The following is a 144,179-nucleotide window of genomic DNA, read 5'->3' as shown; positions in this document are numbered from 1 at the left end:
CACTGGGATTCAGGGCTAGGACCTCAGCAAAAGTGGTAAAACAGCAACCTGAGAGACAAGCTCTTTAGGAATCTTTAGGCCCTCCAGTATGATTTCATGGTCAACTTCTGATGAAGGCTGACCTACAGAGTCACACTAGAGTACTTAGAGATTCTTAGAAAGAACATTTTTTATCAAATCATTGAATAATACCTTTTGGTGCCTTCAATGTTAGTCCTGTTTCTAAGTATACTTGACCTGTCCATTAAAAAAATGGCATCTGTTCTCCACTATCAGCTCTAGTTTTTGAGATACAGAGCATATTCCATCTATCAGTTGTTATCTGCTTGCTCACAGAAAACTAAAGCTGATACAGTCTCTCCAATGCAATTTCTTGAATCAGTGGCTCAAATAATTTTATGAACAGGCCTAAAAGCGGTGACCCCCCCCCCCCATATAGGTCAACATCATGTGATGGACTCTGTGCCTCTCCATCACTGAAATGAGCCTGAAGTGTCCTTGGATGGGGAAAAGAAGAAGAAGAAGAATTCTATTTCTTACCTGCCTCTCCTCATGGCTCGGGGCAAGTTACAACATGGCTAAAACACATAATCAAAACACATAATCCATAGAATACACATATTAAAATGTATATCCATAAAATACATATTTAAATACACAAAGTTTGACATATAATGGAAGTTTAAAATTCACCATTGTAATGAAGTCCAAGGTCAGGCACAGGTTAAGAAATAAGCTGAGGAGTGAGATAAAAGGGTGATCATCAGCCAGTCCAGGAACTATTTGTATACATCAGAAGTCCAGAAACAAGAAGCCAGCAAGGAACAAACACAGTCATGGTGTAACCACTCCAAAGTCAAGAAAAATGTCAGTCACCCAAATAAGATGGTTGTGCTCAACAGAGATGGTGGGAAACTGCTGGGAGATTTATGGAAAGCTGTCTGCAAATCTGCATCTCTGATTTAAAACCTACTGAGAATGGTACAGTCTCTCTTTATGTTGTTCAGAAAAGAATGTTGGCATCTCTTCAGCATTCCTAGTATCTTTTTCCTCCTGCTGGGAAACAGGGCCCCCCACTGCCTCAATCTCCAACTGCCTGGATTCAGAGAAAACACTATTATCAGGAGATACATGTTTCTGGACATTCATATCTGTATTGTCCAATTCCTGAAGGTGTGTCGTGCCCCGTGAAGACCCTCACTGTTTATCCCTAGTTAAGTCCTTTTTAGTTAGAGGGATTAACATTTTATGTACAGTTTCTGGGGTGTCAGTCTAAACAGCCTCTTTGCATTTGAAGCCTCTGTTGCCCTGCCCCTTTAAGAATCCCCCCAGCGGCTGAGGTACTTCTGGTTCTTGGAAGAGGCAGCCTTTTTTTGTAACTGGAAGGTGAAGAAAGAGGAAGGCCAGAAGGTCTACAAAATAGCACATCCAGTCCAAGCTGTATTCAAGACCAGTTGGAGCCATATTCATGTCCAGTTGGAACTGTATTCAAGTCCAATCAAAGTTAAATATTGAGACCATTTAGAGACAGTTGAACACCATACAAGTAGTTAAGATAATGTGGGGGAAGAACAGGGGTGATTTTTTATATATAGGAAATTCATTTTGTGAGTGAGAAAGGATGGGGAGAGCTGAACAAAGTGGATAATCTATCTCTGGCTAAAATAGCTGACAACATACAACATCTTTGCTTAGTTATTGCCTTTTTCCCCCTTCTGCGAACCACTCCCTTCATGAGGAGGGCAAGAAAGAAGTGAATTGGGCAGAAGCTTTGAAAGCTGTGCAATTTGAAGGTAGCACAACTTTCAAAGATGTTCATGCGGAGGGTAGAAAGAGGGTAGAATGCTATTCAAATTGTACTTTCTCACAGAGGAGGAAAAAGGACATCCCTACTTCAGGGGATCAGGAAATTTGTTCAGTTGGCTAAGCCCATTACACTTATTATACACATGCAAATTCCCCTTTGGGATGAATTTTCTAACACTGAAGATGTGTTTAATCGGTGAAGGCACTGAATGGCGTCCAAAAATATGGTCTCACTCCACCTTTTTCACACTGGAATATGTATATGAAACCCTCTCTTCTTTCAAAAAGAACAAGAGTAAAAATGCAACCCCATCACTGGCCCTCGGGAGCCTTCTTTTTTAATTTAAGTATGTAAATAGGATAGAACATGGAAACACATTTGTTTTAAGCTACTAAACCCAACTTGATTTGTGAAAAGTTACAAAGGAAAAAACCTTCTGTTGACTGAGATTTTCCATCTGGTTTTGAGAGGAATATTATAGCAATCAACAGTGACTTCAAGGCAATCTTAGTGCATTGGTGCTGACTTTCGTTTCATTTAACTGCCTTGGCAGAAAACTCACATTTTATTAGATGGGTGAAAAAAGGATGGGGGTGGGGGAAGAGAGATGGAAATGTAATCAGTATATATTGGAAGGAACCAAGGGAATTCATTCTTGCCTGGGGGACCTGACAAGCAGGAATGAGTTCAGAAAGGGAAGTCAGGGCTTTTCACTACATTTTCATTTCAAGTTTGGAATATTGTGTATAGTGAAAAGGGAATCCACATAAAATCTGAAATAGCTGTCTTGCTAGATATTTTGTGTGTCATATTGTGCTGGATAAATTCACTTCATCTCAATTCAGTGTATTGTTAGATTAAATGTCATCAATCTAACTATGCTTACCAGGATTCAGTAGAGTTTACTTTGAGTAAATATGCTAAGGATCAGGACAAAGAACAGTGCAAAAATACCAACTTTCTTCTATTGGACAGAAAACTTTAGAAATTATTCACCCTCACTTGTGATGATTAAATTATCAAATCTTAACACTTGTAATTTTGGACCTAGCTAATTAAGCAGCATCCAATGGTTATCCTTCCTCAATCCTGACTTATGTGGCAGAAGCCACTGTAAACAACAGGAGCTTATTCTCCTGTCAACTGAGATACAGCAAACTGACATTTATACCACTCTGAGACCAATGATCTCTGGTGCAAACAGGAATTGCAACAGGGATCCTGTTCATAATGGTTACATAAGAAATCTCTAGTGGGAAAGAGTGGAAAATCAGTCCCCACTCCTCTTTCTTTCTTTCTTTCTTTCTTTCTTTCTTTCTTTCTTTCTTTCTTTTCTTTTCTTTTCTTTTCTTTTCTTTCTTCTCCTTCTGTCCTTCCCTCTTCTTTCTTCCTCCTTGACCAGTAGAGGGCCCAATCTTCACGGGGCACCCCAGCTTCCTCACACATTCAAGGATTTGATCAGGAAGACAGGCACGGTAAGGAGAAACCTATGAAGGGACAATTTAGCCCCTTCCACATGCAACACAGAAGCTCTTTGCAGGCTGCATCTGGCATTCAGGCTGTATATTTTGCAGGGCTGTCTTAGGTCTTCCAAGGCCTAGCCAAAATAACAGAATTGAAAAACACAAACTTGAAACTCTGCTAAGATCAAGAGTTCAATTAATAAAGACAAGCAAAAAAAAAAATACAGAACCAGGCCAGGAACAACAACAAACAATAGTCATAGTCATAGTCAAGTAGTCAGATGCCAGGAGTTGAATTGTCAGGGTTCATAAATTAAAGACTAAGAATCCAGGACTACAGAGTTCGGAAATAAAGCCAAGTAATCAGAAAAAAATGAACTTAAAGTTCATAAATCCAAAGCTGGGAAATCAGTTGTCACAATTCAGAAGTCAGAGCCAGAAATTCAGAATACAGAGTACAGAAACCTAGTCCAGAAAACTAACCTAAAGGCAGTAGAGCCAATGTCCAGGTCAAAATTATGAAGTTATCTCCTCCACAGAGCTATTCCCCAGAGGCTTCTTTATTTGAAGGTCTCAGATGAAGCTTATCTTATCTAGTCTCAACCTCTAATTACTGGAGCCAGTGACCCTTTCCTTGTTCCAAAGGCTAATTAACCTTCCCAAGTTTGCTGAAAATATTGGGAAGAGTCCTCATCAGCTAAAGACCTGCTGCCAATAGTAGCTGAGTCAGGCCAGACAGACTTCTGGCCATGACAGCCAAAGTGAGTAGGCCAGATGGAAAATCTCCATGAATTAGATTTGTCATTCTGGGAGAAGCAGTTTATCTCTCCTAGGTTATTTGTGTAGCACAGTTCCCTTAAGCCATGGGTCTGCAAACTTTTTAAACAGAGGGCCAGTTCATGGTCCCTCATACTGTTGGGGGCTGGACTATAGTATAAAAAAAAAACATGAGCAAATGCCTATGTACACTGCACTTGTCTTATTTGTAGTGCAAAACAATTGAAAGAACAATGCAATATTAGTAAATATTGCATTGTAGTAAATAGTAAATAAGGGATAGTAAATAAGGTGCATAATTGTCTATGAATAAAAACTATCACAGCACTTTGGTGATAGTGCAGTGGTCACACATACACACTTCATATGCACAATTTGTAACATTTGTTAAAGATAGACCATGTGCCCAGAAAAATGACATTTTTGTGCAAAAAAGTGTGACTTTGATATAGAATATGCCCTCTCGGGAAACTGCATTTTCACATAAAATGTTTTCTCCTCAAAAGTACCACACATGGATTTTGCACAAAGTCCTGAAATGCAGTCTAAAACTGAAGATTTCAGTTTTCCTCACATAAAGAAGAAACCTGGTAAAAATACACATCATTTTCTTCAAGAACAGAATCAGCAAAGAATTATCCCTAATTTGTGATACACCCATCCCATTTTTCTTGTTTTATTTCCTTGATGTGATATACAATTTGGCTTAGGTCTGACATGGTGATTCATCCTTAGTGATGGTTGTGACAAATCATACATTTCTACCCAAACTCACCCCCATTTTTAAAAAAAGTTTTCCCAGAATTGAAGTAAAACTATGGATAAATTAAAAGACAACACTAAAGAGTAAGTTGTAGTACCTCAACATATATGTGTCCCGTGTACATGAAATCAGTTTGTACAAATGAATCATTTTGCTCAGTGTAGTTTTACTATTAGTTTCCAATGCTAAAACGTTGAAAGAGTACATCAATCATTCCAGAAGGATATTGATTGTGGTAGAAAAATTCTGAACAGTAGAAAATTAAGATTACAAATGGTGTCACTATTTTAATGGATAAGAGGAGATAACTGAGCCACAAGATTTATTCATGTGGAGGAATGGCTGTTTGGGAGCATAGCCAGTTCAACTAGACCAATAGCATTTTAGGAAATCAGACTGAACATTTCCTTGCAAATAACAATGTATGTTTTCCTTCATTGACATCACTGTCTGAAGGGCATTGTCCAAGGAGCAGTAGCAAAGGAATCGAGGAAATAATTATGGAATGTAATTAAATGGTGACCAGTCAAGTTCCAGCTCATAACATTGCTCTCACTCCCACATTTGGCACCCATGTGCCAAATCAACAAATGTTAGTGGGGCTCCTTTGGCTAGTTCCATTCTGTTATGCATATATTATCTATATCTTGCGGGAACAAACACTTTGCACATGCAGCTGCTTATACAATAGTTCCACACAATTTAGAGTCCTGCATGACTAGAACTCCTAATAGCACGAGGACCTCCCTGTATATATTTGCCAAAACACCTCTCTCCCTGAAGACACTGATGTATAGGTAGCTTCCAAGAATGGATCTAGACAAGGTTAGTGATGTATGAATCAAGTATAATCTGTCCCGTGTGTGTTTTAATACATCAAACATTTTTGTTCTTTTCAGTTCCAACATGGTCCTTTCTATAAACTGCAAATCACTTTCTTCTTCATAGTAATGGATTATGGGTAAAGATCCACACAAAAAGAATACACTTCTTTTATATGGTGTTGTAACACAAAGCCACTTGTATGCATTTGAAAATGTAAACATGTGTTCCTTCCCCCTTCCCTTTCATTTGCATCTCATTCAATAGGAATTAAATATTTCCCCACAGATACATGTGTAAATATATTAATTTGGAGAGCAGTGATACTTGCTTCCTGGCCACAGATTTTGATAAATCTCATACTGCTGTATTGTGTGGTAGAAACCATAGGCAACCCAAGCTAATATAGATCCACCACTCTGACACAGATTGAATATGTAGACAACAGGGCTGTCAATTGCTACAAAACTGATTGACAGACTGACTCATTGTTACTAAATCTTGACTAATATTCCTCAATAATGAGGAGCTGATAAGTGCCTACCACCAGCTTTCCATACATAGTATAAAATACCTGACAGAATGTGGATAAGTTCAGGTTTCAAACAAGAGCTTTTGACTGAAATCCTCTCCACGCCACATTCGTTCCTTAAATCTCATTGACTTTCAGTAGGATCTAAGCAGCTTAACTGCTTCCTCTTCAACTGGTTTAAGCAGGCTTGCATGCTATTTTGTGGCCTTTGGTTTTAAAGACCCCCAGGCTAACTATGTAGCTGTGAGTTATAACAATGAGGAGAAAACCCCTAAATAGATAATGTGGGGATTCATTTAATGTGGAATGAAACTTTGAAGCTAATATGTTGCTCTTTGTAGAGACTCATTGCCATTCTTCTCATATGTGTTAGAAGGAGAAGCAGAGCATTAGAAGATGAAAGAATATGTGCTAAAGAGAATGATTCAACTCTTCTGCTATCTCTCTCAATTTATGTGTTGGCATACTTCTGTCTATACCCATCTCTTTCAAATGACAAGGCAGCCCTAGAGAAAACATTATAAAAATGCTCTACTGGGATAGAAATTAATCTTTTCCTGAATCAATTAAAAGGGGGAGAGGACTCAATTTTAAGGGCTGCAAATTAATATTGGGAAAACAGAGAGGGCAGGTTCTCAGGGGTTTCAAGTTTTGGGTTCAAATAATAAAAGAATAAGTGAGTTAGAAACAACCATTCAATTCAAGAAGCTATCCCTCCACATCCCGTTCTACGTCTTCTTCACTGGAGAATATTAAAAATATATTGTTTTGAGAAAGACTACCATTATGGAGGAACTATTTTAACAATGTGTCAAAGAGGTACATTAATAAATTACAGCTACCTAATAATTCAAAGAGTAGTCCAAATTCTCTGTATAACAAGAAAAGAAAAATATTTTGTGTGATGAATACAATACTTCTCTTGCCTTTTGTTCAACTCATGCATTTTCTTTGTCACAAAGTGACTGCAAAAGAAAGAGAGAACAGAGGCAACAAAAACATATCTGTGTATTGTAAATACACCACAGGAACATCTATAATATACACATTTGCCTTAAATGTATGAAGAGATGTTTTTTCCCCTTGGTGTCTGCCTTTAGTGGTAATTAGAAATGATGTTCTTCATTTTTATTTGTGCTGTGCCTCCCACAAAATGATGCTAACTGGTACTAATTCTTTGGAGTGTAACCCTATACAGATTAACTCACAAATTAGACATGAGACTAACAACATATCTAACAGTTACAACTTTTTTACTTTTTCTTTTACTAGTTTTTTTCTACAATTGGAGGTCTAGTTTTTATTAGGACTTCCTAGTACAGGGAGAGGAAGTTAACAATTGCATTATTTATTTATTTATTTATTTATTTATTTCATATCAAAAGCATTGCATAAATTACCATAGTATAAAACTGATAAAAATAGAAGGCACACAAGCGGCTAAATATCTTTTGACCAAAAATGGGCAACAGCAACCGCATTGTCTGTAGGGTCAAACAATTCTTCCTCTGTACACAAGGCAGGGTATGGCAGAGAAGCATACAGATGCAGAGTTCTCTGTTCTGCTCCACAGTTGCACAAAGTGGAGGATTCTTTTAGGTAGTGCCATTTTGCCAGGTTGTCTTTTGATCTGCCACGTCGATTCTGAGTCTGTTTAAGGACTTTCAAGTTGTCCATTCTTGGTTTGCCCCTGGAGGCAGACCCTCGTGGGGGGTCATCCTGTTTTATCTGGAGGGACGTTAAGATGAGTGGTGGTTCTCATGAAGCTTTTCCTTGATTTGAGTCTACTGAGAGGAGGCTGATAGCACTGTTCTACAAATTTTCAGTTTTTCTCAATTTCGGAAACAAAATGTGCCATTTCTTAATAAATTTAACATGCTGAATTCAAATAAAAGTCTGAAAGTTTAAATGTCGCTTTAATCGTGACTTTAGTTTATATCCTGTTTGCTTCTCTTGACTTTTCTTTTGTATTCAAGGAAAGGATTGTCTCTTACAATGCTCCAGCAGTAGTCTGACAGCATTGACGGAGTCCATTTGCCTTGATATCTTTTTTCCCTACTGCTTTATTTACACACGTGCGAGGCATAACTACAGTAAAAAGAACAATGTAAAACGATGTTTAACGATACTGTCTCAGTCTTCAACTGACCCTCACCGTTCAAAAGTCTGGCCTTATATAGGGCTTTCTGGCTTTTGAACACGGCACTAATACTGTGTCATCAAACTTTCTAGAATATTCTAGAATCTTCCATAGTGTAAGTCACAACATGCATTTTTTCAACCATACGTGATCACGTGATAACTTATATCATAAAAACTAGAGCCAATATACATTTTTAAATGTCATTTTCATTTTCAGCACCCCAAAATTATAAAAGAACAGCTATTTTCAGGCCCACAACTTTCTAGAATCTTCCATAGTGTAAGTCGCAACATGCATTTTTTCAACCATACGTGATCACGTGATTGCTTATATCATAAAAACTAGAGCCAATATTCATTTTTAAATGTCATTTTCATTTTCTGCACCCCAAAATCATAAAAGAACAACTATTTTCAGGCCCGCAACTTTTTCTCCATTGAACAGTGTAGCCATGCAGTGGATTGCTTTCATGGTGTTCAATCTTATTTTTCTTTTTTTCAACCCAGAATCATTGCTTTTAAAAGCATTGCTTTAAACAATTGCATGCCTAGTGTATTTAAACAGATGGTACAGATCAATGTAGCTTCCTTCCTGTCTACCACAAAATGGTTCTTGGTAATCACAGGGAAATTAAATTACTAGTAATAATGATCACAAAAGAAATGCAGACAGTGAGAAAAGTAAAAAGTGGGGAGAATCTGTTGAACTAACCTTGTACTTTCCTCTCCATTTTTTTTTTAAAAAAACACACTGCCACCAGTTTGCATCAGGGTTTTGTTTTGTTGTTGTTGTTGTTAATTTAGTTTACACGGCTGGATACAACCAATAAACATTTCCCAACTTTTTGCACATGCAAACTTTCATTCTGTCTCCAATATCTCTATGGAGATTGCTTGGCCTCCATGGATCTTCAGGATTGAGATGCAGGTAAAGAGGTCTGGCCTATTTCTACCAGTCCATCTGAATTCCCACCACTTTCAAGCAGGAAATGCCATCCTTATCCCTTTCTTGGACAAAAACAGTCTGCAGTAGTTGTTTTTTTCAGGTCAGGAAGGGGAGCATTGCCTTCCCATGAAGGATGGGAATAATGATGATAAGCAATCTCAGTTCTTCTGAAGCACTGGGATCTGTGTGTCTCCTATTTGGCTGAGATGGTGTTATTTTGCAAGACCTAGGAAGAAGAGGAGAAAAATTGTGCCTGAGAGAGGAGTCATCACCCTGTCAGGAGAGGGGACAAGAGGGTATGAAATGAAGAGGGAGCTAACCAGCACCAGTGGTGTGGAGAGAGCAGTTCTCTGCACTAGGTAGCAAAGCCAAGAACAAAAAATTCAAGACAGACTATGACAGTCAACTGCTATCCGGCATCTACTATCATAGACCACTGAGAGGTGGAAATGTCACAAATATGGCATAACTACCTTCTGCAGCCACTTCCCTCCTCAGTTCATCCTGAGAAGTTGTATTACAATGAACTTCCGTATCACCTGCTTTTGGTGACAAGCTACTCACATTTGTCTTCAAAGTACAAATTGTTGGTTTTGACCTTTAAAGCCCTAATTACAGGATTACCTTCTCCCATCTAGGTCATTTGTCAGACATCTATTCCAGCCAGTCAGACTCCGACTGGCAAACAATTACTCAGAGGATCTTTTCATTGGGCACCCCAATATGGAATGACCTGCCAGAAGAGATTCATCAGTGAAATCAGCTGTCAGAATTCAAAATACAACTGAAAACCTTTCTCTTATGGCAGACTTACCCAGTACATTTTAAACCATGAATTTTAAATTTACATTATATGACTATTGAATTTTAATCTTTTTTTCCCATGTATTTTAATAGATATATTTTATAGAAATGTGTTATAAAACTTGCATTTTATTTAATGTAATTTATGATTATATGTTTTAACTATTGTACCCAGCCTCAAGCCATGGGGAGAGGCAGGTAACAAATAACGTTGTTGTTGTTGTTGTTGTAATTATTTTTCATTTCATTCTTACCCTGTTGCCCCAGACAAAAATGAACATCCTATTTGCAGCATCTGTTGCAGATTATCTGCACCACACCTTTGCTTGGTACACCCCTGGAGATTGACACCACTGTTTCATGTTTTTACTTGAAATTGTCATTTTCTGTAAAACTTTAGCTTCCCAGTTGAATAGTTACTAGACTATTAAAACTTGGCTGGGGTTCTGTATCATGCAGATGAAATCCCCATATTTCTGCTTCCCTATCACCCATGGAGAACAGCTTGCAAAGACCAGGATAAACCACCATGGCCATTTATTGCCCAGGAAAAGAGATTGGAAGGAGTGCCCAAACAACAAACATCACAATTTCTTCAGAAAGAGATAATGTGACCTTCTTGAATCTCCATAATGCAGCTGCCTGATTGTCTCCTATTGTCCTTTTCCAGCTATTAATTGGCCATGTCAGCACTGAATGAAGAAAATGGTTGTGATAAAGTTATGTAAGGAGAAACTCGATATCTTCCTTCACAAATTGCTCAATATGGCATGGTGGTATCTCAAAAATTATTAAACAGAAGTTTTCTAAATGTTCAGTAGAGGTTGAATGAATACATAAGGCGGCCACTAAGACACACTTGTTCCATACAGGTGTTTCTTTTATATCAGCTTAATCTCTGCAATGTGCTCATAACTCAAAAGTTTAATAATATCCACTGAAAGAGCAGAATTACAATAGCTGATATTTACATTAATGATGTGCATTGACCATAAGATTTGGTTCCATCTGGATAGTTCTGAAAACAACTTAGCTCTGAAAGGCTGTCTGATTTGGCTCAGGTTGGAATCTGAACTTGATTTTAAAATCCTAATTGTCCTGCATCCTATTGTTCATTAATGGAAACTTAAAAACAGCCACACCTTTCCTTTTTACTGTCTTTCAGATGTGGATAAACATTTCAATCACACTGGCACATTCTCAAAAGTAGATAAAGAGACTTTTCTGTATTTGGTCAATGAAGGCTGGTAACTCCAAGTATTGTTGTTTATAATGGAAAATATTAGTATATTTTCTGAAAATTTATTATCAGAGCTTAATCCCATTTCCAAGAATAACTGGCACTTATGACGGAATCAAGTCTCAGAGAAATAAATACAGGGAGTTTCCAGGATGACCAGGATTAGATCTTGGTGGAGGATGGTGCTAAGAAAAAAGATGGACCTATCCTCCTAGGAATTATATGGGCAGTTGTCCAAAATTTACAGCATAAAGGTAGTCACATTTAAGAGAATAGGTTCAGAAGTCTTGGTTCAAGAAATAAGTTTATTGTTTTTATTTGAGTGTCTGCAGGGGGAGGGGAAGGGTTTTACAGCTGACTTGTGTATAAAGTATTAAAGCTACAATGCTTTTCACTTCAAATAATCTTCCCCAAACACTTAGGAAAACATGAAATAGATGTGCATTGGTATGACCAGACTATAAAACCTCTCCCAATAGCACAACATTGCTTTTCCAATTTTTATTCCGAAAAGCCTAAGAATTCAGATTGATGTCAGGAAACCTTCCCAACTATAAAAAGCCTGCAAGTAGAGAGCAGTTGTAGAATAAATATTAACACATATTTTTGAAGACTGGATTTTAAAATGCACCAAACCATTACAGAGTAGAAGATTGTGCTGAATATACAGGTGCATTTGATATTTCCCTGAAAATATCTTTTTTGCCATAATATTGGCTTTATCACCAAGTAATATTGTTCAGCTTTAAAATGGTGAATTTGAATGTAATTCAGCAAGGATGAGTTGTCCTAGATTCTATAAAGGTGGAATACACTGTTGTACCAAGTGGTCAAAGTGGGCTCAGAAATCAATAAAATGATCATCTGCTGCTACTTGCCCTAGTTTATGCTATATTGTTGGCATGTGGGTTGTGCAGCAACATCCCTTGGGGGAGAAAACATCAGTTTAGAACTGGCATTCTGTTAGGGCAGCAATGGGCAAACCTTTTCACATTGGGGCCAAGGGTTGGTACTGAGGGGAGGGAAGCAAGGGCAGATGGTGTGGGGGGGGGGGAAGAGTCCAGGTGGGGGGGTTGCTGGTGCAGGAGGAGGATAGAGGGTTTCACACACAACTCCACAAGGTTCTCAGGGGATCCATGGGCAGCCATGTGTGCCTGCAGGGCCCTCCTCTCAGCAGGAGGATGTGACAGTCTCCTTTTGTGAGGAGGGTGTGACACATGGCAGGCTCTGCGGTCAGGGCTGGAGGAAATAGTACAAGGGGCTGCATCCATCCCTTGGGCCTGGGTTTGCCCATACATGTGTTAAGGGATTACACATGTGGAGGTGCAGTTTGTGTGTTCATAAATCATGCTTTGAATGTGGCGTGAAAAGCTATACACATGCCCTTGTGCTGTATCCAAAAATCTTCATCTGCTTGACAGTTGAAGTATGAAAACTAAACTGTTCTGAACTCCTGGGGGAAGGAAAAGCTGGACGTATTACATTTTAGAATGCACCCTCATGACTAACTAAGGCTGCTTCCCTTTGATCTGAAACATCTATCCCTCATATTCACTAGTCTTGAGTGTATCTAGATATCTGGCATCTGGGGAAATTGTTCTGCATTTCAAGAAATGTGTGATTTGGAAAAGTGAGTCTAAACTCAAACAGGCCTATCTGCATGTATATATTTCAAAATAGTAACTTTTCCAACCTTCCTTTCTCTCCTGCTTGCCCCTTGCATAAACACTCCTCCTCTTCCTCCCAGGAATCATCCCCTGTGTGTCCATATTTTTAAAAAGCTTCACTCTCCTGCTTCAATATGGCTCTCATATTTGCAGAATAGTAACAAGGAATCTTGTAGCATCATAATACATTCAGCAGTCCAAGGAAAGAAAAGAGCAGATAATGTTAGCCTGAGGAGAGGTGGTGAGCAATACATTCATTTTAAAGGATTGAGTCAGCGTATCTTGACTTTAAACTACACTTGCATTTACAATGAAGAAAGCATTTCATAATGGTACATGTTCTAATGTGCTTAATGAACGTAATGCGTATCTCACTCTTATACAGTGTAGATCCCAGTTCTGTAGGATGGAGCCCAGACACTCAAAATGTTATCTGACTCTTATAAAAAAAAAGGGAGACAATCTGAAAGCTGTTCAGTAGTCAACTAAAGACAGAGTGTCTTGAAAAGAAGAGCAGGGGTGGGAGCACTCTGATATTCTCCACCAACAGTATCTAGAGAGCAGACTGAACAGGTACACAAATCACCTGATTCACAGTCTTTCACACAGTGGTAAGCTGTACTGTATTTGGACTGATATGATTCTACACGTTGGTGTGAAGCTTCCCACTAGTGTGGAGAACACATATTGGGCAAATGGCAAGCTCTTTAAACTCAGCAGGCTGAAAGCCAAAAATAAGGCAACAACTTCTGTTACAGAACTTTAATATGCTGACAGTGTAATCTGTGCTCATTCAGAGAAGATCTACAAATAATAATAATAATAATAATAATAATAATAATAATAATAATAATAATAATCTTTATTTATACCCCTCTACTATCTCCCTAAAGCGGACTTGGGGTGGCTAACATGAGGCCAAGACCAAAATTACAGAACAGCAAAATAAAATACAAGAAACAAAAATACCATCAAAATAAATACATGAAATAACAAAATAAAATAAACGGTTTCAAAATAACATGATAGAGAAATAGAACACAGTGGGCGGGTCAAATGTACTAGGAATAAAATTGATAAAACCCTGGACGTAGAATGTGTTTCTGAGGGAGATGGATTTCTGACCAGAACTCTACTATTTCGGTCAAAAGGACCGGAACAGTAGAGTTAGGCCTTCATTAAGGTCGGGGGGAAAGTGACTCATAAGGGCAGAGCAGTAGAAGACTGCATATGGAAAATATATTCATTCGCCGAAGGCACATCAGAAGAGCCAAGTTTTTAGGTCTTTCTTAAAAGCTGCCAAGGTAGGGCTTGCCTAATCTCACCAGGCAGTGAGTTCCAGAGCTGAGGGGCCACAACAGAGAAGGCTCTCTCCCTCGTCCCCACAAGTCATACTTGTAATGACAAGCCACTTGAAACACTTTGCAGAAGCATATGAAAAGCTTGGTCTCTCACTTAACATTGGGAAAACTAACATACCCTACCAGCAGACCCAAACCAATCTCTCTGCAATGCCAGTAATACATCTTAACAGTGTAATGTTAGAAAATGTTGACCATATCCGCTACCTAAGCAGCCACCTCTCCAGAAAAGTCAACAAAGCACAACACGGTTTAAGCTCTGATTGTGCAGTATTTTTTCAAATGAAGCTGAAAATGTATGAGGATCAGGACATTTGCAAAGAGATGCATAAACAAAATGCTTGTTTATAAAGCTGTTGTCCTTCTAACTCTTAAGGAGAGGTTGGTAAGAAACAAATGTTGTTGTTGTTGTTGTTTGCCTGTGAAACACGGGCCATCTAAAAATGACCCTCTCAACTTCTGGAAAGATTCCATCAGTGTTGCCTTTGGAAAAACCCTGCAAATCTCCTGTGAAGATAGGTGAACAAACATCAGCATTCTGGAAGAAGCAAAGACCATTAGCATTGAAATAATGGTTCTCTGCCATCAACTTTGCTGGACAGGCCACTTTGTATGGGTGTCTTATCACCACCTCTCAAAACAGATATTTTATTCTCACCTTAAGAAAGAAAAACAGAATGTTGGTGAGTAACAAAAGGGATTTAAAGATAGGGTTAAAGATAATATTAAAATGTGGTATAACACCAAGAACTGTGAAACCCTGGCACTCAAGCGTTCTAAATGGAGCGCAGCTGTTACCGACAGTGCTATGGACTTTTATCTATACTACCCTGAGGTCATTTGAATGTAAAAAAAAAAGTATAAATAGTTACATACATAATTTTATATATTGTATACAATCATTTAAACAAGCATTAACAAATGCATGCAAATAATATCTAGGACTATAGACGTTTATATATCTGTGATTACCCTAGTAGCAATGATGTGTACATGAGTTCTTATAAATATGTTTAAAATATGTTTTGCAAATTATTTAAGCTGTCATGTAAACAAATCGGCCATCTCCCTTTAAGAGTTTGCTCCCTCATTAATTTTCAGTCTGCCATAAGTAAATGTTTGGGTCACAATTATGAAGACAGTATTCATCTCTAATGAAAATGGTCAGATTTCCTTATAAAATAAGTTTATAGTTAGGGAAAGAGTCCTGAGGAAGCTCTGCTAATTAAGGCTCATTCCACACAGCTGTATAAAATCCACATTGAACTGGATTGCCTGTGTGAACTCAAATAATCCAGTTCAAAGGAGATATTGTGGATTATCTGCCTTGATATTCCGGGTTATATGGCTGTGTGGAAGGGTTAATGCTTGCTATTGTGATGCAATCATTATATATCCATTTTCTCTTTTCCCTATATAATTAAACTTAATTGCACTTATATACATTTGCAAATGAACTTTGGAACAGAACTATTTTTTGTTTGATTTTCCTTCTTGTCAGAAAAGAAGACTTTGAACGTATCTTTTATAATAATAATAATAATAATAATAATAATAATAATAATAATAATAGTCATAATTTTCTTACTTGCCTCTCCTTGTGGCTGAAGGTGGGTTTCAGAAGAACACATCCTATGAACCATCTCGGTGCTTAAAATCATCTGAGGAGGCCCTGCTCCCAGTCCCACCTCCATTGCAGGTGTGATTGACAGGGATGTGAGACAGGGCCTTCTCAGTGGTGGCCCCTCAGCTGTGAAATTCCCTCCCTAGGGATATTAGATCAGCCCCCCTCCCTCCTGACCTTCCGTAAAAAGGTAAAAATGTGGCTTTTTGATCAAGCCTTTGAAGATCCTATGCAATAGATAAAATTGGAATTATGTCCAATGACAATTGGAATGGTCCAGACTATGACTTTTGATAACGTGGTTAATGGTGAAGGCATTGTTTTATATGTTTAAAATTTTTAATGTATTTTATCGTTCTATTTAAATGTTTATTTTAACTGTACATTGCTTTGGAAGGCATTGAATAGTTGTCCAAGTGTAAGCTGCCTTGAGTCCCCTCCGGGGTGGAGAAAGGCTGAGCAAAAAAGGTGTAAATAAATAATAAAACACATGAACATTGCAAACATACTTTTAAAAAACACATTGAAACATTTCTCTATAAATGCATTTAAAATTCATGCTTAAAGACTGGCTGCGTAAGCCTGGCTGGGTAGAGCTACAGTCACATTTCTAAGAATGTAATTAATTGCTGTCTATAGTTACATTTTTAAGGTGGGGAAAGTAAATGTCAGATAGTGCAGCACCTGATATATTGCTTTCAACCTTCTCAAATAACAAAATGCTTGCCAGCACATGGTTCAATTGTTTAACAAATAACCTTGCATCAAGTACAATTTTGGTCTTTATGTTCATATTTGTCTCTTTAAACAAGTGGTACATAATGATCTTTGTTCTTTTTTTCTTTTTTTTTCTTTTTTGGTGACCTGGAAACTGTATGGGTTCTTATGCAGAAGTAGCAATTATTAGACTCTTTGTTTGCACAGCCTAGCTTTGTGCACATGTATTTATATGTCCATTCCAGCTTTATAAGCATACATTTTCAAGGCAGTTCACAAAAGTCTAGATAAAACAATACCAGCCAGCTTAAAAATATACTCCTTAAAATGCACACACGCATCAGCCATAAAACAAAGATAGCTATTAAAGTAAAAGAAATGGTAATAGTAACATCTCAAAACAGCAGCAGCAGCAAGTTTACTAATACTTAACAGCATGACTACAGAAGGAATTGCGAGGCAGGATAAAAACAAATCTCAGCCTGGTGCCTAAAATCCATCTAACTAGGCATCAACCAAGCAGCTGCAGGATAATATTCCAAAGGCATTAGAATAATTTAAATTATTTGGCCATGACCAGAGGTTGGATTAAAGCTTGGTTTGAAATTGCTGGCTTTGTTCTGAAGCAATTAGAATCAACTCTGGAATAAAGGTTTAGCCCAATGGGACATCTCTTTAGTACAAAACAGAGATGCTAGAGGATTTCATTTGGCCCTCACACTTCTCAAACTAATATGCAGATTTGAACATCATTTTTCTTCGGTTCAATGTGAAGACCAGTTCAAAAACAATTCACAAACATGGATCCGGGGATAAAGAGCATAAGAAAATGTGTATTCATTTGTTTCAGTGCAAAAATCAGTATGTTAACACATACATTGCTGGTAACATCTCTAACCATGAATATATGTCAAACCATGAATATATGTCACATGGACAAGAATTAGTGTTAGCCCATCCATTTTTAGGCCTGAATCCCAACTGTCGCCATGAAAATATGTATGGTTAATTTACTTATAGCCTAATGTTAAACATGAAGTTTAAAAATAACCTGGATATTCACCTGACATACCCACCCTGATATTTGTTGGAATTTATACTGTGCCACCAGGAGCCACCTGGTGGTGCAACAGGTTAAACTGCTGATTTGCTGAACTAACTGACCAAAAGGTTGACGATTCAAATCCAGGGAGCAAAGTGAACTCCTGCTGTTAGGCCCAGCTTCTGTCAACCTAGCAGTTCGAAAACATGCAAATGTGAGTAGAACAATAGGTACTGCTTCTGCAGGAAGGCAACGGCGCTCCATGCAGTCATGCTGGCCACATGACCTTGAAGGCATCTATGGACAATGCAGGCTCTTCGGCTTAAATGGAGATGAGTACCAGCCCCCAGAGTTGGACACAACTAGACTTAATGTCAGGGGAAACCTTTACTTATACTGTCAGGTGTGTAAGGTCCAATAAATTCCTTACTTATTTTACAGATAATTTCACTGTACAGATGGTTGAAGAAACAACAAAATGAACAGCTATATTGGATTTGATACTAACAACCAGAGATGAATTCTGTAGAGTAGAAATAGTGGAATCATTTGGTGGAAGCAACTATGCCCTCTTGGAAAGGAAAAGGCAAATGTGGTAAGGCACATATGCTGGAATTCAAGAAACCAGATTTTTTTTAGAAAGCATAGGGAAATACTGAGTGAGATCCCATAATTAGAAATGCTCAGAGAGAAGAGAGTTGTGGTGCATTGTAATTTCTTGAAGGGGGATATTGAAATTACAGTTTCAAACAGTTCAAATGAGGAAGTGTCTAATGAAATCAGGATGGATATATAAAGAATGTTCATATCAGCTGAGATTTAAAAGAGGTGTATAAACATATAAGAAAGCTGAAACCACATATAACAAAAATTTGCAGAGAGGAAGAAATCAGAAATGCTAGGACTCAAAATGAGCTGTGGCTCAGTAGAGAGGTTAACATTAAAGTGGGGTGGATAATGTTCAGAGAAAGAGAAAGATCAAGAAAATGTTAGGGCTACTGATTAGAGAAGATACAGAGAGAAGCCTGAATTACTTAATACCTTCTCTCAAAAGAAAAACAGTTATTTCACTCGTAAAAATAAAATACACGGTTCAGGAGCTCCCAGTGGCGCAGTGGGTTAAACCCCTGTGCCGGTAGGACTGTAGACCGACAGGTCGCAGGTTCGAATCTGGGGAGAGGTGGATGAGCTCCCTCTATCAGCTCCAGCTCCTCATGCGGGGACATGAGAGAAGCCTCCCACAAGGATGATAAAAACATAAAATCATCCAGGCGTCCCCTGGGCAACGTCCTTGCAGACGGCCAATTCTCTCACACCAGGAGTCACTCCTAAAACAACAAAAATAAAGTTCAGTAAGTTTTTAAAACCAGTCATGACAAACTAATCTCTTATTTTGATAGTTACAAACCTGTAGATCAGCAAAGTACTGTGGACACATACATCTTGATTACAGTAAGGCTTTTGAGAAGGTAGCTTCTGATATTCTTGCAGGCAAGCTGGCAAATTGTGGGCTAGACAGTGGTAAAGTTAGATGGATCTGCAATTGTTTGACAGACAGAACTCTGAGATAATTTGTCAATGGATGCTCTTCATCCTGGAAAGAGGAGATGATTTGGGTACTCTGGATTCTTTTCCTGAGGCTAATGTTGTTTAAAATCTTTATAAATTACTTTGAGAATGGAACAGAGGGTCTGATTATCATATTTGGAGGTGATATCAAATTAAAGTGCATAGCAAATATCACAGTGGAAGGGAGACAGAATTCTAAATAACTTTCACAGATTGGAGAGCTGGACCATATCTAATAAAATGAATGCACAAATATTGGGTGGATGATACTTAACTTGAAAACAGTTCATGTGAAAAGTTTCTAGGGACCTTAGTAGCCCACAGGCTAAACACGATTCAGCTGCTTTGATTGGTTTTTTCCTGCATGGCATGGGGGCTGGACGATGCCTCAAGTGGTTTCTTCCAACTCTGTTATTCTATTATTCTATGATTATATCTGCTTAGCAGCCAAAAAGCCAATATAATTCTGGGCTGCAACAGGAAAGTAGTAGTGCCACTCTATTCTGCTTCGGTCAGACTTCAACTGGAAAACTACATCCAGTTCTGAGCACCACAGTACAAGGAAATTATTGGCAAACTAAGATGTGTCCTCAAAAGGCCAATCAAGATTATAAGATGTCAGGAAACCTATCTTATGTGGAATGACTTAAGGAGTTGGATATGTTTAGCCTGGAGAAGAGAAGACTGAGAGGTTACATGACAACCTTCTTTAAATATCTTTAGGGATGTCATTTAGAGGATGGGTTTGTTTCATGCTGCTGCTAAACTCAGAACATGAAACAATGACTTAAATATCAAATATAGAGATTCTGCCAAAACATTAGGAGGGAAAATTCCTATGAGATCTGCTCACCAAAGGTGTCCACCTTCTGCAAGACAACGCACCAGTTCACATTTACATGTTGCCTAATTGGAAGCATGTTCCTGTGGCTTTGAAATTCTACCGCATCCCCTTATTCACTCAATCTCACACCATCAGACTTCCACCTCTTTCCAACAAAGTTCATATTGAAGAGCAAGCATTTTTCAGATGATGAGACTCTGATTTCCAAAATCACAACATGACATTCGGAGCAACCTGATGACTTCTACAAGCGAGATGTTTACAGTTGCTTAAAAAGATGGGAGAAGTGTGCGTCCCTAGGTGGCACCTAATAACTGTGCCAAGTTTCATTACTCTCAGTCCATAGGAAGTGGATCAAGGTAAATCTTTAATGAATGCCCCTTGTATTACCCACAAATATCCAAAGCAGTACATCCTGACACATTTGTCTCTTTAGTGCTTTAAGGACTTCAGAGGTGTTTCAACTGCTATTTTAAAACTTTGTTAATTAGTAATTCTGGTTTTAAAGGAAACTAAAAAAAATAATGATAATTGAATTTTAGTATCATTAGAGGACTGGAATTCTCCTGTCACATCTGCATTTTAAGAAGTTGATAGCTAATACTTCATACATAAGAGTATTGACTTTTTATAACAAACTAATGAAACTTTCACAGAAGAGCTGCCTATTTTTTAAAAGAACATTCAAATCATTTCTCACATGCAACGGTAGATATGGTTCCATTTCATGTTAGGAGTTAATTCACATCATAAAATATTGATGCAATTTCAACTCTTTAATGTAATATTTATTATCAATAGTGTCCTACTGAGTTGAAAGAATCAGTAGTAGTTTTTATCCTTAGGAGAGGAAGTTCAGAGACCTCTGTCTTTTGAAACTCTGCTTTAACCCTACTCACCAGTCTTTTACAGCATAGGCCACCTCTATACATTGCTTATAAGGATGTAATCCAAGGCTAATACTATCAAAAGAGTACAGCAAGGCAAAAATATGTCTTGCAAATATCTTCCCTTTTGTCTTTAAAACCAGCCTCCTTACACTCTCATTGCTTCCCAACTTATGACAGCCTTGTCAAAGGCTTTCATGGTTGGAATCACTGGGTTGTTGTGAGTCTTCCGGGCTGTATGGCCATGTTCCAAAAGCATTCTCTCCTGGCATTTTGTCTGCATCTATGGCATGCATCCTCAGAAGTTTGAGGTCTGTTGGAAACTAGGAAAATGGGGCTTATATATCTGTGGAATGTCCAGGGTGGGAGAGAGAACTCTTGTCTGTTTGAGGTAGGTGTGAATTATGACAGCTTGTCGATGCTTCCTTTCCTCTTCTATTTTTTCCCATCACGCCATCCATCTGGAGAGAGGAACTCATTACAAAATGTGAAGTTCATCTTCTAGTCCTCTGGTTCCCAACACACCCTTGCCCACAAAACTCACTGGGCAAATGGGTGAGCTGTGGAAATACACCTCTTAGCAAATGAATAATGATGATGATGATGATCATGATTATTATTATTATTATTATTATTATTATTATTATTATTATTTATACCCTGCCTTTGTCCATGTGGGGACTCAAGGCAGCTAACAATCCCACACTTTATTCAAGTTTCAAAAGTGCAATACAAACATTAATAAACCAAACAAATAAATAGCATAGTATGGTAAAAACAGATATAAAATATAATAAATACACTTAAAATGGCATTTAAAACTCATGTGCATGGAGGATTTGTGGTTTCCTTCTTATTCCACCCGCACACACCCCAATGCACATATGTGGACTGCCGGATCAACTGCCCCTTAACTGGCTATGCCAGGAAATGTGGTTTAAAGCCATCCGTGAGAAGATGGAAGCAGAGAGAGGCGACCTTGCTGCCATCAGCAAAACTCAAACTTAAAAACTTAATATGGACACGCCACTAGTTTTACCTACCCATGCCCCCCACTCTAACCCTATTTTAAGGAATTAAACAATTTTAATCTTTTAACCTTTTTATCTCATAGTTGCTCAATTATTTAGGAGTGGGTTGACACGCCAGTAGGCCATGATGCCTCGTATTCATATATGGTTTTACTGTATGTGTATGTTTTGTTTGTTTTGATATGGTCAAAATTGACTAATCAATAAAGAATTGTTGTTGTTGAATGTGACAAGGCAATCGAGAGCAGAAACCAACAGGAGGCTCTCTCTTTTTTTGGAATATTTTTTGTATTTTTTTATGAATAAAACACAGGTATTATGGGCCATATTTTCAATATCCCACATTTTTTATCCCAATTTAAGGCCTCTAAAGCATGTTACTGTGTATACTGGTGCCATTATCATTTGAACACCATGTTTTTGAGATGCCTTCAATCCATGTTAAGTAGTCTATGTTGATGTGCCCAGGATATAACAAATCTCATGCCGCATGAAGAAGCCTATAAAACTTCAAAAAGCAGCATGATGTATTTTGTACATTTCTGCTTTAGTGATAAATGTATCATCACAGGATGGATTTTTGTTTTTATGAAAGCTATTCATCATTTATTTTCACTTCTGTCATATCTCAAATGGGGGAATGAGGAATAATGTGATGTCTGCAATGCTAACCAAAGAGTTTATGGGCTTCATCACACGGGTCAGGGGAAGAGTCTTAGGATGTTTCCCCAGAAGTCGAGAGATGGAGGGCACGCGGCCTATCCCATGACATTGCTGTATGTCAGTGGAGGCCTCCCCACAAGTCAAGTGGAAGCATCAGATGATGCTTCCTTTTAAAAGTAGGAGTCTGCCCATGTTGTGCTGGCTCCAATGTAGCCAGTATGGATCCTTGCTGTGAGGGCAATACTTACCACATGTGATGGGGGAAGCATCACTGTGAGGGAGTGGCCTGCGGGACAATAAATTCACCCTGCTGAAACTCAGTGTTTCTCAAACTGTGCTCCTCTAGCTGTTTTAGACTTCAACTCCCACAATTCCTAACAGCTGGTAAGCTGGCTGGGATTTCTGGGAACACAGTTTGAGAAACACTACTCTAGATTATCAGTGAAGTTAGGTGAAACGGGATGCCTGGCCTTTGTGATCAGGTCATAACAGACACATGGTATTGGAATCTGGACCTCATTGCTGCAAGTTCATCAAAAGGGACATTCACATGATATCTGTCTATCAATATCCCTTGAAGACCACACCAACTGTGCAGTAAGACAAAACATATGTAACCAGATATAACAATCTTGAGGGAAAGGATTAGATGAAAAAACTGACTGAATAATGTAGGAAGAATAATGATATCCAACAAAAAAGGGAGACCCTAAGATACAGTCATCTGACATGATCTTTTCTGTTGAGAATATTCTTGAAATCTTACTTATCATTAGTCTCCATAGTTTTAGTTTTATTATTGAAAAATGGTATTTAGTAATTACTGTAATACATCATTTTTCTACATTTGCTTCTCACTCTTCTTATATCTGCATAGAAAAAAATATGTAGTAATAGAAATACGTAGTGGTTCTCTACAGAATCACAATATTGAAAGAAACCCAAAAGGACCCCAGCTGAAGTCTACATATAAAACATCCCTGACAGGTGACCAACTATCCTCAGCAAAAAGAAAGAAAGAAAGAAAGAAAGAAAGAAAGAAAGAAAGAAAGAAAGAAAGAAAGAAGAATGCAGTGTCTTCCAAGGTGGACCATTACAATATCAAACAGCTCTTAGCATTGGAAAGTTCTTACTAATGACAAGAAAAATGAAGCTGTCACAAAACCTTTCAAATCATCAAATTACATTAGAATTGTGAGAGCAATGTTTTTATGAATATCTGAAAAATGAAAGTGTGATTTTTGCTTGTGTCCTCTAGGCATATACAAGCATTCTTCACTCTATAGTTGAGTTGAACCTCACAATTAACTATGGTCTTTGGTTCTGATAAAGACCCCACTGTACAAATTACCTGCATGTGATCTTAGAATGGGAAGCTGGGTACCTCTTGGTATAAACAGCATAGTCCAGGACTGTCAAATCAGAGGTCAGATACATCCTGGAACAAGTAAAAAAAATATCTTCCCAGATTTACACCCAAAATACTTTTTTTTACTGGATCAACCCTAGTTTTGATGCACTGCAAAGCACATGCTGTTGGTGCTTCATTAGTTGGGATATTACAAAAATTCACATGTTATATTTTCTCAGCCTTAAAGATGGAATGGGTTGGGTCTGGCAGGAGATAGAAAAGCACTGATGGCCAAGTTATGGATGAAAACTTCAAAGCAACCAGTTGTTGAGGAGGTATTTTCAGGCTTCCCATATTTTCTTATGAGTAAAATATATTTTTTTAAAAAATCCTGATTTAATCCAGGGAGAATCTTGTTGGTTACATCTATTACTATTCAATAAACTCGGGGAGGATAAGGTTTATAATGCTGACAGTTAAACAGCATATATAGGCTAAGTATGCTGTCAAAACCTGCCTTATTTCTTTCTCATTCTCATTTTGTATAAACCAAATTCACACTGACTATAATAGTTGGTTGGTTTCAGTCTGATTAACCAGCAGGGGAAAACAGTCTATTTTAAAAATTAAAATCTGGTGTACATCTGAAGAGAAACTGATTAATGAAGCAGTTTGGCTCTAAGATCTCCTGCTAGTATTAATCAGTTGGAGCTTCTGTAGCCATCCTTGACCAAAAAGACCCACTGATCATAACTTGTCATCTTGTGAACACTTTAATATTAAACTCTTAGATTCATTAAAATTTTATGGAAATTTAGAACAGCCCTGAGTGGAGACCTTCTTCAATAATAAAGCAAGAAAATGCAAATGGACTTTGATTATGACTACATATTAGAGGCATGGCAGAGGAGGAAGCGGACAGATTAGTAATAACAAGGCTGTGTTCATATTTGGATTCTTTCAATAACAGCAGTCCGTCGAGTTCTTAAAACACAAAGTCACAAGTTGTGTGATGTCTGAGAGAAAAGCAAGCAATTTACCAACTCATTAGAAACATTATTTACATTTAATTTGCAATTCATTTCTTCTGCATTAGCCCCCATGGGGTCTATAAAAAGAGAATTATGAAATTAATTTTGACTCAGTGCCAGTTGTCAATGTATCTGAACAAGTGTAAATAAAAGAGCATGATCATCTGCTCCTATCAGCTATCTCTTAAAATCGGCAATGAACCTCAATCACCATTCAAGGATCTCTGAATTTATTACCATCTTATTAGGGATCTCTTGTGAGGATTGCCTGATGATAAACTATAAATCAGTAAGCTCATGTAATGACAGAGGAGAAAGTGAGAATAAAACAAATTAACATAATGCAACTGAGGCAAGCTCTTTGCTACACTTGTCTCAAGAGGCCCACAAAAATACAATAGGCTCATAAAATACCTGTAGGATATTTGATGAATGTTAAGGAAACAACAAAGAAACTTTAAAAGAGCATTTTCTGCTAGAGTTTCAAACATTAAAAGACACCTATCTGTTGTTTCCATGGAAGATTCTACAAAAGGTCAAACTACATCTGACTCTAAAGGTTTGACTACCAGCTACATTGTTATCTTACCAAACAGCAATCAGCACAGGAGAACCAACCCAGATTGGAAACACATTAAGGCCCCTTTCTACTTCCATATAAAATCCAGATTATCTGGTTTAAACTGAATTATGTGGCAGTATAGACTAATATAATCCAGTTCAAATCAGATGACATGGATTATCTGCTTTGATAATCTGGATTGTATGGAGTGAAGAAGGGGCCTAAAAGAACTCTAACCTTCTCCCACTCCTAAACAGGTGTCCAGTTCTGATACTGAGATTGGGGGGAGGGGGTTCTTACCTACCTGTGAATGTAAATCAGAGGCATAAGAGATTCAATCTGGATCAAGATACTAAGCAGTGGACAAAAGATTTAAATCCTTTGCTCTTCACACATGGGGACTGGACCTGATTGGGTCCCCAAACTTAAATCTGCATAAGAGCGGGGAGAGATTATTGCCAACTATGTATTTGAAGTAATGTACAATTTGGTTCCAGATACTTCCAAATAACATGTAGTTTGGTTTCAAGGGCTGTGTTCCTCTTAGGGACTGATGGATGAGATTATGGAGAAACTCTCTTTCCAAACCCTTCCTTTCCCCTGATGTCATTTGACCCCACTCTTTTGACACCCACGAAAGAAAGTATTTTGCACACTTCTGACATCTCACTAGTGGTGAGGAGCCTACGCAATGATGATGGTGATAATGATGATGATGATGATGATGATGATATCCCGCCACCATCTCCCTAAGGGGAATTGGGGCGGCTTACAAAGCAACAAAACTGCAATACAGAACACATAAAATACAACAGTTTGCCAAAATCAATAAGCAGCATAAAATAATATAAAATAACAGCTTACAAAGAATTAACAGAATTAACACAAGGAATCTTTCTCACCATTTTATCTTTCCAGTTCAGATAGTCCATGTACACTGATTAGAGATAACATCAGAACTCCCACACATTTCTTCTCAGTTGCAAATATGACTGGTATTTGGAGAGGATTTCCTCTATTCAGGTGGATTTGGAAGAAAAGAGGATAATTTTAAAGACTCTCCAAAAGCCAAGGTAGAGCTGTGGAAAATTCACCCAGGTATGCCACTCCTCTGGTGCAGTTTGACCATTTGCATAACTTCAGGAAACTAACACATCTCTGCTAGCCATATCCTGAAAGAGGAAAAGAACTACACACTTACATGGCAGTGGATTTTTACCCAGTCTTTTTTACAATATGTTTCCATCAGATCTGGCAGTATGTAATTTGAAGAAAAAAAAGATTCATCCAAAGTGCTTTTAAAGTCATACAGCTCAAGACACACCAGAAATCTAATTAGTCAAAAAAGGCCTAAAGAAAGATTTTAACAAAAATACTTCTCTATACACAAACAAAAGGTTTGTGTGAGTGTGTGAGTGTGTGTGTGTGTGTTGGATGCATTTTTAATAGTGTCCAAACTTAGAATGTTTTGCATAAATTAAAGATAAAAATATTTCTCAGAATGAGAAACCTGAACATTGCTAGTGCATTCCCCTTTAGAAAGGCAAAATGTATAAAATGCAAAATACATGTTCTCGTTCCTCCCTCTCCCTCAGAAAGTGGCTGCTGGTTTGCTTTTAGCTTTGAACATCTGAAGCATCCCTTATCAACATTCTGAATTTCAGTAATTTAATAATCAAGTCAACCGAATTTTCACTAGACATGCCAGGGGTTAAAAGTGGAGCATTATGCATGCAAGGGATGTGTTGTACCGCTGTGCTGTGGTCCCTGCCCTTGACTAATTTCAACATACAGCACTGAGATCTTTTGCAAGATATCTGCCTCCCAGGCACACATTAAGCCATCTCCTTGAGTTACAAACAACCATTAATAGTTCCTTTTAGCTTTGTAGGAAACTAACAACCTCAATAGTTTGTTGTTGTTTACCATTTATTTCACAGCCATTAGGCTTAGCTGCTCACTATCCATGTAATTGCTTATAGGAAAGAAAAACAGAGAATTATGCAGTATGCTTGTTACTTCTCACCTCGCAGAGTAGAAGCAAGAAATATGCTAACTATTCTTCTCTGTATTTCAGGTGACACCTGGCAATGCATAGCAATATTGTGAAGTGCAAGGTCAGGTTCTTTTAAAAACTGCATTATAGAACATTTTCTATGAGTCAAATGCATGCCATGATAACTTAGTCATATATTCCAGTGTTGTGTCTAAGTGAAATATTTCGATTAGTAATCCTGTTGGAGGGGAAAATGCACATTAATAAACAATTTAACATGGCCAGGGCTTGGAATTTTTTGTTTGCTTCTTGTATTTTGTTTTCTAGTGGTGTTTTGTAATTTTGGCAACATTTCAAAATTCTCAAAAAAGTTTGACTGTAGATTGAAGTCTAACATTATCAAAGAACCAATAATGGCGGGATCAATGCACTAATGAAGAACAAATTAGTTCAGATGGCAGGAGTGAATGGCAAGCCAAAACTAAAAAAATGTAGAGTAAGTCAAAACTGAAGGGGAACCAAGGGGGCATCTACACACTAGAATTAATTCAATTAGACATCATTTCAACTGCCATAGCTCAAAGCTATAGAATGCTGACAGTTGTATTTTAGTGAGGCACCAGCACTTTTTGACAGTTATACCTTGCATAAGTACAACTTCCATGATTCCATAGCACTGAACAGGTTGTATCAAACTGCGTTACTTTCTACAGTGTGCATGCACCCTTAGGCACAATCACAAAAGTAAAGTTTTTTTTTCAAAAAAGGAAAAGAGCAGAAGCAAATCAGAAATAAGGACCAAAAAAGACAGAATTCACATGTAGAATTCCCAGATATCTGGGCTTGGCCATGACTTTTAAGTCTTGACCCTTAACTGTGTGATGAATGGATTGAATGAATTGTATGTTTGTTTAGGGTCTGGCTAGGGCTGATTAAGGTCTGGAAAGGCTGAAGACATCATCCCAAAAATGATGACTGGAAAAATTCATTATGGAGAACAAAGGAGGTGAAGAATTGTATGGATTGTGGCAAGAAAGGTGTTGACACACCTGAAAACTTTGGAGCCAATTTTTACATAGTCAAAGGCAATACAACCTATCTGTTTCAGAATTGATGAGGCTCCAGCAGGTCTGAGCTGAACCACAGAGGTTATCTAAATAACCAAATAATTGATAACCAAAATCGCTACATAAGGGGACCCTCTTCTTTAGTGTATGTGTGCCAGATCTGCAGGAGAGCAGCATCTGCCACCTGCCTTCTTCCTCCCAACAAGTCTGATCAACTGAATAGGGAAGGGATGGTGAGTATGAATGTTGGAGTAAATGTGATGTTTACCCATTGTCTATGTAATCAATATAGATATTATAAAACCCAGTACTGATTTCTGTGTGTCTTCTTCTTTCTCTGAAAGTGTCTGATGTACTTTGTCTCACTGAAAATGGCTAAATAACATTTTAAGGTTCAAAAAGTATTCATGACATGTGGTCTCAGGGCAAGAGTACTACCTTGAAAAGTGTGCAGGTGAGTTTCCTTCTTTCTTACAGTTAGTTTTTTGTTATTTGAATGGCATATTCTGTAGATATATCTGATACTCAAAGTGTGATGTATTATGTACATGCCCCTAACACATTCACAGGTAGTCCTAAGGAAAAGGTGGCAAAGGGGGATGGACAGACACAAAAAAAAACCCTTGATAAAAGCGCTTCTTTGTTAGAGATTTTGTTTACTGGGATATGTCCATACTTTCACTGTTTCAGATATGCAGCTCTTCATGCTTAAAATGACCTCGTAGGGTCTAGCACAGGCATGGGAAAACCAAGGCCTGTGGGTCCTTTGGGCTCTTTCATCCAACTCCCATCAGCCTTGCCCACTCTCTTATCCTGTGGACATGGTGGCTCGCTGCGTCCTCTGACTGAGAGGAGGGCTGAGGTAGAGACGTGTAGCAGGCAGCTGAGAGCTCTCTGGCAGAAGTGGCTGCAGTGTGGCATCCCCCTTCCTTCTTCCCTGCCTTCCTTCTTTCCTCCCTGACTCCTCCTCCTCCTCCTTGGGAGCCAGCAGAAGGAAGGAGGACAGAGAAGAAAAAGAAGGGGAGTAATGCTGACCCTCTGTCTCCACAGCCCCATGGCAAGCCAGCGAAGGATCCGCAGTGTTACCATCTGGCGTGGCATGACCCGTCTCTTTTGGGGAGAAAAGCCACTCCCACCACCCTCCTCGTCCACTTCTTGCCTCCCTCTCACAGCGGCCGATGGTTTTGTGCCACCGGGACTGTCTCAGCTTCACTCAGACAGGAGAAGGGAGGGAAGTAAGAAGTGGGTGAGGAGGGTGGTGGTGGCAGCCACTTCTGCTGGAGAGGTACTGTAGGTGAGTGTGTTAAAGGAAAGACATCTTGAGATGAAATGAGAACCATTAAATGATTGAAATGCTACTTTTCACAGGCATTTGTGTAAATGAGTGGTTACTAAGTTTTCTAAAGAGCTAGTAGTTTGAGGTTTTCATCTGTTTCATGGATTTTTATGGATCTTTGGGGTGTATATTTAAAATGAATGTGTGAAATATGGTACATTTTCTAACAGCAGTTAAGCTAAAGATGTCATAGTATTCAATCAAGAAATTAACTTCTGATTGGCACATTGTAGCATCTGCAATGGTCAACACTTGTCATGGGTGGAGACAAGAAGCAAGGTTATCTGTCCGAATAGTCATCTTCTTTTTCTTCAGTGTTTGTCCCATTTGATGGCAGGTTCCACTTTACTGGTTTGTTGGCACCATTACACCCTGTCCTGCGCCTAGTCAGGGTGTATGCCAGCAGTCTTCAGCTCATTGTGCAATGTGTTCAGCCAACATTGCTTCGATTATCCCTTTGGTCTCTTGCCAGGCACTTCTAAATCAAGAGCATTCTTGTAAATGGACTCATCTTCACCTTGGAGAGTATGGCCATACCATCTCAGGCATGATTCTCATAATTTGTCTGCAACTGGAGCGATGCCAAAGTGTTGTCTGATGATATTGTTGTGGATGTGGTCAAGCTGTAAATCATAGCATCTCCATAACACCAAGGCAGCATTCTGCTTCCTTTGTCACTGGCCAACATTCAGCTCCATATATTGCAGCAGGCCTTATGACAGTTCAGTAGATTTTTGATTTAAAGTGATTGGGCATCTTCTTGTCACAGAGTATGCCTGCTACCAAGCACGGTTTCATCCAAGCTGCGTTAATCCATGTGGTGTTTTTGTCAGAAAGGTTGCCATCTGAAGATATTATCAATCTGAGATAACTGAAGGTGTTGACTTTTGGGAAATCTAACCCGTCCGCCTGAATGGTACCAGTCTCTTCCTTGTTGATTGTCTTTTTATCATTGAGGCGAAGACTGAATTGCTCCAACTAGTCATACCATGCTTGCACTTGACATTCAAGTTCTTCCTTGTCCTCAGAAGCAAGCATGACATCATCTGCATAAACAAAGTCCAAGGTGCTGATTTCTGCAGGTCTCTAGTAACTGTATCCATTAAAACAATGAAAAGGAGGGGAGAGAGAGCTGAGCCCTGATGCACACTGACGGAGATAGGGAACTCCAACAATGTGCCAGCAGTGGCCTGCATCCTGCTTTTTGGATTGCTGTACAGAATTCGGACCTAGTTGACCAGTTGTTTGGGAACACCATGTTGTCGTAATGCACACCAAATAACTTCATGGGGGATGCAATGAAATGCTTTCTCCAAATTGAGGAAGGTGACATGAAAAGGCTTTCGTTTCTCATTGTGCTTCTCAACCAAGAGTTGAGTGGCATGAATTGCATTGATGGTGCCACAACTGGAGACAAAACCGCACTGTTTGGTAGTGAGTTGGAAATTTTGCAAATTATGTGGTTGATGACACATTCAAATATCTTCATAGTATGGGATAGCAGTTCGTCACTCTCATTTGATTGGCAGGTAAGTTGGATAGTCCGCAAGGCTGCCTTTCTTCCTCTAGATTGGTATAGCTGTGCTTGGCTGCCAATTCATCGGTTCGTTTTCTTTGCAACAATCTGATTAAACAATTGTGTCAGCCAGCAGGATTACAGCATTTTGATTTCCACAGCTCTGCCACTAGATCATCATATCCAGTCGCTTCATGCACTTCAGTGCTGCCACAACTTCTTCTACAATGATCAACTGTATGGGGCCGTAGGTTAGTGTAGCTTGGGACATGGGTGGATGGTCAAATTCCTTGGTGTATATTTTTTCAAAGTAATTGGACCACCAGTTCATCACTTTCTTTCAATCCATCAGAAGCTGACCATTGTTGTGGCTCAGTCTGAACCTGAGCTTTCTGAACCTGAGTTTCCTCAGGATGAGGAGGATGATGGGTGACAGATTTCTGAACATGTTCCAGTTAGTGAGACAATTGAAACAGTGTTGATTCTGAAGAAGAGATGGCATTTCTGTTCCCCAGAGAAAAGATTGTGGCTTTAGATAAAGACAGTGAAACTTCATAGCTCCGGGCCTCTTGTTTCCCAGGGTGACCAGGCCCGGCAGGGTGAAGATAATGAGCTAACTGGCCTTGAAGATAGTGGAGATTTGATTAGAGAGGATCGTTTGCAATTAAGGGTTCGTAGAAGCGCACGCCTTACCAACAAGCGTGAAGCTAGAGGTCAACATACTGCTTTCATGTTTGGGAAACTTATTAAATGATCTGCTCGAAGGGCATTCTCTGTCAGTTCAATGTTGCTTTTACCTTGTTAACTTCTGTGGAATTACCTTGGCTTTGCGGAAAGCTTCTGGTTCTTTGGGACTTTGGTTTTGTTCGTGATTTTTTGGAGACTTTGTCTTGCTGCCATGGACTCTTGCTTAACCAATAGTATGTTATTTGCCTTTGGAACCTGGGAACTTTGCCTTTGCATTTAAGACTCTGTATTGCTCAATGAACTTTACTTCTTTATTTTCCTGTTTTGATTTTGCTTTTTTCTCAATAAACTACAAAACCTACAGCCTTGGTGTGTGGTGGTGTCTTGAACAAGGTCAATCTATCCTGAGTTGCGACAACCATTCTCATTGTTAATGCCATGGAATTTCTCCATGTCTTCAGCTTGACGCTGACGAGATTTTGCGAGTAAGTAGATAAGGCAGTCATCATTTTGAGTGTCAAGCTTTCTGTTTAGCTCATCATAGTGAGCAGCTTTCGTTATGGCCACAATTTGTTTAGCAGCTCTTTTCACTTTTACGATACTTCTGCAAGTTCTCAGTCATCTTGTTGTCAAGGAAGACATACAGTTGCTTCTTCTCACACACCTTCTCCTTGACATCGTTAATCCATAACCATACCTAGAGTTGTTGTGTCTTGAACAAGGTCAATCTATCCTGAGTTGCGACAACCATTCTCATTGTTAATGCCATGGAATTTCTCCATGTCTTCAGCTTGACGCTGACGAGATTTTGCGAGTAAGTAGATAAGGCAGTCATCATTTTGAGTGTCAAGCTTTCTGTTTAGCTCATCATAGTGAGCAGCTTTCGTTATGGCCACAATTTGTTTAGCAGCTCTTTTCACTTTTACGATACTTCTGCAAGTTCTCAGTCATCTTGTTGTCAAGGAAGACATACAGTTGCTTCTTCTCACACACCTTCTCCTTGACATCGTTAATCCATAACCATACCTAGAGTTGTTGTCCTCTCAACAATTGCCATAGTTGCAATTTGACGCTTTTGTCAATGGTAGTAACTTGTGGCAATTAGATGGGCAGCACCATACTATGTTCATGTCATTTCAGTCTGGATAGTCATATTAAGGCAATTCAAAAAACAATTTAGAAGTGCATGTGCAGATTGCCTATCTGTATAAAATATGAATGCATACTGCTGTGAAGTATATCTTAGACTTTCCAATACTACTAACTCTGTGTGGTTAAAAGAGGAGACATTTCTCTTTCTGTAAATCAACAAACTCCCAAGTATTTTTGAATCATAACCCTCCTACCCCTTCTATTATGGATGACTTATGTAATAATAGAACCATTTATTCTCTTAAAATTGAGCCAGCTGTGATTGAAATGCTTTTGAGAAAATTGGTTTCATAGTAAAAAAAATGCATCAATAAGTTTATCAATAAATTCTCAACTGGATGAATTTAAGAGAGCATTTTAAGGTTAGACTCATGATTAATCTGGATAAATAATGCATTTTATCCACTGCATTTTCTTCTTTTTACTTAGATAAATTACTCTCTGCCCCCCTTTGATTTTACTTCTGATTTTCTTACTGTCCAAATAGAATGAATGAAGGAAAGGAAGCAACTCTATCTGAAGTGAACAGGAATCCCAAGAATTCATTTGCAAACCTCAGGCAACATAGCACTCTTTCATCTTTATCTCTTCTAAGCAGTAACAGTGGCATCCAATGGTCAAGTGTATTATTGCCCTGTGTATAAAATCTAATGTTTTCACTACAGGTATATGATAAATCAGATGCTTCTCTCAGTCTAGACATTCTGCAGTAATCATTTACCATACCTGAAATATTTACTAGATTCCTGGGACTAGCCTGGTTGACATGTATGGGCCATTTATATTTCAGGTGCACAACCTCTGAGGTCATAAAATTAAGACATCAAGTCAAAACCTCTCTATTTCATAGTTCAATAATACCAGCTTGTTTTATGTGCACATTTATTCCTTAGTCCATCTCCTGGGACTCTGAACACAAAATCAAACACAAGAAGAAGCAAAAAAAGAAACACCAAAATGCACACAATGAAAGATTTGAAAGGATACTTTTTGCAGCTGTAAGATCATTTTTTTTTTTTTAAATAATTTTTTATTGTAGCTTTAACATATTCGGTATTTAAACATTCTTATACTTATCACTTTCCATTAACAATTGTACAGAACATGTATATCTTGATACCTATAATATTTCATTCTCCTGCTTTATTACATCCAGTCACCCAGTGCTAACCCTTCACCCCCGACCAGCCAATTACAATACTTATTTCCAAAAATCAGTTGTTTCTATTACAGGTTTGGTCCCCTTACCTTCTATATATACATATTCTATCAATTTCCCCCAAATCTTCCCAAAATCATCTTTTTTTGATAATCCTCTTTTAACCTTAATGTTTCCTGTCAGTTTATCGTTTATTGCGATGTCCCAAATCTCCCTATACCACTCTTCCAATTGGCACTCCCCTCCTTCTTTCCATTTTTTAGCTATTAATAATCTTGCTGCTGTTACCAGATTGGCAATTAATTCTTTTAGTTCTTTTGGTATTTTATCATTGTCAATAAATGACAGCAGTGCTATCTCTGGTGTTCCTGTTATCTCTATTTGGGTGATTCTTCTTATTTCTTGAAATACATTTTCCCAAAATTTTTGAACATATTTGCAAGACCACCACATGTGTATATATGTGCCAGTTTCTTGACAGCCCCTCCAGCACTGCTTAGAATGTTTCTTGTCAATTTGATTTAATCTGATTGGTGTGAGGTACCACCTCCACACCACTTTATAATAGTTCTCTTTTATTCTTATTGACATATTTTTTAAAATACGCATATTCCACATTCCTTTCCAGTTTTGTGGGTCTATTACTTTATTACAGTCTAACTCCCACATTCTTTTAAGATGGTCCTCCTCCTGGACTCCTTCCAGCAGCATTTTGTAGATATCACTTGTTATACCTTTTGTTCTTTCTTTTCCTTCCTTACTTCCCCTTTGGTTAATCATTTCTTCAAATTTGGTAAGTTCTCTCTCTCCTTTATATTTCTTTCTTATTTCCCTTAACCATCTTTCAAGTTGTAGAACTTTGTACCATCCAATGTTCCCTCCTAATAACTGGACCTTTATCTCATCTATATTTTTCATCTTTGATTCCCAATCTTTTAATTTCGTTATTCCTTTTTCCTTAAATTCACTTTCCAACTCCTTTTTGAGATTTATGGGGAAATTATTTGTAATCAACACCGGTGTTAATGGGGATATCGATGGTATTAATTTTTCTTCATATTTAAACCATATTCCCAGTATGTTTTTTAGAAAAGGGTTGTCTATTTTGTTATACCATTTCTTGTCTAGATTCCTAGTCTTCCCTATAAAGAAAATATATTCTAGTTTCATATCTATATCTTCACTCTCTTCTTCTAACCATTCTAAATCCTTTTGACCCATAATCCCTTCAACAATATACCTTAACTGGTTTGCTATATAATATAGTTTTAAGTTTGGTATCCCCAGACCTCCCTTCTTTTGTAGTTTATACCATTTTGCTTTGTTAATTCTAACTCTTTTGTTCTCGTTGCAGAAGGTGTTTATCATATTCTGCCACTTTGTAATTTCTCCGGCTGAGATTTTAATAGGTAGCATCCTAAACAAAAAGTTTATTTTAGGTAAAATTTTCATCTTTATTAGAGCTATTCTACCAAACCATGACAATTTGAGCTTAGCAAATTTAGCCAGAGTATCCTTCACATTTTTCCTTAATTTGATTAGATTCTCCTCTTCTAATTTATCAATTTCTTTAGAAATATTAATTCCTAGATACTTTATTGAGTTCTTTATTTTTAACCTGCCCAATCTCCCTTCTCTTAATTTTACTTCCTCATCTTTAGTGTGGTTAAATAATAAGATTTCCGATTTATCCCAATTAACTTTAAGTCCTGTAATTTCTCCAAACTCTGTTAAATGTGCTTCTATTCTTTTTATCTGTTCTAATGGATTTCTAAAGGTTAGTAGTGTATCATCTGCAAATAAACATATCTTGTATCTTCCCTCCTTCCCTATCCCCTTTATATGTTTATCCTCTCGTATCATATTTGCTAACATTTCTATGACTATTGCGAACAGGGTAGGAGAGAGAGGGCATCCTTGCCTTGTTCCTCGAGTCAATCTTATTTTCCCAGTAAGGCCATCGTTTACTTGTATAGTTGCATAGTTGGTTGAATATAGTCTCTCAATCAGTCCTCTAAATCTCTCTCCTAAACCAAATTTTTCTAATATTTTTTTTAATGCCGGCCATGAGACACAATCAAATGCTTTAAATATGTCTAGGGCCAATATCCCTGCTTTAATATTCTTTTTCTTAATTGAATGAATCACATTTAGTACTCTTCCCACTGGGTTTGACATTTGTCTACCAGGAATAAATCCACATTGATCTTTATTAATATAATTATATATAAAGTTATTTAATCTCTTTGCCATTATTGCCGTCAATATTTTAGCATCCTGATTTATAAGGGCAATAGGCCTATATGAACCAGGATCTTTAGGATCCTTATTTGTTTTTAGAATTAATATGATCCTTGATTCCTGCCATGATGAAGGGATCTGTTCTCCTTCCATTATCCTATTATATAGTTCTTTTAATTTTGGTACTAAAATTGATTTAAATTTTTTATAATATTCCGGTCCTAGGCCATCCATTCCAGGAGTCTTCCCTCCTTTCAATTTATCTATAGCGTCTCCTATCTCTTTTTCTGATACTAATTGTTCCATACTCATTTTATCCATCTCCTGTAATTTTATTTTCCAGTATTTATCTATAACCCCTTCTATTTTGTTGTTAGGGCTATCCACTGCTGTATATAATTTTTGATAAAATTCTTGAAAGACAGCTAGCTTTTCTTTCATTGATATAATTTCCCTACCCCACTTATCTTTTATAGTTCCAATTGTGTTCTTATTCTTCTTCTCTTGTGCTGCTTTAGCTAGCATCCTAGAGTTCCGATTGCTATATTCAAAATATTCCCTTTTTGTGTATATTAAATCTCTCTGTACTTTTTCCAAGTCGTGTTTATCCAATTCTTTCCTTTTGGCCATTGCTTTAAGATAACTTTGTTTATCTTTTTCCTTTATGTATCTCTTTTCTAGTTCTTGGATTTCTAATTCTAAATTCTTTCTCTCTGCTTCTTGCTCTCTTCTTAGGTTGCATGCTTCTTTTATGCACAGGCCCCTTGATACTGCTTTCATCGCATCCCACACAGTTGCATAAGAGCATTGATTGTTATCATTAATTTCCCAAATATCTCCTAATTCTTTGGTTATTTTCCCCACTATCTTACTATTCTCTAATACTGCATTTCCTATCTTCCAGTACTTATATGTTTGATAATCCTTCTTTATTTGGAGATCCAAGCTTATTAATGCATGGTCTGAGCATCTTATCACCCCTATTCTAGTATCTAGAACTTTAGTTAGTACCTGTTGTGAAACAAAAAAGTAATCAATTCTAGAAAACATTTGATGAGCTGTCGAATGGAATGTAAATCTTTTCTCATTCCCCCTTAACGTTCTCCAAATATCAACCATATTTTTGTTCCTTATTATTCTATTTAGAGTTGTTCTATTTTGCATTTTCCCTTTCTTTGTGTGGTGGGATTTATCCATTTCCTCATCCATTATTCCATTGAAATCCCCTCCTATGATCAAATACCCTTTTTGTATTCCCTCTATTTCTTTAAATATTTTTTCATAAAATTCTGCTTGGTTAGTGTTTGGAGCATATACATTAGCAAAAGTGAAATCCTCATTCCCCATCGTCCCTTGTATGATAATATATCTTCCTTGCTCATCTATCTTTGTTTCCTTTATATTGAAACCACATTGATTTTGGATTATAATTGCCACACCTCTCGATTTAGATGTTCCATATGATTTTATATACGTTACAGATCCCCGCATCTTAAGCTCGTTCACCTTTGGTTTGGATTGGTGTGTCTCTTGTAAGAATGCAGCTGTAAGATCATAACATTCAAGAAATAGAAATATATTAGAAAGGTATTATTTTTCACTTTACAAATAGATGACTATCACGGAATATTCTACTTGATTAAAGCCCCACAAAACAGAAACCTCTTTGAGTAGGCAATGGGGGTATAAAATATTCCCAGTGTGTCTGAGTTTATGTTTTCACAGCATACTTGACTATTCCTTGATTAATTCTGATTTGATTTGCCCCTTCTTTCATTTCAATATTCCTTTGGGGAACTATCTTAGAAAAAAACATGAACTAAACCAGAAACAGTAAGATGGAGGATCACAGCATTGCAGAACCGATAAGGGAACAGGTTTCCACGGGCTGCCATGAGTTTCAAACTGCATTAAATGGTCAGTGTAGATGGTACTGAAGTAGACAGCCCCTTTACAGTAAGGTGATTACAAACTAGGATCCATGACTATTGTTGTAGTAGAGCAGGGACTTGATTTTATAGGAACATATTATTCAAACACAGCTATGACTTTATTACCCACAAACTTTTGTGCTATTTAGGAACATTTCCCTTCCCGGTTTGAATAATCTTTAGGTAAGTAAATTTAACATGCCATAAAATTTGACCACATGCCCCATAATATTCCATGTGTTTGTATTTTAAAATATCATACGTTTTCGCATTTTAAAATAGCAGCATACAGAAGACCAATCACGATGAAAACAACGATTGTTAATTTCTAATACCCCAGTCCCACCCAACAAAAATTGTCCTACCTTAGAAGCTATTATTCATCTCAGAAAAGAAATAGCTATTGACACTTGGTCACATTCCACATTTCTTCAGGTTGTCACAATCAAGTTTTCACCCTATAAGTCTAGTTTTTCCTTCCACTTATCACCCAGTTAGAATATAGACTGAAGGTGTCAGGGCAGGCTTCCTGCTTTCCTTCAGTCACCTAGATTTACTTGTCCTAGTTAGCTGAAGGTTCATTTGGGACAGCATACTAGAGATATTGAGCTCTCACCTTCCTTCAAGTTTATAGCAGGGGAAATGGGGGTCAATGTGATCTCAATTATTTTACTGCAAGATTAGTAAGTCCTTACTTTGAGCAACAATCATTTCTCTCTTTCCCCTACACTCTGCACTGAGATACAGTGGATGTCTTCACACAGGCATTTCTAATGTGCGGAGTGTAATATGTTCTGCAAAATCCATGTGATTTGCCACTTGAATATAATGAATAATGAATCTGTGATATTTTATACAGCTATTACTCCTCAGAAGGAAAACATTGTGTGCAGTTTCATATGCAAGGCTTTAAAAGCACCTTTCAGCCCTTTTCTTGCTATGTGTGTGTGTGTCCCATATGAATTTTAATGGAGAACAGAATGGAAAAGAGAAGTCAAAGGTGCATTTTGAATGGTACAAGTTTTGTATTTGCATGCCAAACTGATTTAAATGAGAACTCATTTAGGTTTTGAAAGTGACCTTAGATAGAAGTAGACTTAAGCCATAAAAACACTTTTAGAAACTTTGTGTTAGAATATATAATTTTGCCAACCGATGGATAGATTTTAAACTGATTAAGCTTTCAGTCCATTCATTATATGGTTATATTTACTATGTTACTGGAAGATCATAGAAACTAGTAAATGTAAACAATTTGTTATGTTTAGAAAGATTGGATATTGTACTATTTTTTAAAAAAAAATCATTAACATCAAGAGTTAAAAAAAATGGATAGCTTTCCTATTGTTGGTTGACTGGAAATCCTATCAGCCTGATCAGTAAGAGATAATTGGAGGTATAGTCTAAAAATAACTGAAGGTCCACATGTTTGACATCCCATCTTACATAGTGCTCAGCCAAAGATCAGGTTCAAACTCATCAATGTTTTCTCAAAAAGGACACCTCATAACAGTATGTTGCTTACAATGTTCCCTCATCTTTCTTTATTTCCTCTCTGAGTAAAAATCAGGAGTGTGCTTTTTATTTTTGAAAATATTCTTGGCAGCTTCATCCATGGTTGTCAATCTGGGGGTCTAGGTTGTGAAGTTGCCATGGATGATACATTTGATAGTATTGTACTGGCAATGTGTCTGTCGATTTATGGAGACCCCATGAATTTCAAAGGCAAGAAATACTCCAAGGTAGTTTTATCAGTCGCTTGTTCTGAAGAATAGCCTACAGCACGTAGTATTTATTGGTAGGTTCTCATCCAACTACTTTTTGGTCTAAGAACTGAAACCCAAAGCAGAGCACATATGAGCTAAGTTGTGTTGAAAAAAAGATGAAATAATAGTAATAATAATAATAATAAGAAGAAGAAGAAGAAGAGGAAGAAGAAGAAATGGAATAACTGCCTGTCCCTGTAGTTCAAAGAGGGATACAACAACAACAACAACAACAACAACAACAACAACAACTTTATTCTTATATCACGCCCCATCTCCCTGAAGTGACTTGGGGCAGCTAACATGGGGACCAGGTCCAGTAAAACAAAATTAAAATACAGCACCAAAAATACATTGCATTACACTAAATTAAACACATAAAGAAAAAAGTATAAAACATCATAAAAACATAAACTCATCAAGAACCAATAACCAGTAGCTAAGCATGGTGGGGATGTTCAGAGCTGAAAGGACAGGGCAAGGGCTTGTGCAATATACTACAAGGGTGGGGTTGGTAATAAAGTGCAAAAGCCAGATATTAAGTTAGGGCTAGAAGGGCCAAATCAATTGTTGAACCAATTAATCAAAGGAACAATGGGATAGCCAAGTTTTCAGGTCTCTCCAGAAAGTGGACAAAGCGGACATTATTAAAACAAGAGATAAAACATTATCAAAGGACATAAAGCAAGATACACAGAGTTAAAATACAAGTTAAAATTCACTGTGAAATGCAGTTTAATATTCACAACTTAAAATTGACTGGGTAGACCTACTGGAAGAGATGGATCTTCAGTTGTGTCTTAAATGAGTTAGGAACTGGGCAGGACAAGAGTGTGTTTAGCTACTACCTGAAACAAATAGCTGACAAAGCCTATTTATTTATTTATTTATTTATTTATTTATTTGGTACGCTTATATACCGCAACATCTCAGCCTGTGCGGCGACTCGTTGCGGTTTACAGCATGTTAAAATATACAATACACTTTAAGCATATAAATTAAAAAATTTAAAAATACATACAAAACATTCATAGTATTGGGCCACCAATACAGATCGGAACATCTCATCGTTTAAATCGTAGTCCAATTCGTTATCCTTGATTGCTAATCCATGGTCAAACAACATCACATCAAAAATCAATTGAAGGCTTGCACGAACATCCAAGCCTAGCCAGCCCAAACTGAGTAGCTTTAAGTACTCTGACATTGTGTGGGGGAAGAGTGAACTGATCATCTACAGATTATTGAGGTGAGTTGATAATACTTTGAAAAATGAAGCATCTATGAGTACAAGCTTGATCACCAGACTGGTAAAAGGGTCAACTGGTAAAAGGTCAAATAGTTGGTCGCTGAGAAAATAGGAAATGGTAACTGTTGGATGCCCCCCCCCCCCAGTGACACAGTGGGTTAAACTGCTGGTCTGCTGAACTTGCTGACTAAAAGGTTGGCGGTTCAAATCTGGGGAGCAGGATGAGCTCCTGCTGTTAGGCCCTACTTCTGCTAACCTAGAAGTTTGAAAACATGCAAATGTAAGTAGATCAATAGATACCGCTTCTGTGGGAAGGTAACTGCGCTCTATGCAGTCATGCTGGCCACATGACCTTGGAGGTGCCTACAGACAACGCCAGCTCTTTGGCTTAGAAATGGAGATGAGCACCACCCCCCAGAGTTGGACATGACTAGACTTAATGTCAGGGGAAACCTTTACCTAACTGCTAGATGTCCATGTTCAAGACCACCTCCATCTGAACAGAAAGACAGGCAGTTGCTTAATCTAGTATGCAGTATCAACAAAAGCTGCTGTGCAACATAATATATATTCTATTTGTATATTTATTTATTTATTTATATATTTACTATATATACTGTCCCTCTCAACCTGCAGGCGACTTGGGGTGGTTTATAACTAACAACAGGGCCAATACACTCATGCACATGTACACCATATCATTAACTGTTCTATCAGTAATTAGTCACATTTCATCTAGTATCAGACCATTGCACTTACTTTCCCATGCAATAGCAGTCAGCTGTTCATATACACACATACTGCCCCACCCTAAGTCCTTAACTTACAGTCCGATCAGTTCAGTCATCAGTCTCATTTGAAGACTCAGACTGCTGTTTTTACTTCCCCATATCAGGATTTTAAGTTGGTCCTACTTGTCTCACATAATCTGTGCATCTAGCATACAGATGTTAATTCTCAAGGGAGTTCGGCTTTCCTGTGTTTTCTGTGTTTGTTACCTGCAAATTAACTACCTGCACTGTCTTGTTTCTTTCTTTGTTACACTTGTTCCTGTCCCTGATGCTTGGCTCAAAGCTGAGTTCTGAGGTTTGATCATGGTCCATGTGGGATTTAATTTTGGTCCAAGTTGTAAAAATCCTAGCACACACATCTTTGACAAGCTTTATGAGTGTGCCTTATCTATTCCTCGGCTCTTTCAGATTCATAGGATGGTGGATACTAGAGCAGAAACTAAAAGGATCCTAAGGGAAAGTACAGATCTAGCCACAAAGAAAGCAGGCAATTAAAAAGCACTACCTTCTTCTAGTTGTATCCTAAAGCCATGATTTCTGATGACAATATATAATGAAAGTCAGAAAGGACAAGTTTACTTTTAAATCTAATGAGCTATCTTACCAAAAGGTTAATGAGGGATTTAAAAGACTCTGAAGTGTGACACAATTTAATACAATATTCCAGCTAGTGATATTGCTGATTTATACACTAATATGATGTATTAGACACCAATGAACAAAATGAGACAGAAAATTGCACATTTTCACAGGACTTGCAAAAATTATGGCAGAGATATATATATCAGATTTAGGAAATATGTAAAAATATAATTATACATTTTACTGCAGTTATTAGAAAACTGAGCTTTTTAATGAATGTATTTCTGTAAATACTGTTAGATGGATTTGTTGCTAGTTGATGGGACAGACCCAAAGAATTGCCATCAATAGATCTTCATTATCTGAGAGAGTAGGGCAAATGCAATGCTGCGGGAATCTCTCTGGAGCCCAGTGTTATTCAACATCTGTAAAGTCATGGACAAATGGGATAGGGAAGATGCTAATCCAATTTGCTGAAGTCACCACACTGGTAGAGATAGTGTACCTTAAAAAGGAGAAATAGAATTTATAATGAGATTGTGCAAATAGAAAAATAGACCTTAATTAACAAAATGAATTTCAGGATATATAACTGTAAAATCCTGATTTATATCTAGACACTTGACAGGACGATCCTCTGTTTATTAGTAGGGGAGAAAAGGCCTTCTCTTCCAGGTGAAGGGAACCATTGCATAGAGACATTATTAGACAGTTCATCAAGAGGGCAAGGAAGAGTTTCATTCACACCTTCTATATCTGGTCTGTGTATCCAGTTGGTCCTCCATATCCATGGATTTTGTATCTAAATTCAACCATCCGCAGCTTGAAAATATTCAATTCCAAAAACTCCAATTTGCCATTTTAGATATGGGCCAGGGGCACAATTTTACTACACCACTTTATACAATGAAACCTGAGCACCCACAGATTTTGTTTTTGTTTTTTGTTTTTGTTTTTTGGCTGTTTTTTTTTTTGTCGTGTCAGGAGCAACCGCTCCTGTTGTGAGAAAATTAGCCGTCTGCAAGGACATTGCCCAGGGACGCCTGGATGGTTTTTAATGTTTTATCATCCTTGTGGGAGGCTTTTCTCATGTCCCCGCATGAGGAGCTGGAACTAATAGAGAGAGCTCATCCGCCTCTCCCCGGATTCGAACCTGCGACCTGTTGGTCTTCAGTCCTGCTGGCACAGTGCTTTAACCCACTGCGCCACCGGGTTTTGAAACCCAATTCCAAGAGCCTACCATATTAACCAACATATCTGCAGTATAACAAGTAAAGCAAGGAGAAAGTTTCTGCTTGTTTCAAGATTCTTTTTCTAAATTAAATATCATATTTACACATTCCAATGTTTACATCAACATTGGAAATTATAATCAATGCTATCAGACAAATTTGGGTTGCTTAATTGGAAGGGGGCAATTCTTGTCAGAAAGGGAAAAACACAAGACTATCTGTTGTTACTCTTAATTACTAAAATACATAAATCCCCAGTTCTGTGCTTTGCAGATGACTATTGCCCCTTCCAGTTAATCAACAGATAGCAATTAGATTGTTTAATCCCATCATAATTTTAATGTCTCAGAAAGGAAACATTTTTTATTCAGGTTTCAGTAATATGCAAATAGAAGTTTGGTTAATATGCAAATAAACTTACATGTAATTAAGTGACCAATTAATGGGTCAAATAGCAGGTTATTAATTAACTGAAATTATTTAATTGGCTGACAGCCCTAATACAATGAAGTGAAATAGTATTTTCTCATACAACCACCTGGTTTCCTCATGGGGGCATACATTTAAGCTGGGAAGATATTTATAGAGGAGTTTAATAAAGTACTAAATCACGACTGTATATCTGTAACAGCTATAAATGAGCACTTTGAAGCAGGATCAGTCAGCAGCAGTGAGATATTTTTACTGCCATCTCCTGCTGTTAACTTCATTATGACATGTCTGTTTTATTGGAACTACAGTTAACTGATTTATGCAATTTATGGTGGCCATGATGCAGCCAGCATTATAGGGCTATCTTCCAGTTTAAAAGGCCCAAATGAAATCTGCAAACTTTCTAAACCAAGTCCTAAGGAGAAGATCTGATTAAATCAATCTGAGGCTCTAAAATAGAGTGTTTAAGAGACCCATAATACAGTATTATCCAAAAAAGTTAGTTGCCTTTTATAAAAAGATCAGTATGATTATGTTATGATCACTCATAATACAAGGTCATAACCATAGCTCAATTAGCTTGGATCGGAATCCATCTCTTTCGGTGTTTTGTGCCATAAATAGTAGCTATATTCTTTATATTTCTCTTACATACACATATAAAGGGTGCATGTTTGTGGGATCTGCAGATCTTCTTTCAGACACGTGAGAGAAGGGTGCAATTATAGCCAGAGACTTTGATCTTGCTTAAGGGCAGAAGTTTGTAATAAAACATGAGGTCCCAACCTCAAAATGAATCCACATGCAAGGCTGAATAATTATGGCAGTCTTTGTAACCTGAAATTGAAGCTGAACACATTTTTTTTCAAAAAAAATCTTCCTGTATTTGAATATTCTAAAGTGTTTCAGCAGAATATTTCTATATTAGGAAAGTTCATGGGGCATGCCGGCCACATGACCTTGGAGGCAACTACGGACAACGCCAGCTCTTTGGCTTAGAAATGTAAACTGGCACCACTTCCCAGAGTCAGACACGACTAGACTTAATGTCAAGGGGAAACCTTTAGCTTAAGTGCACAAGGCTTTCTTTTTTGAGTAAACATCCTGCTATCTTCAATAAAAAAAGATCTCTGTGCAGGAAACAGCATTTTTTTTCTGGAGAAAAGTTTTCAAAACAATATAGTTTCTTTGAAAGACTTAAGGATATTCAAATGGTGGGAGAAAATTGTTCACATTTTTGCTTGTCTATTTTTGTCTCTCCTTTTTTGACCTTGAAATAAATCAATGTTATTTCCATCCCTGCTGCAGACACCCATCTACGTGGAAATGACTAGTAACAACAACTATTTGTAATTAGTCATTTTTTTCAATTATAAATATATTTTTATTTATTTATTTTACAGTATTTACTATTTATATTCCTCCCCTCTCACGCTACAGGGGACTCAGGGCAGATCACAATGCACGTATACATGGCAAACATTGAATGCCATAGACACAAAACATATATAGACAGAGACATAGAGACTATTTAACTTTCCAGTTTCATGAGGGTATGCTTTTTGAATACCAGTCTCCAGGGGAGCTGTCACTTCACCATCCACTTGTGACACAGATGGAGTACTTCCTCATTCTTTTGCACATTGCTGGAGAGTTTTTTAATGACGTCATAAATCAGTTAAATTAGCCTAAATTTCCTATTTGACAGTTGCAACTGTCTTTCGGGCTGCAAAGGTCGACATCAAGCTAGGCAAATGACTGGAAGCTTACTCCGACCCCGGCTGGCTTCAAACTCATGACCTCTCAGTCAGTAGTGATTTTAATGCAGCTGACTCCCAACTAGCTGCACCACAACCCGGTTATTACATAATCACATTACACCGAAACAAGAAATAGCATCACCTTTTTTGTGGTAATTGTAACATGTAGTTTCTTTTATAGTTAATAAGAGTGAGGTAGAGAAGGAAAATCCCACAATTCAAGTGCTATTTTATGTTGAGGGCCATGCTTCTACCTCATACTGTGGCCCCATGTACCCTGCCATATAGTGCAGTTCAAAACTGCATTATATGGTCATACAGCCTAATATAACTGAGTTTAACTACATTGAACTACATTCTACGAGTCTACAGTGACCATATAATGCAATTTGAAACTGCATTATATGGCAGGATAGATGAGGCCCTTTGTGGACATTCTGGCAGCAATAAAATGGGCAGGAAAGAAACAGAGCTTTGTATTCTAGTCCAGAAGCTTCTAGGATTCGTTGTTCTTCACAGCTGTGTTTAAAAATAGAGAAAGTAAAATATTCCTTTTAAAAATTATGAAACTATAAAGGTATCTAACTACTTTTGGGTTTTGCAACTCTTAACTTAAGTGGTTATTTTTAAAAAGAGCTTTCCCAGCAGAGAAAAGATTCGTGAGATGCAAAATCTTAGAGCAGAGAAAGAAATGTTTGTCAAACTCTTCTTAAATATTTTCTTCTAATCCTTCCTGTCTGTGTAGCCCTTAATCACAGGCAAACATTAAGCAATTTGTTGCAGTCAAGTGCATCCTAATCCATGGGGTCTTCTTTTAAAAAGGCCACACACCAGGCACTGTAACTTGTTCGCACGCACACAAAGCTCAGAAAATATTTCACAAACAAACACTTGCTTTTTCATTTGATTTCTTTTGCCTAGGGAGATTAGCATTTCTTTTTAATTTATTCATCACAATAAAACTATTTGTTGAATAATCTCTACAAAAATGCAATGCTGGAAATGATGCTTAAGCCATTTTATCTTGAAGAGTGTACACAATAGTTTGATTCCACACTCAGACAGATCATAGGAGTCTTTTCCCTCAAGGATAACCACATAGGAAGGGTTGTGGTACAAATAATTGCAAATCTAAATCCATGTTCTTTGCAGATAGTGAGGCTTAAGCAATCTTTATTTATTTTATGGAAAACTTCAGGTTTGCTTGGTGGGGATGGGGGACAAAAGGTTTAAAAATCAAGTAAACATGTCCATACTTTCTGATACACAAAAAGTGCAATTTACAAATTAGAGGGCAAGACTTGAATGCAATATTGTCAATATCTATATCCAGTATTTGATGAAAGAAGTTATGAATGGATAGATACAGTAAAAGCTTAAATTTCCCAAAGTAGTCTCCACATGCTAAAAGCATAGCCAGAGGAGGGGAAGACTTCTACATAAAATCAAACAGAATTTACTTATTTGAAGAGTTTGAACTACATGACATGTTAATTGCAAAATACGTTGCTAAATGTTGTTTTCTGTTTACTTACAAGTAAATATATAGGTGGGTGATTTAAATTAACCCCTAAGGGGTTTTCCCCTAATTGAATCTACCCGATTCCCAAATACAGGGAACGAAGAAATTAGGAAACTTTTATTTGGACCAATTTAGGTTTTAAGGCATGTGGGGGGTGGGGGTGGATTTGTGTTTTTAGAAGCTAAAGGAAAGTTTGAACACAGGCTGCATTGAATAGTGGCTGTAAGTTTTGGACCGGGACACTTTGAAACCAGAATTCATATGTCAACTCAGGCAAGTAAACCCACTGAGTGACCTTGAGCAAATCACACTCTCTGAACATATCTTGCCAAGAAAACTCCATGGCAAGCTTGCCTGAGGGTTGTTATAACTCACCCTTTTACACATGCATTAAAACCCAAGAGTTTAAAAGGAGAGGAGGGGCTAAATGGCATTTAGCCAAAGTCAAGGAGAAATCAGCAGGAATCGGGTTAAGTGCTGGAAAACAGGTGTTTAGAAGGTGCCTTTTAAACCTGATTCTTCCTGAGAAACATGCACCTTTTCATGCCTGTGTATCCCAGCATAGAAAACATGTGCTTTCCTTCCCTTCCTCCCTGTGTGAACTCCTCCAGAGCATTTCTGAAAAGCCCAAAATAGCTAACCCATTGAACAGCTGTCAAACGGAGACACAAGTTGCTCAGAGAAGCACAAGTGGAAAACAAATACAACTCTCTCAAATTGTGACTTTTACACTTTGTAATGTTAAACAGAGCTTGAATTAACAATTGGGGGAAAGGCAGAGATTTGAGGGAAGTTTTTTTTTAAAAAAATGCTCCATTATGCGCTGAATCTCATATGTGCATATGCGCATCTCTGGAGTGATTTTTTAAGAAAAACCTCTGCCAGATGTCCCCCATTCCCCCTCCATTTTAACCCATTTCAAAAAATAGCTGTGAGACAGTAGGGGACTATGCAGGAGGACTAACTGATCTGTGTTTGGACCCCCTTTGAGGTTTCATATTTTAAAAACCAATTTCTTTGTCCCACGTTTTGGCACAGACTGGAAGCATCCTCAGATATGACTTCTAGTCATATCAAAATAACACAGATTTAAACTCTCCTACTCACTCACAAGGACAAAATTCCAAATTGGTTCCCAGTTGTCCATATTCACAGATTCTTTATCCACTGACTCAACCATTCACATCTTGAAAATATTCTCCCTACAAATCCTATAAATGTGAAATTGGAAATAAGTCTCATGGACTTCAATTGGACTTATTCCCACAGGAAATCTATCCAGCCTTGCTTTCACTTTTGTGAAAAGAAGGTCAGGAGTCTAGATGTTCTTCCGATGGCTGAATAGTGTGAGAAGATTCATTGTGATTACCTGCCCTCCACTTACACTGGGGGTAGGAAGAACTTCATGAAATGTCTGGGATTTGACTTTCAGGAATTAGTGACTACAGCAAAGGATCTTTCCCAAACTAGTCATGACCCTCCTGGATCATCCCAAAACATCCTTGTCACGGTCCCCTCTTGTCCTTGTTGGAGAACATGCACCTTTCATTCCCCCTGCATCAGTGAGGCAATTGTTTAGTGGTGGATGTGTGTGCTTGCTCTGAGCTGGAAAAAAGAAAAAAGAAAAAATGTGGTTGTTTCAATGAAAAAAAATAGCAAAAGCATCAACACTGAAGCATCTGAAACTTCATTATATGATATTTTAAATCCAGTCATAAAAAGGACCGACTCCCCCCCAAAAAAGCACGCAAACCCTAGTCTGCAGAGAAGAAATCAGAACAAAATGTAACTATTCATCCTAGATTTAACCTTTGAGAAAATATTAGTGTTTGACTGGAAAGTCATTAAACATCATATATTGTCAAATAAAACTTTCATTCCCGTGTAGATTGGCCATTGGAAGAAGAAACAGAAAGGAGACGGGAGTGATTCATTGAAACTTTCATTCCACACACCCATCCCAAACTGACTTCTTTCTAAAGGCTCCAGTTAAAAAGTTCCAGAGTTCTAGAACAATGACAAGAGACGCTGGGATCATTTCACACTGCACAATAATACTAATATTATTTTTATAGCACTATCATTCCCCTTGAAATGCTATGCTAATATTATTGGCAATCTTGGATGTCATTGTTTAGGGAGATGTATTTAGAATTCTCAGCCAGACAGCTCTAGTGCCTCACTAAAATTCAGAATTCCATAAATAAGGCAGTCAAAGCGAAATCATAGTACTACAATTCTATGGCATGAAAAGGCCCTAGAATTCAAGAAAAAAATGCTTCTAACCTTCACTAAGCCATGCTACTCCTTGAGTAGTCACTTTGTTTCATCCAGACCCACCTCATAGGGTAGGGAATACCCTATGAGGAAAGTAAGCTCTGAAGCCAAAGCAAGCCAAAGGAAAGCTACATGTGCTGTCTTGAGCTCAGTGAAGGAATGAGTAAACAACAGACAATTATTACAACTCTCTGTCTACACATCTTGTTCTGAGAGTTAGGCTAAGTCTTGGTGGGGATCACTAGATGTCTTGTGTTCTCTTCTGGCTTATCCACCATTCCCACCCCACTGATTCTACAGATTTATGTCATCATTATTTGCCTTGGCAAATTAGCCGCTTGGACACCAGTGCTTTTCCTGCTGGGACCCTAAGGCAGCCACAAATTGACTGGGCTTAACTAAGCCCTATTAAAAGGAGCAGCAGAGCCTCCCTCAGCAGGAGCACAACTACCCATCGGCCAATTACAGGACCCAACTGATCACATTTGGCAGGCAGGGGCTGGAAGCCAAACAACTAACAACATCTCCAAAGCCACCCAACAAGTGCAGGAGAAAACAGGTATTTCGGTTCCTTTCTTTCATGTTCAAGCCCTTTAACAGAACAGCACTGGATGGAAATTTTTAAAAAAATCTCCTGTGGATCCTATAAAACCTCTGAGTGAAGGCATCCAAATTTTGAGACTGAAGTTTTATCTGTCCTTTTAATTTGATTGGAAATGCTGTAGGTTATGAGGGAACAGATGTGAGGAAACCAAACCAGTTATACATGAAGCAATTATTTATTAGACTGACTGTCCCCAAAACAACAAATACAGAACATGCAGTTTACACTTGCTTTTTTTTTACATTGTAGTAAGAATGTGTGTCCGCATTCCAGATCTGAACCATTATACATCAGTCAACCTCCCTTTCCACCTGCTTTTCAGTTTTGAACCATTTTTTTATCAACCAAGCCTACTTCAGTTGCCATGGTTCAGTGCTGTGGAATCGTGGGAGTTGTAGTTTTATAAGATCTTAAAGCTTCTTTCCCAAAGAGTGCTGATTACTAACCCAACTGCAACCCCCATGATTCCAAAGTATTGAACTATGGCATTTAAAGTGGTGTCAAATTGCATTAATTCTACAATATAGATGCACCCCCCACTTAGCTCTCTTATGTGCCTTTCACTGGATGACCAACCCATGGCTTTCCTCAGATGTCTTGGTGGTTCATTTTGTGTGTGTGTTTTTAAAACCGGAGAAGAGGGAAGCCTTAAATATGCTATAGGCACCAGATTCTGGTCAAAGGACATTTAATCAACTACCAAGTCTGCAAACTTTGTGTTTTGCTTGTTTGTTTTTTGTTAAAAATGCAGTACAACTGTTTGGTTTGCTCCTGACACAATAAATAAATACCAGATTCTGTCTGATCTTGGAAGCTAAGTAGAGTCAGCCTCAGTTAATGCTTGGATGGGAGATACCTAATGAATACTAGGTGCTGTATTTCAAATGGAAAGGAAATAGCAAACCACCTATGAATATTTCTTGCTTTAAAAAAATCCTGTTCATTGAGTTGCCATAAAATTGCAGGCAACTGGAAGCCTCATACACAAACACACAATTTTGCTAACAAAATTGCTCATTTGGTGAAAGGAAAGCATCAGATCCCAGTCAAAGTGATCTCTCCCACAGAATATTTGCTTGGTTCCTTTCCTTTCTTTTTTTATTATTTTTCCCAAGATAACTACTTCCTCTAGATATTATGTTCCATAAATAAATACTTGTTTAAAATTACATTCTCTTCCTTTAGAGTAGTAGAGGGCAGCAAATAGCCCATGGCACACCTGAAAGCTCCTTGCCATTTTCTAACCACCATCCCCATTGGACTTCTTTGAAATTGCTAAATTTACAGCCATTGTGGCATTATCTATTTTTCAATAAAACAAACAGCATTTTCCCAGTGTACCTTGTTCACAAATGGAACAGTACTCCTGGAAGTTCTCAAAAGTATGATTTCTTTTCTCAAGCATGTGCTCTGACAACAAACACCTTCTCTTAAAAAGCAGCCAGTGAGGTGGGGGATTGTTGCCACTACAGCAGGCATAGGGAAATTTTCTAACTTGGGGGCCGCATGGTGGGCTGGAGCAAGGTGGGTGGACTGGGAGGGAGGGGGTTCTCCCCAAGTCCCCTCCCTGCCCTTTCCTTTCCCCCCTCTTCTCTTTCAGAGGCAGAAAGTGAAGGAAAGATTATAAACATTTGGATCCCAAAAGGGTCGGCCTTGGTCAGGATGAGATGGTGGACGGGAGAGAAAAGGTGTATCTATTAAGACCCTGTATTGCCTACTCCAGATATAGAATCCTAGAGCTGGAAGAGACCCCCAAGGGCCATCCAGTCCAACTCCCTGCCATGCAAGGAGGTATAATCAAAGACTCTCAATAGACAGCCTCCACAGAAAAGCCTCCTGAGAAGGAGACTCCACCACACTCCGAGACAGCCTAGGCCACTCTCCAACAAAACCATTGTTCCCTTGGGCCCTGGTCTCTAGAGCAGCAGAAAGTCAGTTTCCCCCCTCCCTCCTCTTCCTCAATGGAGCACCTATTTTAAAGCTTGAAACTTGGTTCTCATATTTCCTCTCTACCTTCCCTTCTCCCAACTAAACATCCCCCAGGAAGAAAGGAGGAAGGAAAAAGAGAAGTAGGGAGGAAAAGAATGGTGGAAAGGAATGGAGGGAGGGAGGGATGGAAGGGAGAAGAAAAGAAAGACAAAAGAGAAGGAAGGAAAAAAGGGAGGGAAGGAGGGAGGGAGGGAGGAAAGAGGGAAGGCGGAGAGGACGAAAAGGTGGAAAGGAAGGAAGAGGGAGAGAAGGAAAGAAGGAAGGGAGGGAAGTAGGAAAGAAAGAGGGAAGGAAGGATGGTTTGGTGTGAGAGAGGAGGGCCTGAGAAAAGAGCAACATCCGGCCCCTGGGTCTGGGTTTGCTCATACCTGCACTACAGCAATAAATTCAGGGCATACCACTGAATCCTTCCAACCCAATTGTCTACACCTTCTCGATGCTGAATTGCAATCTCGAATCCCAGAATTCTGCCCATATCCCTGATGGTTTTGAAGACACACTGGCTTTGCAAACAGGATTCACTCTTGAAAACAGGATAAACACCCCATCCAATGGAAGGAAGATTTCATTAGAAAGGACTTATAAGTTTGGAGTTCTTCAGTATTTAGACTGAAAAAAATTGCTCACACTAAGCATAATGTTGCAATGCTTGTATAAAAAGCAAATTGCACAGAGGCTAGTAGCAGTTTCATTATTGAGTGCAATCATGCTATAAGGCAATGAATAAAACTCAATATACTCTCAAACACTGCTCTGGGAAGATAAAGGTATAAATTTCATAATTACATCAGTTCTGCATATCATCAGCAAGGTATTGCACAGTGTATCAAGCACTATTCAAACCGTTGTTCTCCTAATGCCCACAGGTCTGTTCCTAAAACATTCTTTGCTGATTTTCCCTGAATTGGTTATTGCTTTTTACTGTTGTTCTCTCACTGGAATTAGAATCAGTTTTAAATGCTTTGCAATCTTCTTTGAATAGGGAAGCATTTCAGTATCTTAATTTGATTCATATATTAAGCTTAGTACAGAAGCAATCTGATCCGATCTGGACATTATCATGTGCCTTTTTGCTGTTCCATACATGTTCTAAATTATATACAATTATTTCTATGTCAGTCTACCCATGTGGCATCACATTTAGTCAGAAGATGCCTGTTTTCTTTATCTATTACAGATGTCTGCCTCAAATAATTTTAGGCTTTGAAATGCAGCCCATTACAATGCACAGACCAATTCAAAAGCAGTTTAAAAAGAAATAAACTTCAGTTTAAAAGACAAACTAGCATAGAGAGACAAGAGAAAAAAAGCTACACAAGCTATGGAAGAATTTTGATAAGATCGGCTTGCAAAGGTTCCGCCAATTGTACGAAACCAAGTACGAAACCAAAGCACACCCAGTAACCGCTTGTTTAAGAATCACATTAAATGATGCCCCTTCTACAGTATCCTATATCCCAGGATCTGATCCCAGATTATCTGTTTATCCCAGATTATCTGGCAGTGGAGACTCATATCATTCAGTTCAAAGCAGATAATCTGGGATCAGATCCTGGGATATAGAGAAGTGCTGATCCAGCCCAAGGGCCCTTCCACACAACCCTATATCCCAGAATATCAAGGTAAGAAATCCCACATTATCTGAGTGTGGACTCAAATAAACCAGTTCAGAACAGATATTATGGGATTTTCTGCCTTGATATTCTGGGATGGAGGGCCCTGAGATGTGGGAGATCTGTGACTAGATCTTTTTGCTCTGAAAAAGATAGCACTGGAGAAGTCTAAGGCCCCTTCTACACAGCCAGATAATCCAGGTTATCAAATAAGAAAATCTGATATTAACCAAATTATCTTAATCTACATTGTCATATAATCCAGTTCAAAGCAGATAACGTGAATTTTATACAGCAGTGTAGAAAGGGCCTAAATTAAGCCTTGATGTGCTATATTAAGGAGCCTTCCAGATAGGCTGAAAATGCGGGATCTGTCTCGGTTTTACCTGAGGCATCCAAGTGACTCCTTATGTAAAAATGAATCAATCTGGAGAAAACTGGGATTTCCAGTTTACTCCGGATTACTAGAACACCTGGAAAGATCCAGAACCTAAGGTAAGGTCCAGATCTTCCCAGGTGAGGATCCTGTGGGGATTGACTCCTGGGACTGCTTCTGCAGTCCCAGGGGTCAATTCTCACAGCAATCCTGATTCTTCATGCTCCTGGAGCCTAAAGGAGTGGGATGGCACCCACCCCTCCCCCAGTCCCCCATTTTCCCCTCAAAAACTTACACAAGGAGCCTCTGTCCCACCTCCTGATGTCTCATTTTCTCGCATCAGACAAATTATCTGGAGGGGTTTGTGCTACCAGTAGGCCCCCCGGGTATGTTTTTGAGGGGAAGCTGGGAGGGGTGGGAGGGGGCTGGGTGTCATCCTGAATCTATCTTTGGTTAACCTGAGATGGCATCTAACTACTCCCCTCCCCCCAAAGGAAAAGTCTGGAGTTTGGGTTGGGTGGGGACAGTAACCCGGGGAGAACTGGATTTTTGGGCAGTGTAGAAGGCCTTCTGTCTAAATTCAGCCTTTATATTTTGACCCTTTGTACTCACAGATTCTGCATTCATATTTTTAAAATATTACTCCAAAATCCTGAAATGAAAGCATGTGTGCCTAATGAAACAAAGTTTAAGCACCCAGCTTGAACTGAACGCAAGACAATGAAAAGTTTGAGCTTACTACCTTTTTCACACATACGAACTCACTCCAGTCTCACTCCAGTTCACACATACAATTCCACACAATGACTTTTAAAAGAAAAGCGATGATTGGGGAAGCTGATGTGGCTTGTTTAGTTTGGGCCTAAGTGGTCTTTATTTGGATCCATGATGTAGAGGGTAATTATGAATGCAACAAGCTAAGCAAATTTTCCTTCTCTTTTCTCTGAGTGAATTCCTGTTTCTCTTCTTGTTATCTTATCAGGAACAGAAGAAAATGGACACAGTACATTAATAACCAGCCATTCTGCAGGAGAATGAAGGAACAAAGAGACATATTCCACTGCTATTTTATTCAATTTGTATTTCAGTTTGAAACTTAAATTGCTTTGTCAAAGAGTAGAATGGAAAAAAGAATAAATGAAATAGCAAAATAAAAGACCAGTTTTCTCTTCATTTTCTCTGTAAATATATCCAGAATTCATGCGCTAATCCATTCGTCCATGACCTTAGTATTTCTCTCTTTTGTTGGGGGAAATCTAATTATTTCCTAGTGCTGCTCAATTCACAATGGTAACAAATATGTACTGTAATGAATATGTTCCCCACTTCTGGCATCAGTCTTAAAATTATATCTCAGTATCTAGCACAAGAATACCTAAAACTACCAAAGCTCACATTGCATCATAAAGAAACCTGCATAGTAACACATTTAACAACATCCCATGAGGCTTAACAGTAAGAATCTACACAGATAATATGAATGAATTCTCACACTTCAGAATTGAAGAATTGTTTGATCACTCTTACTGAAGATCTCTGTTCAGTTCCTAGATTCAAGAAAATCCAACTGGTAATTGTTTGCCCACCAATGTAAGCCTGATATGAGTCATTCTATCTCATATAGCCTATTTGCACTGCAAATAATCCAAACAATGCTCCAGGCTAAACTGGAATAGACTTCTTATTCTAGGGACCTGATTACACCTGAGACAAGAGAGGGTATGTACTGCCTTCTATCCATAGGGGGTTTTTTTACTGTTGTATGCAGACAAAATGCACTCTAGAGCCCATTACACCCATTTATTTTCTCCCCATACCTTTGAAAAGAAATTTGCTTCAACCTATCACACTGCAGACATCTTTTTTCCTCCTATTCATTCTTTTCCCTTCTCCTCCCTCCTCAATCACTTCAGTTCACTCAGTGTCTCAGGTCTAACTAACTAATTTATTTATGTATTTATTTATCATGTCAGTATCAACCAGACAATTATATCACATTTTTAACAAATTTTTAAGAAACAGATAAAACAGAGTTTGCAATCTTGGTAGTTGATTAAATGTCCTTTGACCAGTATCTGGCCACTTGGAGTGCCTCTGGTGTTGCCACAAGAAGGTCCTCCATTGTTCATGCTGCAGGGCTCAGGTTGCATTGCAGCAGGTGGTCAGTGGTTTGCTCTTCTCCACACTCGCATGTCGTGGATTCCACTTTGTAGCCCCATTTCTTGACATTGGCTCTGCATCTTGTGGTGCCAGAGTGCAGTCTGTTCAGCGCCTTCCAAGTCGCCCAGTTTTCTGTGTGCCCAGGGGGGAGTCTCTCATTTGGTATCAGCCATTGATTGAGGTTCTGGGTTTGAGCCTGCCATTTTTGGACTCTTGCTTGCTGAAGTGTTCCAGCGAGTGTCTCTGTAGATCTTAGAAAACTATTTCTTGAGTCGTTGACGTGCTGGCTGAAACCCAAACAAGGGATGAGCTGGAGATGTCTCTGCCTTGGTCCTTATTGGCTGCTACTTCCCGGCGGATGTCAGGTGGTGCAATACCGGCTAAACAGTGCAATTTCTCCAGTGGTGTAGGGCGCAGACACCCTGTGATAATGCGGCATGTCTCATTAAGAGCCACATCCACTGTTTTAGTGTGGTGAGATGTGTTCCACACTGGGCATGCATATTCAGCAGCAGAGTAGCATAGCGCAAGGGCAGATGTCTTCACTGTATCTGGTTGTGATCACAAGGTTGTGCCAGTCAGTTTTCGTATCATATTGTTTCTAGTACCCGCTTTTTGCTTGATGTTCAGGCAGTGCTTCTTGCAGGCAAGAGCACGGTCCAGAGTGACTCCCAGGTATTTGGGTGCGCTGCAATGCTCCAGTGATGTTCCTTCCCAGGTGATCCGCAGAGCTGGGGATATTTGTCTGTTCTTAAGGTGTTTTAGATGGATTAGGGATCAGCTGGTTTTCCCTGTAATGGGCAGTAAGGTCACCTAGAGCTTCGGAGAGCTTCTGTTCTACCATCTCAAAGCTCCCTGCTTGAGCAGTAATGGCATGATCATCAGCATAGATGAAGCTCTCTATCCCTTCTGGCAGTGGCTGGTCATTTGTGTAAATGTTGAACATTGATGAAGCAAGCACGCTCCCCTGAGGCAGGCCGTTCTTCTGTTTCCGCCATCTGCGTCTCTGACCCTGGAACTCAACAAAAAAGCTCCTGTTTTGTTGCAGTTTTCCTATGAGGCAGGTGAGGTGGTAATCCTTTGTGATATTATACATTTTCCTCGGGAGGAGGTGGTGATTCACAGTATCATAAGCCTCTGACAGGTCTATGAAGACAGCTCCTGTGATCTGCTGCCAGCTTGCTGTGGGATCAGACATGGGTCTATTTTTTCTGCAATTCTATGCAAAATAAGTCTCTCCAGAACTTTGTAGAGGTGGCACAACAGGGAGATTGGTCTATAGCTTTTTGGGTCATTATGCTCAGGTCTAACTACAGGTGTCATTGTAATTGGGGTGTAGTGGTCAGTATTGAGACTATTGTATATAGGTTCCTAGCACGAGCATTACCCAGTATCAGCAGTACACTGGTGAAAGGACTATAAAGACCAAAATATCTGTGAGGGGTGGAGAAGCCTGAGAAGTAGTGCAGCAAAAATGGTCTCTCTCTGTGAGTAGCAGTTTACCTTTTGAAAGATTGAATGCTACAACCCAGTCTCGATCTACACTGCCATATAAAATCTAGATTATCTGCTGTGAACTGGTTTTATTTGGTAGTGTAGACTCATAAAATCCAATTCAAAGCAGATAATGTGGATTATTTGTTTTGATAATCTGGATTATATTATGCAAAAAATAAAAGAAAGAACAAGACAATATTTAAAATGAAGAACAATGTAAACCACATAAACTTAAGTAAACAGTATTTTGGTGGAAGATCCCAGGGGCTATCCAGTCCAACCCCCTTCTGACATCCAGCAAAAGCACAAACAAAGCACCCCCAGCAGATGGCCACTCAGCCTTTGCAATTATTATTATTATTATTATTATTATTATTATTATTATTATTATTATGGCAGAAATCCCAGAGGCCATCCAGTTCAACTCCCTTCTGCACACAGGTAAAACACAATCAAAGCAGTGGGAGGGAAATAGGGTTTTGGAAGCAAAGACAGTGAGTGTGAGAGGGTCTGGGTGGAAAGGAAAATCGCCTGGGCAGAGAAAGAGGTGGCAGAGAGGGTGTGTGTGCCCTAGAAGGATGCTGCTGCTGTTTTGGCAGTTCAAAATTTTAATTTCCCTGCATTTCTCAGGAGGAAGAGGAATGAGGAGGAGGAATGAGGAGGAGGAATATGGAGAAGGAATGATGAGCAAGCAGGAAGCAGCATGATGCTGCAGAACTTCTCTCTATCACTCGTGGAGCCCCAAGGGTTCTACGGAGTAAAATTTGAGAACCCCTGGTATACACAGAATGACATCAGACAAACAGCATTATTAAATAATCAGGAAAAGACATAAGTAGAAATATGATAAAATATTTGTAATTCATGCTTATACAGTTTGAAGATTAACATCTAAGGAATAGCCATGAAAACTATAGCCTCAAGTATGATTTCCTTGAACTGTTATAAATTTCTTGTTCTTGACCAAGGATCTGCCCCACCTCATCCCTAACCCTAATGCTATAATTCTCATCATCCCTTATCATTTGCTATGTTGGCTGCAGCTGAGATGAGCTGCAGTCCTACATCTGAAGAGCCACAACTTTCCCATTCTTGTTCCATATACCTACCAATGTAGAATTAAATCTGTATGCAACCAACTGTGATGTGAACCCATGCTTTTTGAATGTAAAAAAATGACTTACAAAATATTTCAGTTGAAGGTCACTTACTTTGGCTAGATTGAAACACTAGAGTCATGTCCTTTTCTTAATCTTTTAGAAGTCTTGCCATCCAAGCATTGCAGTTTCATCTTTCATATCTTTTGTGTCATTTCACATCTCTTCTTATGGCTGCTTTATTATGCTTATTCGCCAATATCTCACTTGAATGGTTTCAGTTCACTTACAGTAGGTAATTAGCTCAGTGTTTTTGAGCCCTGGTCATCTGCACTGCAAGCTGTTCTGCTTGGTGGAGATTTTTTTTAAAAAATTAAATTCACAATTAGAAATGGAAAGAGGTTTATGTTGAGCACCATGACCTTCCAGTTGCTTTCAGTGTGAACTGATATCTGCGTAGGCAATGTAGGTTCCTTCCCATCCAGATGGATTTCTGATGGCTCTTGGGGATTTTCCTGTCACTCCAACAGGTAATTCTGTTGAAGCTCTGTTGAAGCTCTGGAATGGGGAAATGACTAGGTCAGTGGACACAATCACTCCTGAATGCCCCTCTCATGGAGTAGAGACAAACCAGCCCCTTGGTTTGCCAAGGAGTTGGCAGCAATGAAATGAGATGGAGACTAGAGCAATGTTGGAGGAAAACCCAAAGTGAATCTGACTGAGCACGGGCTAGAGTGTTGGGGTTCAGCCTGAGTTTGAACTTGAACCTGATTCTCTGTTTGTTCCTCCTGATGCTAATGAAAATATATTTACTGATGCTAATGGAAATGTACCTCTTGATGCCAATGCTCCTGAAATTAGTGAGGAAGAAACTGCTGTAGGTTTGGAAAATGCCAATGTTCCTCAAATTAGTGAGGAAGGAACTTCTGTAGATATGGAAAATGAAAGTACCAGTGTTCATGAGAATGTTTCAGAGGGAAGCCTTGAACTTTCCCTCCCTTCTGCACCTGTTAACTGTAATGACAACAGAAGGGGCCAAATTTGGCAAGATAGAAATAAATCACTCAGCTTGCGTCGATCCTCCCGAATTCAAGAATTAAAAACATTGGCTTCAAAGAATAGGGGCGGTTCACGGAACCAATTCTTGGGTTTTAATTGCCTTTCGCCGAGCTGACTGTCTCAGTTCAGGCATCGTTTCTGAATTGATGAAGACCTTGGCAGCTCTCCCGGTTCCCTGGCCATAGCTTGGGAAGATTTCTAGGATATCAAGTACGGTTAGTGAATCACTAAACAGGTTCCAGTATTTTGCAGTGTGGCTTTGGGTTTTGTTCTTGTGCATTTAAATTCATGTTTGCTGATTTTGCTGTGGCTTTTGGCTTGCATTTTCCCTTTATTTTGTAACAATTTTTTCTTCAATAAAAAAGGATTGTTTTTCACAGTCAAGTGTGGTGGATAGTTATCTTAGGGCCTCGTTCCCTGCTCTGGATTGCAACATAGAGAGTATTTGCAAGCCTACTCTGCAACTATAAAGACAGTGGAGAAATTGTTCCTTACTGCCACCATTGCATCTGAAAGGAACCGTCCAGCTAAGCTGTTTTGAGTGGTCAGAGAGCTATTACATACTGGTCCTCAAGGAGAAATCTCTGACCATTCAGCAGCCCACTGTGAAGAATTTGCAAGGCACTTTGCAGGTAAAGTAGCTCAGATCCATTCTGATTTATATGCTATTATTGATCCTGCTTGTCCAGTGTTGATGGATATCTTTCAATTTGTGTAGCCTGAGGATGTGGACAGGATCCTTGGCAAGATGAGAGCCACCACATTTACTTGCTCTTCTTGAGTGATCAAAGGGGCCAGAGGGGGCCTGGCAGAATGGGTAACGGTGATGGTCAATGCCTCCTTGGAACAAGGCAAAGTTTCAACTTGCCTAAAGGAAGCAGTTTTGAGACCTATATTTAAAAAGCCATCCCCGAATTCCTCTATAATGGACAACTATCGGCCAGTGTCCAGTCTTCCTTTTCTTAGCAAGGTTTTGGAGCATGTGGTGGCCTCCAAACTTCAGGGATTTCTAGATGAAATTGATTATTTAGCCCCATTTCAATCTAGATTCAGACCTGGCTACAGAACAGAGACAACTTTGGTCACCTTGGTGCATGACCTCTGCAGAGAGCTAGACAGTGAGAGTGTGTCCCTGTTGGTACTCCTGGATCTCTCAGCTGCTTTCAATACCATTGACCATGGTATCATTCTGGGCTGTCTTGCTGGGATAGAACTGTGAGATATTGTCTTATGGTGGCTCTGGTCCTTCCTGGGGGGTCATACCCAGAAGGTGGTGCTGTGGGACTCATGTTTCAATCCCTGGCCATTGACCTGTGGGGTTCCTCAGGGTTCCATTTTGTCCCCCATGCTGTTTAACATATACATGAAACCACTGGGAGAGGTTATCCAGAATTTTGGAGTTTGGTGCCAGCTATATACAGATGACACCCAACTCTATAACTCTTTTCCACCTAATGCCAAGGAAGCTGTCCTGATCCTAAACCAGTGCCTGCCATCAGTAATGGACTGGATGAGAGCAAACAAATTGAAACTTAATCCAGACAAGATCCTGGTCAGTCAGAAGGTAGGCCAGGGAATAGGGATTCAGCCTGTGCTCGATGGGGTCACACTCCTCTTGAAGTCACAGGTAGAGTTTGAAGGTCCTCTTGGACTCAACAGTGAATCTGGGGGCCCAGATGTTGGTGGTTGCCAGGATGGCCTTTGCACAATTAAAATTTGAGCACCAGCTGTGCCCATTTCTTAAGAAGCCAGATCTGGACACAGTGGGATGCCTTAGTTACATCCCCATCTGGATTACTGCAGCACACTCTATGTGGGGCTGCCTCTGAAAGAGTGCTCGGAAATTTCAGCTGGTCCAAAGAGTAGAAGCCAGGTTGCTCACTGTGACTGGTTACAGGGAATTGACAACCCTCCTGTTCCAGCAGCACCACTGACTGCCAGTCTGTTACCAGGCACAATTCAAAGTGCTGATTATGACCTTTAAAGCGTAGATAGCTCACGTCCAGGCTATTTGGCTGGCCGCATCTTTTTACAAACCTGCCCGGGCCCTGAGATCTTCAGAAGAGGCCCTTCTCTTGGTCCCACCCCCTTCTCAAGCCCAGTTGGTGGGAATGAGAGAGCAGGCCTTCTCAGTGGCTTCCCCTCAACTCCCTTCCTGGGGAAACCAGAATGGCCCCCTTTGCTGTCCCAGTGGCAGGCTAAAACCTTTTTATTCAGATAGGCTTTTAAAGAAGAAGGTTTTTAAGATCAGTTCGGTGGTTGCTGTGGTTTTTAATTGAAAGGGTGCTGTGAGTGGGAATATGAGTTTTAAATGCCATTTTAGTATACTGCATTTTAATTTTATTTTTAATGCACTTCTACTATTTAATTGCTTTTATTGCTTTTTAAATTTTGTATTGCACCTTTTAAATTTGCCTAGTGTGGCAAATTTGCCTAATTCTGATAGATTAATTAGGAACAGAACTCAATGCATTCTGTATAAGAAAACTTATCAGTGACATAGGAAGCAGTGTTATACTGAATTGATCCAGTGATTCATCTAGTTCAGGGTTGTCTAGTCTATAGCAGTTCTTCGGGATTTCAGGCAGATGTATTTTCCATCTCTATCTATATGGATGGACAGAGATAGCTCATTTTGCATGAAAAGCATATCCCCTGAGCTACACCAGTTCTATGTTTTCCAAACCCTATGGGAGCTTTTCTCATTCTCCTATTCCTTTAGTTCTGTGCCAATGTCTGTAATCTCTGTGTAATTCTAACACAGAGAAAAGGGTTTGGGTGGTGTGGGGGATGAAGAGAAAATTGTCTGGGTGGTGAGGTGGTGAAGGGGAAAGGGTATGGGTGGCATTGAGTACAGGGGAAAGCACCTGGGCAGCTTGAAGGCACAGAAAAAAATGTCTGGGGAGCGTGGAGGTGAAGAGGAAAGGTTTTGGGTGGGGAGGGTACAGGAAAAAGGGACTGGATAGTATGGGTGCAGAGTAAAGGATCTGGGTAGCAAGCCACACCTCTGATGTGCTGCATCTTTATGAACCTCCACATGGCCTGCAACCTCCACACCCTATGCCTTTAAGCACCTCACTGCCTTCCCAGAGGCACGCACATGCCTCCTGCCTGCCTGCCTTCTCTTTTTCTGTCTGCCTGCTGTCTGCCCTTGCTTCCTTCCTTCCTTCCTTCTTTCCTTCCTTTCTGTCTGCCTGCCTGCCTCTCTCTCTCTCTCTCTCTCTCTTTCTGCCTTCTCAGATGGCAAGGTGGCACTATTGGCAGAGGGCACTTCAACAGCGGGAACTTCCAGCCAGGTGCTCTTGAAGAGGGAAGGAGGAGGGAAGCGCAAAGACCCTCAATTTGCTTCGCAAAGCCCTAAGGGCTCTGTGGAGCACAGTTTGAGAACTGCTGCTATAGAAGCAGCTCTTCTAATTTTTTAAACATTCTGCTGTTCCTTAGAATATAAACAATGTTGTGATGGGAAAAAAAGCTACTTCTACTTGTTGCATTCCCATCCAAGACAGCCATCTAGAGTTGATTAGTAGTAAGCTGAACTGTGTTCCATTGCTGAAAAAACAATGCCAAAATAGATGCTTTATAAATGGAAGACATGAGACGTAAACTGTGGACTGTGTGTACATGTGTTTAGTTTTTGAATACAAAAAGACAAACTATGTTAAAATCTCAGCATTAATCAAGACTAATAGCAACCTATAGATTGCTAATAATATTGTGGCAAACACGCCGTTTCACAAACAAAAAAAATTGTTGCTAATACAAGAACATCCCTGTTGGAATTCCCAATCTATTCCATGCATGAAACATCTTTATTGCATTCAAAATAAAAGCTCTACATGGAGCCATTGCTTCCATTGCAACACCTTGAGATGACCTGTGATTTCACTGAAAAAAAAACAATGTTCAATCTTTTTTTTAAGTATGACTGCACTGATTAGAACAAAGTCTTAAATGTACCATGATGCCAGTTCTACAGTTGCAGTGATATCTTGTTACAAGACACAACAGCACCATCTGTTGGTCAAATCATGCTCAAAAAGTAGATTTTCTTAAATTATAGTCAAAAAGTTAATGAAAAGGTGCAACTATATTATGTTTATATGAATCTAGCTAAAAAGCAATAACCTTTGCTTGTTTATGTTGAAAGGGAGACATGTTTTATATTACATTAATTGTCAGTTAGCATATAAATGTACATTACTGTACTAAAACATTATGGAAAGAAGGAGATGCAGCACATCAGAGGTGTGGCTTGCTGCCCAGACAATTAAGAATTGTTTGTTTATTTTAAAATAAATATATATCAAAATTATTTCCACTGCATTTGGAGCCATCCAGTCCCTCAGAGTGAAACAAGAGTTTTACAACATTTTTGAAAATCCTCTCTTCCCACACCTCATCCCCAAAGGATGCTTTGTTTTTTTCTAAGTAGGATTTCTGATTTGAGGCATCTGGATCTCTTACAATATTCTGGAGACAAGGTGAAATAATTGTACAACATAAAGTCACTTCTGTGGTTGTGTGCTTTGGCATATTTGCCATATGACCTATGTGAGAGTGTGGCTATATTTTATACTATAATATTGTTCTTTGTATTGTATATCAGGTTGAATTATTCTGTGATAGAACTCAATGGTAGCTCCAGTGACTGTGTTCAGATTTTAATCCCAATTTAATGGAGCTGTACAAATTCCTTAGGCTTCTATGATGGGCTTGTAACCAATTTGGAGTAGTTTTCAAACATACTCAAATTGGGGACCATGGGAACTTGAGAGACTTGCCAAAAAGTCCATTTGGGGTTTGCATGTGGCCTATTGGGAGCAATATGTTCATTCTTCTTATAAACTTTCCCATACAATGCTGCAAGTCGTCTCTGGTTGCTTCTGGATTGAGAGAATCGGCCGTCTACGAAGACGTTGCCCAGGGGACGCCCGGATGTCTTGCAATCCTGTGAGGAGGCTTCTCTCATGTCCCCCCCTATTACAGGGAAAACCAACTGATCCCTAATCCATCTAAAACACAGACATGCGCCTTTCACCTTAAGAACAGACAAGCATCCCGAGCTCTGAGGATTACCTGGGAAGGGATCCCACTGGAGCATTGCAACATACCCAAATACCTGGGAGTCACTTTGGACCGTGCTCTGACCTACAAGAAGCACTGCCTGAACATCAAGCAAAAAGTGGGCGCTAGAAACCACATCATATGAAAGCTGACTGGCATAACCTGGGGATCACAACCAGACACAGTGAAGACATCTGCCCTTGCGCTATGCTACTCTGTTGCTGAGTATGCATGCCCAGTGTGGAACACATCTCACCACACTAAAACAGTAGATATGGCTCTTAATGAGACATGCCGCATTATCACAGGGTGTCTGCACCCCACACCACTGGAGAAATTACACTGCTTAGCTGGTATTGCACCACCTGACATCCGCCGGGAAGTAGCAGCCAATAGTGAAAGGACCAAGGCAGAGACATCTCCAGCTCATCCCCTGTTTGGGTATCAGCCAGCACGTCAATGACTTAAATCAAGACATAGTTTTCTTAGATCTACAGAGACACTCGCTGGAACACTCCAGCAAGCGAGAGTCCAAAAGTGGCAGGCCCAAACCCAGCACCTCAATCCATGGGTGATACCAGATGAGAGACTCCCCTCTGGGCACACAGAAGACTGGGCGACTTGGAAGGCGCTGAACAGACTGCGCTCTGGTACCACGAGATGCAGAGCCAATCTTAAGAAATGGGGCTACAGGGTGGAATCCTCGGCATGCGAGTGCAGAGAAGAACAAACCACAGACCACCTGCTGCAATGTAACCTGAGCCCTGCCACATGCACAATGGAGGACCTTCTTGCGGCAACACCAGAGTCACTCCAAATGGCCAGATACTGGTCAAAGAACATTTAACCAACTACCAAGTTTGCAAAATCTGTGTGTGTTTTTTTCTTTTTCTTTTTAATCTGTGTGTTTGTTTTGTTCTTTTAGAATTGTAACACAATGGTATGGTTGCTGATGACACGATAAATAAGTCCCATACAATAATCTTCCTTGTCATTTATAGAGATTTTAATGTGAGAACCTTGAAAAAAATCCCATGGATTTGTGGTTTCATTATAAGCAGAATGGGTGTTGGCTCCTCCCATCAAGAATTCCCATGTGTATTTTTTTCAAATGAGTTATATTTCCCAACTGCAATGAGAGGAAATGTAGACCTAGGGCTTCAGTAAAACCTCTGCCCACTCTGCACTATATTGAGTGGTATATTCATGGCCTGCGAAAGATTTAGCAAGACTAAAACCTTTCCCAGTCTGCCTTTGCTACAACCCAAATCCCTTCCCATTTTTATTCCCTGAACATCCAAGTACCAGCACTGGGAAGAGAAAAGCCATGATGCTTCCATTAAACATGGGAGAGGGATGTAAAACCAAATATATCGTACAAGGGGGGACCTCCCATCTGCATTAAGTGACAACTTCCAAATGGCATTAATGCCCTTGTATGATCTCTCAACTCTGACAGGCCTATGATCTACATAAAATACATAAAATGTAGGAAATTACCTTATATGAAAGGAGCTTGAAATTCTTGCCAGTTATAAATTTAAGTAAGTGTTTTTCTAATGCTGTGACATTAGAGCAATGCCTTCCCCTATCAGAACTTTGAACTCAACAGTGGAACACTTCATTTGAAGCTAATAAGAGAACTCTAAAGCATTATTCATTCAGAGACATAAGAGAGCCCAAAATATAAACACACTAATAACAAATTTCAGTGGTGAAATTATTTTAATTCAAATATTTAAGTAGCATCTCTTTGAACAAAATATTCTTTTACATGTTATGGTAATTCTCTAAAATATTTTTTCCCATTTAAAATGTTACACAATGTGATTTTGACATGAGAGGAATTCAGTTCATCAGGAAATTTGTGCATATATATATATATATATATATATATATATATATATATATATAAACAAAAAAGAGTGAAAACATCTGGCACTATGGAGCAACCTATACCAACATACAGGTAGCTTCCAATGAATAAAATCATAATAATCACACAGAACATGAGAAAGCTCAGTTTTCTATTATAATGGAAGACAATATTTCTTGATACTTCAAAAAATGGGCAAGATACAAAAGTGAGTCTTCAACTCACAAAAAAACCCCATTACACCAGAACTGAGAGGACAGTGATTCATCTTTCTCCCCATGTACCAAAACATGTTCTGAAGGGCTATTACCCCCCGCAGTCCATTTTCAAGTAATGCCGAGAACTGCATGGAAAAAAGAGACTTCCTAAAATTCAACTGCAATTTCTCCATATCTTTGACATGTTCTTTAGGATGCTATCCAAGAACTCATTTTCATTGTTTCATTCATATTTACTTTTGTACATACTTATGTCTGCTACAGAATGTGAAATCATTGTTCTCTACAGGAAAACTGCAAGAGAACAGCACAATCAAAATCCAGATATGCCAAGTCTGTATTTGTGACTTTTGGCATGAAATAAAGAACTCACAAAAGTGAGTTCAACAAGCAGTTTGAGATGTATTGCTGTAAATTGATATCGAGAATGAAAAGAAGCAATTCTACTCCTTTGGATATCCACTTCATGGGTTGTGGCTTAAATCCTGAAGGCACTTAGTTAACAGTAGTTCTTATAATGTAAACATAATGTTCAAGATAATAAAAAGCTAACTTTTGTATTATTTCTTTATTCACATACTTCAATTCACCCAAAATTATAAACAACTTTTAACAACCCAAAATGCACAAGAAAACCAAGGACATGAAAGACAGTGTTTTCTTGCCGAATTGATTTCTTTTTACTATGAAGACATATGGTCTTCATCACATTATTACCTGCAAGCATCCTGGGATGCTTGTAACATAGCTGATCAATGGAGCCATGCCGCCCATCACACAACACAGGCTGATATACAGCAGGGCCCCATCGATGAACTGGGGCACATACATCCTATGACACTGCACCCAGAATATGACAATGCTTCTCCATGTGTGATGGAGAAGCATCACTGCCAGCGAGGCAGGGCAAGGGGTGCCAGGATTGACCCACTGCCCTGCTGATTCACTGTGGAGGCTCATCAATGTGATGAGGTCCATAGAGCAATGTTGTTTAGCTTTCACTGAGCATTGCAAAAAAATATTATATTTTCATTTATTAATGGATTGCCTGGAAGTAATGGAATGCTGTGACAAAACAAAGAAACTGTAAAACTCTTCTAGAGCAATAAATTATCATTTGAGTTTAACTACAACAATCTTAACTTCTACAGTCTTCCTCTTCGGCAGTCTTTGGGTCATTGCTGGCCTTTTCCCGCTACTGATCTCAACTATCACTTTTGGATGCCTTTGTAAGATCAAGCACATTACTATTTAGCAGGATCATTCCTTCCGATCCACAGATGCAAACAGCAGGAGAAGGATGTACAAATAATCTACAAATACACCTTAGAAACCCTTTATGTATCTTCCTCTAGAAATAGACAGACATGTGTATGCTTATGTGAAAGAAGGCACTGATGTGCAAATGCCATTCAGAACCTTATGACAATAAAAAAAACTTTGTTTCGTATTTATCAATCACACATAGGTGATTCAAAGCAAAATTTTGGAATACTGGACTTACACATTTGTCAACTTTAGGTAAGATTGTCACTATTTTATATGAACATTTACATTCACCTAATAGACACAGAAAGTTGCAAAAAAGTACATTTTAGACTGCAGCTGCCAAGCTGGCTGGTGGATTCTGATACCGGAAATTACTTTAAAATAGTAATTTCAATGAGCTCTAATTAAGATTCACTGTTAAGACACATTAAAAGATGAAGGCTGTTGATATACTTCCAATGTTGAACTTCAAATACTTGATAAAATACTGGTGAATGTTGTGACCGATACTAATGTTCTATTAAATAGCCATTCCATAGTAACAGAGAATGACTTGGGAGACATAGCAACACCTTTTCTGTATAATCATGTGATGATAAAGCTTCTGTCAAGGCACAGTATTGAAACTTTAATGAAATCTGATCATAAGTACACCGTTTTGTCACCAGGAAGCTACGTAAACATTAAAACACATTCATCTGTTCAGCCATTAACAAATTTACAATACACCGAACCTATAGTTAACTAAGCAAAGTCACAGCTACATATTTTTCCTGGTTTATAGAAAATATCTGTGAGCTTGAAACAAGCAAATTAGTATTTGAATATTACTTCCTCAAAGTTTACTTGCTGCAACCATATCTCCAGCCATGCTGACTGAAGGATTTTGGAAACTGCCATCCAAAAAGCAAACCTTCTGCTGATGCTTTCTGGTTCTTCACTGTTCAATAGCAGACCAGACATGACAGTTCATATGAACAGCTCGAGTGCACAAAAGCACTAAATGTATGGACTGCTTGCAAATCAGATTTATTAATGTATGGCCATCATGATTACCAAATCAGTTTTGTCTCTATATTCAACTAACAGGAAGAAACCATTGCATATTTCATTGGATCTCCACTAAAACTATGTACCTGTTCGTGACCCATGTGCTCTCATAATTACATAAAAAGCTGCTGAGTTTGTGGCTCACATGACAAAAAAATTAAATAAGACAACTCATTCTTGATCAGTTGATCAAAGAAAAAAATAACCAATATGAGTAGTCTCACATTTGGTCTGAAAAAAAAGTGCTCCCCATGACTGATGTAAACCTGGATATCTGCATTTATTTTAAAATGCAAAATGGCTAATGAAGAAATACTCCAGTCCTGTAGCATTGCTCATATTCAGTCTATTTGGCCACTAGGACACTGTTTTACAGAGCTGCCACTTCTGTCCATCTTACTGTTCATGACTTTCTCTCAAAAATCATCTTGTTATAGCTGGACAGAAATTCCAGTTTCATCTTTGTTATCTGAAGCTGAATTTGCCAGAGGCTTATATAACATCCATGCTGTAAAAGTAAAAATTATAGAAATTACCTTGGAACATGCAGCTGTAAAAGAGAAATGAAAAAAATGTATGATTACCCATCCGGCTTATGAGAAAAACCATTTCCTAACAACTGATATAACTTTAAAAAGTAGATTTATAACCCATAAAGTAGCAAAGACATGAATGTATAAGACCTATTAGTTAACAGAATCAATATTAGTTGTAATAAGCCAGTTTCAAGAAACAAACATCTGTGCCACATCTCTTATCCCCACCAATTAAAATCAGTGATTCTCAGCAGCTCCAAATTAGAAAGAGAGAAAGTCCTCACTGAGCCATAGAAGTAAAGAGATCTCCTTGAGTGGTCAGCTGACTGAAGACCAGCTGAAGGTCATTCCAACCACCAGACAAATGGGAACAAAAATCTTCAGCTAATAAAGTAATGGTGCTTTGTTTGGAGAAAATGTGACCCACAACATACACAGGCCTCTTGTCCATGAGCCCACATCAATCCCTAAAAGCTCTCATACTAATAAATGATGGTATTTCTTTCTAAGATTACCAAAAGGGTTAGTTTCACCTCAGTTTGCATGGACTTTTTAAATAGGAGAAGAGAACCATTAAGCTTCCCAGAGCCATTAGAGGTTATGAATGTAATATTAATCAATGAATGGTAACAGCTAAAATTTGCCTTCCCATCCTTTAGTTTCATCCTTCCCAATGGTAGAATTTTTAATATCATTAATGAAACCAGATACATATAGAAGCAATGTAACACTTACTTATGCCCATTAACATATATGCCATTTTGCTGTTGTTATAGGTCCAACATGATCCTCTAATTCCACATTTATCAACAGACCATAATGTACATGTATGGTCTATTGCAACACCAAACACAATTGGCCCAGGTATTGTGCCTGTAAAAGATAAGTGAAGTATAATTAATGTAAATACAAAATCTAGCGGATGAACCTCTTTTGTAAAGTGGTAAATAAGGTATTTTAGGAATGCTGTACAAATGCTCCTAATCAAGATGGCACAGTAAAAACATCAGACAAACTTGTTCATATAAGTTTTGCTTAAGCAATGCTATAAACATAACATTTATTAGTAAAGATAGATGAATGGACAGTTGCATAAAAAGAGAAAAGGAATAAAGTATTTCATATTTTCAGTTTCAGAACTCTTGTTCCCAGCTCCCTGTATATATCATAGTGCTTTCCCCCAAAAATGAACATCATCTTTATATGGATGTCTCTTGATCTAACCCTCTGAGAGTAGATAACTAGCCAGTGAAATAGTGTTTAAAATATATTTCTTATACTTTAACTAGTAACTGTAATAGTTTGTATAGTGCAAAATTAGGCATATCTACTTAGAATTAAACTGCAAGAGCTTAACAGAACTTATTTCCAGACAGAGGTTTCAAAGTAATATAACATTACAATGAAAGTGACAGAGCAAGTGAGAATGAAGTGACTTTTTAAAGTAATGGGTAACATTTTCTAGATATTGTTCAAGGTATATTTAAAGGGCATTTTAGACCCATTTTGGAATTATTTCTTTCAAGATACACACCATTCTTTTAATTCTTTTCCCAGAAAAATTAATTGAAGCTAAAGGGGAAATCCAAGCCACAAATTATAATGCAAATTTATTTTTAATATTGGAGTGAGTAACAACAAATTACTTTGTAAATGCTGTAGTGTAAAATGGAGAAAATACTACTTAAATTAACTCTGTACATCAGTGCCTAGGTAAATCTGCATCCAAATAAATACACCTAGAATTACAGGCCAAACTAACAGAGAAAGAAGGAAGTTGTCAAAAATGAAAACTTTTTACTATTTCAGTACAACTTTAGCTTTTGCAGAATATTTTTCAAGAAAGATTTTCAGACAAACTTTCAAACAAAAGAGGCAAAAAAAAAATCCCCATATTCAATCTAACTGATATTGTGAGGTGCCTAACTTGTGCTCCTATTCAGACGCCATTAGATGGAGTTGTCTTTCTCTTTCCTTAGGCAGATATACAAACAATGGGATAGCATTGTGTGATACTAATCTAGAGGTCTTGGGAGAAAAAACAAATCTTGTGCCCCTCTTCAGCCAGCAATCATTGGGAAAATCTTCATGCAACCCCCCAAACAGCAAATGGGATGCAGAATCCCATGGCTCCTTTGGGTCTGCCCTAGTTCCATATTGCTAGGCTTCAAGGAAAATACAGATCATTATAATTCATTTTGTATCCATCAGCTGTAAGCAATCTGAAAATGTTAACTAATACTTTCAGGGAATTAGTTAAAGGTGTAGTCATATTCATTTGTTTACTTTTTATTTAAAACAAACTTATTTTCAATGGCTAGCATTGTAGAGATGAACAATAACTGAATAATTTAATAATTGGTAATAAATACTGTCTACCTATCAGGAAAGCACCCACTGCACAAAGCAGTCTTCCCTAAATGAGTGCCCTCCGATTGTATTGAGACTATGGTCCTATCTTCACTGTATAAAAATGTGACATAGGGAGTCCAAACAACAAAAATATTGTGTAAGGAGTCCAAATGATGCTTTATGATAATGCAGATTAATCTGGATTAATCCATATTAATGGAGGAATGTCCAGATCTTTGGAGATATGGGGTTTGCGGCGACTGCTCCCAAGATTGTCATCCACAATCTTAGCAGCAGTCTCCATGTATGCTCTCAAGCAGCCCATGGAGGAGGGACGGCAATGTCATCCTTCCCTCCCTCACCTGCTTTCCTAAGTTTAAAGTATTTAAAGGAGGCTCTTTGCCAATTTTGGAGGCTTCTAAGGGCTCTGAGTAACATCTAAATTATCTCCTTCCTTCTTCAGAATTCTGTCACATCATTTAGATGCAAATCAGGAGCCCCCAGGCTTGGTATGGAGGCTTTTTAAAGCATTTTAAATCCAGGAAAGGGAACGAGGGAAGGCAGGGAAGGTGAGGTTGTGGCCTCCTGTAAATTTGGGCCAGTGTTGAAGGGCTCTATAATTCCTGTAACTCCATGGACAACATTTGCTAAACCCAAACAAATTTGGATGCCATTGGTTCAGGGTTAGGACTGAATTCTATTTTCATTTTTTGCCAGGCAACAGGAAAGCATTCTCCACTGCCCATAATGCTAGCTTAAAGGGTGTACAGCAGGATTGCTGGTTCTCAAATACCTCTGTACTGTAATGCCTCACTGCCACATGTGACTACACACTTGCCATGGAAAATGAACACCTTACTCTGTCTAGTAGTAGAGTCATTCCCTACCTAATGATCTCAAATTTTTCATATAAAAGTATGATCTTCAGGTCCTCATGGTTCTTGAGAGTGGGACTATTTCTGTTTACAAAGGGATCTTGTAGTATCTCTGGGCATCTGATGAAGTAGACTTAAATCTGTGGAAGTCCATGCTACCACTCTCATTCACTTAGTCTTAAAGTACCCACCAAATCCCTTGACAGTCTGATCCAGACTAAAAACATGTGTTAAAGATTTTTTAAAAAACATACCGATAATTCGTAGAAACAACATGTGAACACCCATAGCAAATGACCGGTTTGTTTCTGGTACACATCTGGAAAAGTTTGTAAAAGCAAAAATGGAGAGAATAATTGGTACCAAAGCTTTATCATATATAAAGTCATGTTTGAAGTTTAAGAATATGTCAATATTGCAACTTTAAAACTTTATTTCGATTGTGGGGGTTGCTATTTCCAATTGGTATTTACCATTCAAAAGTAGGAACTTACTTTTTAAGGAAATCATAAAACTCCCCACCCCAATTTTTCAGGTTAAAAAAAACCCTGGTTTACTTATGAATTTTAACTAGTTAACCAAATCCTTATGCTAAGTCTATGAGACACAAAGAATTAAGAGTCCCTCCAGAACTGCAAGCACTATCTCAGGCAAATATGGACAATTTCTTCACAGTGTCATTACTTGCAGCAATAGCTGATGTAATGAAGCAACCATTAGGGGAGGGGGAGGTTGAATGCTCTCATTAAGGAGGCCAGACTTGGTGGAGGTGGTTGACAGGGGTGGAGCTGCAGGCTATTGAAGACTGCTCTGCCCCCTGCTGTGCTCTTTACTTCAGTGTGAACTAGGAGGCAGGTTTCAACCACCACCACCACCACCCCCCCCCCCAAATTTTCACACACACACCCCAAAATTTCAACCCTCCCCGAATTTTTTTCTGGCTATGGCATTCAACACTACATTGTTTTTTTTTTAAAGAAAAATACAGTTTTCAGAAAGTCAGACATCTGATAATGAGTTACTTTAAGTACTGACCCAGACTAAGTTTTTGCTACACTCTGTTATCACTTCAACAACAAAATAGGTGTTATAAAACAAACTGTTCACAAAGTTTAAATATGTCTCAACTTGTATAGGTAGCACAAACTTTAATATTCTTAAATGAGTAGAAATTTTGTGAACTTCCCAAATAATATCAGTTCAGGCCAAATCCAGCATCAACACAGATATTCTCAAGTTAAGCCATGGCATTCTGCTGAAGCTTTTGCTTGATCTCACTGGATTATTTTTAAGGTTGATGTAGCCATGCATCAACCCCCAAGGACATATAATAACCATTGTCTGTATATACAATATTTGGGAATGTTTTAACTATATAAAAGACATTTAGGTGATTTTTAAAAAGCTTTACAAATCTGATATAGAGAAAGTAACACATCAACTACCTGAGAATGGCCACGGTTGTTGGTGTAACTGCCATAAAAGTAAAAACAACAGCTAGAAAGAAAAAGCTAAGGAACCAGGGCAGGACTGTACATTTGGATTTACATTTTCCCGACAAGGCTCCTTGGATGGTGTTCTCAATTACAACAGTGGGATTCCCTACACAGGAACAGTTGTTGTACACCTAGAAACAATGCATGAAAGAATAATAATACAGCAATAAAAGTAATTAGTCTGATTTTAACTTGTTTTAAATAAAGAAAATGTTACAGTAGAATCTCGCTTATCCAACATAAACAGGCTGGCAGAATGTTGGATAAACAAAAATGTTGGATAATAAGGAGGGATTCAGGAAAAGCCTATTATACATCAGATTACATTATGATATTACAAATTAAGCATCAAAACCATGTTTTACAATAAATCGACAGAAAAAAGCAGTTCAAAACATGGTAATGTTATGTAATAATTTCTGTATTTACAAATTTAGCACCAAAACACCTCAGTGTATTGAAACAGCTCTGGATCCGAGCAGGAGACAGACTGTGTTGGATAATACAGAACATTGGATGAGCAAAGACTCTACTGTACATAGTAAAGATATTAACAAGACTTTCAAGATTCTTTTACCATTGCATATGTTTTCTGATCAAGCTTTATTAAAACTTGCCATGTGTATAAAAACTACACATTTTCCAACTTATCTTCATTCTTGTCAAGGATTCCTGAAACTAGGGAAGCTAATTTTTAAATAATTTTGAATATTATTTAAATCCCTGATGATAACAGAAATCTACAACTCAATCTTGCAGTGTATTCTCAAGTCCTATTAAGAATTTTCCTATCCAGGGTTCCAGCTATTATTACTATCATCATCACCATCACCACCACCATCATCTTTATTTATACCACACCTTTCTCCCCATAGGGACTCAAGGCAGCTAACATTCCACACTAGGCAAGTTTAAAGGTGCAATATAAAAGTTAAAAAGCAATTTAAAAAGCCACCCATGAAACTTTAATTTTAGATATTTTTTTAGACATCAAAACAAGTTATTAAAATTTACATGTTTAATATATTTTTACCCGGTGTATATTAATCATAGAATCATAGAGTTGGAAGAGATCTCGTGGGCCGTCTAGTCCAAACCCCTGCCAGGAAACAGGAAAATTGCATTCAAAGCACTCCTAACAGATGGCCATCCAACCTCTGTTTAAAAGCTTCCAAAGACGGAGCCTCCGCTACACTCTGGGACAGAGAGTTTCACTGCTGAACAGCTCTCACAGTTAGGAAGTTGTTCCTATAGTCTGAAGCCATTGTTCTGTGTCCTAGTCTCCAATAGAAAGCAAGCTAGCTCCCTCCTCCATCATGTCTCCTCTCAGCCTTCTCATTTTACAGTCCTCCTTTATATGGTTTGTCAATTGTATGCACTATGGTTTGACTTCAGGACCCCACATGGATGCTCAAATCTCATTATATATAGAGTGATGTAGTAAAATGACATTCCTTATACAAAATGTCCAGCAACTCAAATGAGTGCCAGAGAACAACTGAGGATTTCTGAAATGGTGGGAGGCTACAGCAGGGTATAACTACATTTCAGCATAGTGCTGATTACATAGCAAAATTAAGACTTCCAATTTTAATATATTTTTTGGGATTGTTGAAACTGTAGATACAAAGGGCTGGCTGTATTTTCCAACACGCATAATGCAAATGCTATCTTGTGTGTTTTTCCCTCAGTACTAAAAGAAATCATTGAATTAATTGAATTAATCTGCAAGTTAATAAAGCACAGACAAATCATCTAAATATTTGACATATCAAAAAAGGTGGATGTTACTTTCTCAGTTAATGGGGTAGTACCTTTGTATTTTTCTGAAGAATTGAAGATGTACATCCAGCATAACATGGAGAAAAATATTGGACTTCATCTGCCCCACAAACTGGTACAAATTCTGAAGGCATGCATCTACAGTGGGCATTGCATGGTGCAATTAGATTTGATAACGTTCCCGTCCTAGAGCAGAGATTTAGAAATTAAACAGCTAAACAAATTCACAATTATTTAGAAAATACATGTGTAGTATATGCATTCAGAAAGATTTTCTCATTTTACCACTACCCCAAATGCCCCTCTTTTCCAATGCTTGTGACTTTTCCTTATCCATTTCTAATGAATTCAGCTACCAATTGATTTGTTGTACTCTTAGATAGGTAGAATGATTGTACATTGCTTTTCTTTCATATCCACAAATCAACATTTGAGTGAATCCCAACTGAAGTACATACAAAACCAATTGCTCCACTAATATCCCTTTATGATACCCTCCAGTCCTATTTCTCCCAGATCTCTCAACTCAATGGTCTAAATGCAATCCAGTTAAGGTAGATACAAAAAAGTGGAACATTCCAAAAAGGATCATTCTTCATCATTCTTTGTTTGTTTTCCCCAAATATGATAATATATGGATGAAATACAGGAATTTCATTTTTTTTCAGTGTTCTCAGTGGCTAAGGTGCTATCAAATTCCATATCTTCTGAACACTCTGGTGCATTCTTTTGTGAGACTCTTGCTTGAGGTTAGTAACTTTTAAGTATGTTTTCTTTTTATCTGTGACTTCCTCTTGTTGTAATACCTGTGTTGTATGCCAATTTTGTTGCTGTATACCAATAAAGGCTGTGTGTGTAGGTAGACTCACCCAATCAATTGGGTGAATCTGTTTTAGCATGGTGTAGTGGTTTGAGTGGTAGGGGTCCTAAAAAGACTAAGGTTCTAATTCCCATCTGGTCAGGGAAGCCAATAGGTAATTTTGATCAAGTAAAACTGCAGATAAAACAGTGAAAGTTTCCAAAAAGAAAAGAGGAAGAATGGGAAATCACATTTTGTTGCATGTAGAATGTAATATTTGCAAATACCAAGTGGTCTCTATTCCTATGGGAACTGCCATAAATACTGATATATTATATTGTAATAGATAGATATTCTTTTGAAAAGAGCACATAGTTCTTTAAAACATACATACCCATTATATGTCTCGGAGACACCAGCAAATGGTTCATTCCCACATTTAGCGAATGCAAAAACTGTATTTAATAAAAGTGCGACCGTACAAGTCAGGAGAATAAACCTGATAATATTTTTGCAACTCATCTTGAGCTTGGAAATCACAGTTCCACTTATAATTTGACCTATTGCTGCTCCTGGGACCAGTACAAGCCCTGGGGGAAAACAAGGCAACAACAATTATCAGATTAATAATTCAAGGCAAAATAAGACAATAAAAAACATTCAAAAGGGAAACAGAAAAACTTTTTTTTTAAGAAGAAGAAGCATCAAATTCTGCCCAATACTGAAAGTTAAGCATATTCAGCCCTGGTTAGTTCCTGAAAGACCACTAATGATTACTAGGTACAGTAGGCTATATTTGGGGAGATGAAACTGTCAAAACTATCTCTGAATAATACCCCTTGCTAAGAAAACTGTAAGCAACCTAGAATGAAAAGCACCTGAACTACACAACCACAAACTCACCTATTCAAGTTTAACTTGGAAGCATTTAAAGGAAAACAGAATCAAAGAATCACTGAGTTGGAAGAGACCTCATGGGCCATCCAGTCCAACCCCCTGTCAAGAAGCAGGAAAATCACATTCAAAGCACCCACGACATATGGCTGTCCAGCTTCTGTTTAAAAGCCTCCAAAGAAGGCACCTCCAAGACACTCCGGGGCAGAGAGTTCCACTGTTGAACAGCTCTCACAGTCTGGAAGTTCTTCCTAATGTTCATAGAATTATAGATTCATAGAGTTGGGAGAAACCTTGTGCGCCATCCAGTCTAACCCCCTGCCAAGAAGCAGGAAAACTACATTCAAAGTACCCCTGACAGATGGCCATCCAACCTCTGTTTAAAAGCCTCCAAAGAAGGAGGCTCCACCATACTCTGGGGCAGAGAGTTCCATTGCTGAACAGCTGTCACAGTCAGAAAGTTCTTCCTAATGTTCAGATGGAATCTCCTTTCTTGTAGTTTGAAGCCATTGTTCCACGTCCTAGTCTCCAGGGCAACAGAAAACAAGCTTGCCCCCTACTCCCTGTGACTTCCTCTCACATATTTATACATGGCCATTATGTCTCCTCTCAGCCTTCTCTTCTTCAGGCTAAACATGCCCAGCTCTTTAAGCTGCTCCTCATAGGGCTTGTTCTCCAGACCCTTGATCATTTTAGTTGCCTTCCTCTGGACACACTCCAGCTTGTCAATATCTCTCTTCAATTGTGGTGCCCAGAATTGGACACAATATTCCAGGTGTGGTCTAACCAAGGCAGAATAGAGGGGTAGCATGACTTCCCTGGATCTAAACACTATACTCTTGTTTATGCAGGCCAAAATCCCTTTGGCTTTTTTGCAGCCATATCACATTGTTGGCTCATATTTAAGTTGAGCCAACAATGGGAGATAGGAGATTCCATTCATCCTTCACTCTGGAATCATATCTGTACCATATCAAAAAGCAATAAAATGTAGACAAGGAGTGTAGAATGAATGCTATTTGTCACTTCTTCAATTGCCATGGCTCAGTTCTATGAAATCCTAGGAACATCCTACATCAGCTTGGTAAGGCACTAGCACTCTTTCACAGAGACGGTAACGCCCTTGTAAAACTACAACTTCCACTATTCTGTTCCATTTGCCATGGCAGTTAACATGGTGTCAAGCTGCATTCATTCTACAGTGTAGATGTATCCCATATTGCCCTTTTATGCTGATAAGAATATGATGCACCCTGGGAGTTGCAGTCAGTAATTCTGTTAGTGATATGTATGCACATAAGTACCACTTACATGAGTGCATGTTCCTTTTTGGCTAGCGGGCAGGGGGCTAGTCTCTTGTCCTTATATTCTACCTAAGCATCTGATGCCCTCCCTGCTTCCCATGGTAAGAAGGAGCATTCCCTCTCAATGCTTGAAAGCTGCTGCAGGGTGCAATTTGGAAGTGCATGGGCAGAGCAAATCTCTGTTGTAGATTTCAGATTTAATATCACTTCCTTCCTGATCAGCTATGGAAAACGTATTTAAAAATAAATCCCAACAAATTCCGAAAGAACTATTTCCAAGTAAAAATGATTAGCACTGCAGTCTTTGCATTCTTGATCTGTTTTCATTCTGTTCTTATTGTTCAACCAATGAACACACACACACCAAACAGATTACCTCCTAAGGTAGCAGAATAACTAGAGGTATATCCAAACTGATTTTCAATAAATTTGGGCAAGAAAGTTGCAAAGCCAGTGGCAACTAAAGCTTCCAACGAAGCAGCTATTACGAGACACATGAGCACAGGGTTATGGAGCAGCATCTGGAAATGGGAACAAGAAAAAACAATAATTACAGCTCATCCCACACACATTAATTATGCTTTTGAAATCACTGTATCCAATGCACCAACTGCAGTAGCAGATAGTTGTATTCCTGACAGATAATTGCATCGAGTGACAACTCTTACTTTTTAAAATGACATGGGTGGGGGGGGGGGGCACAAAGCCCCTGTGAAAGTGAAAAACAGTAAATAAAGAAATTGTTCTTCTATAGTCAACTTCCATTGGGCACTAAACACAGAATCACATTGGAGGACTTAGGGATTCCTAGAGAGGCATTCTCTCTAGAAATCTCAAGGTCCCCAGCATGATTGGAGAAAGTTGGCCATATAATCTAGAGAGAACATTTTAAATCAAATCTTTTAACTATCAAATCCACAAAAGTCAAAACCACTAATGTGGAGGGGTTACTATACTTTTTTTTTCTGCTCAGGTTGCTTTTCAAATCTTTTATTAATATTTCCTCTCAAGTCTGATGATCTTCCTCAAAACAATATTAATATTATTGGTCCACGAGTCTGAATACAGTTCATAAAGCTCAAACAACATTTTACATTATTGAAATATTTTTCTTTGTCTGGTTGTTTCATTGCTGAAGAACATGATCAGAACTTAATGAAGGGGGGAAATGATATGTTGCTAGCAGATTGGCTTTGCCTGAGTTGAAGCTTGGAAAAGTTATTTTGATGACAACTCCCAAAATCCCCCAACCAACAGGAAATTTGGGGAGTTGTAACAAAAAAACCTTAACTTTTCCAAGACTGAAATATTTAAGATCCATTTTCTTGAAAGTAATTTTTTATTATTTTATTAAAGTATTTCTAAAATGACCCTATATCACAAGCGCTTCAAAATGACGTTAACGTAGGACAATGTAAAACAATAAATATAATTTAAATTGACTCAAAATGTATTAAGCATCTTGATAACTTAAATCAGGTTTAAAAGTTTGAAACACTTAAAAAACATATATAAAATATTCAATAAATCAGGTCCAAAGCCTGTTAATAAAAAGCCATATTTTTATTTGGCACCTATATAAAGCTAGTGTTAATATATTAATACATTCTCCTATAAAAATGTATTAATCAAATTCACAAATCATCAAATGTGCAAAAGTTAGATCTGCATATGTGGAGATTCAACTGTATATCATGTATTGAGCTCACTGGCGGAACACAGAAGGTATCCACAAGCCCAAAGTAGACCACAGTCCTTGGACAGCCATGCATAGGTATCCATTGCTCTGCTGGTAATTAGAAAGCCTCTTATCTCAGAATTTGTGTTTGGGGGGAGAGAGAGAAATCTGAGGTGGCCCCAAGGCTTTGGGAATAATCCATTTCAGTTCAGAACACCAGGAATAAATGCATTATCTCTGAAGAACTGTGAATTTCTCCAAATGGGTTCTCGTCCAAGCTGAATAGAGTAGGCATTTTGTACTCATACTAACCTTGCTTTTAATATTTCTTTGTTATAATAGTAGGGTGACTGAAAATTCCTTCTGTGCACATTACTTGATTTTCAAGAATTAATATTACTTTTACTTTGGTTTTAAGAAAATGGTGAAGATGAAAACAGTATTATGGTAAGTGGCTGCATGCTGGGAAGCAAGGCTAATTAGTGATATTTAAACCTGCCATTCTAATGTGGAAAAAAAAGATTTTAGTAATAAAAGAGGTTATTTGTAGTTGATGCATTTATCCTCTTGGCTTTTGATTATATTCTATTCATTGATTTGTTTAGAGACCTAAAGTGGTGTCAAACTGCAATAATTATACAATGTAGATGCACTTTCAATGACTGTCTCCTTCCTCTATTTCCCTATTTCCCTATCTGTCCTCCATTAGACCATATATAAATAAAGCTACTTTTAGATACCTTACAAAGAAGACCACATTTTTCTTCTCTCTGTATTGGGGGGGGGGGGGGTCATGGGACAGTTTCCACATTATCTCCCAGTTTTTAATTTTCCATACTAAACGTACTCATTTCTTTCAAGCAACACTGACCAAACTTGCAACTTCATCACATGGGTTTTTTCCCCATCCTAGGATGCTGCCAAGACATAGCCAGGATGGAGCCTATCACATGACACAGGGCTACTTCTGGTGGGGCTCCATCCCAGCAGCTTCTCAGAAGTGTCTCAGCAGCATGTTTAGAGGCTGCCCTGAGAACACAGGTGACCACCCGTGTTCTCATTGACTAAACTAGGGACAGCATGGGACGAATCCAGGGGCAGACAGGAAACAGTATGGGATGATAAGGGGGTGATGTGTGGTGCTGTCCAATAGTTTCCCCAGCTATTCTACATATTCACTCTGCTGCCCCATGGATCCCCCCACTGTCCCCTAGCTTATGCACCTCCGTCTGATGAGGTTCCTATTTTCCACAGCCCTCAGAATCGTGATTCAGGTTGCCAATCTTGCATAAACCCCAATGTATCCATCAGCCACAAATTCAAGGATATTATATAGCTATCATGTTATAGGGAACAGCAAATTAAAAGAACCAAACACACACAAAACTTAAAAACTGCCTTGAACGTTGCTTCAGATTCATTTTTATATTACCCAGAGAGTCAATATAAGGTTTTTGAAATTATTGCCGGTATAGTCAACATTAATGACTCCTCCATGTGCTTCAGAAATTTTTTCAGCTTGTATTTTGTGTGTACCTAGAAGAAGAAAACAGTGACACGTTTCTACTTATATCAACAACAACAACAACAATAACAACAACAATTTATAACGGTCCATAGACCCATCAGTAAAACCAATAATCATTATAAAGTTCTTCCATCTCAGAACTTATATCAGGAACCACCATATAAAAGAAGACAGAAAACTTTAAAAGAAATTAGACGTGGTTTTTAAAAATGAATTAAAAAATTCAAGCTATTATTATTATATTTATTTATACCCCGCTTTATCCCCCCAAAGAGGACTCAAAGCAGCTTAACATAAAAGCATCAGTATAACAATTTAAATATACAAATGTGCAAACAGTAAAACAGGATTAAGTATAAGCAGTATTTAAAAAATTCCAATTAAAAACTATTAAAACCAAGTTTAAAAACAAGCTAAGGTCTTATGTTCCATTTGGATCAGTCTGTTTGCTTGAATGTGCCTATGTATCCCCCAAATCCTTCTGTGATCCAGAATAAACATCATAATTTCATCCTTTTAGACAAATGTAAACGGCTATGGGAAGTTTCCTTTGTCTATCTCTGGGTGTGCTACTGCATTGTAGAATTAAAGCAGTTTAAAACATCATTCAATTTTGTCGAATCATGGAAGTTTTCCAAGATCTTTACCCTTCTCTGCCAAAGCATGAGATTGCCTCACCAAACTACAAATTCCATTATTCCATAGTATTGAGTCATGGTAGTTAAAGTGGTGCCAAACTGCATTAATTCAACAGTGTAGATGCACCCTTTAGTTTCCTTAAGGTAGCATTTCAAATTATATTACATCTTATGGACTCACACATGCTTTTCCTACTGCTATCTGCAACCAGCAGGCATTGGTTTGCATCCCATAGTCAGCTTGAACTTCCTCCTCCAGTTCAACTTGTCTAGGACCTCATCACAAAGAGGTCAAGAAGTGTATTTTCCGTGCTTCTCTGCCTTGCTGGCATGTTGCCAGCATAGAGTCCCCCGGAGCCCATCCTATGATGCAAAACTACTTCTGGTGGGGCTAAAGATCTTGTAAATCTCATAGAAGCAGCCAGGGACAACAGCAGGCCCATAGCCAGGATTTTGATTTGGGGGGAGCTGAGTTTGATTGGGGGGGGGGGCTGAGTCTGAGTGAAAGAGGGTCAACCCTAGCAAACCTTTTGTATCGTTACCCCAATACACCCATGCACATGAGATATATTGAGCATGGTGATCAGATCATGATATGAATAAACATAACAGTTTAAATAATGTACCAGTAAGGCCTTCTCACGGACCACCATGAAAATTGGGGGGGGGGGGCTGAAGCCCCTCAAGGCTACATGCCTGGACAGCAGGGAAACATCATGGGAAGGGATTCCATAATAGTAAGGAAACACAACATTACTCTGCTCCACAGTTTTCCCCACTTAGTCTTTTACAGATTAGAGAAGGGATTTTGAAAAAAAAAACCCCTATGTCTTTGAGAAACTTTATATGCTAGAAGAAATGTCCTCTTTCAGATTGTAAATCATAAGAAGACTCCTTCTTCTGACAGATGTGCTTCTTGAAGGACAGCCCTGCCATTAGATACAGAGAGGCTTGCCTTAGGCAGAGGATTCTGAATGTTATATAAGGGTAGCAAATTATTAGCTATTTGTTAGTATTATATCTACCGCCAAGGAAGCATGGAAATGTGCTTATGGGATTTCGACCTCACGGAGCAAGGCTCCCTCAGCTGGCTTTGCATATCACATATCTTCAGTTGACTAGAGGGCACCATTTGCTAAACTATTTGTTTCAAGTGTATATGAGTCCTGCCCTGACTTGTTGTGACTATTTTTGCAAGTTGGCTAGTATTTTTCGGTATACAAGAATTTGAACTCATTTGGCCAAAGCTATATCAGATTACATGTTTGAGAGAGGTTGTGCTTCTCTGCCTTTTTTTAACTTCTCTTTTCTTCATATCAATCTTTGTGTCTTGACTATCATATCTGACTTCCTTATATACTTTTTAAAACCTTGTAAAATGTTTTGTGTGTGTTTTTACCATGCTTCTCAATCAAAAGGCTCTAGGACTGGTTCAAATGATACTAAAATTCACATCCCCTCCTGATAGGCTGTGTGCATGTTGCCTGTCAACTTATGGTGGCCCTATATATTTCATAGGGTTCTCTAAGCCCAGGAATACTCAGAGGTAGTTTTTGCCAGTTCCTTCTTCTAAAATTTAGCCTACAGCTTCTAGTATTCCTCAATGGTCTTCCATCCAAGCACTAACAAGGGCCTCCCCTTAGCTTCCAGGATCAGATGGAATCTCCTGCATTTAGTGGCTTCATATCTAAAAACATATGTACAATCCCATGAATCCTAAAATTCCACTTTTCATATCTTCTTGTTGCTTGGGAATTTTGGGAAAAGGGTGATCTTTGAGGTCATAACCTTTTGAAAAACCAGACTCTCCAATGCCTTTTGGAAGCATGATCTTTTGGAAATTAATTGGCACTCACTACCATTTGGAATGATCATAACCTTTTTGTAAAGTATGATCTTCCTGAGAAAAGCTAAAAACTCATTTGAGTAAATCTTCTCTTTAGTGGTATATATCCACTAGTATTCATGCATGGCAAATTAGATTTCTCAGCTGTTAGACTGATATACCTGGTTATCTCTCTGAAGTGTTAGGAACAAAGATTATGCCAATGCACCAAATATATAGAAAATCTTTAGAAGTGTTATTTCAGTTGCTTTGAACATTTACTCTCTCATAAAATATATTTGGTTTTAAATCATGCTCACAAGAGACAAAAATAAGTAGTCTTCATTAAAATAACATAGTTGGTTTACTTCATGTATTCAGCATACAGTTACATACCTTATCGGTTGAAAGTTTTAAAAAGTTCTCTAAGACATTATGTTGCAGTTTCTTCCCTGTCTTATGTCTAATGCATAACAAACACTGACAATACAATATAAGACAATACTAATTTTTAAAATGGAATCTGAGTCTGAATAGTCCCAGATCTGATCACATGATTTGCAGTCCCTCCCACAACCTCAAGTAACATAGAGTTAAGGGAAAACTGCATACCAACACACATATAATATAGTAAGCAATCTGAATTATGTACATAACAAATAAATAGTTTAGGAGGCTTATAGAAGGTTGCTATTTTTTGACAAGGAGTTCAACTTATGTCCTTATTTTCATCAGTAAAATGTTACAAGGTGGGAAGGAGAGAAAAGAGAGATGCAAATTGAAGCATCTTTCAGTAGCACCTTTGCATTCTATTTCATTTCTCTTTGGTGTTAGCCTGCTAGGCTGCTGGTGCTGGCAGTTGCAGGAAAAAAATAATGGAGATGATATTTCAAGGTAAGCTTTATTGTCTTATTACAAATATCCTTGGTGTTCACATACATTTCTCTCTTACTCTATCATCTTGAACAGTGTGTTAAGAGGTAAGTGGTTGTTTTCATAATTACTGAGGTCTTATTTAGTTCTTTTAGGGTTATTTCTAAATATTGTGGTTATTTTGTGAAGGCCTGCAGGGCAGTAGCTGGGTTTTTTAAAGTTTGTTTTATAAGGGAACAGAATGGGCTAGACCTGTAAACTAACTCCGAAGTCAAATCATCCACAGAAAATTACAGAACAGTACTTTAATGACTGAAAGATGAACCAAATGGAAATCCTACAGGAGATATACAGTATTTATTGTTACCTCCATTTTCCCAAACTGGTGGCTTGGTGTTTCTGCTAGAATCACTGTGTTATATACCTCAAGAACTGTCAATATTACAGTACAAAATGGCTTGCAATAATCCCACAGACTCCATATGGCTTCAGATTCCATATTTCATAACCACCTGTGGCTTTTAAGATTCCTGAGGATCATTGCTTCAACTTGTGTGATTTCAGTGTTGGACAAGGACTCTGAGGGTCCAGAGTTAGAATGCCCTCTTGGCCATGGAAACTCACTGGATTATCTTGAGCAAATCACAATCTCTCCCCTTAAAATGACGATAATAGCAAACCCCTAGGAGAGGGTTCCCACAAGTCAGAATTGACTTGAATACACAAAATAACAACTATGTTCTGATGTCATAGGAAATAATCTTAGAAACAAATAACAAACTGTAAAGCAATGTTTCTCTGACCTCTGAAATATAGAGGTGATAACTAAATAGCTACAATGAAGACATAGGCAGGCCAGAACATTATGTTTAAAATCACTTCATTCTCAGCTTTAAGAGTTCTAAATTCATACAAAGGCCTCTCAGAATTAGAGCATTTATCTCTTACTTTCAAACACTTATTTACCTGGCAAATGCTTTGGGAAATATGAAAACGGTGCTACTAAAAGGCAAGTAGCAAAGCTGCATACAACAAATGCTATCCACCAAGCTCCAACCCAGCGTGGATCTGTGGGAGTGATGTCTATGCTAAAACAATATAATAAGCTCAGATTTAATAAAGGCATGATTGTAACAGAGTCAGTACATTACAAATCAGTACATTTTCTGCTAGACAAGTTATAAATATTTGCTTCTTTGTCACAGCCTCAGCCCCTTTTACCCATGCTGAGAACAATTACATAAACAGAAGCATCTTTGCCTCACCAGCTTGGGAAATCACTATGTTTTAAAGTTCTGAGAGCACTTAGTAACTGATTTAAGCTAAACATTGTTTTCCTATTTTTATTGGTTAAACAAATGGTTGAAAGACAATTGCATGATCTAATAAGGACGATATTTCAAAAAAACTCAGCATAGGGTAGTTGTTGCATACAAGGAATTCCTAGATCCACCCTCACCACCGACTGGGCTTTCTGTGCCTAGTGAAAACTAAAGGGCATCACAAAGGCATTTGACTATATATCTGTAGCCAAACATAATGTGAAGTCTCCAAGAAACCTCCACGGATGATGTAATTATTGCATATATGGTATGGAATCCAGTAAGAGCAGGCTGAGCTCCCTCTTTCACCTCCAACTATCCTTGTGAGGACATGAGGGAAGCCTCCCATGAGAGAAGATGGTAAAACATCAAACATCCAGGTGTCCCCTGGGCAACATCCTTGCAGACGGCCAATTCTCTCACACTAGAAGCAACTTGCAGTTCCTCCTGACATGAAAAAAGGTACAAGGACACAGCCAGATGCTTCTGCAATTCCCTCTGCTTTCCAGTAGATACAGAAATATGGGGATGGACAGAAAGTCTATGGCAGTGGTTCTCAACCTGTGGTCCCCAGATGTTTTTGGCCTACAACTCCCAGAAATCCCAGCCAGTTTGCCAGCTGTTAGAATTTCTGGGAGTTGAAGGCCAAAAACATCTGGGGACCCCAGGTTGAGAACCACTGGTCTATGGAAACAAATGGGGGGGGGGGTTTGTTGGTCAGTGTAGATTGAAGAAGGGAATATCAACCTCCCCAGTGGCCAAAAATAATGCATACACAACATAAGGTTAATTTACATTTGTGTATACCACTCACAGGATGCTAGCCCACATCTCCTGATCCCAGCTCAATCACAATTGTTATATATAATCAAATCACTCTTCTTTCCCCACCACTTCACCCACTCTGCACAGAATATTATACAAAATAAAATTATTGTTAAGAAAAATTGAATTCTAGGGTTAGTACAACAGATGTGTGTAAAAGAACAAAGAAACATCCTTGCCTTACTTGACGATTGAAATCAACATAGACATTAAGCAACTGCCCTCCTAGTACGTAACCAATAGCAGGACCCAGAAGCGACATGGCGGAACCAATGCCTGTAGAGAAGGACAATAGTTTATGGGTCAAATCACTGACATGACTATTGCAGAGATAACAAAACACAAAACTTACCTGGATTCCCTGTAACCCAATCTGATGATAGAGAGCTGAGATGGGGATTATGTCAACTTCTGTATACTGTTGGATTATAGCTCCAAGTATCCTTCACCACTGTCTGTGTTAGCTAGGGCTTATGGCAAGTGCATGTAAAAATTTATACCTTTTTGGCACATGCAAAAAAAATTTCTACACAGAAAAAAAAACATTTTGGCACTCAAAATGCTATTTTCTATGCTAACCTCCATGTGTGGATTTTTCACAGAATAAGTCCTGAGCTATGAATAATGAACATAAACTGCACAGTTTGAGGATTTTCTCACAGTGGGGAGAAAACAATACAATTTTTCCTGGCCAAAAGAACAAAATGTATGAAGATTCATATTTCTAGTTTGAGGGTGGCAAATACACAATGAATACTTATGCTTCATGTTTACAATAGTTCATGTATTGTTGTTTATTTCCCTCCTTCTATAGGGCAGCGCTCAAGTGCATTCAGTGGTGGCTTCCACAACACTGAATCTTTTTCTGGCTTTCAGTTCAAAGTTTGAAAGGGTTTTCCAATGTGTACGACTCTTTGGGGAAATAAAGATGGGTAGAATTTGTGGAGTGTCACTTTTGGCGTTTCCTGTGCAAACCGGAAAAGAAGGTAACAATATGCTAAGATGTGAATGGACATGACCGGAGAATGTGGTGTACATATTTTGCAAATAAAGCTACAGTGCCACTTTCGTTGAAATTTGAATTGATGAGTCTGGTGTTTTTCCAACTTCGTGCCTTCAAGAAGTTCCTTGCAAGGTCAAAACAACTGAGATAACAGGAGATTTATTTCAATTTTCCTGATACAACTGAAATTTGATAATTATTCTGAAAGGATAATTATCTTTTCTCCTATTTTTAACTAGAAAGATTAAAAAGAGCAACTGAAATATGATAATTATTCTGAAAGGATGAAGCTGTCAATTCTGCAACGTTACTCATTTTTTTTTTAAAAAAGTTCAAGCCCTCTTGTGAACGAAACAAAGTTGATGTACATGAACAATCAGAAAACAAAGGTGTCACTATCTCAGCAACCCATATGGATATTTTTGGGTTTTAGAGTATTTTAGAGTCCTGGCTATTGGATGCTCAACATGTAGTAGCAAATAAATCCAGTTGAATAGTCCTGATGGTGAATTAATTCATCTCAGCAGTTGTGAACAAAGCAGTTGTGACACAATGAATAAACTTTCAAAAGCTGGCAGATAACAGAGATAAATGGAAATTTCTTGGGGGAAAAAATAACTAAGCTTACCTATGTAGACTGAAGCTTGGTGTTTTGGGACACTATCATCAATGAAAGTTGTTCCCAGTGTGTAAAGGGGAGTTCCTCCTGCTCCCAAGATGAGCTGGGCCAGCAGAAAGACAAAGAAGTAGTTGGTGAGTTTAGATCTTTTTTGGCCAGTGCATGTTCCATTCTGAATTGCAGATTCAGGTAGAGGACAAATATCTAGAAAGATAAGGTTGTAAATCAACAATGAAAAGTTTTTTACTTAGGTATGATTTCTCACAAGTCCATAGCTGTCTGAATAATCACAGGGCCTAAAAGCTGATTCATAACCCTGAAGAAGACACAGAACAGCATTGCAATCAACACACTGAAGAGCAAAGCATAAACATTCAGCAGGTGGGCTAATGGTTCATCTCTCCTCTTGGACCCCTTCAGCTTCCACGTGGTCATTTAGTAACTGATGAAGATCTGGAGCAGAATCGGAGAAGAATCTAGATATCTCCCCATGTCATCATCATCTGAGATCTGCCAGGATCCTTCAGAGATCTCAGGTGATGATGAAGACAAAGCCAGACTATGAAGACAAAGCCAGATGTTTTTCTAATCATATCCCACTCTCCATCAACCACTGAAGGGAGGCTGCAGCCCCTAAATGGAAAGTTGTGGAGGGTCCTTTGGTTTTAGAATAAGAAGAAAGAGTACCAGTATCTATGTCCACAACCATTAAAAAAACGTATCCAAGGCTTATGTCTGATGTACATTTACATATGTAATAGAATCCCATCCAGATCCCATCCTATTTATAATAACCTGCCACTTGGGAACCAAATGTCTTTAGATTGGATAGAAAGAACAAGGAATGGAAACCAATCAGCACAGATAAAAATGAAACTATCTGCTTCATTGCCTCCCACTACCAACTCCATATACAAGGCAGAGATAACATCATCATCCATTAGAAAATTGTGGTGAGAAGAGGTGATATAATATCCTGTTCCTGCGATACTCAGAAAATGTATGACAAATCCTAATTTACCATTACTATGAAATACAGTTAACTGATTATGTCTTTTATTTGACGGCGTTGGTTAAATAACAAAAAATGAATGGATACTAGGAAATTGTAACTGCATAGGATGTAGCCATTCCTGTATGAAGGTCATTGGGTTTTCATGTTGATACATTTTAATCCTGGCTGTACAGTATTTCATGAAAAAAATAGGACATGAAAGCCATGCCCACATCGCATGGCACGAAAAAGATCCAACACAATTGTTCTTTGTTTGTTTGTTCATTTTGGGTTCAATATATTTAAAAAAATGGAGGTAAGATTATAAGTCACACAAGGTAATAATATTGGATAATGCATGTCACTAACATAATACGAGAGAACCACAACACCTACTGCAATGTATTCTGCAACCAATAAAACATATCCCCATTTAGGGCTCGAGCCAGGTATTCCTTCTAAGATGCACATTTCACTCTGCCCCCCTCCAAATACCCTTTCCCTCCTGATCACACTCTCTATGTGGTGTTTCCTGCTTCTTTCAAAGTAGCCCCATTTTGCTTAAAAATCAGAGAAACAAACACCACCTGAGTTTCTTATCGGAAAGTTAAAATAAGGAAAGCCACTAGAGGGAGCTCCCCTTTTGTTCAACTGAAAAATGAAGATCATTTAATAAAACAACATTGGGCTCATGATTATTATTACCTGTCCAGAGGTGGGAGAGATAGGGAATGAAAGACAGGAAGAGAAAGGAGAGAAGGAAGAGAAAGTAATAAGTGATTGGTTCGATTTTTAGATACCTCTAGGGTTTTTTTCCCCCAAATGAAATTACAAATTATCATTCATTCTATCTTTTCTAATATGGCAAGGCAGTGATACATATTATCTTAAACTAGAAGTGCATCTACACTGTAGAATAATGTAGTTTTACACCACTTTAACTGCAGTACCTAAATGCTATAAAATCCTGGGAATTTCAGTTTAGTGAGCAGCAGTATTTGGCAGAGAAGGCTTAATACTTTGGAAAATTACAACTCCCATGATTCCATAGTATTAAGCCATGGCGTTACAGTTAAATTACTGCATTAATTCTGCAACATAGCTACACCCACTGACTGCACATTTCTAGTGACATGGCTATTTCTATGCGAGATAAGGGGCAAACCAAGTATCAAGGATTCCTAAGTGGAGAATTGAAAAGGAGCTTTAATTATATCTATTCTGGGCCTCCTACCAGTGAAAAGCCAACTAATCAGTGTCCAGAATAAGGTACCATTCCTATTCCTGTAGCTCTGTATGAAAACTTAAGAAAATTAACACATGCATCAAGAGATAGCAGTAGTGTGGAGTCTTATCCTGCCTCTCTGAACCTCACTGAGGCTTCAGGCAAAACACAACACAGTTAAAAACACATAATTATAACACATCATTTAAAATACATGTATTAAAATTATGGATTATTTTATGTACAATTGTTTATTTTAATCTTATTTTTCTGTGTTTTTAATGTATGTGTTTTAGTTATTTATTATATTTTAATTCCAAACTGTACCCTGCATCAAGCCTTGGGGAAAGTTGGATTTTGGAAAAAAAATGCTATTACCTTGCCTTAAAAAAAAACTTGGACCAGTCCAGGCAATGGAGGGCTCGAAATCTAATTCCTCATCATTGATTCTTGACACTCTGCTCCTAAAGTCTCATTCTATCACACTTCATTTCCTGCTTTTATGGAAAACTAAGAAATGTTCCTGAAAATTAAGCATGTAGCTATCAGATGCCTACTGTAATGTGTACAATAATACTTGTGCTCAGAACAAATCATAATTGTTGATCTTTCACTTCAGCCCTAATGGGTTAAACCCTTGTGCTGGCAGGACTAAGATTTGAATCCGGGGAGAGTGCAGATGAACTCCCTCTGTCAGCTCCAGCTCCCCATGCAAGGACATGAGAGAAGACTCCCACAAGGATGGTAAAATATCAAAACATCTGGATGGCCCCTGGGCAACATCCTTGCAGACAGCCAATTCTCTCACACCAGAAGCGACTTGCAGTTTCTCAAGTCGCTCCTCACACACACACACACACACACACACACAAAACTTCAGCCCCAAGTTGTTGTCACTCTTAGTGTATTTTGGTTGGCATTCATTATTCGCTCCCTGTCAGAGTTACAATCTGGTGTAAAACTCAAAATGGCAATCTACCAAGGTGAAGACTGAATGAGATCTATTTGAGAAGGTCAGCAGTACCTATTCAGACCAAGTTGTACATACCCACTACTCATTCTGATACTCATTAACTCCACTAGTGATCAAGAGTAACAGGATTACATTTGCTTGTGCCAGAATCTCCAAGAATAAGAAGATTACACTATTTTGTGACAATCCATTTGTAATAAGAACCCACAAATAAGAGCTAAAGCTTTACACGGACCTCTTCTTTCACAAACAATATGTCATTGCAGCTGAAAAGAGATTAGCTTTCATTTAGGCTGGCAGCTTTGGTTTCTTGGTAATCAGCCAAAAACACATTACGTTTTAATGGTCTCTAAATTGCAGGAATCCAGATAACCTAGACAACAGTGTACAGCTCCAACTGAACACATTCTCTTTCCTTTGTTATAGAACAGAGAGGCTCCACGGATTTGGTTCAGGTAACAGTGTTGATTTATGGTACAATTACTGAAGTACAATTAATGTGCTGGTACAACATGGTGTTTTCATTGTGTATTTAATACAACATAGAGTTTTCCCAACCTTAAGAACATCTAAGAATATAAAAATGAAACAATATGCTCTTAAATATGAAGGATATATGAATGAGATGTTTGTGATTTGTTTGTGATTTTCAAGGCCAGCCCAATATATTTTGCTGCCTGAAATGAAAGGTAAGATGTTGTCCTCTCCCTATTTCATCCTTGGGAGCTAGGGGGACTTATTTCAGTAATTGAAGTGTATAATAGTCTCTAACACAGCTATGACAGTTTGCTAATTTAGGGGGTTATGTGGCACATACAATTCAGTAATCTGACTGAGGGAACAGCCAAGATTTTTAGGAGGGAGTTCCCATAAAGTACCCAGAAACATATCACCTGAAGTTATCCCCCCCCCCCCCCCTAATCTCTAGTGACCATCTCACCTAATACAGTTGTCTCACTCATCCTAATGATAGCACCAACCTTGATGCTCTCACACTTTTCAGTTAAAGAAAACTCAGTTCAACAAACAAAGAAATTTAGGGAACTGTGAATGTAACATGCACATAAGTAAGGCCCATTCTCTTCTTAATATTAGAACTCTGAAACACAAACCTATCTGCAAAGTTTTATATTTGGCAACTTGACAGTGTAGTTGGGAATGGCAAAAACGAAAGAAATAAGTAGCACTAGGAAAATGTCTCAAATCAGACACAGTGTTCAGAACAGTAACTTTTTAAGTACCATATATATTTGAATATAAGCCAAGTTTTTCAGTACTTTTTAGGCTGAAAAAGCCCCCCTTGGATTATACTCAAGTCAAAGTTATTTATCATTTTACTCTGTTGTTATTATTATTATTATTATTATTATTATTACATTTATTATTTTACTCTATTATTATTATATTTATTTTCCCCTATTTATTGTTATTATTACATTTATTATTTTGCTCTATTATTATTTTATTACATTTATTATTTTACTCCCTTTATTATTATTGGAAGGATACATAAGCACATTTACAATGAAGAAGGTTAGAATAATGGTTTAATCAGAATTAGGCAGTCTTATCTTAAATTACATTTATGTAAATATTCAAAGACATTTAATCTACTGATGCCTCAATTAATGTAATTTCATTGGTATCTATTTTTATTTTGAAATTTACCAGTAGCTGCTGCATTTCCTACTCTCAACTTATACTCAAGTCAGTAAGTTTTCCCAGTTTTTGGTTGTAAAATTAGGTGCCTCACCATATATTCGGATATACAGTACTAGAATTCCTCGAATCTCTCAACTAAAATGAGCATACTGTTAAGGGGATTTGTGTGAGCTGTAGTCCAAATGGAACTCTTCAAAGCTCTGGATATCGACATTGTGTAAGATGTTACTCTTTTTGCATGTATATATCTATTACTCTAAACCACAAAGAGATAAATCTGACATTTATCTCTCTGTGTAAATCAGATATGCTCACAGGTAGTTATATTGCTAATTTTTCATGCAAAACATATCCCAGAACCACATTTACGTTTCTCCAGGGGAAACTGGTTTGCACTCCGTTAACTTCTTTCCTTCAGTTCCTACTTTAAGCAAGAGCCCCTCCTATTTCCTCCTGATTTTCTATTTATTTATCATGAACATGTACAATTAAAGCATCATTAGTAACAGTTTCTCAAATAAAAACAATTTAGATGCTATTTGTAAAACTAATCGGCAGTGAAGATAACTTCCTGATTTAAGTGTATGATGTGAACTCTTTGCTTTGTTGCATAACCACTGTTGTAGTAAGAGCAAACTCTTTTTGAAAGCTATTTCCCTAGAAACAAAGTGAATTACAAACAAAATTCCCTTATGATAGTAATACTACATGCTTATAGGGAATTTCTTAGTAAGTTGATGCGGCAACATCATCTTTGCAGGTGGCCTCTTTGGAAATACTTGTGTTGCATCAAGTGCGCTGTATTTCATTTAGCAAGAGACAGAAGAGGTTTCATGTTTCCTTTCAAGTTGGAGCATGTTGTATAGCTGATGTATACCTCTTTAGTCTAGGAAACTTGGCTTAAGGAATTGGCCTTGCTACCTGGAGGTGGCGAGGGTTATAGTTCACATCTGGAGAATAGCAGATTGGGGAAGATTTTCCTTTAATATGCTACTGGTCCTTTAAACCAGTGGTTCTCAACCTGTGGGTCCCCAGATGTTTTGGCTTTCAACTCCCAGAAATCCTAACAGCTGGTAAACTGGCTAGGATTTCTGGGAGTTGTAGGCCAAAACACCTGGGGGCCCACAGGTTGAGAACCACTGGTTTAAAAAGAAGAGGATTTAGACTATAGATCTGTATGGAGTGTATTGTAGACCTACAAAATCTCTACCAAAAATGTTAAACATGAAAGTTAATATTCCAACATGATGTTGAACTATCAAGTCCATCAACTGCAATTGCACTGTCCAAACAGTTTGTTGATTAAAAATGAGAAAAAGTGTGCTATCTATCTGCTTCACTGCACTCAAATGAATAACTCCTACAGTAATAAGAACATTCCTCATGTGGAACTCTGAAATACGAAATATTCCAGAATTGTCCACGAGTAACTGAGATAACTCAACCTTTGCTTTCTGGTGGTTCAGGTCAGCTTATACTCAAGTATATATGATAATCTGTATTTAAAATCCAGTGTGCACGGGGCAATTCTCATAATAAGAAGGATGTGGTTCTGTGCTGAATGTATGTTTTCTAGTTCAAAGTCTATCACCTTGCTTTCAGCAATGAGCTCTTCACAACTAATAAACAGAGTAGAGCGTAGTTTGGGATCCTGCCCAGGCTGTTTAATGATTGATTTTATCTCTCTAACATTTTGATACATAGTCTCTGTGTGACACGTTTTGTATCCTAATCACCATGTTAGTGTAAGTTACCGTTGCTTTCTTTCACCATGGAGATTAAATGTACATAGTTCAACCACTTGAACTAGATTCTGGTGATCAGGCCCGTAGCCAGGATTTTGATTCGGGAGGTGCTAAGTTTGATTTGGGGGGGGGGGGGGGCTGAGTTTGACTCAAAGGGGGGGGGGGGCTGAGGAACCTTTAAGAATAGCAGTGCTTATGATTCAGTTACCTTTGGATGGCAGTTAATTCCAATGAAAGGTTTAATTAATTACCTTTGTAAAATAGGATTATTTGATGTATATAAGGACAGCATAAGTGAAAGGGAAAAGACACTCCTACAAGACAAATTCCTTGACAGAATGCTGGACAGCTCCCAACTTGAATCTCATAGATTATATAGCAAGTTTCAGATAGCCAAAAACCCTTATGTTTTGTGTGCTTGTGTGGCTTCCGAATTGCAAGTGCTTGTTACTCACAAACAAAACCTGTCTTCCCCTCCACGTCTTCTACCTCTGCTGGCTAGTCCATTTCAGAAACATGTACAGATTCCTCACCTATTATCTCCATGAAATCAGTCACTAACAGGCAACTGCTCTCCTAGTGTAATAAAGGAATAGTCAGAGAGCAGTCATATCAATCCTTTGAAAAGACACAGAGTTCAATCCAGACTATGTGAGTTTCATTTATACTCCCACTGAAATTAGTGGAATTTAGTCATGACTGATTCATACTGATTTTAAGGAGACCTAAATACAACCAAGGGTCCTTTCACACTGCATGATTATATCATTTGTTTTGATATTTAACTGCCATAGCAGAATCTTACAGGATTCTGGGGTTTATAGGGGGGGGGGGGTTGGGGGGGGCACAGGAATTCTAAATGTGCCTTTTCAGACTGGAAAGCTCAGTATTCCATAGGATGAAACGATGACAATGAAAGTAGAATCACGGGGCCCTTTTACACTATATACTTACTATCCCATGGGATGAAACCATGGTAGTTAAATTAGAATCATAGCACCCTTTCAGACTACACACTTCGCATTCCACAGGATGAAACCATAACAATTAACAGAGAATCATATCGCCTTTTCATGCTATACACTTAGCATTCCATGGGATGAAACCATGACAATTAAAGCATAGGAACCTTTCACATTACAGGGCTCCTAGGATATAACCTATTCTGTTATCATGATATAATTAAATAATATTATATGGAAATTCAAAGAAATCTATTTCCTTCTGTCTTTTTTTCTGTGATGCCTCTGCCAGAATGGGACCATGACTGAATGGCAGTTGTCATTTTTTCCTGATTTGAATCCTAGCTGAAAACACTATATATGCCATTTAGCCAAGATATGATAACCCAAACTCCAGTTCAAGGACCTCTTCCCATGGCTCTTTCAAGCTGTGCTGTTGCACCAGCAATCACTAGAAAAAGGGAATGCATGCTGGGTGGCTTGTGGCACCCCACACACCCTCTCTCCTTCCCCCATCACATGGTGGGAACGGGACTGTGTGCATTGGCACCCTGTCCCTGTCCCCATCATAGTTATAGATAACAATATATAATAACATTGCAACGGTAACACTGTGGCATCTGATGCCAAAGGAAAACAGAGAAGAGATCTTTGGAAAATGTCTCCTTACAGTAGGTATTTGAATAGTGGTTTGCAAATGTTTACAGGTCAAGATTGCTCCTTCATTGCACTATGATTACAAACTCTCTCTCTCTCTCTCTCTCATATAGATATAGATATAGATAGTTTTTTTTAAAAAAATCTTTTAAAAAGTTTCCAAAGTATAGAGTATAGATCACAAACCAGTAAACAAAGCCAAGGCCAAGATATTATCTTGGAAATCCCCAAAGAACAAAAAATCAGTTCATATCTAATCCACATCCACTATTTAATCCTTCTTGCAGAATGAAACAGTCACATTCAAACTGGAAACTAAACTATACTGGGAAGGGTAGGATCATTAACAGATTATTTCCAGTGAAATAAAAATTGTTCAACAGCACAAAAACACCCAAGGAGCTACCAAATTGTGTGATAAGGCTGAGGCAAAGGAGAGATTAATCTACTCTGTAATGGTATAACAGCATTGTGTGATAGCATCAAAGTACCATTAGTAGTTAGAATCTTTGTGCTGCAGAGTGCTTTGTGCTATACTGAGAACAGAAACATATAAATATACATGGACGCTCCCCATCTAGAGACGAAAATAGAATCCACATGTGATAACTGTCAATCCTAATGAAGAGAGAATATGATAAAGAGAGAATAGAGAGTATACACTCATAAATACATTCAGATGTAGATGTAGATAGGGATGGCACAAGCTGAGTATCTCTTTTTTAAATGCTTGAGACCAAACAAGTTTTAGATTTTTTTTTGTATTTTGGAATATCTGATGTTGCATATACGGTAGAGTCTCTCTTATCCAACATAAATGGGCCAGCAGAACGCTGGATAAGCGAAAATGTTGGATAACAAGGAGAAATTAAGGAAAATTAAATGTCAATTTACATTATGATTTTACAAAACAAGCACCAAAACATCATGTTTTACAACAAATCAACAGAAAAAGCAGTTCAGTACACAGTAACGTTATGTAGTAATTACTGTATTTACAAATTTAGCACCAAAATAGACAAGGGTCATTTTTTTCTCCCACCCTGGACTGTGTTGGATAATACAGAACATTGGAAGATCAAAGGTTGGATAAGCAAGACTCTACTGTACATAGATAATGAGGTATCTTGGAAATTCAGCTAAACACAAAATTCATTTATGTTCAATATACCTTATATACATCGCTTGTAAGTAAATTTACATAGTATATTTTAATAATTTTGTGCATGAAATAGTCTGTGTATCCATTGAATCATCAGAAAGCCAAAGTGTCTCTATCTCAGTCAATCATGTGGGCAATTTCAGAGTTTCACATTTCAGAAATTCTGGACAAAGAATCTTCAACTTGTATAATTCAGTGTGTGATTCATTACACTTCTCCAAAGCATCAATAAAAGGAACTTAAGAAACCAATAAAAATCCTATGATGAGCTTACCTTCCATTTTTTCTCCATATGTGTATACTCCACTAGTAAAATGTGGCAAGGAAAATACCAGGGATCCTAGTGCTATGAGGAAAGATGCAAAGGCAAGCCATCTCGGTTTGTGTCCTCTTTCACCATAGAAGGATATAAAAAGGCACAAAACACAGAATGAAATGTCGTAGCCTGCAGATATTACACCTGTGAGGGAACTGTTCAGATCATATCGCTTCTCAATTGTGGAAATGCTCACATTTATTAGTCCATTTACCACAATGCCTGCAACAAAAGAGACATATAATTAGACAATCAAAGGTCATAAAGATATTTCATTGATATATATAGAGAGAGAGATAAAAAAAAACACTTTCATAAATTTTTCTTCCTTAACTTTCAAAGTTATTCCAAACAGGGCCTGTTGATTGTGAAATGGCATAAAACATAAGGTGAAATATGTATATTAAAGTAGTAAAGTAAGATGGATAAAAAAATATTTTTTACACCTGTTTAATATGCCATCTGCAAATGTTACAGCTTGCAATAAAGATATCCTCTAATGAAAAATGAATGACTTCACAAAAATGTGGCTGAAATCCCATATATGTCTATCTGGAAATAAGCCTTAACAAACTATGATTCTCATGTGATTATGGAATTGCAGTGATAATATTGCACAGCCAGAGTGAGCTATTGTGATAAGAGTGAATTTACATCTTCACGGGAGACCATAACACCACATTTGTACCTAATTCTGGAAATGCAGACCACAAGTGATCAGAACTCATTTTCAGTTTATACTTCGTGGTTTTTCAGTCAGATGTTTGGCTACATTTTACAATATGGAGAGAGCTAAAGGAACTAAATGTTAAAAAATAATGTTTTGTGAAATATGAAAGAGCCTGAAAGGGTTTAAGAGTATTTTTCTCCCTTCACAAATTCAACAGGGAGGTCTGTGAAAATTGAGGAGGATGGATGCACATAAGCATCCATGGTCCAGTGCCCATGGTGATATCTTTGAAGGTCTCTAGAGGAAAAGCAGATCATGGTAGTTACCACTGTTGGCTGCAGTGAGTTAAATTCCCAATTATTAGCAGCCACTCAAATATAACTTGATTTCATAGAAGTCTTAAACTATTCTTTCAATACCAAGAATCAGAGCAAAATGAGGATGCAGCATATTTTGGACACCATTATCAAGAAATGTTTAATTTCTTGAGTACTTATTTATTTATTTACAATATTTATATCCCACACTTCTTACCCCGAAGGGAACTCAGAGCGGCCTTTCAAAAGGCAACAATTTGATGCCATATCAACAACAGTATAAAATAAAATATACATTAAAACATAAATTTAGAACACATTATTAAAGCCACACAATCCAAGATCATAGTCAAAAGGCTGTTCCAGCTGTCATTGCACATTTTACATCATCACTTATTGCACAGCACTATTGGTCAAATCCTTGGTCCCAGAGCCATGTTTTTCTTGCTTTCTGAATGCCAGAAAGGAGGGCACTGACCTGATTTTGCTGGGAAAAAAGTTCCATAGCTGAGGGGCCACCACTGAGAAGGCCCTGTCTCTTGTTCCCACCAAATACATCTGCAAAGAAGGCGGGACCAAGAGTAGAGCCTCCCCAGATGACCCTAGAGTCCAAATGGTTCATAAGGAGAGATACGTTCAGACAGGCAATCTGGGCCAGAACCATTTAGGGCTTTATTGGCTAAAGCCAGCACTTTGAATTGTGCTCAGTAGCAGACAGGCAATCAGTAGAGCTGACTTAACAGGGGAGCTGTATACTCCCTGTACTCTGCTCAGGTGAGAAATCTGGCTGCTGCCCATTGAACCATTTGAAGCTTCCGAACAGTCTTCAAAAGCAACCTCACATAGAGTGTGTTGCAGTAGTCTATTTGGGATATAACAAGAGTGTGGACCACCATGGCCAAGTCTAGCTTCTCAAGGAACAGACGGAATGGATGCACAAACTTTAATTGTGCATAAATATTATATTTTGCTTTGAATCTGTAAATTGGATTGATTTAAGTTGGTTCCATTGGCTTTAATGAAGCCACTTGATGTATGGTGAAATCCAGTTCTAATTCACTGTCGTTTCCATCACCCTTACACACAATGGTGGAAGGATCAACATATTAATTGTAATAAGAAACCTGCACTTGCAGGCTCTAACTGTGGAATTTGAACACTGGTAAAATTATGGATTGATTGGTGGGCCTGGTGTGCATAGGGTCTCTGTATACACGGAATGTTATGCAAATATCTGGCCACTGCAAAATGGGAGCTAGAGCTTCTCAGTTGCTGCAATCATAATCAATTGCCCCTCAAGAATACAAACAAGAACATTTGCACAGGACTTAAAAGACTCTGTTGCTCAAATGAAAGTGGCGTTAAGGGTTACGGAGACATTTACACACAACACAGTCATAGCACCTGCAATGCCATTCGAACTTCTGGAGTCACATAGAATGGAGTCACGTTCTGGTCCTGAGATTTGTAGTTTTGTGAGATATCTGGACTCTTCAGACAGAAAGTTTCACGTTCATTGGGCTGTAACCCTCAACAAACTACATATTCCAGGAATCTATAGTATGAAATCATGGCAATTGAAGTACCAAATTGTTATAATTGTGCCGTGTCAATGTGCTGCCTTTCGACAACATGGAATTATCTGCTGGGGGAAGTGAGGTAATTAGGTCTGTAAAGACTGTGGCACAATGCATGGTTTGCACAAAAAAGGTCTGAAGTTCAATCTCAGGCCTTTCATGTAGTGTTGAAATCCTGCATTTTTCTTGGACATTTTTCTGTCCAAGGCAAAAAAAATGTACATGTTCCACATATTAATAACTGGCAGTTGAACTTTAGCTCAGCAGTCATAATGGGTTGAAGCCAGCCCTGACATAGGATAACCCTGGCAATATTGGTTCAGAGTGGATTTCCCCTTGCCTTCTCTGAGGCTGAAAGAGTGGAACTTTGCTAAGGTCACCCAACTGGCTTTGCATGGTCCAGGGAAGGATCCAAACCTTAGTCTCCCAGAGTCCATCATTCAAGCCACTACACCAGGTATGGGCAAACTTCAGTGGCCTTCCAGGTGTTTTGGACTTCAACTCCCACAATTCCTGACACCCTACTGGCTGTTAGGAATGGTAGGAGTTGAGGTCTCAAACACCTGGAGGGTCAAAGTTTGTCCATGCCTGCACTACATCCTGCTGGCTCTGCCTTATGTTAATGGCATTTGAAGGTGTGTGTGTGTGTGATGGATTCTTCTTCTCCCTTTCTTGAGAAATATATCTTTAATGTTTGGGGAAGCAACAGTGAGATCCTGTGTTTTCATTGCTTAACAACCTATCAAATCTCTCTCCTTTTCTCCTCCCCACTCCCAAGTATATAGGAGGCAACTCAGAGTCCCAGGGTGCATCTACACAGTTACATTATACTGCAGTTTGACACTACTTAAACTGCCAGGGCTCCATGCAATGGAATTAAAGGAATTGTGGTTTGGTGAGGCAGCAGGACCCATTGCCAAAGAAACCTAAAGACTTTGTAAAACTACAACTCCTAGAATTCCATAGCATTGGGCCATGGCAGTTACCACGCCACTGGAGAAATTATACTGTTTAGCCAGTATTGCACCACCTGGCATCTGTCAGGAAGTAGCAGCCAATAATGAAAGGACCGAGGCAATGACATCTCCATCTCATCCTCTGTTCAGATATCAGCCAGCATGCCAACACCTTAAATCAAGAAACAGCTTCCTAAGATCAACAGAGATACTCACAGGAACACCTCAGCAAGCGAGAGTCCAAAAGTGGCAGGCCCTGGCCCAATTTACCTGTCTGGACACATCTACCCCTATGAACCATCACAAAGATTAAGATCCTCCAGGGAGGCCCTGCTCTCCATCCTGCCACTGTCACAGGTGCGACTGGTGGGGACGAGAGAGACGGCCTTCTTGGTGATTGCCCCTCAGCTATGGAACTCCCTTCCTAGTGAGATCAGATTGGCCCCCTCCCTCATGTCCTTCAGGAGGATGATAAAAACTTGGCTGTGGGACCAAGCTTTCGGGACAGTGAAATAATGCAGCGATAGGAAACCTTACTAGGCCAAGATTAGACACAGATGATCAAGACAATTTTAAACAGAGTATTTTAATATTGAGACAAATGTTTTTAATGTTTATGTATGCATATATTAAATTCATGTCCCAGCATTGAATGTTTGCCGTATATATGCTGTGCTCCGCACCGAGTCTATTTTGCGGTGAGAAAGGTGGAATAGAAATATTTTAAATAAATAAATAATAAATAATAAAACCCAGCACCTCAAGTAGTGGCTGAGGCTGGATGGGAAACTCCCTCCTGAGCATAAAGAAGACTGGGCGACTTGGAAAGTGTTGAACAGGTTGCTCTCTGACACCAAAGATGCCACCAAAGATGCTCAGCCAATATTAAGAAATGGGGCCACAAAGTGGAGTCCACTACATGTGAGTGCAGAGAAAAGCAAACCACAGACCACCTGCTACAATGCAGCCTGATCCCTGCCACATGCACAATGGAGGACCTTCTCACAGCAACACCAGAGTCACTCTAAGTGGCCAGCGTCTGGTCAAAGGAAATTTAGGATAATGCCACGTTTTTAAAATTTGTTAGTGTTGTTAAATACATCTCAGCTGTTCCCTCAATTCACTTCTGACATGATAAATAAATAAATAAAGTTACAGTGGTGTCAAGCTGCATGGTCTCTATAGTGTAGGTGCACCTCCAGTTAAAACTATGGGGCCAGAAATGCAGGCGAACAGACTGCTATGTAAACCAAGCTATCCTGCGTTTGGGTTGTTGTGAGTTTTCTGAGCGATATGGCCATGTTCCAGGAGCATTCTCTCCAGATGTTTCACCTCCATCTATGGCAGGCATCCGCAGAGCCCCCAGTGGCGCAGTGTGTTAAACCCCTGTGCCGGCAGGCCCGAAGACCGACAGTTCACAGGTTTGAATCCAGGGAGAGGCGGATGAGCTCCCTCTATCAGCTCCAGCTCCTCATGCGGGGACATGAGAGAAGCCTCCCACAAGGATAATAAAAACATCAAATCAGCGTCCTTGCAGACAGCCAATTCTCTCACACCAGAAGCGACTTGCAGTTTCTCAAGTTGCTCCTGACACAACAAAAAAAAAATCCTCAGAGGTTATGAGGTCTGTTGGAAACTACGAAAATGGGGTTTATGTATCTGTGGAAGGTCCAGGGTGGGAAAAAGTACACTTGTCTGTTGGAGGTAGATATGAATGTTTCAACCGGCCACCTGGATTAGCATTTAATGGCCTAGCAGTTTAAAGTATTCAATTAGCATTCAATGGGCTAGCAGTTTCAAGGTCTGGCTTCTTACTGCCTGGGGGAATCCTTTGTTGGGAGAAGCCAGACCTTGAAGGTGCAAGGCCATTAACTGCTAATCAAGGTGGCCAATTGAAACATTCACACCTCCCTCAAACAGACATGAGTTCTTTTTCCCACCCTGGACATTCCATAGATAGATAAACCCCATTTTCCTAGTTTCCAACAGACCTCACAACCTCTGAGGATGCCTGCCACAGATGCAGGCGAAACGTCAGGAGAGAATGCTTCCGGAACATGGCCATAACAGCCCGGTAAACTCACAACAACCCAGTGATTCCAGGCATGAAAGCCTTCGACAATGCATTATCCTGCGTTTGTTTGCAGCGGGTCTCTCTGTCTCTCTCTCTCTCTCTCTTTCCAATTCCTTACCTTGAAAGATGGAGAGGAGGCTGTAGAAGACCAAGTAGCCCTTGGCATTGTTGCAGAGCTGCAGGGCGACGGGCGCATAGCCTCCAAACCCGCAGAGCTCGTCGTCGAAGGATTCAGAGCCGAGCGAGCTCTCGATGGCACTGCTGGAAGCCGGAATCGCGCCGCCCCGATCCGGGCTGCCGGGCTCAAAAGCCGGGTTATCCACGCCGTCTTTCTTCATGGCAGGTGGAGAAAGCTTTCCCTGGAGCAGGCTGAGCTTTCCAAAGCCTCTGGAGGGGCCAAGGGAGGAGGAGGAGGAGGCCGAGAGCTTGTGCCTTGATAAAGCGCCCCGGGACACGCCAGGCAGCAGGGGGAAAAAACCAAACCGGTTTGCAAGGAGAGTTCCCCTTTCAGGAACCTTTTCTTGTAAAAGAGGTGGGGAATCTTTGGAGAGCTTGTCAAGCTTGGCTGCCCAAGAAGTCTTCCTTGCCAGCTACTGGAACGACCAGTTTGCTCACTTGACTTCTTCAGGACAGGATTATGTATTATTTCTTTTTTTCAAGGCCAAGTCTCCTCTTTCCTCCGCCTCCTCTTTCCACCTCTTGCAAAGGCACCTCTTCCATTCAAACTGTTTCCCCACTAAAGAAAGAGGAACCAGTAGGTGTCACCAAATATCTAAGCAAAACTGGGAGCTCCTCACAAGCTTCCTCTTCTCTCTTCCCAAGATTTCTCCCTTGGTTTTCCTTTTCAAAGACTGGGACAAGGCAAAGGGTCCTGAACACATCCCTCTTCTAAGCAGATAGCCACATGTTCCACAAAGAAATAACTGGAGAGCTGTGTGCACTTACATAGCCTCAGACATCATGCAGGTCATGTTGAAATACATACAGTTCTTGGTCACCTTTAGCTTTAGGTCTAGCATAAAGACCTGTGTCTGCCAATCTAAGTGAAGCTTTTATCTTTCATGGCAGAACTCTCAGCCCTCTTCTGGAATGTTGCCAACACACTCGCTTGTGACACAGTGGAGAAGATCCTTGGACAGTGACACCATGGTAACCCAGGGCAAGTTGAATCCAAATTCAGGGATTAACTACAGAGTGGACTGACTTCTCAACCTGATCTTGAGGTATGATTATTACTTTCCCACATAGGTTTTGGAATGAAGGAGAGCTTTATATAAAAGATGAGGAACACTTGCCCCTCCAAGATGTGGTGGGGCTCATTCTCCTACAATGTTATACTGTTATGAAGCGTAATGGATATATCTGATATGCAGGATGTATTTTCATTTACATTTGTTTGTTTGTTTATGGCATTTATTTGCCACTCTTCTCTCCCCAAAGGGGACTCAGAGCGGCTTACAAGATATATATACATGCAATATATAATAATAATAATAATAATAATAATAATAATAATAATAATAAACCTTTATTTGTACCCCGCTACCATCTCCCGGATGACTCAGTGCGGCTTACAAGAGGCCAAGCCCAAATACAACAGTAAAAACAACAAAAACACTACAGCAAAATAACTCAAAAACAAGGCAATAACATTAACAACACACTATGATGTAATTAAAATCTATGGCAGGGGCAAATGTAATAATTAAAATTAAAAAAGTGCTGGGCATGACCAGGTGGAAGGGTATGTGTTTGGAGGGGGATGGGCATGCAGATATCCTGGATCTCTGATAAAGTGCATTTGGGGACATAATGCTTGGAGTTTCCTTATTCTGGGAAGGCACACTGGAACAACCACATTTTCAAGCTCCTCCTAAAAATGGCCAGCGATGGGGCTTGCCTGGTGTCCTTAGGGAGAGAGTTCCAGAGTCGAGGGGCCACCACCAAGAAAGCCCTATCCCTCATCCCCACCAATCACGCTTGCGATGCAGGTGGGATCGTGAGTAGGGCCTCTCCAGATGAACGAAGAGATCATGTGGATTCGTACACAGAGATGCGGTCACGCAGGTAGGTGGGTCCCAAACTGTTTAGGGCTTTGTAGGTAAGTACCTACACCTTGAATTGGGACCGGAAAATGAATGGCAGCCAGTGGAGCTCCTTAAACAGGAGGGTTGACCTCTCCCTGTAAGGAGCACCAGTTAACAGCCTTGCCGCCGCCTGTTGGACCAATTGAAATTTCTGGGCCATTTTCAAGGGCAGCCCCACATAGAGTGCATTACAATAGTCCAATCTAGAGGTGAATAAGGCATGGGACCACCCTGGCCAGGTCCGCCTTCACGAGGCATAGCACAATATCAGTATTATATATCACTACATTGTACTATACCATTATAGATAATGATAATGATAATGATGATGGACTCAGATAATGATGGATTGGAAAAAAACTTGGCACGAATTCTCCATGTGCCCAAATGTGAACACTGGTGGAGTTTGGGAGAAAATAGACCTTGACATTTGGGAGTTGCAGTTGCTGGGTTTTATAGTTCACCTACAATCAAAAGGGCATTCTGAGCTCAGCTCACAATGAATCTGCCCCAAACTTAGCACACTACTTACATGGCCAACATTGCACACTGGTGGGTTTGGGGGAAGCTGTTTTTGAATTCTGTGAGTTGTAGTTCACCAACACTCAGAGAGCACTCTGTACCAAATTGATGATGGAACTAGTAAACTTGCCACACAAAACTTGTCTCAGAAACAGTCTTCCCCTTGGCTGAGAGGCCAGCTGAGAGCCCAATCAATCACAGCAGAGGTGGGCTTTTGGTGGGAGGATTCACCATCTGTTTCCAAAAAGAAAGAGGTCAGATGGAGAGATCTTCAGCCTTCTCCACCAAAGAGGCACCTAAGACCATCAGAAACACGTATTTTCTGATAGCCTTTGACAACCCTACTGAAACCTCCCTCATGACTCCCCCAGTGGTCCTGACTCCCAGATGAGAAACACTGCTCTAAAGTGTTGTGGGAACTTGAATCTTATATTATATACTTATATTTATATTATATTATATTTATATTATAAACTTATATTTGGGTGGGTTTGGATACATTAAATTTCTCCAAATATGAAGAATAAGTAAATACACTCTGAGTTCAGTGTCCTTGAAGTTCTGAAGTTCTGTTTGTGTGAGCTCCACTCCAACATGTTAAAAATAAGGAAAAGCTTGCCAGATTCTGTTTTACTTTGGTTTAACACCACAGAAATGTCACAGTTGAGTTTGGGAAGTGTTTGTTAACAGAGGGAAAAGAAGTGGCAAACAGGAATACACAAACAATCTCCAAGGTCCTTTTCTCTTGCCTTTGTAGTGAAAGCATGTTGCATGTCTGTTATGCCTTTTTTAATTCAAGAATGTTTTCTGGAGTCTCTGCATTCATCTGTTTGGAAAGATAAGCATGAATCATATTCTATTCATACTTCTCCAAGTTCTTGATCTTGAAACCAGAGTGCCTGCTCAAAACAACATAACACTGAATAGCTCTCTGGAATTCACAAACCAATTGGTGGACATCTGATATCCCGTATTATGCAATCATCTTCAATATGCCAGTCCTTTAGTCCTTTTTGATTATAGAAGAATTTCACCATCTAGTGGTTCTGTATGGAAATAGCAGAAGAGATGGCAAAACCACTTCTGGACTGCTAAGCTTCAGATCACAAATGGGATAGTATGAGTTTTTGAATATCTGTTCATGAAGTGTGTAAATGTCTCCACATTCAACAGTAAACCTTTTCCTATTGAGGTGATAACACAAATTTATTTAATCATGAGAAAGTTTTGCCCACATCTTTCCAGCAAATTTGTCCTCCCATCCCTCGCCCACCCCCCAAAATACTAGTTTCTGGTATATTAATATCCAGATTGGTTTGGAGATATTAGCCTATCTCTTTCCATTACCTGGACACCACTCTTATGTTATCTTTTCAAAAGTGTTTCCCTTTTGCTAAGGAGATTTTGGAGCAGAATCTGTACAAAATTCACTATACAGTGGGCACTTTCTATCTACTGAAATTTGGCTGTAGGAGCCCAGCTCCTCATAGATACCAGAATCCATGGATGCTCAAGTATAATGATATACAATGGTATAGTTAAATGGCATCCCTTATATGACATGGCATATCAGTAGAAAGCGGTATAGAAATCATCTATTGGACAGATGGCAAGTTATTTAATCTCAACAGACTGAAAGCCAAAACCAAGTTCACACAACATCTGTTATAGAACTCCAATATGCTGATGATAATGAAGTCTGTTCTCATTCAGAAGGTCTACAAGCTGTTCTAAACACCTTTTAAGAAACATACAAAAAGCTTTGCCTCTCACTGAATATTGAGAAACCAAAGTGCTTTTTCAGCAGGCACCAGCCAATCCCTCTGTAATGCCAGAAATACAGCTTAAAGGTGTAATGTTGGAGAATGTTGACCACTTCCACTACCTTGGCAGCCACCTTTCCACAAAATTCAACATTCATACTGAAATACAACACCATCTGAGCTCTGCATATGCAGCCTTTTCCCCAAATAATACAGAGAGCGTTTGAGGATCGGGACATTTGTAAGATTCCAAGATGCTTGTCTATAGAGCTGTTGTCCTCCCAATCCTGTTATATGCCTATGAAATATGGACAATCTACAGACATCACACTCAACTTCTGGAATTATTCCATCAGCGTTGCCCCCGAAAATCTCTTGGGAAGACAGGTGGTCAAATATCAGAGTTCCAGAAGAAGCAAAGATCACCAGCATTGAAGCAATGATCCCCTGCCATCAACTTCTCTGGACTGGCCATGTTGTCTGAATGCCCAATCACCATCTCCCAAAGCAGTTAGTATACTCTCAAATCAAGAATGGAAAACAGGATGTTGGTGGACAGGAAAAGAGATTTAAAGATGGGCTTAAAGCCAACCTCAAAAACTGTGACATCGTCACTGAAAACTAAGAAGCCCTTGAGTGTTCTAATTAGAGGCCAGCTGTACTTCTAAACTTGCTTCACTCCAACAGATTAAGATTAAGAAAGAGCTTGCCAGATTCTATTTTACTTTGTTTGAATGCCACATTCTGTGGCATTCAAACAAAGTAAACTTCCTGTGTCCAGGAAGTGTTTGTTAACATCCAAAGTAATGAGGAACAGGTCTTTGGAGGTAATGAGGTTGTAATAAAGTGGCAGTTTAAAAGTGGTAGAACAGATAAGATCACTTTATTACTGTAACAAGCATTAATTTTGGTTGTTATCAAAAGCCACATTCAAAGCCATTTTAGAGGCATTTGGAGGGGTTTTTTTCTAACTTCTCCAACCCTACTGGTTTTTCCTTTCAAAGCAAAAAAGTATTCAAAAAGTAACAAGTAACAAGTAAAGTAACAACTTGTCCTTTTTCATAATCATAATGCAAACCAATAATTGGTAACTTTTTTAATTTTTATTTTTATTTTCAGGTAAAGTACAGTGAAACAGTATGGAAAAGGAAACTAAAATTCACAAAAGCATCAAATATAGTTGAGGGCTGGTATAAGATTTATTTTAGATGGTACTGGACACCCTCATGTTTATCAAAATTGAACAAAAATTACAGTAATAGATGTTGGAGATGTGAAAAAGAGCTAGGCACACACTTCCATATGTGGTGGGGGTGCAAAACAATTAAGAAATATTGGTCAACAATACATAAATACACACAAAAAATCATCAGTGTGAAATTTGAAATGAAACTGGAGCTTTACTTCTTAAACATATCAGAGCTGAACTTAACTGAAAATGAAGAGAGGATCCTCTTTTATATAACAGCCGCAGCCAGAACAACAATTGCCCAAAAATGGAAGGAAAAAGTCTCTCCACAAATTGAAGAATGGATAAACAAAATATTTGACTACATGAATATGGATAATTTATCACAACAGAAAGATAAACGACACAAAAGAAAAAATATCAGACAAATGATTTTTACTCCTTGCGGCCTTAACCGGAAGTCAACACCCTCCCTGCACCCCTCTAACCTACCCCATCACTCCCCCCCCTTTTTTTGTTAGCTATCTCTTCTCACTTTAGTCTATCCTTTCCCGACTATCTCTTACAACACATTGTTCTCCCTCTTTCAATTGGTAACTTTTTCAATGCTTTAATGAATAATAGAGCAAATTAACTTTTGAAAAGTAACCTTCAAAGCTCTATTAATGTAACTTTTGAAAATAAATAGTATTAATTAGTAGAGAGTTTGAGCATTGGACTATGACTCTGGAGACCACAGTTTGAATCTATGCGCAGTCATGGAAACCCACTGGGTGATCTTGGGCAAGTCATTCTCTGCACCTCAGAGGAAGGAAAGGATACAACCCCAATGAAATAATTGTGTCACGAAAACCCAATCATAAAATCATAGAATCAAAGAGTTGGAAGAGACCTCATAGGCCATCCAGTCCAACCCCCTGCCAAGAAACAGGAATATTGCATTCAAATCACCCTTGACAGATGGCCATCCAGCCTCTGTTTAAAAGCTTCCAAAGAAGGAGCCTCCATCACACTCCAGGGCAGAGAGTTCCACTGCTGAACGGCTCTCACAGTCAGGAAGTTCTTCCTCATGTTCAGATGGAATCTCCTCTCTTGTAGTTTGAAGCCATTGTTCCGCGTCCTAGTCTCCAGGGAAGCAGAAAACAAGCTTGCTCCCTCCTCCCTGTGGCTTCCTCTAACATATTTATACGTAGCTATCATATCCCCTCTCAGCCTTCTCTTCTTCAGGCTAAACATGCCCAGCTCCTTAAGCCGCTCCTCATAGGGCTTGTTCTCCAGACCCTTGATCATTTTAGTCGCTCTCCTCTGGACACATTCCAGATTGTCAATAACTCTCTTGAATTGTGGTGCCCAGAATTGGACACAATATTACAGGTGTGGTCTAACCAAAGCAGAATAGAGGGGTAGCATTACTTCCCTGGACCTAGACACTATGCTTCTATTGATGCAGGCCAAAATCCCATTGGCTTTTTTTGCTGCCACATCACATTGTTGGCTCATGTTTAACTTGTTGTCCATGATCTTTTTCACACGTACTGCTCTCAAGCCAGGCATCCCCCATTCTGTATCTTTGCATTTCGTTTTTCCTGCCAAAGTGGAGTATCTTGCATTTGTCACTGTTGAACTTCATGTTGTTAGTTTTGGCCCATCTCTCTAATCTGTCAAGATCGTTTTGAATTCTGCTCCTGTCCTCTGGACTATTGGCTATCCCTCCCAATTTGGTGTCGTCTGCAAACTTGATGATCTTGCCTTCTAACCCTTCATCTAAGTCATTAATAAAGATGTTGAACAGGACCGGGCCCAGGACAGAACCCTGTGGCACTCCGCTCGTCACTTCTTTCTAGGATGAAGTGGAAGCATTGGTGAGCACCCTCTGGGTTCGTCCATTTAACCAATTACAGATCCACCTCACCGTAGTTTTGCCTAGCCCACATTGGACTAGTTTCCTTGCCAGAAGGTCATGGGGGACCTTGTCGAAGGCCTTACTGAAATCCAGGTACGCTACATCCACGGCATTCCCCGCATCTACCCAGCTTGTAACTCTATCGAAAAAAGAGATCAGATTAGTCTGCCATGACTTGTTTTTGATAAATCCATGTTGACTATTAGCGATTACCGCATTTGTTTCTAAGTGTTTGCAGACCACTTCCTTAACAATCCTTTCCAGAATTTTGCCTGGTATCAACGTGAGGCTGACCGGACGGTAGTTGTTTGGGTCATCCTTTTTTCCCTTCTTGAAGATTGGGACTACATTGGCCCTCCTCCAATCTGCTGGAACTTCTCCCATTCTCCAAGAACTCTCAAAGATGGTTGCCAATGGTTCCGAAATGACTTCTGCTAGTTCCTTCAATAAATTGTATCTTATGGTCAACTAGAAAGTACAGAACAATAACAATGAATTAGTACTGTCGTTGCATCCATGGTATATGCCTCTGATAAAATTAGAAGTGTACAATAACCGCCTGTCCCTTTTTTCACAGCAACAGATATAGAACTGAACATCTACATTTGATGTTTGTAAAAACCTATAACCCTGTATGTAGTTCATGTGGATGCAAAGAAAAAATGCATTTCCCCTTTTTAAGAATAGCAGAAACAATAACAGCAAGTACTCTCTGTAGGAAAGGAGGTGCCCAATTAGAGATCCATTTAGAAACTGCACATGTTCTAGTTGTGTGACCTTTCCCTCACAGAGGAATCCTTTTGATGAAGTGAACTATTCCTTTAGATAGTGATCACAGAATCAATTTTTCAAAAGCTTCAACAAAATGAGCACAAGCACAATTCATGTGGGGAGGGGTGTTTTCTTGTGGATATATGTTATGTGTGGCTTAAATGAAAAGGTATTCTGCCTGGTAAAACCTTGGCAACAGCAGGTTGAGCTGGGGGTGGACATGTCAAATTGTTCTGGTTAGCCTACTACTGACACACTGAAAAAAGGAGCCACCAAGAGTAAATTAGAAGATTTATACTTTCTGACATTCCTGTTTGTGGGATGAAATCTATAGTCATCACCCAGCCCAAATTTGACTTCATGGGATTTTATCCTGTTGATCAGTTGTTAGACTGTAAAACAAGATAGGGGAAATCAATGGGGCACCTTTGTTATTAGCACATGTGTCTGCATTACTGGCAAGGTGCCTTTGGGCACTGAAGTATCTGTGGGCATCTCTTTGTGCCTCTAAGTCTGACTGTCCCAATTGAATCTTTTTAAGTGTTTACCTTTTAGAAGCTTATTTGAAAGGTTGGCACACTTCAAAGTGAAGTGCCACATTCCAGCACTGCATCATCTTCATTTCCTAAATGTATCTGGGACCCTAAAGTAATTCTGAACAAATAAAAAATGGAATGGTTTGCTCTGACGCAAATCAGAACAGCTGTCACCATCCCCACCAAATAAAAAGACCAAGAACTAGGATGAACAGAGCCAGGGAGTAAACAGAGACTGTGCCTATATAAGCATAAAGCATAAAACCAAACAGAGTTAAGCCATGTCAGTGGAGCAGTGGGACCAAGCTGGGATTTCCAGGAGGTGTCCAAAGTTTTGAACCTGTTTGGGAAATAGCATTAGGGACCCTGGATAGTTCCTTTAACATCTGAACTAGAACTGAGAAAAGATTGAATCTCACCCAAACACTGAAGCCCTCAATAGCTACAGCGATAGTCAAAAGTCAAATGAGACATTATATAAATGATCCACCTAAGATAATATTCCAATAAAAGTAAAGATTTTAATGGAGTCTTAACCTGCCAGAATTTAAGATGCTAAGCAGATATTAACAGAGAAGCAGTTCCTATAGGACAAGGATGAAAATCTTTGAACATTTCATCCTTGTGGGCCAGAAGGAATAATTTTGCCCTTTTTTGGTCCCACTGAATGTTCTCAAAACCTATTCAGTTCTCTAGGACTAGTCATCCTTTCAAACATACCTTTCTCAAAAATGCATACCATGTTGCCATTGTCATCATCATCATTGTTGCTACCTGTCCCTTGATTTGAGGTGGCTATTAACAACAGATTAAGGACATAACATCTATTAAAACAGCATATAAGCAAATAAAAACAGCATATAAGCAAATACATATTAACATTAACATCAGTCAATAAATACTTCAACATTTAGAACTTAAAAGTAATCTGGATAGGACCTGTCATTTGCACATACAACAGCATTATATGTACTTTTTTGAATAAAATTAATTCCAAACTGTAACATTCTCATCTCCCAGTAATCCCCTTGTTAAAGGTAAAGATTTCCCCTTGACTAAGTCTAATTGAGTCTGACTCTGGGGTGTGGTACTCATCTCAATTTCTAAGTCGAAGATCCAGTGTTGTCCATAGACACTTCCTAGGTCATGTGGCTGGAATGACTTAATGGAGCGCTGTTACCTTCTCACCGATGCAGTACCTATTAATCTACTCACATTTGCATGTTTTCAAACTGCTAGGTTGGCAGAAGTTGGGGCTAACAACGGGAGCTCAAACCATCCCACGGATTCGAACTGCCAACCTTCCCTTCAGCAAGTTCTGCTGCTTAGCGGTTTCACCCACCATGCCACCACAGCTCTTTGACAATCTCCTTGTTACAGTTCCATAAAAATAAGAAAGTCTGTTTTTTTCTCCTTTTTAGGTGTTATTTTTCACAGGGCATTTCTTTCAAGCTGAATTTTGCAGTGGCCAAACTCCTAATTGAAGGAGTGTGAAAAGTAAGAGCCAGCTAAGGCCATGCATCTTCCAAGAACCAAATGTGACAGCGCCCAGCCCTCCTGTAACAATGCCAGATATTGTTGTATGTGGACACAGATATAGAAGCAGATATGGACACAGATGTAGATGTAATAAAACGCTGATGATATATTTTTTATTGATCTTGCTATGGTTTTATATTATATGCTAATGTTTTTAATTGTATTTTATGGTATTGGAGCATTAAATTGTTGCCGACTATAAACCGCCTTGAATCGTCTTCGGGCTGAGAAAGGCGGTATGCAAATATAGTAAATAAATAAACAAACAAACAAACAAATAAATAAAACAATAATGCAAACCTAGAGGGACAGATTGATCAAATTCATCATGACAGGCACAACAAATTAATGAGTACATAAAATAAATGTCTATATAATAAAAAAATAAATGTCTATATAATAAAAAAGGATGGCATCCTTGAAGTGACTGGACTGACCTTGAGGGAGCTGAGGGTGGTAACGGCCGACAGGGAGCTCTGGCGTGGGCTGGTCCATGAGGTCACGAAGAGTCGGAGACGACTGAACGAATGAACAACAACAATAAAAAACATCGTAAGCTATATTATTCGGTATATCAAGGTTACAAGATGTTGATGGTTAAGTTTTAAAGTATCAGAATGAGTTTCTTCACCTGCGTTAATTGCAAGGCATTCATCAATTGTATCTAGTTAAACCTTGCAAGGAGAGAGATTGGGCAACTAGTAAGACATAGTTGGCTCTGTCTCAATCAATACTTTGACTCAATAGCTGGCAAAGACTTTGTTCCAGTTACAGCAGGTTTGCCCCTTGCCCTACCAGCCCTGAAGGGCACTAGCCAACACCTTTGAGACAGCATGTTACCAGAGTTTTGTAGAAGAATGTGGCTTAAAAAGAAGTAAATAAACATATTTTTCATAATCACTGAAATAAGAAATAATATTGAAACAGGGTTACTGTGAGTTTTTCGGACTGTATGGTCATGTTCCAACAGCATTCTGAACAGAACGCCCAAGGATGTTTGCCACAAACATAGGTGAAACATCAGGAGAGAATGCTACTTTTATTTTTCATATCAGAAGTGAACTGAAGGTACAGTTGTAATGTATTTTAAAAACACAAAGTTTAAAAAACTTTGCATTATACTAAATGTCCTTTGACCAGAAGCTGGCCACTTGGAGTGCCTCTGGTGCTGCTTATAAGAAGTTCCTCCATTGTGCATGTAGCTTGGGTTAAGACTGCATTGCAATAGGTGGTTTGCTCTTCTCCACACTCACGTTAGTGGCCCCATTTCTCCACACTCACATGTTGTGGACTTTGAGTCCCCATTTCTCCGTTGGCTCTGCATCCCATAGTGTCAGGGTGCAGTCTGTTCAGTGCCTTCCAAGTTGCCCAGTCTTCTGTATGCCCAGAGGGGAGTCTCTCATTCGGTATCACCCATGGCTTGAGGTTCCAGGTTTTAGCATGCCACTTTTGGACTCTTGCTTGCTGAGGTGTTCCTACAAGTATCTTCAGATCTTAGAAAACTATTTCTTGATTTAAGGCATTGGCGTGCTGGGTGATATCTGAACAGAGGATGATCCGGAGATGTCAATGCCTTTGTCCTTTCTTTACAGGCTGCTACTTCCCAGCGGATCTCAGGTGGTGCAATACCGGCTAAACAGTATAATTTTTCCAGTGATGTAGGGCGTAGACATCCTGTGATAATGTGGCATGTCTCATTAAGAGCCACATCCACTGTTTTAGCATGGTGAGATGTCTTCCACGCTGGGCATGTGTACTCAGCAGCAAAGTAGCAAAACACAAGGGCAGATGTCTTCAGTGTATCTGGCTGTGATCCCCAGTTTGTGCCAGTCAGCTTTCATATGATATTATTTCTAGCACCCTCATTTTGCTTGTTATTCAAGTAGTACTGGAACATGGCCTTACAGCCTAAAAAACTTACAGCAACCCAGTGATCCTGGCCATAAAAAGACTTTGGCAACACAGTGCATATATATTTAACTGATGCATGAAACTAAATATTTGGATGTGTGTCTGTTTTTAAGATGCATTTGCACACAAGATGCATTACCAACAGAATGCCTCATATTTTTCTATTTTGTGGTATGTTTCATACCTGCATGTGGTCATTGATCTCTATGGTAAATGTAAAAGATCCTTTCTTATGAAAAAAAGAAACCCGATCACCATCTTATGGGTTCAGAATATGTAGTCATAATCTAAGAGGATGAATAAATCCCTTGATAGGAAGGAATGTTCATTGGATATTATTACACAAAGGATTTTTTTTCTCTAAGCCATTTTAATGTTTAATGTATCTTAACCATTGCAATAAAGCTTTGATCTGAGAATGTGATCCTGTTTTCTCTGTTGATATCTTAATCTCCCAGGCATGAAGGAGGATGCTTGCAGCTCTAGTAGAGCAGGACTATAAGCCATGTGGCCTTGGCCACAGTGAAGAATCTGAAGACTAAGGAAAATGTACAGTTTAGACATGATTAGTGGTTTCTCATTACTTTCTAATTTGCAATACTACAACTTGTAGATATATACTTTCAACTAATCAAACATTCCTGTCATGTATGGGCGGTAGTTCAGAAAGTAAAAGCTCTCAAAAGTTTAGAAGCTTAATTCTGAAAATAGTTTTTTTGTTTTTTTTCTTTATTTTAAGTATTATTATTTTTATGACAAGAAGACACTCTACAATAATACAACATCATTATTGCAACATGTTTTCCTCTTCTTCCCAAATGAACCCACATTCTTCTAGTCTCTTCCCTAATTCATAATACACTGGAACAATGTAGTTTTATCAAATCTCTTAGTTTCACTTAATCATTTCATGATTTAAATTTGCCATTATTGTGACACAGGTAACTAACACATGATTTCCATGTAACATCAAATAACTTACATAAGCAGAATAATCGTTTCAATCTACAGGAAAGGAGATTCCACCTTAATATTAGGAAGAACTTCCTAACCATGAGAGCTGTTCACCATTGGAACTCTCTGCCCTGGAGTGTGGTGGAGGCTCCTTCTTTGGAGGCTTTTAAGCAGAGGCTGGATGGCAATGGTGGCTTGAATGCAATTTTCCTGCTTCTTGGAAGGGTCTTGGACTAGACGGCCCATGAGGTCTCTTCCAATTCTATGATCTTGTGATTCTATCTCTTTTTTAATATTTTATTTATTTTATCATAATTTAGTACATTTGTTATACATCGTTTGTTTTACATAAGACACATAATATTCAATACAATCTACCATACATTGACTTTTGGCATCTACTGTTATTTTTATGCTTATACATATTTTCTATCCCTCACCTCTGTGTTATGATTCTATGATTCTATCAACAGCACATTGTTGATGTGGGGACTGAAGACTTTTTGCAGTTATGCAATTATTTAAGTGCAAACAATTCAACCACTTATGTGGGCTTTATTTCCATTTATTAACAAATAGAAATCATCTTTCCCGGGAGTTACCCCTCCTCTTTGTATTCTTTATCTCACCAGACTTTGGTGGCTTCCAGCCATTACTTTCCTCCCTGCACATCTGGTCACAGATTTAGCAATGATCTGATAAACAATTCCAGCTTCATCAGAAAATATGGCATGCCTCATCATCCATTACACAAAGCACTCTTTAAAAGCATAGTGGGACATATGATCCTGACAATTTCCAGGGATTAAATTCTTATGAAATATACCTGGACTCTTTGGAATACTAAGCAATGGCCCATAGGTATGTCATTCCCCTACCACCGTAATCCAATTTCCACATCATACTAGAGCAGGCCAATGAAATCAGTGTTAAGTGTTGACCCAATTCAGCAGTTGATTCAACAAGTCTGTTCTACTTGAAATATAGATTAATATGGGTCTCTGTGTCTAGTGCAGGGGTCCCCAAACTCAGGCCCGTGGGCCGGATGTGGCCCGCCAAGGGCATTTATCCGGCCTGCCTGGCCTGGCGCAAAGCCCCTCGCCGTTTTTCTCTCTCCCTCCGGAGCGGCTTCAGGCGGGGTTGCGCCGGACCAGGCTTCTCCCTCTTTCTTTCCTTCCTTCCCCTTCCCCTTTCTCTCCCCTTCCCCTTCCTTCTCCTTTCCCCTCCCTCCTTCCTTCCCTTCCTTTCCTTCTTCCTTCCTTCCTTCCTTCCTTCCTTCCTTCCATATGGGAGGGAGATGCCGGCCCGGGGAAGCCAGCGTTGCCTGGCCACGCCCACCCAGCGCCGCCTCTGCTTGTTCTCCTGGCGCGGCTGGGAGGGGAACAGGAGGCACCTCATGGCCATGGATCTTCTGCTGCGCTCTCTTGTTCTCCGTGGCCACGAGGCGCCTCCTGCTTCCCTCCCAGCCGCACCAGGAGAACAAGCGGAGGCGGCGCCTTGCCCGATGTCCCCACCCAGTAGGCTGGGGAAGGAAAGGAAGGGAGGGAGGGAAGGAAGGGGAAGGGAGGGAAGGAAGGAAGGGGAAGGGAGGGAAGGAAGGAAGGGGAAGGGAAGAGAAAGGGGCAAGGGGAAGGAAGGAAGGAAGGAAGGAGGGAGAAGCCTGGTCCGGCCAAGTTTGGTCCAGATCCAACATTGTTTGAGTCCACAGTGATCTCTGGATGTAGGTAAACTACAACTCCAAACCAAAAGACACTGCCCACCAAACCCTTCCAGTATTTTCTGTTGGTCATGGGAGAACTGTGTGCCAAGTTTGGTTCCATTCCATCGTTTTGGGGGGGGGGGGGGTTCGGAATGTTCTTTGATTATAAATCCCAGGAACTACAACTCCCAAATGTCAAAATCAATTTTTTTGAGTGAAGGACATACATTGGGTTGTTAAGTGTCCAGTGGTTTTTTATTTCTGTTAATCCCACAAATGAACATTACATTTTTATTTATATAGATTTATTTCCTCTATTTATACCCTGCCCTTCTCCCCCTGAAAGGGGACTCATGCTTACATATTCAAAAAAAAATGCTTTCAAAATGACAGAACATATATTTTTCCTCATTTCCATTGGAACTATTTTATTTTCAGAAATGCTAAAGCTATCTTTTTCTATGTATTCCTATATTGCTTTCAGCAGCCCATGGTTGGGTGTGTGTAGAGTTCTCCTTTTATTTATGGCAGCCCCATGAATTTAATAGGGTTTTCTTTGAGAGGAAATACTCAAAAATAGTTTTGTCAGTTTCTTTCTCTGAAATAGAGCACCTGCTATTCATTTGTGGCTTCCCATCCAAATACTAACCAGAACTGGCCCTGCTTAGCATTCCAGGTCAGAGACATTTAATCTTTCATTGACTTTGCCAGGTATTATTCTTCTGTACAGTCGTCTCTGTAACCCCTGTGACCCAACTTGTACAGGCAATCCCCAAGTTACAAACAAATTATGTAGTTTTGTTCTCACTGTAGGCTGAACAGTAAACATATTCATGGATTCCCTGCTGTTATATTAAGACTGTTACACATGCTGTGACGTGCTTGAAATCAAAATTTCATTTATTTGTAATTAGAAATAAATATTTCACAATGTATAATTACATATTGTTTTTGTGATTAATCACTATGCTTTATGTTCAGATTGTAACAATAAAAATACATCCTGCATATTAGATATTTACATTACGATTCATAACAGTAGCAAAATAAGACATGTGCAGTGTGCATAGAATTTGGTCATTGTTTTTTTTTTTTAAAAAAAAGCTATAGTCTGGCCCTCCAATGGTCAGAGGGACAGTAATCCGGCCCCCTGTTTAAAAAGTTTGGGGACCCCTGGTCTAGTGCTTAATTGCAAGCTCTACAAGGACCCAGTTTTGAGAACAACAGTTGAGTTCAGCAATAGCTGAGCATTCTAGACTGTATAATCTCCCCTAGAATGTCTCATACAAACATATCTATTTAAAGATATGTGTATGCTCTTTGTCATGTATAGCTATGTAATGTATATGTTTTTATAGCCAATTTTCTGTTGTCCTTTATAATATGGTATTGTATTTGTATATTTTTTTTGAAGAAGGACAGCTTTGATTAAGACTGAAAAAGACACTGAACTTTTTAAATACATACGCATTAAAGTGACCATCTATCAGCTCATAGAGCTCTGCTTCATTTTCTGTATTTTTAGACAAGAAATACTCAGAGATGGTTTTGCAAGTTTCTTCCCCTACAGCACCTGGCATTCAATGATAGTCCCCCATCCAAAGAATGACCAAGAATAGATCCTGCTTCACTTCCAGGATCAGATAGAATGTTGTGTCTTAAGTTAGGTCACTCGTGCTAAATAAATTCTCACAAAAAATATTCCCAAATGTGAAAAATCATTGTCCTAAAAGCTTTAAAGTGTTTGTAATCTTTCCCAGCATGCAGAAAACATTTTAAATTCTTCATTCTTGTTTTGGAGAATAAAATAAAAAAAGATTTACACCTCTAGTTTGGAACCCAATAGTATGTCATTGACCTAGTGGCCTTGTCTGAATGCAATGCCACTTTGATCTCTACCTCTGAAAAGATGCAAGGAACTGGGAAATTTCATTCCCCGAGGTTTATTTTTCATGTCTAATGCTGTACAAACTCTTGATAATGTTTACTATGGAGAACAAGTGCAATTCAAACGGGGCTTTCAAGGGGGAGAGCAATTTTGTAAGACACAGAGACCAATCTTCTTCCTCTTCACCACGCTCCAAAAGAAGGGGGAAAATACAAAAAATTCAAAGCGGAAAGTAAGTCCACTTCTGGTGTTTATTTTGGGGCTTCTAAAAATTGTTTACATGTACAAGAGGTTCTCCTGGATGCTTTAGATGATGAAGAGCATAGAGAAATTGGGTGTGGGCAAGGCCCATAATTTGTCCAAATCTCCATTAATGTTATAACTGGCTACATTTGAAGTTTCGGACATAAAGATTATCTGTAAGGGACATGAATGCTGAAATCAAAGCTTCTTCTCTCAACTATGCTGCAGAAAGGGGAAGGGGGAGCATATGAGGACAAGGCTCCCATAGTTTAGCGTCACATCCAAACCAGATCAGAGCCAATGACATCAATTCATTTATTCTTTTCTTTCCAAGTGCTAAAGCAGAAAATGTTCAACTAAATGGAAGAATGAGCAGCAATCACAAGCAACACAGAGTCACTTCGTCATCAGTTGGAGTGAAAGATTTCAGGGCTTGTTAAAAACTAAAGTCAAATTGCTTCTTTGTGATATTAGAGCTGACAGAAACTGGCAGCAAACCATCTAAAGACTAAATTGTATTTGGATTTTATTGCCGTTGACAAATTTTGCAGAAAATTTGAGAAGTGGCAGTGTTAAACATATTTTCTAGTCATATATATATATAGGTCTTATTGCTAATTCTGTTTGGTATATATTTTCTACAGTGCACCACTAGAGTTTGAATGTATCTGATCAAATGTATTATACGTCTGCAGAATGTACAATATATCCATATTTGAGAAATTACATTCATGTCAAGTAAAATAAAACAAATTCAAAATAAAGACAGAAAAGTAAGATTGAAACAGAAACATGCATTTATACTATTGGATGTGATGCTGAAGTCTCTGCGTATGAACCTGACAGAAGGAAAATTGAAGGAAATAAAGAGATCAACACAACAAATAGAGTTTGTAAGACCTGAGCAGGGTTGTTGATGATAGGGTGACCTAGAGCTCTCTCATTAATAGGATCACCAGAGGCTGAAGTCAATATGAAGACAGATAGCAACAAGCAACAATAGTAAGAATACTTTATAAAGTTTTACTGAATACAGAATGATTACAAATCTACAACTATGATACTAAATGCCAGTGAGTGTTTTTCTATAGAAACACAACACAAAAGACAATGTTTTATGCATAAACATTTTTCATGAAAAAATTGTACTATTGTACTATTCAAACTTTTTTCTCAGGACTGTTACTGTGTAAACTTTTTTTTCTCAAAAACCATTTTTTTTCTATCAGCTCTTTATGCAATAATGGCAGTTAATTTTAGAGCTTTGCTACCATTTCTGATCTATAATATGTCAGATGTGCCTCTGTATATGCAGGTTAGCACAGCCTATGGACCTCTTCACAAGCTAGGTAACATTAGGGAGATTCATCAGGCAGCATTGCGAATCTGTGGGGCAGTGGGGGAAACCATCGGGAAAGCCAGTGGGGGAAGCCAGAAGACTTCCTGTATGGAAGTGTATGATGGGCTCCATTGGACTCCATCAAGGAAGCATCCAAGAAGGTTCTATAGTGCAGGTCTTGCTTTAATGATTGGTTAAATCACTTTAACCAGCCTTCAACATTTCTAGCTCCTATTGTTCACTCCACAAGTTGGCATTAAGCATCTAAGTATGACTGTTGGTTCAGCTAGTACAACACACAAAATCCACCTCTGCCCTACAATTATCCATGAACTTGACTGTAAGACTGGTGAAGTAGTTAGATTTATCTGCTAGAGAGCTCCAGTCCATTCTTCCTGAACAGCAGTTCCCAAGGTAACCTGAAAAAAGTGGCTTGAGAACAGTTTGTGCTATGGTTCACAAAATTATAAAACCCCTAGATTTTATAAAAGAGAACCATGGTGGATGATGTGTTATGATGTTCACTGTAGAGCACTCTTTTGTTGATTCCAGATAGTAACTTTCAAGCCACATTGCATGCTATGATTTCCAAACATCCTCCCCACTTTGTAATTATTATGAAAACCACACTGTGCAATCCTAGTCTACCTTCAGTTAATCCATTTACTTCTCTCCCTTCGTGACCCAAAACCACAATGGTTGTTTTTTTTAACACTTCTGCAGCAGGTTTTGCAAGAGTTTTCAACTTCTCTTTTTCCACTTAAAAGTCTTACTTGCTTAATTCCAATGTTTGGGAAACACTGTGACATTGGTAACATACCTGAACCTCAGGTACCTTATCTGTGTATTATATATCATTGTTCATATAAAAAGGCACCATATGTTTGCCTTATATGTGCTCTGTAATCCGCTCTGAGTTCCTTCAGGGAGTTAAAGCAGAATCTAAATAAAGTGTATTATTATTATTATTATTATTATTATTATTATTATTATATTTATTTATTTATTTATTTATTTGTTCTGACACAAAAACACAATATGACACAGCAAACAAGATATATATGCTGGTTTTTGTACCACAAAATCACAAGTTGAACACTTCCCAAGCGTTTAGGGCTGTATTTTCGAATGTTGCATGCAGATCCAAGTAAGGTGGCTTTTTGCAACTGACAGATCGTGTTTTTGTCAATGCTTATTGTTGCCAAATGCTAGCTGAGATCTTTTGGCACAGCACCCAGTGTGCCGATGACCCCTGGGATCACCTGTACTGGTTTATGCCAGAGCCTTTGCAGTTCGATTTTTGAGGTCCTGATAACGGCTGGGTTTTCCTGGGTTTTTTTTGTCAATTCGGCTGTCACCTGGTATAGTGACATCAATAATCCAAACATTTTTCTTTTTCGCAATTGTGATGTCTGGTGTATTGTGTTCCAAAACTGTGTTGTTGTTGTTCTTGTCGCTGTTGTTGTTCTTGTCGTTGTTCTAGCCATTCTACAGTGAGCTGTGAATTGGTTATAATTTCATTACTAAATCACTTTAATTTTTGCCTTCTAGAAATCATTCCTGGAGTTTGCCAAATAATTAATGACTATTAGTCTGCTCTAAATTTGAACCTTGTGTTTCTTTTACCCAGTTTTTGTAGACATATAGGTGAAGTCTATCAGTAACCACTGCCCAAATCTGTTATTTGTTCTAATAGTAAACTCAGGTGGATAACAAAACTGGAGCCCAGAGTTACTAGGAGGAAGTAGGAGGGGTGTATGGATTTACTCAGATAAACACCAGGATATTCATTACTAAAAAAACTTTTTGCAAATCCTCAGGGGGTAAAAAAAAAAAAACCAAAATGCAGCCTCACCAAAACACATCACATAAGGACTGAACTTACTCAGAACTAATTATGGCAGACAAATAGTAACTAGCATGCTAAATAAAAATATTATTCCATGTGATAAGGTTAATATTCCCATGGAACATTATTCCATGGGAAAACATTTTGTTTTAAGTCCCATCATTTTCCAAGTTTTTTAATTATTTGCTTTCTTGTCATCTCAAAGCAGACACTTTCCAGGTGAATCCATCATGGCTGATAAACAACCATAGAATGGTAAAAATTCATAATTCTTTCTTTGGTCATTGATTCTTCATTCCTTTCACACCTTCTGGTTTTGGTGTAGAGAGATATGGGAAATACAAGCAGATTTTGTGGCCAAAGGTTGTCAGCAAGCAATAAATAAGCACATGAAGCAATAGACTTCCAGGATTCCTTTGGCATTTTCTACCAATTTAATTGGCACAAAATACAAAGGTAGGGCTGCTACATTTAGAGGGCTTTCACATGTAGCAAAGAAGGTTCTCAATGCTGGAAGAACCCCATTCTAGAACTTATGTAAATATCTGTTAGATCAAACCTGAAAATTCATCTTCAGGAAACAAGGGCCAACTTTATATTTGCTGTTATGTGATTTCAAGTTCATTTTGATCTATAGCAACCCTACCATAGAGTTTTATGAAAAAGAGATTGGTCACTGTAAAGGCTGAAAGAGGATGACCAAGATAAAGCAGTGGGATATCAAGGATTTAGACCTTGTATTGTCGAAGGCTTTAATGGCTGGAATCACTGGGTTGATGTAGGTTTTTCGGGCTATATGGCCATGTTCTAGAATACATATAGCCCGAAAAACCTACAACAACCCAGATATAGACCTTGGTTTCACAGTATCCTGGCCCTTCACTGTACTACATTGATTCTTAGGACCAGCTTACTGATACCATTGTTACATGCAAACCATTTAACACTGCCTCTAAATGAAAATTCCGTGCTATTCGTGGCTGAGCTCTCGTTTTTTTGCTGCATGGGGCATTTCCATGTTAATACAAGCTACTTCCACGAATAATCTCCATAAAGTACAGAGAGTCACATGAAAAAGTGGAATCATAATCTCAGAAGTATATAAACACTTGTTTAGCTAATTGGTTATTTAAATATTTCAGTTTATCCCCTGGTGCTCTGCATTTTTATGCACCTAACAAAATGACCCAATTTTCCATATCATTCAGATATTTACTCTATGACCAACTATGACCTGCTCTCGATCCCGCCAGGACATAAAGTGGGTTATGGAGGATCAGTGCCTCAAGTTTGGTCCAGGTCCCCCATTCATGGTGGTCACAGTGGTCTGTGGAAACCAGTTAAGGTACTGCAAATCTCATCATCCATGGTCCATCCTCCCCCAAACAACACCAGGATGTTAAGTGGGTCAAGAGGGATCTATGTGCCAAGTTTGGTCCAGGACCATCATTAATGGGTGTTGAAGTGGTCTGTGGAAGTCAGAGCTCTGACTCTAAAAATACATTGCCGCACTGCTGCACACATACATACAAACATTCACTTTTCTTACTATATGGATACTAGATAGATAGATATTTACGTTTCCAGTCATCTCACTCTAAAAGTTCCAAAAAAAAAAAAAACCCAAGCTTTCAGAAAGTTGCAAAATGTTTATATGGATCGCTTAGCAAGAGAGGTCTTTTTTCCTTGGCTTCAGTGATAAGACACTTGCTGCTATTGAATCTGCCATCATCTGCCTCCTGGAAGGATGAATCAGAATTTCTCAGGCTGAACGTGAAGCAGTTTGTAAACCTCCCCCAAAGTTTTATCAGAGACTTTAGATACTGCGGATTTTTATATAAAAGTAAGCCTCTATTGCTGCAAGCAGTAATGGCACTTTCAAACTAAAAATATCCCATATGTGCAGAGTCCAAAAACCAGGGTAGAAAAGAAGATGAAAACACTCCAGGGTGAAAGATAGGACTCAAAGTATCTTCTGGGCATTATTCATTCCCATTTCAATTGTACTCTCTCTGGGAAAAAGGACACATTTTTGCCAGTTTTCAGAACAGCATTTATGAAAACTCATAAGCTGACCCTAAGAACTCAAGTACAACAATTTTCAAGACAGGGTGTTTTCATTTCCCAGAAAATGAGTAGAGGAAAAGTGTTCAAATGAATGCCATTTTCTGAGCATTGCTTTGTCTTTTCGATGTGAAAAAGTGTTCTCTCTCTCTCTCTCTTTTGCTTCTTTGATGCACTTTGAAAATAATACAGTATATCAATTTCTACAACACAAAATGGCTTCTGTTAAATACAAAACAAACACACTGGTCTGAAATGTATGTGCTTGAATTTGCTCCTAGGTAAATCCATTTATCTTAATAATATTTGTACAAGACAATCAAATATAATCCAGTCGATTCTGCCCTAAACTATATTCAATGCAAGTGCAGGCAGCAAAAATACAGATCCTTCAACACTATTTGAGAAACAAAAAACATTCTCAAACATCAGAAAATCCTGAAGAAACCTGGACTGTCAAGATTCATTGCACCTTAAGCTTTGCTTTCCAAGAAATTTGCACCTTTTTGCATAGAAAACTTTATTTTCTATATGCTGCTTTCTGTACAAAAATACTGCATGCAAATTTTGCACAGAATACATTCCAAAATAGAAATTCACAGAAAACTATTGTTAAAATTGTTTGTTGTTTCCTCCAAGACTAAAATTAGTGAAGATTTAAACACTTATCAAAATGTTATGGATATATAGAAAGAAGTATGATTCTGCAATAGCAAGACAAAGAGAAGACTTGTATTTATTTAAAGTATTAACAAAGGATTTTTTGATGGGTGAGCTGCCAATATTCAATGGTGTATAAATATAAAATCTTGTTCTTACTGTTTATGTCAAAAGTAAAACAAAACAATGTTAAGAAGTTTTTCCTAGTTCCAACGGACCTCACTACCTCTGAGGATGCTTGCCATAGATGCAGGCAAAACGTCAGGAGAAAATGCCTCTAGACCATGGTCATAGAGCCCAAAAAACCCCACAAGAACCCAGTAATTTCGACCATGAAAGCCTTCGACAATGCAATGTTAAGAAGGTCCTTCTATGGAGAATTAGAGAGACCACATCTATACTGTAGAACTAATGTTGTTTGACATCATTTTAACTGCTATGGCTCAATGCTGTGGAATTTTGGGATTTATAATTTGGTGAGGTACCAATGCTCTTTGGCAGAAAAGGCTAAAAACCTTGTAAAGCAATAGTTCCTATGATTCCATAGCATTGAGCCATGGCAATGCAAGAGATATCAAACTGCATTAATGTATTGTAGATGCATCCAGGGGAAAAAAGGGGGATTATTATTATTATTATTATTATTATTATTATTATTTGTTTATACCTCACCACCATCTCCCATAGGGACTCGGGACAGCTTACAGAATAGTACACAAAGATGCCATACATAAAATACATAATACATAAAATAAAATACATCAACATGAAAACAATAATACATTACATAAATCAGGTATATAAACTGGATGAAACAACCTCTATTACAAATAGAATCAGTTAAAAAGAGCCATGTAATCACACAGATATGTAAATTTCTGGTTGGGCTTTATATTCAGTGAGTTGGATTCAGGCTCAGTTACACTTAATTCTCATAGAAATCCTCCAGACTACAGCTATATCATAACGAAATTGGCTCTATTATTTCATTTAGACTTCACTGCAGCCAACAGTCTGAATCATCCCAAGGTGCCTCAGACCCCCTCTACATTGCCATATAATCCAGATTATCAAATCTGATAATCCAGATTACCTGCTTAGAACTGTATTATATGAATCTAAACTGCCACACAATCAGATAATCTGAATTTTATATGTCAGTGGATAAGGGGATTCTGACCTTCAGTGATGTGAAATTAAAGTGCTGGGTCTCTGCTTGACACAAATCAAAGATATGGCTAAAATTATTCAGGTGATATAAATTTAGATACCAAGAAAGATAAGCATACTGCACGACAGGTCACTTATTACAATTCTGCCCCGCTGCCAATAAATGAGATCAATGTGTATGAGCATATCACTTTTCTAGAACGGCCTTATGAAAACCCAGAAAACCACAGGTGACAAAATGTAGACAAATTCCTCATGTATTTTGTGTCTTGTCAGTTTATAGCCATGACGAGTTTTTATAATGATAAATATAGATAGAGGATCTAGTAATGCACTATGGAAACCAGAACCCATGCTTTTTAATGCACTCATAAATTAAATCAAAGGATAAGCAGTACCAAATGGCAAAGTTTACTAGGGGCATCAAAATATTAGGATATTAAAAGGACAACTGGGATTCAGTGTAAGCAAATATAAAGCAATGTGAGCTGGGCTAACAAATTTGCATGTATGCTGATGGAATCTGAATGGGCAGTAACTAGCTAAGAAAGTGAGCTTGGCCTTCTAGTGGGAAGTTCAATGACATGTCCAGCCAGTGTGGAGTTGCTGTGAAAACATCCAAGTTAGATGTAATTTCAGAAAGAACCAAAAAATAAAACTGTCAATAGCACACTGCCCTTGTACAGATTAAATCATGACCACGCTTGGAATACTGTGTGTATAGTTCTGGGTCACTGCAAGGATATTTCAGAGGTGGGATAAAAGCAGAAAGGCATAATCAAAATGATTAAGGGAATGGAACAACTTGATCAAGAGGAAAGCTTGGAATATTTAGGGTTGTTTTTCCTCAGAAAAAAAGGATTGGCAGCAGGAGAAGAAATGGTGGCAATATATAAAAGAATGCATGGAGGGAAAAATTGTGGACTTCAACCTACATCTTATAATACTAGAACCCAGAGTCATCCAATAAAGTTGGATGTGCAGATATTCAATACAAAGAAAAAGGAAGCTGGGTCACGGTGAGTATTCTGGGTTGTATGGCCATGTTCCAGAAGCATTCTCTCCTGACATTTCACCCACATCAATAGCAGGCATCCTCAAAGGTTGTGAGGTATATTGGAAACTATACAAGGTAGGTTTATATATCTGCAGAAGGTCCAGGGTGGGAGAAAGAACTCTTGCATGTTGGAGGCAGGCTCTAAGGATGCCTGCCATAGATGTGGGCAAAACATCAGAAAAGAATGCTTCTGGAACATGGCCATACAGTCCGGAAAACTCACCACAACCCAGTGATTCTGGCCATGAAAGCCTTTGACAACAAAAAGAAGCTCTTTTTTCACATCACATATACAAATGGCCTGTGATGTCCACCAGGATTTGGCTCTAGTACCACCCCTACCCATTAACACCAAAATTTGAGGTGCTCAGGTCCTATTATTATATGCAATGGTATAGTAAAATAGCAGCTCTTATATGGCAAATGACAAATCAAATGTTGTTTTTCATAATATTTTATGTAGCTGAAGTTGTTGGAATCTATGGATATGGATGGCCATGTGTCAATTTCTGAGCCACACAAGCTAAAGGATTGCACCACAATCATTTATAAAGTATAGGGGATTATTTATTAGCAAATCCCACAATCTGACACCAAATTATAATGGTTAGGGACTTATTTGTGAACAAATCCCAACCGCTTGCCAACCACTTGTAAAGGAATATGGCCTGTTTAATTAAAAATCAAAAGCTGAAAAGCTAAAACAATCTTCTGTCCGAAAACCTTTCAAAAGAACCCTGGCCACCATCACACTTAAAGAAAATGTTTAGTCCTTGGCTTGACTTGCGGTATCTCTAGGCTAGAATGTGCTGGATTTGCACTCAGGCTTGGTACTCTGAGGTAACACTTAAGAGATTCCTTCCTAAATACTAGGGCTGGGCAACCACGGAAAAATTTGTTTCTAAAATCGATTCGTTTTTTGGGGGGTTTTGCGTTTTGATTTTTAAAAGAATTCCGAAATTTTTCTTTTAAAAAGTTCGATATTTACGAAATTTTGTAAATTACAAAACAATACAAAACAATTACGAAACAATTACGAATCGATTCGTTAATGGCGGACGCGACCGCGCAATACACTAAAAAACCTCCAAATGGGACAGGGGGAACTTCTGAAGCTTCCCTCTCCCTCTGTTGTTGACTGTTGGTGTGATATTTATAATTTTTTTTCACTGACTAAAAAAACAACAACTATAAAACTTGCCCCAGACATGCGGAAATAATAACGAAACGATTTCAAAACAATAACGAAACGAATACAAAACGAATTTGAAACAATTATGAAACGAATTTAAAAATTCGTTTTGTTTTTTAGTAGCTCCTGAATGGTTCGTTATCGCTTCGTTATATAAAAATAACGAATTTTTAACAAATTACGAAATTACGAAACGAAACCGCCCAGCCCTACTAAATACATGCTGCCACCATTTATATCTTGATTTCTTCTATAAATTGCTTGGAAACTTCTCACACAGAGGCACATGTAAGACAGTGATTGTGAACATAGAACCATATTGTTTATTTGAGAGAACTTGAACAAAACAAGCATTAAGCTTAGCTGTTTCAATGTTGAATGAAGTATATGGTTTCTTTAAATAGTTCTGAACTTAGTTGCAAATAACACTTCTCTCTCCCTCCAGAAACTACTGACAGGATTCCTCACTGCCTAGTAATCCTAAACTCCACACAGACAGTCCTTTCCCTTCTGGATCTGTCTCTCTCCTTCACCAGCTATCTTTCCCAATAGCTATAATCTTCTCACCAACTAACTCTGCTGACTAACTGACCAACTTCTGTCTTCTCTAGCTCTTCTCTTCTTTACACTAAATCCAAACTCCTTCTTCTTTGACACACAGACCCTATCTGAGCTGTCAGGTTTTAAAATGCCCCCTTAAAGTCATTTTTTTCCTTTTGCCAAGTTAAGCTTGGCCCACTCTCTCCTAGCCAATCACAAACTCCTCACAATTCCCTCCAAGCTGCTCCTAAGCACCGCCCCTTCAGGAAATGAGATTCTAAGGTGGATGCCCCCAGGCACCCTTCTAAAATGGCTGCTGAACTTCCTGGGCCTACTTATCTGAGCTTTCCTAGTCTAACAGGTAGGGAATTCAACACATCCTCCTTCAGAGCTTCCCTTAAGTGACTGGTTGCACACTGTGTAAACAGAATGGTGGACTTCTGAGCCTGATCCAACATGGCTGTTATGTTCTTCCTTCCCTCTGTTCATTCCTCCCTTTCTTTTGTTGACCAAACAAAATCTATTGGTCCATTTTAAAAGTATGTTCATGCTACTATGTGTTATAGCTAAAGAAATAAATTGAATACTATTTTAAAAACACAAATAAAAACACACCAGAAAGTGATATCCAATTATTAATTGGCTTTGTTGTATTTGGTTGATTTTTTAAATTATTGTAAGCCAATTTGAAAATTTATTGAATGAAAAAGAGTATAAAGCAATAGTCAATAAGTAATTAAATATACTGGGCTGTGAGATTTTGCATCAATATCAAAAGCAATCTTTGAAAGTTATCATTCAGTATTCTTTCATTCAGTAAAACATTACCAGCAAGCATTTCAAGAATATGAAAAGCTCTTTAAATGTAAATGTAACCATTAACATACAGATTATTTCCTAATAATATTTCTACAGAAATTAATCTTTAAGAAGATGCACATCCTATCTTATCCTTCCCCCATACCTGTGGAGTTGATAGACTCCCAAAATTGTGCCTGTTAGAGCAGATAGAAAATCAACATCAGTCCTCTTGGTTAGTTCTCCTGACAAAATACATTAGGAGCTGTGGACTTCCGACTCGGTATCCGAATCTCTTAGAAAAGTTAGACCCAAAAATAGTTGCTCAACGAGTATTGGATATAGAAGGCCAAAAAGACATCGCTACCCTCAGTAAAGCTGGCTCACTGAAATGGTTAGGCCGCTTTAAACATACCTTCCAAACAGCTCAATATCTAAAAACAGAAATGCCTAAACACCTTAGGAGGGTATTTACCAGAGCTCGTTTTGAACAGCTGGATACAATGGACAAGCACGGAAGGTTTAATCAAGTCCCATATAACGAACAATTTTGTATTTGTGGAGCACCAGAGGTGGAGGATATCACACATGTATTGTTCAACTGTGAGCTGTATAAGAAAGAGAGAGACCATTGCCTTGGACCATACATTATTCAAAAAACACACTGGGACCCATATATTAAAACCTCATTTTTGCTGGCCGGCCAGAACCCTAAAATAACACACAAAACAGCCCTTTTTCTATTCAAAGCAACACAGCTGAGAATTGCACATTTAGAATCAATTGGGGTAAACTGTGGAGGTGACGCAGACATTTGACCTGAACGAGATCTTGTTAACAGCTTGTTTATTTTAACTTCTTTTATACCGAGGGTTGTATGTTGTATGTATGACTATGTATGACTATGTGTTAATTGTGTTCTGTGTTAAATGTTTTGATACGGCCAATAGGCCAATCAATAAAACGTATCTATCTATCCAACATGAATGGTGAATCTATTGACTTCAACAACTAGACTATCATTATGTAGGAATATTTTATGAAATTAGAGTTACATCTGTGAGAAACAGAATTAAACAATTCTGCAATTTCCATATTCAGCAAGTGCCTACAGTCATGTTACTACACAGGAGAACCAGTGAAGTGACCAATGCAGATTGTGATTAATGCACAACAGACACTGACACACATCAGGTGCTCCTGATGAGCATCTGGACACCAGCTAAGGTCTATTGATACATATCAGTAGACTCTTATGTGTATTGAGACACACTTGCCAGTACATCTTCACAATTCACTAGGAGAGTTCTATCGCACCATAGCTAAGTAAGTATGTGTAAAGTTGTATAACACAGGGTATGAAATGGAATGCCAGCCATTATATTCTTGGCTCATTCCTACATCTAATAAATTCTTTCTCTTTGAGGCGCAGAGAGCTCCTTGATAATAATGATGAGAACAAAAGTGTGTGACAATATTGTTATTGAAATACAAGTAACACCCATCCTTATTTCCCTAGCAGCACACACTGTTCATTTTTGAGTTTCTCTGCCCCTTAAACTGAATCTTGTTCTGTTCAAATTTTCTGCCTACGGGGAAGTAAGCTCTTAATAGATGCAAAAAAAAAAAATGAACCAAAAACTCAAGTATAGCTTCCAGCTTTCTACTACACAGTATGTGATATATCTCTGCTCAAAGTGCCAGCTGACTTCGTAAAAGTCTACTTGAACAACAACAACAAAAAGGGATGGTGTTTAAAAAAGGAAAAGTCAAATACATCTGGCACCTACATTGCAATTCACTTGCTACCAGTTAAAATACATTTTAATTCCCTCGCAGCATTTTCATCTTCCTCAGCAAATTTTATGATTGTAATCTATTGTCCATTAATGTTATTTATGTTTTATTTTACATTTCAGACACATATGTTTGGTTTATGCTTTATTGTACATTGCTCTGAAAATCAAATTTGATAAATAACAGCATAGTAGGACTGTACATATACATAAAATTTGTTTGATAGTTTATAATGGTAAGTTTCTCTAGAATCTTCCATTGGCTAATTGATTAAGTAGACATAGAGAGACATATTTCTGTGTCATACGTGTCCATCCAGACTATGGTTACATGAAACCAGGGGTACAAATGAACACCACTGAATTACCTCACTTCTGGGTGGTTGAATATGTAGATACAGAATCTGTGGACAAGGAGGGCTGATTGTACATTTTATGTAAACATCCATAGAGATCCTGCAGTTGTTCAAGTTCTTGGTGTGCATAGTTCACTTCTCTTATAGCTGTTTGAAGAATTCCTTTCATTTTTCTTCAATCATTCTTGATGCAGAAGCTTCATTTTCTGCTATGCTGCAGTCAAGAATATCCAACAGAGCAACATATTGGAGATTTTGTTGGAGTGGGAGGGGGAATCAGTGGACTCATAGATGTCAGGCAAGATGACTTCAGTCATCATGTGATTTTTCCTACGAAAATAACATTGGCGCATATATATATATATATATATATATATATATATATAGACATAGCTAGTTTTACACTAAATCTGAAAATGTGTGTGTGTGTTGGGGTTCAGCCTGAGTTTGAACTTGAACCTAATTCTCTGTTTGTTCCTCCTGATGCAAATGAAAGTATATTTTCTGATGCTAGTGGAAATGTACCTTTTGATGCCAATGCTCCTGAAATTAGTGAGGAAGAAACTGCTGTAGGTTTGGAAAATGCCAATGTTCCTGAAATTAGTGAGGAAGGAACTTCTGTAGATTTGGAAAATGAAAGTACCAGTGTTCCTGAGAATGTTTCAGAGGGAGACCTTGAACTTTCCCTCCCTTCTGCACCTGTTAACTGTAATGACAACAGAAGGGGCCAAATTTGGGAAGACAGAAGTAAAACACTCAGTCTGCGTCGATCCTCCCGAATTCAAGAATTAAAAACATTGGCTTCAAAACAGAAGGGCGGTTCACGGAACCGATTCTTGAGTTTTAATTGCAATACGCCAGGCTGATTGCCTCAGTTCAGGCATCGTTTCAGAATTGATGAAGACCTTGGCAGTTCTCCCGGTTCCCTGATCATAGTTTGGGAAGATTTCTAGGATATCAAGTATGGTTAGTGGATTGCTAACAGATTCCAGTATTTTCCCAGTGAGGCTTTTGGTTTTGCTTTGTCCATTTAAATTCATGTTTGCTGATTTTGCTGTGGCTTTTGACTTGCATTTTTCCTTTATTTTGTAACCATTTTTCTTCAATAAAAAAGGATTGTTTTTCACAGCCAAGTGTGGTGGATAGTTATCTTAGGGCCTCGTTCCCTGCTCTGGATTGCAACAGTGTGTACCTTCAAGTTTCCTGTTGACCCATGGTGATCTCATGGATTTCATAGAATTTTCCCCAGTAAGGAAAACTCAGAGGTCCTTTCCACCCAGTACTTCCTTTTGAAATGTAGCCTACAGCACCTGGAATTAATTGCTGGTCTCCTAACTAAGTGCTAACTAGGACTGATCCTATTTAACTTCCAAGATAATAAAGGATTAGATATAAGGAATTTCAGCACACGTACTTTGCATGAAGAGTTTACATGAAGGATCTGGCAATCCTACCATAACAATGTTTATCATTGATAGGCCAATCACTTGAAAACTACCAAAATAATTATTGATGGTGAAAGTATACACCAAAAAGCAATCTGAATTAATTAAATGCATTTTAAATATTGGTTTTTCTATGCCAAGATGTCATTTTCAAATTTCAAAAGTCAAGTAATTTATGGAGTAGTTGTTGTTGTGTTGTATATTTAACAACCTCATTACACTTACCTAACAAAGAGTCCTAGGACACTTTTACCTGGTTTCAGGACAGAGCCCCACGTAGACCATTACATGGTGTTGGTCCACCCCTAACCAGGGTGAAACGTCACCTGAGGCTTTTCTCACAACATGGGAAGCTTCCCATGTGGTGCTGGCTCCTATGGTGTCAGCATGTGACCTCAGCACTTAGACGATGCTTCCTCCACATGATGGGGAAAGCGTCACCAAGAGGGAGTTGTGTGCACGGCAACATATTCATCCTTGTGGTCCTCTCCTTTTGCCCCAATGCCAGGCAAAGCAGGATGCTTCACTTGACCTTTGTGATTAGGTGCTAAGTCAACTGTGCCTTAGGATGACCCTATCATAAAATAGTTGAGGCAAAATTTATGTAAAAGAAGTGTGCCATTACTTTTCTTTTAGGCTCAGAGTGTATAACTTGCCCAAATACGTTTCCATAGCTAAGCATGGATTCAGTTTCTGGTATCTCAGAATGCTAGTCTAACATTCAAACCACCTCATGAATCTGGCTCTCATTTATAGAGGTTTATAAGTGAACCAAACATCAGGGCAAGGAGAAGATCATTTGGGAGCTACTGGTTATATCTCTGGGTGATCTGTGACAGTGAGTAAAGGTTTCAGACTCCCTATGATTTAATAATGCAAAACAAGTATTTCCTCCCTCCTAAATTATGTTGTTGAAACCAATTAAACAGGAAAGCCAAATTAAGTGCCAGCTTGTGTTTGAAGAAAACAGTGGGTAAGCTCAAGTTTTGTTGCTGAAAGCAAATTCCTGACTTCAGCATATGCCAAGAAACACACTATTACGAAATTCCCTGTCTCCCATTCCAAAATCAATCTTCTGTCTCTGCTAATGTCAGGTTCCATGACCTATAGTCTGGCAGGGGCTGCACCACTTGTCCCAGGAGGTCAACCTGAATTATAGCAAAAAACCCAATTAAGAACAATAGCTGGGAAGGTTCAGATTCTATTGGTAATCCCAAGCAAAGTAAACCCAATCAGCTAATTCTTACATGCCCTTCTTACATGCAAACTCTCTATTCAGTAATTACATTCAATAGGCTTTTTTTGATAGTGACTGCCAACACAATTTAGTTCAAGCTTGTACATCCCTGAGAACATGTTTACTCAGAGGAAACTCCCATTGGGTTCAAAAATGCATGCACCCAGGTAAATTGCTGTATTACTGTATTGACCATTTGGTTTTCTGTGCTAGGATCAAGATAGTGGTTGTGGAAGAAATGAAATCTTTCTTGATTTTACTGCTGCTCAAAGCTGGAAGGGATCTGTGCTAGTTCTGAGTGCTGCCTTTGCATCAGCAGAGGTCCCATTCATTGTGGAAGAATAGGAAAAGGAGCAGAGGTTAACCCAGAGTTGGATAGACCACCCCTGTGACAGCTGAGCCATGTACCCACCAATCTTTCACACATGTCACAGTGTAGTCAAAAGTTATTAATGAGCAAGAACAGGCAAACTAGGAGAGACTACAGCAAGTTGCTTTTGCCTAAGCCTATTAGGATAGGCAAGATTCTATAGTCTCTTCTCCTCTCTCCCCCTCAGTTAAACTGATTGCTCTTTTTGTTGTTTTAACTCTGGCTGAACGGGAGTAAAGTGGATATAAAGGGAGAAGTGCAAGAATAAGAAAGACAGGGGGACATTTTTAAGTACCTGTAAATGTCCAGTGACAGAGGATTAATCAGACAGCCCTGCCAATTTGGGACAGTCAAGGGGCATGGAGCCACTAGCTACCTCCGCTAAGATTTGAGAAACATCTTGTCATTTTCAGTCAATGCAATCTGAGCCTATACAGAGAGAAACTAAGCAATTGAAAGTTACATTTCCTACAGGAAATGATCAAATGTATTTTTACTTCCTGTTATTAAGAGTACTAACAAATGGATATATTTTTAAAAGTATAATGACAAGAAAAAATGTCACAGGGTTGATGTGATGATAACTACAGAACCAGGGAAATGGATTCTGCAGGAATATTCTCAGACTTGGGTGCTGAAGGGTGGGGACAAAATATTAAAATAACAGTTCTTTGAATATTTCAGCAGATCTGAAGTCAATATCAGTATTTACAACATCCTGGAATATTTATGAAATCTGAAACAAGTATTCCGTATATAAACCATCCCATGGACTGGTTACTTCACACACAAACCCACATGGCAATATTGTGCCATACTTGACTGGAAACAACACTTCTCACTTAAGGGAACTTATTTAAGGGAATTTGAAATGACTTGTATTTGCAGTCATTTTGCAGCATTACAGTGAGTGCTCAGCATTTCTTTTGTTTAAAGCCTTTTTGAATTCATTAGTATTTTTTTCATTGCTACCAAAATATCACAGCTGGTAAAGGTTATATTTGTCGCCAACATTTGCTTCTGAAATATAGACATGTGATTCAGCTACTCATTTGACAGTTAACAGCAACCACCCTCCCAGTCTTGGCCCAGTCTTGTTCCTCTGGAATTGTGGCTACTAGAATACAAAAGGAAAAGTGAATGTTAAAACAGATTAGGTCCCTCTGCCATCTGGGATGACTATTCCCAAATAAACTTCAGGCTATTTAATAAAAAATAATGTCTTTAGTTTCATGCTGAATTGCCATCCTGCTTGTTTCTCTGAATGGTACATATGAAGACTACAAGTTCAAACATTAGCACTTTTCAAGTCAGTTTTTCTAAAGTCACAGAAAAGATAAATAAAATCTTAACATTTATAAAAAAATAAATAGAATAACCAAATGTGGAATCAAAAAGATACAGGCTTAAATCCACTTGGCAGTCCAAATTAAAGTAGATCCACACAGTCTATGGGATTTGTGTGTGTGTGTGTGTATGTGTGTGTGTATATATATGTTGACTAATTTTTCAACAATTAAGTCAATGGGTCTTCTGCAACTAGGGTTAACCAAAGGATTCAGGCCTAAGGCTGTGGACTACACAGAGAGAGCAAAGGTTGGGAATGTGCAGAGTTTCAGATTCCTCAAAACTAGCAATTCTGGTAGGACCTGATAGAAATTCATGGCTGTTAGCTGGAGAGCTTAATATAGACTGAGTTGGTGCAGCGGATGTCAAGAAGGAACAGCCAGGGTGGTGTAGCATTTGACTGTTTGACCATGACTCTGGAGACCAGAGTTCAACTCTTCACTAGTTATGGACACCAACTGAGTGACACTGGGAAAGTCACCAGGAATATGAAATTCAGTTAAACCCAATGCCATTTTCAATGTTCAGATTTCAGTGCCCCCCCCCCCAAAAAAATACATTTTTGGGAGCCTCCTGAATTTGGGCAGACAAAACTCTGGTTTTTGATCTGGCAGCCAAAAGATTCATTTTCACTCTGGGAAGATCAGCTTATTGGTGGCAATAGGAGAACTTCTGAGGCTCCCCTTTCCATCATTTTTAGGGCATCAGTCTTAAGAGACCACTTTTTCTGAGTGTTTCTCCCCATATCCTTCAATAAGACCTGAATTAAGGCATCAGATTTAAGAAACCACATTTTCTGAGGTTGTTCTCCCTAATAACTTTCAATAAGACCTGGGTTAAGGCATCAGATTTTTTTAAAAAAATCTTTTCTGAGATTTATTCTCCTCATATTCTTAAAAAGGACCTGGGTTAAAGCATCACACTTAAGAAACCCCCTTTTCTGGGATATTTTCTCCTCACATCCTTCAATAAGGCCTGGGTAAATGCATAAAACTCAAGAAACCACATTTTCTAAGATTGTTTATCCACATATCCTTCAATAAGACCTGGGTCAAGGAATAAGACTTAAGAAACTACCTTTTCTGGGATGTTTTCACCTCACATCCTTCAATAAGGCCTGGGTTAAGGCATAAAACTTAAGAAAACACCTTTTCTGGGAGTGTTTCTCCTCATATCCTTCAACTAGACCAGGGTTAAGGCATCAGATTTAAACCATTTATTTCTGGGGTCATTTGCTTTCAACACCTTTTCAGTGATGCTCAGTTAAGGCACCTTTTTCAAACACTAATTTCAATGGGAGCCACATCACCTGAAGGAACATTCACCAATTGTTAAAAAAAGATTTAACTTACCGCCTCATTTTATAGCGGCTTAAAAAATGGCAAGATAGCCCTTCCCCACATTTGAAGCTTGTGTCATGTGAAGGGCACCATTAGTGGCAGTTTCTTAAGTTTGTAGAAATGCTTATTTACTACTATTTGAGTCAAAAACCAAGGCAAGCCATGCAGAGCTGCGGGCGATACTGAGAATTTAGATCACCGGCAGACTGGAGCATGATCTATCTCTCTCAGAAGCCTGTTCACAACAGAAAAATAGAGGCCCACCTTGTTTAAAAATATGTCATGGCTTTCTTCTGTTCTGATTGGCGCAACAAGCAGGGCTCACAGGGAAATTCCAGTGCATGAGCGCGGATGCCTCTCCATGCTCCATGTGTAACCAAATAAAAAAAAGTAGCCTTTGCCGGCATCCACCTCATTTGTTGTGGCCAGCGGTGGCACCTGTTATGGATGGCTGAAAAAGCCAAATCATCTGGAGCCTGTTTTGAAAGATGGATCCATGCACAGTCTTACAAGTCACATCTCAGCCTCAGATGACAGTGAGAAAATCTTATGACAGGGTCACTTTAAAGTCCCCATTAGCCAGGAATGACTTAAAGGCACACAACTTCAACAAGGGCTAAAAGCAACTGAAAATAGGAGGTCCATGTTACAGATGGATAGGCTCAATCAAGGAAGCCAAAGCCCAGGATCTATAAGATCTGAGGGAAGCTGTGGATGACAACATGTTTTAGAAGTCTCTCATTTCTAGGGTTACCATAAGTCAAAGTTGGAACGTTTAACAAAAAAAATCCTACCCAGCACTTAAGAAGCTGAACTCTAGCCTACAATACTAATTTCTCCTGGGAGCTCTAGAAAGTTCTACATCACATGAGAGAAGGACATGAGAGGAGCCTCACACAAGGATGGTAAAACATCAGAACATCTGGGTGTCCCCTGAGCAAGGTCTTTGCAGATGGCCAATTCTCTCACACCTGAAGCGACTTGCAGTTTCTCAAGTCACTCCTGACATACCAAAAAAGAAAGAAAGAAAGAAAACAAGAACTGCATCTGTTTTTATTAAGCTTGGTGGAGGGATGGTCACACTAACCAAAGTAAACCCAACACAGCACTGCCACAGTTCCATCTCAGTTCCAAGGGGTCACCCTCAGTTCCAAGTACTGCATCTGGGAAAGGAGTAAATGGCAAACAATGGTAGGATTTGTGATAGAATTCCAAGGGTTGCGTGTGTGGTGCCACATCCAGAAATAAATATTATTGTATTAACAGAATATTTTATTCATAAGAATTATCATGAACAGAATACATATGAAAGACTGAGCACAAACCTGACATTGTGCACCTACTTAAAAATAAACAACAATTACAAGGCAAGGCAATGGTGGATAGTGGATAGACGTGTCTATCCATCCAATATCCAATGGTAAAATTTCAGGAATTATTTCCTGCTGAAATGATCATAGATCATCATAATTCCCAAGAGAATTAAGTGCCTGGCTTTCTGCTGTGACATTGTCAGCAGTAATGGAACAAATGTCCTCCTTTTTGTGGGTTGAAAACTATCTTTTGTCTCAAAGGATTTGCAATAATGCTATCCAAGTAGCATCTGCTGAATTATGTCGGTGGTTCAGTGCATTATGCTGTCACTGGGTCCGTGAAATTGTAGTGCACTTAAGGGACTCAAATAGAGGAGCTATTTGCTAATTATTGATGCAAAAGAGGGAGGGGGGAGGCACAAGGCTATATATTCCTACAATATATTATGGTATGGGTATTACTACAATGTAAGTGGGACTTGCAACAAAAAGTTGTTATGTGCAGTGTTCTAGTTCAGCATGCCAGCCACATCCTTTGTTCAGGATACTCCATTCCCCAGGTTGCCATTTTCTTTTTTTAACACAAGTTATAGCTAAAACAATGTTTATTATGCTACCCAATAATAGACCAAATAAGCTCAAACTGGTAACATGTAAAATAAATTAAGATCACAATGGCTGTGAAATAATCAAGTCATTCAGGGGGAGTATTCATTTCAAACATATTTTAGTAATATATAAGTTAATTTTTCTCTAATCCTGACAGTCTCAGATAAAAAAAAAATAATGATCAGAATTACACTGGAATGCTAATCTTCCAATAAAATTTGACTTAAAATTGGTCTAGTTGTTCTGATAGATTGCTGATAATGGACTGACCGTATGTTGTTGAACTTGTTTGTAAAATTCACAGAACACAAGACTGTGCTTAATAGATTCTACCTCCAGGATACTGCAGGAACGCAATTTTCAGGGTACGGGATGTAAATAATTATTCCTCAGAGCATTTGAGAAGGAAAACCACTAAAACTTGCATTAGTAAAAAGTCAAAATAATCATTATCCATCAGGTTCTTCAAGTACTCACCCACGTAAAAAAACCAATACCCCATAATCTTTGTTTTACTAATTTGAATGCAATGAAACAACCCAGAAGTAAAAGGAGAGGTGGTGACAATCCAACCACAGCAGTTTTGGTGGCAAAGTACTTATATACCCATCATGAGATAAATATTGCAGTAAACCTGTGCACAATTAATAAATACCAATTGTAACTCAACATTTTATAACTGCAAGTCAAACTTTTGTCAATAGAGGGCATCCCCTCTTTTCCAGAAATAAAACTATATTAGGAACACATGTGGCGATTTAGATGAAAGCTTTTTTTAAAAGAGAGAGAGAGAAAGAGAGAGAGAGAGAGAGAGAGAAAGCTTGAACATTCATCCGGTTG

General features: G+C 38.7%; 1 protein-coding gene and 1 long non-coding RNA gene across 3 annotated transcripts; one reads left to right on the top strand and one right to left on the bottom strand.

The window, feature by feature from the left end:
• Window positions 1-67,521: 67,521 nt before the first annotated feature.
• SLCO4C1 (solute carrier organic anion transporter family member 4C1) lies at window positions 67,522-106,871 on the bottom strand. The gene is made up of 13 exons (XM_067464529.1): window positions 105,971-106,871; window positions 100,217-100,480; window positions 90,572-90,766; window positions 89,120-89,216; window positions 87,760-87,881; window positions 83,362-83,465; window positions 80,628-80,772; window positions 78,448-78,643; window positions 77,287-77,440; window positions 75,422-75,603; window positions 74,231-74,295; window positions 71,485-71,622; window positions 67,522-70,763 (listed from the first exon to the last, which is right to left on the bottom strand). Exons 1-13 carry the CDS (start codon window positions 106,188-106,190, stop codon window positions 70,645-70,647), a joined length of 2,001 nt encoding a protein of 666 aa, XP_067320630.1. The 5' UTR covers window positions 106,191-106,871; the 3' UTR covers window positions 67,522-70,644.
• Window positions 106,104-118,607, top strand: LOC137096141 (uncharacterized). Of its 2 annotated transcripts, none has more exons than XR_010909333.1 (3): window positions 106,104-106,195; window positions 106,921-107,075; window positions 118,532-118,607. It is a non-coding gene; the product is annotated as an uncharacterized lncRNA (long non-coding RNA). The 2 variants fall into 2 exon arrangements; XR_010909332.1 differs by lacking the exon at window positions 118,532-118,607 and adding an exon at window positions 116,045-116,271.
• The last annotated feature ends 25,572 nt before the right edge of the window (window positions 118,608-144,179 follow it).

Source organism: Anolis sagrei, chromosome 2 (genome assembly GCF_037176765.1).
Source record: "Anolis sagrei isolate rAnoSag1 chromosome 2, rAnoSag1.mat, whole genome shotgun sequence".
Lineage (NCBI taxonomy): Eukaryota > Metazoa > Chordata > Lepidosauria > Squamata > Dactyloidae > Anolis > Anolis sagrei.
Note: the sequence above shows the minus strand (reverse complement) of the source record. Positions and strands in the feature narration are given on the sequence as shown.

Coding starts and splice junctions, on each gene's coding strand:
- SLCO4C1 (XM_067464529.1), bottom strand. CDS start 106,190: ATGAAGAAAGACGGCGTGGATAACCCGGCTTTTGAGCCCGGCAGCCCG. Junction 71,623..74,230: donor GTTGTTTCTACGAATTATCG/GTATGTTTTTTA, acceptor TATCTTTTACAG/GCACAATACCTGGGCCAATT. Junction 70,764..71,484: donor ATATATGTTAATGGGCATAA/GTAAGTGTTACA, acceptor TCTCTTTTACAG/CTGCATGTTCCAAGGTAATT.